This window comes from Scardinius erythrophthalmus (genome assembly GCF_964197995.2).
Source record: "Scardinius erythrophthalmus genome assembly, chromosome: 1".
Lineage (NCBI taxonomy): Eukaryota > Metazoa > Chordata > Actinopteri > Cypriniformes > Leuciscidae > Scardinius > Scardinius erythrophthalmus.
The window spans coordinates 56548183-56692361 of record NC_138221.1 but is presented as its reverse complement, the minus strand read 5'-3'; the positions used below and the strand labels follow the sequence as shown (position 1 = coordinate 56692361).

Here is a 144179-nt window from a genome sequence, read left to right as displayed (position 1 = left end):
AAAAATACTCAAGGGAACAACATTGTTCACCCTCGGGCTCATCGTTTTTGACTTATTCACTGGTACTTTACAGTTGAAGTGTTGCTTTTCGATTTTCTTTTTTCGATTTTTTTTTTTTTTTCTCGATTTTCCAAACGTGAACACCTGCTTCCCGCCGCCCCATCACATATCTCTGGTCGTTAGTAGTATTCTCGTTTTCTAGTTGGCCATCACTGGCTGGAATTGCTGGTTAGAATACTGCATGTTGCTCAAGTTGAAATTCAGACTGTCCATGAGGGACTTCTCATTAAGGCCCCCATAGGCTGCAAACACATCGAAGGCATTGTTGAACGGGAGGGGGCTGAGATTGAGGGACGTTTCCCCGGGGAACATTGCACTTGGGCTGCCCTGACCCTGGAGATTGGGGAACACAAACTCCTTGGCGTTCGGAGACAGGGCAGAGGGCTTCTGCGCTTGACCGCCCAAGCCGACACCGTAGAGAGAATGCATCGATGTGGACATGACTTTCTGCTTCAGGAGGTTGTTTACATTCAGGCCCAGGTTGGTGGGGGAGTTGCGGGCCACCTTGTTGGCATTCCGCCCGTTGCTTTTCATTTTCGTGGAGCCGAACTTGGTGGCGGCGAAGGTGGCAGTGGTAAAGGTTAATGGTTGCGTGGAACGGCGCATGAAGGTGGGGCTGACCGCCGCCGACTGGCCGAACGGTGGGGACGGGGAACTGGAGGTTGGGGACATGCCTACAGGCTCACTAATGGGCATGAAGACCTGGGCCTCTGGGTTAAAGCTGTTCTTGATCTCCTTGTCCAACTCCAGTCCGTTCTCATTACTGTCATCCACATAGAGCACCTTGACGGGTCCCTTCTCCCCAATCTGATAAGACACCTCGAAAGGATCAATCCAGACACTGAGGTCCTGAGGCAGGTTGTTGCGGACATCCTCAATGTCCAACCCACTTTCTTTGGCTGCTTTCTCTACAACTGGGTCCACTTTCTCCCCGACATGTATACACCTGAATCCAGACCCTTTGTATGGCTTGTCCGGGTACCAGTGTCCCTCATATTTCTGTTTCAGCTGTCGCTCCAACTCCTCGCCGAAGATGTTGACACGTCGCCTGGGCAGCTTATTGTACAAGTAAGAAATGATAAAGTTGAGTGCTACTTGGATTTCAAGCTGCATAGCTGCTGCACCGCCCTGGAGTATCACCGTTGGCTGTTTGAATTCTCGTATTGTGTTGTAAGCCACCAGAGGGCAAGGCTCAGCTGGAGCCAGGCAAATAAACAGAAACTTGGGGGAGAAACGGTTCAAAACAAAGTGCTGTTGCAGAGGGAACGTCTCGGTCTACAAACGTCTGATCCGATTCCTAGAGGGAAGCAAACAAAAAACAACTAGCGTGAATAACCCTGGCTTGTTATTCTCAGCTGGAAATAATACATTGGAACATGGTTCCATCTGTCAGTTTTCTTAATAAAGAGTTCATTAAAATAGCTTGAATGTTTTGAACAAACAGCTTGCGCATTAATGGGCTCACAAGCAAGATTAGATTTTGCATATGCGTACACAAACAATCCCTAAAACCACGCTTCAATGCACTGGTTGAATTTTCCATTCAAGTTAAATTCAAGACACCAAATTCTGTAAGGTCCACTAAGGTAATCCTATAAATGCAGTTTATCATTATAGGAAGGATGCACTGGGACTCGCGGAGCTGATAGTGTTATGTAATAGCCTATCTAACTTGCCCTGACTAGACCCTGCACAACTGTAACCAATCAATCCACTGCTGTCGTCATAATCAAACTTTATCTTTAGCATGCCATCCGTGTTTGTAAAATTGACTCTGTCGTGAGGAAATCAGACACAAGAATGCGAGACTTTAATTATTAAACCTGAACGTGTGTCACGAGGAGAAATATAAACCAGTCAGCACGCGCACATAAGCGCACGACCGTCGATTAAGCAAATAAGGGGATGAATGCGCTCGAATCTTAAATCCAACGAATAAAATGTTCATATTAAGCGTTAGTTACCAAATATAAGATTAAAATATGTTTCGTTTGTATATTTAAAGCGAGTATAAGCCGTCAGAGATCGTATCGTCGCTCCCACCCAGTTCACAGATTAAAGCGACAGCGAGGACATAATGTACAGTTTGAAAACAGATATATCAGTAATGCATTAAAGGCATGATTCAATGTATACATCTAAGACAAGACAGCAGTACATGCTATATTCTGTGAAATACGAACTAGATATGCTGACAAATTGAATGAAGCCTATGTCATATTATATGGCGTCTGTTCGTTTGCATTTCTATGCAAATATCGTATATCTTCTGGTGTAAGACGATGTTTTGCCATAGTTGGCAATCCCTCCCAGCTAAGTCTACAGCCCACGACTGACGCAGCAAGCTGCCTTCATTTAAATTCTCTTAAGGTTTCACTAAACTATATTACAGAAAACGCGTTTGCAATGCTCAACACTATTAGTGAACACAGGACAAATCACAAACATAGTAAAGCAATAAATGAAACACTTACTTGAGTTTACAAAATGACGGTTTTCAGTAGTTGCAGTAGATTTAACTAGTGCAAAATAGAAAAATTCTGATATAAATACTTTCTTCACATTAAGTTAAACATAAAGGTATTCCAGTTGATAGACTTCTGAAATGTTTTTTTTTTCTTCTTCTTCTTCTTATCTTGCTCCCAATTTTCTGTAAGGTATTTGCAGTTTCACCTTCCCAATAAGCTCATCTCCACCCCCTCTATCTGGGTGTTTTACAATTTCGTCCCCTACTGCTGTCATCCGCCTCTATATATAGTTTTCCTCCGCCACGGGCACGCGGTGGGCGGTGATGCGGTTCCAAAGGTCACAACAATACGAACATCGAATCCACGCGTGTGATTGGTCAGGCTTGAGCGAGAGGCGGGCTCTTGTGCTAACGCCCCTCAAGCCCATTGGCTCATTTTACCATCAATCAAAAAGGGGTAGATTTAATGCACTTACGTTGAGCCCGTCATAAAGGCTCTTTGACGTCACGCGTTACCTAGTACCACAAAAAAGACAGGCTATTCATGGAGGTATCGTATTTCATTTCCATGTTCATATTTCGCAAACAAGACTGTTAAAGAGACATTTATGCCCCTAAGTAGATCAAATGACTGAATAAATATAAAGGCAAAGTAGTGAGCTGACATGGCAGTTGAGCAAAGCTTTGAAACAACCTTAGCTAATTTGTTTATCACTATTTGTATGAATAAACGGGGAAAGGCTGCTATTGTCGAGGGGAAAATGGCATTCGAGATTGAATTTCATGAAATGTGACTACAGAAAACGTATGTGTTTTGAAGTAAAGAAGCACGATCAAGGCGAGGTTTCCTTTACCAATATAAACCTGCATTTGAATACATTTCCACGTTAGCAATGTTTTGTTAGACGCATATAGATAGCACACGCATATAGATAGTATTACAAAAATGAATGTCAAACAAGAAACTGGTTAGTAAAACAATACAAAATCAACGTGGTAATGATTTTGTCACTGGTAGCAGGAGAATAAAATCTCTCGTTTTTTATTGGCTGCAGAACAGACAGGAGGTCCACGTGAATGCCGTATGGTGCTGATTTCGTCATTTACGTCAGTGGATTTAAAGGGATAGTTCACCCAAAATGAAATTTTTGTGATTACTTGGGTTTGTCAAGTTTTTCCAAACATACATGTATGAGTTTATTTCTTCTGCTGAACACAAAAGAAGATATTGCTGAACAATGTTGGTAACCAGACAGTTGACAACACCCATTGACTTCCATAGTAGGAAAAAGTCAATGGGTCATGCCATGAATTGTCTGGTTACCAACATTCTTCAACATATCTACTGTAGTGTTCAACAGAAGAAAGAAACTCATACAGGTTTGGAACCAGATGAGGGTGAGTAAATGATGATCAAATTAAAATTTTTGAGTGAACTATCCCTTTAAACTATTAATACAATAAATTAAGATTAAAATGATTCATTTAATTTAAGCATAAAATATAGACAACCAAATAGTCTACTAATACAAATAACTATACACCACTGGTCATTTTTAACATTAAATAAAAAAAATATTATTATTATTATTATTATTTGGTTTATGCCAAATGCCAGGGGATATAATTGCCAGGGTAGGATTGCAGACCAAACATAAACAGAATCAGGCAGCATTTAGTGTTAAATTCTTTCAATATATCTCACTTGAAATAAGTGTAAGTTATCTTGATGCATCCCTGGTTGAAAACCAATTATCTAAATGTAGATCCTTTAATAACAAATATTGTCATTCCTATTACTAATGATCAATTAGTTCTGATTACCTTCGGCCATTTTAATGCTTTTCTATCTGTGGACCTTTTAATGCAGTGTAACTAATTTGGTTGACGTCACCGTTAGCTCAAATAAGGATCACACATCACGTTATTATCTGCCCGGGCAACCAGCCTTAATGATGGGGATATAATGGGACAAGAATGGACCTGGGGTTTGACTCAGTTAGACATCGCTCTGACAGTGCACTCCCTGATATTTATACAGAAAACAACCTACCAAAAGCGAGTCATGTGTTTGTCTGGCCAGAGGATTGCAGTATGAAAGGCCACGGAGATAAAGCTTCACATGTGCCCGCCACTGTTTTATTGTACTTTGGTGTTAGAAGCTATACCTTCCACAGCAAATGGCTGCAGACTTCAAATGATATGTAAATTAGTGCCAGTGAAAAAAACACTTGTCTTCTTCACTCTTTGTAATATCCGTTTCTACTGGTGCAAAGAGTGATTTATATTTATTTAAAGAAATTGCATTTATATTACTTCTTCTATAATCTATCTCAAATATTGCTTCTTAAATTAAATTTGCTGTATTTTTGATCAAATAAAAGCAGATCTATCTATCTATCTATCTATCTATCTATCTATCTATCTATCTATCTATCTATCTATCTATCTATCTATCTATCTATCTATCTATCTATCTATCTATCTATCTATCATGTCTGCCTATCTATCTATCTATCTATCTATCTATCTATCTATCTATCTATCTATCTATCATGTCTATCTATCTATCTATCTATCTATCTATCTATCTATCTATCTATCTATCTATCTATCTATCTATCATGTCTATCTATCTATCTATCTATCTATCTATCTATCTATCTATCTATCTATCTATCTATCTATCTATCTATCTATCTATCTATCTATCTATCTATCTATCTATCTATCTATCTCAGGAGAAAGAACGCAGGTATTCCTCTTTACACCAGCACATCCTATCAAACACCAAGCTGTTATTTCTATTTTGTGTGTCTAGATCAGGGAATGTTACGCTTTTAATCTTGTACCTGCCCCTTTATACGCAATAAATCCGGTTTTATTATTATGAGAGGGCATGTCTCTGACGTGGAACTGTACACTGTAGCATAATAAGAAGAGGGCTCATGTGTTTCTGTGCCTAATGGCCTGTGATTTTTCTGCCCCATTGCAGCAAGGAGAAAAGCAGCCTAATTTCCTGGGAAAAGCAAAGCTGAATTCTGTTCCCTGATTGGATGCACTGCTGGTTCTTCACATGAGAGTCATGCCTAAACATACACACACACACACACAGAAAACATAGAGTATGCCTGTCTAACCTCAATTCTCTCTCTCTCTCTCTCTCTCTCTCTCTCTCTCTCTCTCTCCCTCTCTCTAAGCTACTGATCTCAAATGAAGAACTTTTGACATTGCCGAGTGCTATGACTTAACATGGAGTTCAGAGGCGGGTTTGCACAACAAACAGATGTTCTTTGATGTCAGCTGCAGTGAGGGGGTGGCAAAAAATGGGAACGCTAAAAAGAAGTAGGAGGAAGGTGTCAGAACTCTAATCATCATGCAGCGTTTGAAAAAAAAAAACTATTATATTTCTTAGCACAAACACAGGTTTGTATTCACTATAACCTTGCCCGACACAAAAATCTTTTGATTAGTTATATACCATTAAGAATTTATCTGAATTGTTTTGAACTGTGTATTGCCTTGGCATTTCTTTTAGGATTACAAAGCTGACAGTGACCTGTTACACTGACCTTATCTTCTCTTTAAATAGGCTTTGAGTCACAGTTACAACGCCGGCTCGCTGATCCAGAGACGATGGGTGGAAGCTAAATTACACAGGCTGTCAACTGAACCAATGTACAACTCCATTCGGGTGCATTATAAATTATGTAAAAGAGGCTAACAGCGAGAAAATGGACGTGCCATTTGCTGTCACTTCAGACAATTTGTATTATGACATTTCACGAACGCTTGGCCAATTACCCCGAATAGATCTATTGCATAAACTAAATAATAGTTTCCCTAGTTTCTCCACTTCAGCTATGTGATTTAGTTATTCATTAAACCACCCACATCACAAGTGCAAAATACAGCTCAGGACATGTACTCCATGAACAGCTCATTTAGGTTAGCATGTGTCAGCGCTGTGTATATGTTATAGACAAACACACCTTCAAAACCAGTAGTATTTACCAAAACAATAGCGTTTACACAACATGCCACAATGTATTTCCACTGCAGTCAGCTTAGTAGATATGGTATTGTGGTGTAAAATAAAACTGCTATCATATTACAACAAATATGTTTCTATACATACATTTAATGTCTAAAATATTTTGTATATACCTTATTGGCCACCTCTACATAGTGTATATGAGTCTTTTGTGTTGCTATCTTTTACACTACCACGCCATATTATGAAAAATGCATTATCATGCCTTTGATTTCAATCTAAAATCATAAAAGTATCAATTTGTTTGGATAAAAGATGCATGCTGTGTAATATCTCTCATTTCCAATAGTAAATGATGTCTCAACAATACAAATTGCAGTCTTGGCTACAGTTTAATCAGACCTCCATTAGCTGACTGACAGTTCAACTGGTCAACTGCCCTTGTGTTGGAGGAACTGTCATAAGATGCAATAAAAACACTCTCACACATACTATCTCACACTGAGGGTGTGACATGTCAAGACATGTCGGCTTTACCATTGTGTAGGCTGAAATACAGTATTGTATCTTATCTTGACAATAAGAAAGAGGAATCCCCAATCAGTAACTGAATAGTTTTCAAAAATTAAAAATAGTTTACTCGCACTCATGTTGCTCCAATCCATATAACTTAATATATTAACAAAATTAAAAGAGAATGTTTGCACTGCTGTTTTCTGTACAATGAAAGTCAAATGTGACTGACTTAAAATAATCAGGCAAGTATACACATTCCATCTAAAATTAGCATATTAAGTTTTTCTGGTAACAGGTGGGTTTCTGAACTTTGAATCTGAATTCTGTCTTGGAAGAACATCTTGATTTATTTCCAAGTGCTTCCTGAATAAGAGATGCAACAGAAATGTGTCCTTGTTGACACGTCGTCTATGACTTCAATCTGCCATGTGGCTTTGTCTTTACTGCAGTTGCAGTTGCTCGCCCCGAGGCACTGCCATTTGAAGTTGAGAAAGAGCTGTAAGATGTGGAAATGGCCTCTGAAGATCAAACAACTATCCCTTTCCCCTGTGTTACAAGGAAAGAGGAAGAAATGACATGCTGAGACATCAGTCCAGTCACACACTCAAAAAAAAACTCGGAGGTGTCAAGAGAGCGGCTTGGTTTGGAAGTTACAGTGTGAAGGGGGCAGAGAAGGTAAAAAAGGATAGGTGTGAGGTAAAAAGGAGACAGTTGACTCAAATCAGACGGCAGTAGAGGCCAGGCCCGGTCATACGGCTCGAGGTTTTCTGGACCTGTTGTGCTTAGAGAGGAAAGCACACCACATTCTGCTGCATTCCATACACACATGTCTCAAATCAGCACTGGACACCAGCTCAGAGTTTAAGCCAGATAATGTATTTGCCAGTTTTATACTTTATGAAGTCAGGAGATGAAGGAAAACTGGGAGAGCCCATATCCACCGACAGAGCTCTGGTATCCAATCTGGCCATATTATGCACATTTTCTACAACAACAAAAAAAGGCTAAAAAAAAAATAGGATTAAAGAAGTGTGTCTTTCCATCTGTGTTAAAATACCTGTAAATACCCATTTGTTGTGCTGCTGCCACTAAAATTATTTTATTTACAGATATTGTGTGTGAGCTGATTGCTATGAATTTGAATAACTTACATCAAAGCTAGTTTGTGATGCCATGCAGAACTACATTACTCAAGTTTTCAAAACTAGGACTCGTAAGACTTGTAAACTAAGAACGTGATGCAACTTTTTGTTTTCTTCCTTTTTTTTTTTTTTTTTGGCAGGTTGCGTACAGTACTAATATGCAATTGTTTGGGCTAATGCTGAAAGAGGAGATTTGAGGAGAAAAAAAGTTAATAGTGGAAAACATTTCAAAGTAACTCATGGAAGTAGTTAAGAAAAAGTCTGACTGACCTTACTGGAAGGAAAAAGTTTAGAAAAATTAGAGCTGGAATTGAAGACAACAGCCCTCTAGAGATGAAAACTAACAGACAACAGAAAGAAAACAGACAGGAAGGGAGCATTTTCAGTTTGTCTCAGCACTGAAATGAAATCAGTAATCAGCAGAAGGACAATCCATTGAAACCAGATGCACCTAACCTTACCCACCTCTTTTAAAAATGCAGTTTTCATTTCCTGCTACAAAGTTCGCCAGTATCTGTTTGAGCTTGGCCTGAGATGAAATGGCGTGGGGTGCTAGCATGCTACGCTGCGTTAGATGTTTACTGGAAGAGAGTCTTGCCAAACTTTACAGTATATGTGTCTAACATTTCTCAACAACGGTTTCTTGTCTTGTATACACAGAGGTTTTGGCCTATTTTTCAGTTTGGTGCATCTTATTGCGGATGTTACATATATTAGCTTTAATGTGCTAGCAACCACTATAACCAATAAGCTAAAAAAGTTGTGTAAAAAAGTTGTGAAAGAAAGACTGTTGCTTTGCTTTCAGATGCATGCTTTGATGTCGCCAAAGAGGACACATACTTTGCCCTGACATTTATTGTGTCAGAGCATACCGGTTGCAAGACATTTACACCTCATAACAAGCCTACCTGGCATTCTCACAAATTTCCCCACAGTTCCGAGGTCAGATTAACATGAAATCTCCCCGGCCCCTTCTCATTATTCCAACTCTTAAAGCACAAACCCCTCTGTCTCCTTCGAAACAGCGACCTTTGCTGCTTTTTCCTGCTGTATGCACCCAAATTAATGAATGTATGTATGCATGCATGTATGTTTGTATGTATGCATGTATGTATGTATGTATGTATCCCCAAAATATGTATGTATGTATGTATCCCCAAAATATCCCCAACTGAGCAAGCCAAAGGCATATGTATGTATGTATGTATGCATGTTTGTATGTATGTATGTATGTATGTATGTATGTATGTATGCATGCATGGATGGGTGGGTGGATGGATGGGATTTCTATCCTTTATTTCTCTTCCATATGTCTCCTATTGTGCAAGCTGTGGATATTTCTCAAGACTTTACCAGACAATTATTCAATCCTTACAGACATTTATGAAGCAAAATATTGAAGCACAATCTCAACTCATCACAGTACACGGAGTACTCCAGAGTAACTCAATTCATATTATGAATACAGTTATCTAGCGACGATGTAGCTTAAGGACTCGGTTCAACATAGATGAAGCATGTTTGATGCAGTTCAGCAACGATGTACCAGAGGCTGTACTATAATGTGAAAATGGTCAGAACCAAAGGCACAATGTCCAGCAGAGTGCATGCAACACCTTTATCCATGATTATATTTACAATACAAAGCGGCCTCAGGATTCTCTGAAATGTGCTACAGGGTCACATAGGGCTGTTGTAGTGAATGCTGATGAGAAGAGGCTGAATTCTGCTGTCTGTGTGTGGTCAGCAGGGCGGGTGACATCAGCAGCTGGGGATGCCCGGTCACCTTGACCCCAAAGACCAGTCAACATGCCTTTTTCAGTTCTCCTGTCAATCATGTTAAGACCATTGCTCAATCATCCCTACCAAAGGCCCTCCAAACAACCGTCACGCCAGCAAAATCACAGAATTAATGTTAACCAAGCAGTGTTTCCCCTAGACAGGGAGGTTCCCATTTCAAGAGAACTTCTCATGTGTAAATGAAATCACTCCACCGTAACAGAACACAAAGTTGGAGCATATAGGCTTTCTTTGCCGATTCAAAACAGCACAGATCATTCTATGCTGCAAGGAATTGACTAAATGTTCCTTCTTGTGAGGAAGTAACCATTTGGTTAAATATTCTGATTGCATGAATAGTGAACTTTCAGGAAACAATTATGTTTTGTTACAATTATTTATTCCTAATTTTCAAACAGGGAGTATACTCCCTTTCATTTTTAAGTACAATCAACTTTGGATGTTTAAGTCATTTCAACTTAAATGACATTAAACTGACTTAAAAAGATGAGTTGAATCTTGTATTACATAAAAAAGGTTGAAAATTGCAGAACTTATTTTGATGAGTTAAAGCAATGTAAAAAAAAAAATTATTGATTATTTTCTTTTTTTACAGTGTAGGCTACAAAAAAAACATGGCCAAGATTTTTAATAGTTTGGCTTTAAACAGGTTAAAGTTTAATGACATTTAGGTCATGCACTCTCAATGACGACTTTATTTGTTAATGTTTGATTCTAAAGTCTACCAGCGTCACAGGAGACGTCCCATCCGTGTCAGTCTTTACAAGGCTATTTCCTGTTTGTCTAAAGTGCAGGCTCTATCATCAGCACAAACACAAAATCTGGCCAGAAAACTCCAATCCTGTTTGGAAGCAGTGATGTCAAAGTCACCATGGCAACTGCTCTTACAAATGATGTCTCTTTGCTTTGTCCATGTGACATTCAAGTGTAATATCTTTTCGTCACAATGCTCTGGGCATCAATGCTCCGATGCCAAGGACAGAGAAGGGGAATAACCTGACCTTTTGCAGCACACCGAATGCAAGAAGACCGCAAGGTCAGGAGGTGTGTTTGTGGGATTTGAACGGCCATTGTGGAAGCGGATGTAAGTGACTTACACTCACTCATTTATGCACTTGTGGAACTCCTTTTAATGCAGAATCACTGGACCTGCTGTGAGGAATAAAAAAAACAGTTCAGCCAAAAATGAATATTCTGTCAACACTTACTCACCCTCATGTCGTTCCAAACCCGACTGACTTTCTGCATGGAACACAAAAGTAGATGACAAGCATCCACCCAGCTAACAGGGTATGTTCTGCGAAGAACTTTGGCTAACGTTCTGGCAAGGTTCTCAAAGTTGTGAACAAACGTTCCTCCAGTAACATTAAAAGAACATTTGTTCAAAGTTATCTGTTCTTTACATTCTCAAAATGTTAGCACAAATTTTTTATTTATTCATCATTCAATGGAAGTTTTTTTCTGAAATGTTTCAATTGGATATTCGGCTAATGTTTATTAAATGTTACTATTTTTTTCAGAACATTTAAAGAACATTCCAAAAATAAAGTTCCTAAAATGATAACCAGAAACGTGCATTACCAAGAACATTTAAACGTTTAAAATACTGAAGGTTTAGAGAAATCACGTTTTCAGAACATTAGCAAAATATTCTTAGAACATATTTTTGTTAACTGGTCATACTGCTCTTTTCTATACTATTTGAGTGAATAACGAAAAGTAGAGTAGCTTGGACATTCTGCTAAACTCTCAGGAGGATCGATGGTCATTGAGGTTTGGAACAGTAAGCAAATTATGCCACAATGTTCATTTTTGGATGAAGTTTTCCTTTAAACAACCTCTTAGTTCCCAGCTGTACAGCTGATTAATGGAAATACAATGAGCAGGAGCCGAGAGACAAGACATGATTGAAACGGATGAGTGCGATTGCCATGGTAATAGATGATGGCTCAAAGAGTATGAGCAATACATACAAATTCAAAGACTTTCAGCAAGACAATGCAGACAGCCTTTCTTTCTTTACAAGACATCAGCCACCCGGTTCACACTGCAGTATTAATAATTCTATCTGATTTTAAAATGACCTAAAATCAGCAGAAAAATATGTTTAGATGAGGAAGAGCGAAAGTGGAAATGTAGATGTGATATTGCCTATTTGCATAGCCAGATGCCAGATACGCTTTGTCAAAACAACATCTGACTCATGCCTTTAAGCTCTGTTCCAAAACCTAGTGGGCTGCCTAGCTTTCTACAACTTCATAATAATGTCAGCTAACTGTGAAATCAGCTCATTGGGAAAGCATGCCTCTACCTATATTATTTCCAAAACCTTGCCTATACATACAATTCACTGCTGTTTCCAGCTGGAATGAACACTATTGGCAATAAAATCCTTTTTTATATATTCCTAGAGTATATTATCATTTAAAGACTTATTTTCATGCAGTTCCTTGCACAATACTGTTATAACCCAAAACACTTTTACCATTGTGCATTTGTAAACTAATACAAAAGGACCTATCAGCCTGCGTCCTCAAGAGACTCATGACTGAACTAGATAAGTGGGAGTTTACAGCATTCTGTAACCAAACTCAGATCCGTAAATCTTCAAGACTCACATCTGCATTTTCAGTGAAGCCACGCTGTGAACGGAACCGGACTGGACAGCTCGTTTTCTGCAACATCCCACAGTGTGAGAGAGCCACTCATTGCTGAAAGCAGGTTTTGTTTCTTACAAAAGTGTGGATATAATGTGCTGGTCATCTGAAATTTTTAAATCCAGTCACTGTCTTCCTCCAGTCAGTTTTGGGGTCTGTGCATGACTCAAGTGCCCTACTCTCATTCAGGTATTAAAGCTGATGTCGGTTAATTTGACGAATGAAAATGAATTTGACCTTGACTTTTGTCATTTTAAATTTAATAAGTCTTTCAGGTTTTATTTTTATATCTTTGATATTACTTTAGTCACTGACACTGAAGTGGTTACAGTTGATATATCCCATTGCACGTTCACAGTATTCTTGACGCTACAGACTTTAGTCAGGTTAGACGCCATATTGAATTTAACCCAGATGAAAACGATGCTTTGAGAGATAGACTTACAGTCTTTACAATAGCACACTGTATAAAGCTCTTAGATCACGTAATTTTCACAACTCACAACATTTCAAATTGTTTTATGGAGTTTTTGTCTCTTGAAAGTTTTTTTCCTCCTGAAAAGACGTTTGGTCAGCTGAACAATCGGTTGTTAAACAACAGTACAATCTGTTGAACGCACTGTACTTCTATCTCTCACAGCCTCATTTTCATTCCTGTCAAACATCAAATATGCCGATACCCTGACTAAGGTCTATTGTAAGCTGCTGTGTGAATAGGATATTTCGACACTCAAATTCTCAAATCATTTTCAAAACTGGCCTTGGCAAAACAAACAAACAAACAAAAAACGTCTGTTTTAGAGAATTTCAAAAATCTATCCTGCTTCTGTTACAAATTTGCGGGGACTAATCACAAACGGGCTTATCCACCTGGCGCGCTATTGGCGGGTTTAATCCAATCCAATTCCAGAGCCGTTACGGCTCTGTCCAATTCCTTTCCTGTCGACGATGCTCAATGGCTTCTTTTTAGCAAACAAATCGCTCGAGTGGGTGTAAATACCACAAACTTTCATGTTTTTTTTTTGTACAACCTACAAAAATCGCTCGATTCCATTGCTGCTTCTGCAAACCGATAATCAACACGTTTGGTTACACATTTCCTGGAGTTTTCGCGTCGATCTGCATAGTACGTCACCCGGATCGTTGGTCTGATTGGTTGAAGGACTATCCAATTGCGTACAGAGTCATTTGAACTATGCCCGCTGATCACGCCTCTTGTGCAGGAGAAAATACAGAGCAGAGGCTGAGTCCCAATTCGCCTACTTATACTACGACCTAAAAGTATGTACTTTTTTTGTGATGAAAAAGTACATACTTTTGAGTGTGTAGCAAAAAAGTATGCACGTTCTGGGACATACTTCGATGACGTCATGCAACGTGAACTTGAACGTGGTTGCCTAGTTACGCACACCGCGACTGTTAACAAAACATTTAACATTTCATTCATTCTTATATATGCAATATAATTTTATTTACTATTCCCATCTTTTTTTCCACAATACATTTACAATGTGTTTACCAAATTGAGGAGTGAAGCAGGGCGTCGTCGTAGATCAACCAAACGCAGGTCGTTTGTGAGGCGGCTGGTTCTGACGTTCATGTGCAAATGTGTGTAACGAAAGCTAGCGCTACTTATTTTCTGAGTTAAAATATTTAAAGTTTATAGTGTAACTATTGTTTAACGTATTTTATACTTAATCTTATACTTATGTATAATACTTAAAAATACCCCGATGAAAATGAACCATGCTTTTACTATAGTAAAAGTGTAGTAACCATGTTTCTTTGGTTGGACTGATAAAGTTAACATATGTACAGCCACAGTATTACTACAAATAAGTCAGACACAAACATAAAAAGAAATACATAAAAAAAGACACTTGCATGACACTGTACTAGAGCCTATTTATTTATTGTTTTGTAGCCTGCAATGAGGCGCTCGGTATCTTCATCGGACCCTACAAGATAAACACGGTACTTTTTTGGCACAACAGAAACCCATTAATATTACGAGACAATAAAATATAACTTTAATTAGGGTTAAACATTTGAATTCTTACACTTAAAAACTGAGGGCGCATCTCCGTTGCTGCATCCGACTGCCAGGTTTACATCACCATCATCACCGCAAAGCTCCTCCCTCCCGCACGCGATGGGTTGTGGGCAATATTAGCCGTTAGAGTGTGCATTGATCTGCACTTCGAATTCTAACCGGAAATAGTAGACCATCCGGGTATCTTTGGAATACTCTTTTCAACATGCTACGATTTGGGACGTACTAATTCTAGTTTCGCATACTATTTAGGACGGATAGTATGCGAATTGGGACTCAGCAAGACTCTCCAGACCAATGTTCAATGATTGAGCTTGATCTGGTGATAGCCAGACTAGATAGGGGGCCTAATTCTGTAGCCCAAGGGCCTCTTGTTATCTTAAGTCAACCCTGCATGACTGAACCGCACCATTAATAGTAAATCTTTCTTACTGTGCATTGTGGGATTGTGTCTTATGATTTCACTAAATCAAAATATCTTACCCAAACAAGGCAGTCTACCTTAAGGAATAGCATCTCTAGCTCGCCTACAACGCATTAAAATGCTGCATCCGTGGGCAGCTCACAAGGTTTTGGAACAGAGCATTAGTGCTTTTTTTCCAATACTGGGTTTATTTGGTTCATCTTGTACATTCTTTCACGACTGTGTTTATCAGATGAATAAAACAACAAGCAAAAGCAGTTAATTTTTTTTGTTTTTACACCAGCATATCTGAATCCCACAAACAGCTCAAAGGCATTTTCATGCCACATTCTGTGCTCATGATTATATCATCATCCACAACAATGCAGCCAGCGTCAGCCTTTAAAGCTTTTTCATATGCAACACACGCAACCCCAGTGATTGTCGGGAGATCCTCTATTGATTCGCCACCGACATGCGTATTACGCAACACGATGGCTATTTATAGAGCGCAGACTCCATGACGAATTAACAACACCCGCACATCTCAGGATAATGGATGACGATGATGCTGCCGGTGCTCTTGGATCATTAAATGCTTGAGTCTTGAGAAAATGATAATCCAATAAAGCATGTCATCAAATCTCTTTTTTAATCCTCAGATCAGTAAACATAGCCTCTGAGGTCCACATCTGTTCTTTACAAACCACCTGGCAAAATACAGTCTGGTGGTAAAGTTAAAACGCAATACATGGTTGAACTGTGATTGCTGGGATCCAGTGTAATGATATTCCCAGGGTCTTACTGCATGCGTAATATTTATTTACACCTTATATATTAATATTTATAACCGCTACGAAGAGCTTATTCCTTATATAGCCTATATATATTTTTTATTATTATTATTTTTATTATTCTGTTTTTCAGAAGCGCTGCAGATGCGGGATGTGACGACATGAATCCTCATGTTTAACAGAAATAAATTACATTTTAAAACATTAAAATAGACAACAGGTAGGCCTATTTTAAATTGTAACAATATTTCACAATATTACTTATTTTACTGTAGTTTTGATCAAATAAATGCAGCATTGGTGAACATAAGAGACTTTAGCCTACAATTCAAGCTTGAAAATCTTCCGCTTATTTAAATTTTTTGAATGTTCAGCATTCAAAATGTAACCAACCGCAATGATGTATTTGTAATATTTGCATACTGAACTGTGATTGGTCTTTTCTTTCTTGCATCTAACTATGCAACATCATTAGATAAGATGTGCATAGCCTACTGTACTTGTTGGAGACCAGAGCGACACAGCCGCATTTTCTCAACCAATATCGGTTATACTATGGAAGCTTGTTTCCGCCACAAAAAAAAAAAAAATAACAGATAATTGCGACTTTTTATCTCACAATTGCGAGTTTACATCTCGCAATTCTGACTTTATTTCTCAGAATTGCGAGATATAAAGTCAGAATTGCGTGTTTTAAAGTCGCAATTGCGTGTTTTAAAGTCGCAATTGCGTGTTATAAAGTCAGAATTCTGAGATATAAAGTCAGAATTGCGAGATATAAAGTCAGAATTGCGTGAAATAAAGTCACAATTGCGTGTTATAAAGTCAGAATTCTGACTTTTTTTCTCGCAATTGCGACTTTATATCACGCAATTCTGACTTTATATCTCAGAATTCTGACTTTATATCTCAGAATTCTGACTTTATATCACGCAATTGGGAGATATAAAGTCAGAACTGCATGATATAAAGTCGCAATTGCGTGTTATAAAGTCAGAATTGTGAGATATAAACTATTCTGAGGTAAAAAAAAAAAAAAAGTCCGTCTTTTTTTTCCCCTTAGAATTGGACTTTATATCTCACAATTCTGAGAAAAGATGTCAGAATTGCGAGATATAAACTCGCAATTATGTGTTATAAAGTCAGAATTGCGTGATATAAAGTCAGAATTGCGTGATATATAAAGTCGCAATTGCGAGAAAAAAAGTCAGAATTCTGACTTTATAAGACGCAATTGCGACTTTATATCTCAGAATTCTGACTTTATTTCACGCAATTCTGACTTTATATCTCGCAATTCTGAGAAATAAAGTCAGAATTGCGAGATGTAAACTCGCAATTGTGAGATAAAAAGTCGCAATTATCTTTTATTTTTTTTATTTTGTGGCGGAAACAAGCTTCCATAGTTTGACTGACCAACTGCAGATAAGGGGGAGTTTGGGAAACCTGTATGAAAACAGAAAAGACACATTTCACCTTAAATGCATTGCAAAGTCAGTGTCACATTGTGTTGATTTTCATTAACAGCTGAAAGAAAAAATAATTTACACAGAAATTCAAATCTAGTTTGTACGTTGCCGTTATCGTCAAATCTAGAAGTGTGGGATCATTTTAACAGTACTATGCATAATGCATCCGATTTAGAGGTCAAACTAAAATCCAGGCTTTTACAGGCACTGCGCTTCCGTCATTTATTAATGGAGTCCGGAAGCTGCTCATGCCTAAATTGATTTTTCCCTCTTATGTTTGTGAAAAGAGAAGCTTCTGAGAAAGTAAGATTACAGATAGAAGAGGAACTAGAGATGAAAAGAGGGAGGGCACGAGATTGAGGGAGATGATAGAGAAGTAGACATGTCAGTCTTGGCAGGGTGCATTTAAGATAAATTAAATGGCTCTTAATACAGCTGGTGCTCTTTCTATAAAAATCTTGATTAGAAAAAGCATCTTATAACACATTAAAGTATTTGATATGCTCAATCAAGCATTTATATTAAGCCTAATGGAGTATATAATAACAAAATAGCATTTCTTATAAATAATGTTTCCTTCATATATACAGTTGATTTTGCTAACTAAAACTTTTAAAACTTGTTAAGTGAAACAAAGCTTGAATAAAATATAAAAACTTCCATAAACTTAAAATAAAATACATTTAAGCGTAAGTACGAAAGTGACAAACAAAAACTGAAAAAAAGACAAAATTACTAAAACCTAAACTTAGACAAAAGGTTTTAAAATTCAAAATGAAAACTAAAAATATAAAAATAAAACTAATTCAAAATATTCATACATTCTATAATAGTAATAGTAAATAGTAAAAAATACTACTACAACACAATATTTAAATTAGATTTGTATATTTTTTTGACAAAATATATGTATAGTGTGCAGTGGTTTGCCCATGCAAAACTCACCATGGCTGTTGTTGTTAGTGGTTGTCAAGGGTGTTGCTATGCAGTTTCTAAGGTGTCCTGAGTGGTTTCAGCCATAGACATAATAAATACATAGACGCCCTATTGGCCGCTGGATCGTACGTCAACGGCGCCGCCATACTGCGGAGGGCAACTTTCCCATACCTCTCATAACGAGAATTGAGAAAAATACCTATTTCTTGTGCTGCTTGGGGCTTTACAAATCGCCACACAATTGAAAACAGGTCTCAGGGAATTACCTTTCACAAGCAAAACTGAAAATTTGTTTCTGGTTGTATTTCATTTACTATTTTTATTTTCAGAGGAGAAAGGCCGCGAAATTTAAAAATACTACTGTTACTGTGTCACGAAATGTAGTTTTAAGAGTTTTCCAGTCGACAATGTAGTTGTTTAAAGCTCAAATCTGTGGTTTATTTATAAAGATAGCGCCTTTTTAAAAATGTTATCTGTCGGTTTCGGAGTTGTGGATCCAGGGATCACCGGGCGCTCAGCGCTCATGTACCCCGCCGAGAACAGCTTTGCCTCGGCTAGTGCCGTTCTGACGTTCGCTCCTGTCAGGCTAGTGAGAATAATTCGTCTTGTGTATATCTAACGGGCGATCTTTGGTTTAATTAATCTATAATTTGTTCCTTTGCAGATTGTTGTGGCTGAGGGCAAAGTGAAGTTTCATAACTTTATATATTTAGGCTTATTTAACTTTAACGGTGTAGCCTGCTGTATGTTTGACTGAATCGTTTACTTTATTTCTTGACTTGTATAGCTTCTTATACCTTTTAAAAACTGAAATTTAACAAAAAGAGACAGGGTTGCGTCATTTTATTTTATATAGCCTATGTAATAATATTTTAAAATGTATAATTTACATTATTTATTATTGTTATTATAATAATATACCACTTGCGATTATCAATCTATTATAGTTATGCTGTTAAATTATTTTACTATTCATTGTATCATTATTTTTTATTGTCTATATTCTGTAATTGATATTTCATATTCTAGTGCTATTATTATAGTATTATACATAAACTATATGCTATTATCAATATATTATTATTATTATATTAGTACTTATGATATTATATAATTATACTTTTCCTTACTATTTTATTTGCTGTATACTGTTTGTTTATTTTATTGACTAAACTATTTACTATTAGCCTACCTCTCACTTTAGCTTATATTTACTTTGCATTGCACTGTAGTTGTACCATATCATATTACCATAAATGATCCATCAGTTATCTTTGTTATTGCTAAAATCGGGTCAATGACAGAATATGCTTTTCCCACAATAAGAAACTTTATTTAATTTAATGTGAAAATTAAATTATATCTCAGTATGGGGGTGTTCACAATTCTTATCCAAGAATGAAAAGCTAAATACATGACAAGAGCTTTGGCCATTCCTTATTAAAAAAAAATATATATATATATAAGTCTATCTATCGAGAGTTTAACTAACTACAGATGGAACTTTTTTTGTACACCACATACAAACCACGCGAAATTGGTTGATAAATGTAATTTTTTTTGTTTTGTTATACAGAAAAACCGCAGCTCACCTGTTTACTTGCATTTGATTACAGCGCAGTCTTGCCCTCCGCAAAATGGCGGACGCGTTGACGTATCGCAGCAACGTTCCAAAGCGGTCAATAGGGCGTCTATGTATTTATTATGTCTATGGTTTCAGCACATTGCTATGTGGTTGCTAGAGTGTTCTGGGTGGTTAATAGGTGTTTGCTAACTGGTCCAAGTCAAAATAGTCCGCTCTATTAAAAAAAAATAGTTAAAATTATTGAATAGACACACTTCATCATGTCTCCAATTTGGACTTTTATGTTCTGTTCCATTTTGTCTTGTTCTGTTCCTGTTTCTAGATTTGTAGTCCTTTTATAGGTCTTTTGGTTCCCCTCGTTTCTCCCTGATCATTTGCAGTGCACCTGTGTATAGTTAGTCTTCTGTTTGGTGGATACTTGTTTTCTAGCTCCTTGTACCTGAGGTGGCGGTGTCCGCCACAGCTCCTCTTAAACCCAGTGGTCCCAGAGCTCCCAAGTCCGATGGTCTCAATGCTTCCAGTTCCATGTCTGGTGGTCCCAAGTCCAGTGGTCTTAAATCAGGTGGTCTCCATGCTTCCAATTCTGGTGGTCCCAAGTCCAGTGGTCTCAAATCAGGTGGTCTCCATGCTTCCAATTCTGGTGGTCCCAAGTCCAGTGGTCTCAAATCAGGTGGTCTCCATGCTTCCAATTCTGGTGGTCCCAAGTCCAGTGGTCTCAAATCAGGTGGTCTCCGTGCTTCCAAGTCTGGTGGTCCCAAGTCCAATGGTCTCAGTGCTTCCACGTGCAGTGGTCTCAAGTCCGGCGCTTCCAAGTCTGGTGGTCCCAAGTCCAGTGGTCTCAAATCAGGTGGTCTCCGTGCTTCCAAGTCTGGTGGTCCCAAGTCCGATGGTCTCAGTGCTTCCACGTGCGGTGGTCTCAAGTCCGGCGCTTCCAAGTCCGGTGGTCTCAGCACTCCCAAGTTCGGTGGTCTCAGCGCTCTGCCCTGGCTTGCTGCTCCATCCTGGTTGTCCAATGCTCCACCTAAGGCCCACTACCACGGGCCTGGTCTTCCATCCACCCCCCTTGTCCGCCTCCACTCCACAACCCTCCTGGACTTTTCCTTTGCTTTTTTTACATTTTTTGTGGAGCATGTGGAAGCGTTCTGTCATGTCCCCCATTTGGACATTAGCTTGCATTTTGTCCTGTTCTGTTCCTGTTTTCTGAATCTAGTTTTGTAGTCCATTTATAGTTCTTCTGGTTCCCCTCATTTCTCCCTGATTATTTGCACCTATGTCTAGTTACTCTTGTTATCCCCTATGTATTTAAGCCCCAAAGTTTGCTATGTTTGTTGGTCAATTGTTTTTGTCTTGTTTTGTTTTTTTGTTTATTTTGTCCTCTTGTTTCCTGGAATCTTGTGTTCCCTGTTTTGTTTTGTTTAATAAGCTGCCTTCCTTCCTTGCCCTTCCTTGTAACAGAACAACTGACCAACTATCATAGCAAACACTGGGGCTCAAATACACAGGGGATGACAAGACTAACTAGACACAGATGCAAATGATCAGGGAGAAACTAGGGGAACCAAAATAACTACAAAAGGATTACAAAACTAGAAACAGGATCAGAACAGGGCAAAATGCAAACTAAATCTAAAAGTACAAATGGGAGACATGACACACGTAGCAATAATCAGTGTATGGGACAAAAAGAAATCCTTATCTTGTGTCCAGACTTCCCTGAAAAACTCAGTAGATGAGATCCTTGCATAAACTCTAAACTACTCCCGCCAATAGTCCATCATTAAAAGTATTGGACTCTTTTGTGTCCATACTGTAATTACTATGTGAGGGTAGCGTGTTGAGCTGCTTTTGTCTTTGATCATGGCTGATTGAATGGGAAACTGGTTAAAATGTGTGCCTTGTTAAAAGCCACGGCCCTGGAAATGAGTCTTTGTGCATAAGAAATTCCTCTGCGGCTCCCATTACGTCTGACGGAAGATAATAGCGCAGAGATGCTAGACAATGCAGACATACTCAGTCGTTTGGCCAAAATAACAATCAGGAGAAAGAGGAGAGAATTAGACATGCACAGTCGTCACCTACAGGGCAAGAACCTTGAATGGGAATCACAACGATGCAGAGTGTCAGATGAAGAAGAGAGAGTTGGTCTAGTTTTTGCTTTAAAGCTACACTGTGTTATTTTTTAAGTTGATTCTTAGCAAAAAACACTTTGTTCTTTCAAAATGATATGTGCTCATTAATGTGTAATTACTTCTACCAACTAATCAAGTATTCTCGTAAGCGTAAAATCTGCCATTAAGGATACATACGAGCGAGTCGCTCGAATGGCGGCAGCCATGTTGCGCCTCCATCTTGAAAATACATTAGCCAAAGAGGGACATACCTGGAAATTCAAGCTTTGCGCTTTTACACTCAGTGGCACCGTGATGAATGCGAGGGGGAGATTACTCGCGACTGCCGGCAGATTTGAAATAACACGGCCGCCGTAGGAGTTAAAACGCCCTCGGAATGGGAGGGGCTATAAGTAATATTCAGTTGGTAGTCATAAACAATTTCACCGCTAGATGGGAGAAAATCCTACACAGTGTAGCTTTAATCAGTTTTCAGTGAATCACATATGATGTTCCCCTACCCACAATACTCTTGCATGTGCCACAATACAGTTGAGGATGCTGGTCTACATAATTTGACCTAATTATCTAACAGAAAAGCAAATATGCACACACTTTGTAGAAGTTTTGTATTTTGTCTTTTGGTAACTAGGGTCTTTGTAAATTTTCACCCATTGCAGTTATTGGTTTACTTTACTTTTGTATTCCCCACTTTCAATGAGGTTGCAGACACAATAATGTCATATTGCAGGGGTTAATGTGCACCTAACAGAAATAGTTAAAGTTTTAAATGCAGTGAGTTAAGCACACATTTGTTATATAAGAAAGTGAAACAAATTAGCTACATGAAAATAATGATGTGCTCGCTTAGAGAATGTCTCTAATTTGCATTTATTTCGTATTCATATTCATTCAAAGTACTTGGTGTAATATTTTTGCATCTTTTGGCATACTTATGCATTGCTTTTGTTTTGTATGGTATTTGCTATAATTTTATTTCTTGTTTGTATTAGTGTTATTTTTGCTGTCTGCACAGTTTCACTGCACTTAAATGTGAACAATGATGCACAATGCATTCAAGTTTAGGACATGAAGATTGTGGGGTAAATAAATGTAAAAGCACCTGTCAGAAACTCTCTGCGTCTTGCTTGCCACTACAGATACAATGAAGTGTGTTTCACCACCTCGTCTGGCTTTTCTTTCCACTGGTGTATTTTAATGTCAGCCGTTGTTTAATCCGCATTAATCAGCGTTTGTTCTCGGAGCGGCCCTGTGCCTCTCCTGCTCCTCTGACGTCACACGTGTCCATCGCAGCTGCACAAACAGAAACACAGGAATAACTAAGAACATGGTCTGCCAAGATGTCAAGCTATTTCTAAAAAACAAGAAAGACTGTTTATTTTTAAAGCACTGAAGGTGAGGAGAGGAAAGCAGAAGAGAGGACGAGAGATAAAACAAGGAAGTGTTACTATGATACAAAAGCAGATGCAATACATTAATCAATGGATTTCATAATAGATATCTATGTTGAAACATATTGAATTCTTTAATATTCCATTTTAAACTTCTTTTTTTCTTCAGAGCACTGTCATCACTGCTCGCATTCTTTGAGAAAAACCTGTTTTTTTGTTTTTTTTTCAAAACAAATGTTTACAGGTAACTTTCTCTGTATATTTAATTATAAACTTTGATTCCCCACACATACATTACATATAGGCATTCAATATGCTTCACTCAACTCTCTTATCTTGGATCAGACATGCTAACTCTGAAAGCATTTGTTTCATTTATTTTCTTTTTTTTAATCCAACATTTTGTCGAATGCAAGTTCGTACTGTTGTTTAATTTTTTTGTCATGTTTCTGACAATACTTAAACAACTAGAATTAATCTCTGCTAGTTGTACGTAGACCTGATACTTTGTTATATGTATTTTGGATATTGATTTTCATTTATAATGTAACCAGAATTTTAATATTGCTGTTCCTGTTTTTATTAGGACTGTGATTGACACCCAAGATTTCTTTCATCAGGATTCTGACCGTGACGAGGGAAGACAGCCAGGATTCTCCCTCCACAAGCACTATTTGGAGTCTTCTTGCACAGCATTATTTTAGACGGAGCCATAGTCATGGACGATCTTGAAAACTTTCCAGGTGCCATGTGCATAATTGTTAGGCTGATTTATGCACTAAATTCTGAGTTTTTCTTTCCCTTGGACACAAATCTCTAAAACCAAAACTACATTCACTTAAAAACCTTCTGTTGATGTAAGCGAAGGCTGTTTGAGATGTATGTAAGAAATGTATAGTTCACCTAAAATTGTAAATTCTGTCAGTTTGTCACAGTTTGAGAGGTTTCTGATCCTCCATTAAAAGTCCAGGTAACCAAAACTTCAAAGATCCAAGAAGGTCATTAATATGCTAAAATCAAATGGATTCATTTTTAAAATGCCTTTTATAACCTTTTTGGATCTTTTAAGATTTGTTTACTTGGACTTTCAATGGAGGGACAGAAAAAAAAATATATCTTAATGTGTTTCAAAGTCTAACTGGTTTGGAACATCATGAGGGAGAGTAAATGATGGAAGAATTAAAAATGTTGGGTCAACTAACCTTTAAAGCTGGTTGCACTAAAGTCAACATTCTTTTTGATTAAAGTGTTAAATTGTCACCCATTAACCTTAGGTGTAAAAAAGTTTTTATTATTTTATTTTTAGTTTTTAAAGAGCACCGTTTTATTTATTCCTGTTAAATGTTTTTTAAGAGTCAAAATTAAGCAAACATTGATTTTTACAGGGTCAGCTATTCAGTTTCTTAACTGAATCAAAAGATTGTTAAGCATTCTTTGGTTATTCATCAGTCGTGATTTGTTGTAATGCATATTGTTACATTAATGAAAAATGGTTTGAATGTAAGGGGTGCCAGAATGGCATTGTTTTTTTACATTGTAATGCCTGAAGAAAATGATGAGTATAAAAAAAGTTTTGCCAAAGATCTGTTGTTACTTTTTGTCTTAACTTTTTTTTTTAGTTCAGCTTACTTGAATGTTAAGGCAATCGGTTTCCTAAGACTTTCCTAGTAATGTGAACACTAATAATAAGTTCACACAACTAATCGTTTTGTGTTAACAGTACTTAACCAACAAGTTCTCTTTACTAAATTAAGTTTTGCCAACTAAAAATTACTACACTACTTAGAAATTAAGTAGTAAAGCAGAGTAAAGTCAACTTATTACACACAGATTCACACAGGTAAAGTAATCAACAGGTTTATTTGCAGAAGTATGTGATCGCAACGATAGAAGCAGGTGAGAAACTGATGAATATAGTATTCAGGATGGATATCTGGATGAGTAAGGGTCTTATCTGTTGCAGGTTTGGAAATGGAGGGAGAACTATCCCTTTAAAAGCACTGCAATGTCTTTAAAGATCATTTCTGCTTTGTGAGTTTCAGTGGACTGAGAGGAACAGATGACCAATCCACCACAGGACATCAAAACCACATGTTTACCTCCCAGAGAGGGTCAGTGTCACCTCTCATTTACCCCTGGTCACTATAAAAGGACCTTATACTTCCTGTTTCACATCTGTCTTGCGAAATTCAACTCTACTTATCAAAAAATGTCACAATTGCACACTGCACAGACATACTTGACTGTTTACTATTGTCTTTTTAGAGCTGCTTTACAGCAGAATTGAAGTCCGTTGACAACACTGAATCATTATTTTCTTGTTTATCATTGTAAAGCTGCTTTGAAACAATCTGTATTGTATAAAGCGCTATATAAATAAAGGTGACTTGACATGCACAACACACACTTGAGCAATGCACCAACCTGACGCTCTGTGTCTGTCAAGACACAACAAAAACAGACCATCTGTGTGTATTTGATCCAGCACCTGCACCCCTTACGTAAACACGGCGCTCAGAAATAAGCAGTGTCTGTTTAACTTCAGCCGAGCATTTGGAAGCACCAGCAGCCACTTCCTGCTGAGAGAAATGCTCGGTGTCCTAATAATAATCAGAGCACAGGGCTAGCGCACAGCGTTTTTGTTAGACTAGGGAGAGGTGCCCGGCTAACACACCCACGGCTAATAGAGTCTGTTTAGCATCTATTCATTCCGTCGGGCTGAGACTCGGTACTTAAGAGCTCAGCCTGTGTACACTCTCAACACGAGCGGCAGTAAAAGAAGCGGCCTTATATTTCAGACCTCTAATAGCTGGATGCATGTTATGTAAGGGATCCTTTTCAGTCAAAGGGGTCTTGTATCAGGTTTCATTTGTGATAATGAATGTAAGTTAACTTATAACACCTATTACATGGCTATTTGCCAAAACAAAACAATGAATGGACATGAAATATTGTTTTGAGTTAAAATTTCATTTCATAAATGAAAAGAAAGAGAAACAGCTACACTACCGTTAAAAAGTTTGGGGTCGGTAAGATTTTTCAATGTTTTTGAAAGAAGTCTTGTAGGCCTTGTCCACACTAATACGGTTTTGTTTGAAAATGCAACTTTTTCTCTCCGTTTTGGCCTTCCGTCCACATTGAGATTGCGTTTTTGTCAACAGAGATGGAGCTTTTTGAAAACGGTCTCCAAGTGGATAAATTTCAAAATGCCATTTTTTTGTTGTAATGTGGACTGTAAAATTCGAAAACGATGAAAAGGATAAAATGATGTTTAGTCATGTGACGTATTGTATAGGCTACATAGATATCTATGGTTATTGTTGTGTCTGCTATATACTTTCAGTGTTGCTAAAGAGAAATGCTCCCTTGTACAGTCTTCATTTTGCATTCCTGCAAAGAACATTTATTCGCAATTGTCCTGCGGCAAAACATAATGATAATTGAGTTTTAGACCATGCGATGTTGAGTGCAACCTGGACGCAACACTGGAGGTGTGGTGTGAGACTTCGCTAATAAAATGTTCGTGCCAGAAGAATAGCATGATAACTTTATCATGTCTGCTCTCTCTGTATCATCTTGTGAACTTTTTGTATGTTTTACACATGCGCAAGATGTTTCAATGTGGATGAGCAACTTTCGGAAAATGCTTGAGAAGAACGGTGTTTTGAAATGAAAACGCCATTTCAAATGTATCCGGATGCATGTAGACGTAGACTATGCTCAATAAGGGTGCATTTATTTTGATTCACACCATGTAGGAATTACTGTAATTACCAGATGTCCGTGTAAACTCTGAATTTTCTGAGAACTCTGACCATGTGACTGCCGTACCACCTGACCACTGCAGATTCATTTTGCCGTTGATAGTGTTGCCACATAAACACATAATTCTGAGTCAGAGGACGTGAACAGCTCCGGGTGGAACATCATAGGTTGTCATCTCGAAATTACGGTAATGATGACATGGCGTTAACGCAGAAAGAGCTCCATGATCCAATCAATGACGACAACAGTTGTTGTAAACTGTGCTAAATTTTTCGTCAGGATTGTTAAGAAAGTTCAAATAAACAGCATTCATTTGAAATGGAAATCTTATTAGGCTATAAATGTCTTTACAGTCACTTTTTGACAAAAAATCATACTGACCGCAGACTTTTGTACGGACGTGTAGGAAATCAGTTGCTAGAGACAATATGCATTCTATCGAATATTATGCAAATCTTTAACTGCAGAATGCAGTGACTGGCCAATCTGAATTAAATATTCAAGAGATCTGTCTAATAATGCATACTATATGGGCTGAAAGCTGTGCTGAGTGTTTTATGCGCTTAACTGCAGTTTGTCTACTGTGTGTACATGTTAGATTGACAGCAAGATAGTGTATATCAAGGGACTATCTATACTAACTACAACCAGAGCTGTAGTAACAGAAAACATCATGCAAGATTCAGCGTTTGGTAGACCGTGTACTAAATAAAACTTAAAAGTAAATTTAAAAATGGTATTAAAATAAAAATAACTTAATACTAATCTTTATTTACAGATGTTTACACTTGCAACTCAACTCAACCTATTTTCAACCAAACTGACTTTCAGTCCACTAATTTTGAAGCAACCTGGAGGAAAATGCTTCACTCAATGGGTGCAGATCTTTTCAATTCTTGATTCAGAGATCAAACCAACAACCTTGTGTTGCCACTTCACCTTCAGGCCTCGTCATTAACTCCACTCAACTCATAAAAGCCATTGTAAGTCATGCATTGAGATCAAGAGGACAAGAAAACATGCCACAGTGTGCCGTACCCTGGGGGATGGACACGGCCACCTGAGAGTTGTGGAGCAATGTGTAATGACACTTAGCTGTTGCTGGGTAAAGAATCTCCTCCCCTCCATCTGATTGGCTTTCACTATTTGGCTGTCACTTGAAGCCCCGCCCCTCTCAAAGCTCTTGAATCAGGAAGCAGATGAGGTGACGAAGGAACTTGTCAGTCGGTGTTATTTGCTATAATCATTAGTGTATCCTCGTACTGTCAGGGAGAGACGGTTGCATCCTGTGTCAATTCAGCGGCTGCTGAGAGACGTAAAGGCCACACAGGCGTACTGTATATATGGTCAGGGTGTAAAGTTTTTCAGTTGAACGGTATTCACCTTCTTTGTCTTGTGCTTATTACATGGCAACTGCTAAATGTAAAGATGGACCCCTGACCAGTTCTATGTAGTTTCCATCAGGGTCAGTCCAGACTCTATTGGTACTCAAGACAAAATAAGACAGGACCAAATGAAATGAATGAATATATATATATGTATATATAAAAATTAGACCCAGATTTAAAACTTGCAATTCTGACTTTTTTTTCTTGCAAATCTGACTTTTTTCCTTGCAGTTACGAGTTTATATCTTGCAATTCTGACTTTTTTCTCGCAATTGCGAAATTATATCTCACAATTGACAGACATTTTTTTCTCGCAATTCTGACTTTTTTTCTCTCAATTACGAGTTTATTTCTTGCAATTCTGTCTTTTTTCTCGCAAGTCTGAATTTATTAATCGCAATTCTGACTTTTTTCTTACAAATTGGACTGTTTTCTTTGTAATTGCGAGTTTATATCTTGCAATTTCTGACTCTTTTTTTCCTCGCAATTCAGACTTTTTTTCTAGCAATTATGAGTTTATATTTCGCGATTCTGACTTTTTTTCTCGCAATTCTGACTTTTTTCTCGCAATTGCGAAAAAAGTTACTTTTTTCTCAAAATTGTGAGATATTAACTCGCAATCGCAAGTTATAAAGTCAAATACTGAAGGAAAAAAGACTGACTTTTTTCACAGAATTGCGAGTTTATATCTCACAATTATGAATTTTTATCATGCAATTCTGGGGGAAAAAAGTCAGAATTGTGAGATAAAAAATCGCAATTATCTTTTTTACTTTTTTTTTCAGTGGTGGGAATAAGCTTTCATAGGTTTTGCCATTTCCTTATAAGTAAGAGTCAAATAAAGCTGTTAGGGTAATGCTGATTATTTTTATTTTCTAGGGTTGTTGCAATAGTTCTCGGTTAAGTAGAGAATTAGTTGGAAAAGCCATTAGAAAGTTTATTGCCAGCACAGTGTGAGCAGTCACGTAATGCCCATAATGCTTGAAAAAGTTGATTACATAAGCAACGTGTGCAGCTACGTGTCCCACTGATATATGTTCCTATTTATCAGGGGGAAACACAATGTTTAGTAGTCAGACATAATGCCTGAAGAAATCTGCGACACACAAACAGATGCTCTGAATAATTACAGTAACTGTATTATGTAGGTGTTGTGAAATAATATTAATTGAACTTCAAGTTATATAGCAGAGGTTTCAAACAAGGCACACTGCTTTGCACACAACCAGTGAGTGTTTACATGGACAACAATACTATCAAAAATCTGTAAAAAAAAAAAAAAAAAAAAAAAAATCAAAATGAAGTTACAGTTTATGTCCTTTGCACTGATAGGTTATAGGTGTAACTGATGTAAGATAATGCATGTGAATGCACTCAATGTAACACAGATGGCATACTACTGTACTACACACACGTGACTGATTCACATACTGTATGCCAGTAAAACATTTGGAATAAATGCATCAGAAATGTACTTTATTTTGAGAGGCCAGTCAGGTTGTTGATGCTGTGAGTTCTCCAACCGTTCACAAGAAATGCACCATGTTTACTTTGCACAGCTCACCAGACATTACAAATCCAAGATTGTGAAGCAGTGAGGGTTGCCGGCTGGTATGGATGGGTAAACAGCTGAGAGCACAGTGAGAGATGAATTACTGAGGCCATTTTGGCATCTCTACTTGCAGAGGTCAGTATGTATTGGCAGTGAACCGCACTTTTAACATACCAGGATTTCAGAAACATGCAGAGAAAAAAAAATAAGGCCAACAATGGAGTTTTATTTTTTCAGTCAATACCAGACAATGTTGTGGGTGGTTGCCGAGGTGTTGCTATGTGGTTGCAAAGGTGTTCGGAGTGATTTTTAGCACGTTGCTATGTGGTTGCTATGATGTTGTAGGTGGTTGCTGAGGTGTTGTTATGCGGTTGCAAAGGTTTTCTGAGTCGTTTTTATCACATTGCTATGTGGTTGCCGAGGTGTTGCTATGCTGTTGCAAATGTGTTCTGAGTGATTTTTAGCATGTTGCTATGTGGTTGCTATTAAGTTTTAGATGGTTTCTGAGGTGTTGCAATGCAGTTGGAAAGGTGTTTTGAGTGATTTTTAGCACATTCGCTCCATGCACAATATGGCGACCGTTGACGTTCGACCTTGAATGTGTGGGCCAGTACTTCCGGTGAAAACTTCCAGTGATCTGACAGCGAGAGCAAGAGACCGAGTTCCATTGCCAGAGAGATCATTTTTCACAATGAGTGTTTTTAGGATTCAAGAGAGGCGACTTGCCTTTCAGAGGGTGACAGCCTCACACTGTTGTGTGCCGTTATGTACAGTTTCGTCACGTTACAACAAAGAAGTCAGCTTTCATGTATTCCCCGTTGACGCTGCGATACGGGCTGAGTGGATGCAGAAGATCCGGAGGATAACTTCAACCCGACCAAATTTTTTAATGTATATAATTTTCAGGGTATTTCACCTGTGCGTTTCAATGCTTTCTAATACTGCAATTATTTTGTGCAAGTGAGATGAGTAAAGACCATCTGTTTCATAAATCATTATCTGTCTGGTGTTTATAAGCAGCACGTACAGTATACAGTATTGTACTACGTGTAAAATATACACAAACTTAGCTATATTAAATTGTTTGTGATACCTACAGTTAAAAATGTAAATGTGAAATATGTGATGATAATATTGATCGAGCAATTGATGTAAGTGAAAATATATGCGCAGAACTGAGAAAATAGTATTTATGGAAATAAATTGTAGCCTATCACAGGGCAAACGTGTAAATGTTCGCGGTGCATTTTATGCAAACAACTCTAATAGTAGTTGTAACTCTATATTTACAGTAGGCATAATTGTCATTGCGTATACGTGCAGCATGAGTCAAATACAATCTTCTGTTCGTGAACAGTTGTATTTCATTCATTACACTGACCATGCATCCGTGCATTTAATTGCCATTGGCTCGTGTGATAGTAATATGGATCTTAGTAGTATTTTAAGTGATATAATTGATTCTATAAACTACTATGAGAGATCATTTTCGGCTTTCTCCGGCTCCCTGCACCGGGCGTAGTGCGAGACCGGAAGTGTCTACTCCCACACTCGCTGATCGGGAATCCAACATGGCGGCCACGTGCAACTAGCCTATTGCTATGATGTTGTAGGTGGTTGCTTAAGTGTTGCTATGCAGTTGTAAATGTGTTCTTAATGATTTTTAGCATGTTGCTATGTGGTTGCTGTTATGTTGTAGGTGGTTGCAGAGGTGCTGCTATGCAGCTGAAAAGGTGTTTTAGTGATTTTTGCACATTGCTATGTTGCTATTTTGTTGTAGGTGGTTACCAAGGTGTTGCTATGTGATTTATATGGCATTGTGGGTGGTTTTGGGGGTATTGCTGTGAGGTTGCAAAGGTGTTTTGAGTGATTTTCAGAACATTGCCATCCGGCTGCTATGATGTTGTGTGTGTTACCTGAAGTGTTGCTATGCAGTTTCATAGGTATTCTGAGTGTATTCATCACGTTGCTATTGACCTTATTCAAAGTGATCTACAGGCTTTATACAGCTTTTTACAGCAGATGCTATTGAAAACACAGTAAGTCTATCCCTCACAGCCTTGCTTTTTTTTATACCTGTCATGGCGCTGCTGTGAATAAGGCCTATGGTTCTGATTGTTTTCTGAATTTGCTATGTTGCTATGGTGCTATTCTGCTAAGTTACCAGTTAACCCATCTCGATGATTTTCTAGTCTCACTTTCAGTGGATTTTCTTCATTTGACTAATAAAATGAGTTACACAGCCAAATTCAGGGGTTCATTCAATTTCATGACCCTAACTAAGAATAAGCAATACTAATAATGATGCATGCCAAAGTAAACAACACACAAAAAAAGATTTCCTACATTAACTCACATCTATACTATTTTACTAAGAATTAATAAATTGTCATGAATGAAACTCGTTTACAAATATGGCAGTTTAAACGTCTCTTTGCAATATGACAAACATATTATGCGAAAGCTCAAATATATCTCCTGAGGTAAAAGTCCATACAGTAGTACAAACCATATCAAAGTCTCTCTCTCTTTTGGCAGACCTGTTAAAACACATGTGTACTCCCAACCTTGGCTTCCAGATCATCAGTACACGACAAACAAACAGCAGCAAACATGAACTTCTGTCAAATAAAGACTGCTGAACAAACACACGTCTGCCAGTAAATTAAAGCTGACATGAGGATTACACGTTATTTACCTCACCATCAAGATGTTCCGAACCCGTCTGACTTTCATTCTTCTGTGGAGTACAAAAGATTCATTTTGAAAGAATATCCTGATCTATAAGTCTAATCAAGCTTTAAAATGACCAAAAAGTACCAAAAAGATGGGACTGGAACAACATAAGGTTGAGAAAAACATGACAGAACATTCATTTTTTTGGTGAACTATTCGTTTAATGTCACATTTAACACTATTCGGTGTCAGAAAGGTGAGAAATGGTTGTTAAATGGCGAACAAGGAAATGAAAGTCATTCTCTAATCAGTTAAAGGTCAAAGTATGCAATGAATAAACCAAAAAGGTTTCCACTATCTTATCACAGCCAGCAAAACATGAAGCTGTTCAACAGAGGGTCATTCACAGTGCTCTCCGTATAAACCATGTGCATGCGCATCCTTCAAATCCTTCCCCCACCCCTTCGCTCCAGTCCATCCATCTGTTGCTACTCACAGGCGGTACAAGGATAATTATGGAGACGTACAGGAGGAAAAATCAACAGGAGTTGGATAAGGCCTATCAGATATTTGCAATGCAAACAGTCGGAGCATGGTGTGCTTCTGACCCCTCAGGATTCAGGTCACTGGCAATCATTTACTAGACTGCTGCCAAAAAGGACTTGAGCTACTTGTATCTACAGGGCATTTGGAGTGCAATTAGCATGTCAGATGTGTGTCTTGTAAGACGAGTGTAGCATAAACACTTGATAGTCACAATGTTTTTTACCAGCCCCGCAGGCAAGTTTGTGGGCAGGTTTAAATGGAAAAGCCTGAAGAGGAAAAAAGATATTTCATGAATGGATGGCTCACAGCTTAATAGCTAAAGCTAAATGTAGCCTAAATATAAGTTAGATAAATATAAGTTCGAATCAGGGTAAATCAAGGATTCTGCCTCCTAGTGCTTGCTTTACTGCGGTAACAGTCCAGCACTAACAAGCCATATGTTTAAGTCTCCTCCTCAACAGTCCAAAAGCCCTCTCAAGGTGAATCAACACACATGCTCTCAGAGGCTGCGTTTACACTTGGCATCAACATGCGATCACCGTAAGCCAATCAGGACACGGTGCATTTACACCTGTCCACATCAAGTATCTTCTGTATCTGGATAACAGATCAGATCTCACATTCCCGAGAAAAAAAAAAAAAAGAGGAAAAAAGGATGGCTCCGGTGCAAAGTCGACGCGAAGTGGTGGGTTTTTATTTGAAAAACAGTTTTCAGTATTAACGGCGTTTACCAAAGTTTATACCATGGTCTGGGTGAATACTTGATTCTGATTGGCTGCAGGGTGTCCGTTAAAAAGTGATAATGTACACCTAGGAAAGGCGTCCCGTCAATTTGCCTGATGACAGTTCTAAATGATTGCGCTGGCTCAAACTCACTGATCAACTGCTGCGGTCGGGTCGCTGTGGCCACGTTGCTTGGCAACGCCTGTATACGGGAGATATTAAATAGTGCGCTCGACTTAATAAATAAAAACCCTCACGATTTTTACTCTAAAACACATTAAAGTATTATTAATTGATTAAATATTTCTTTCTTTCGTAAGTGACCATGGTATAAGCGGGTTAATGCCCTTCGAGGTGTCCATTGTCAGGTATTAATGGACTTCGGCGGAGGCAACCGTCCGATGCGCAATACCTGATAATGGACACCTCGTCGAGCATTAACCCTTACTTAATTGCTGGTGGCGGTCTTTTCATCACGGGTGCTGTGTCATGAGTGGTGTGTGTACGTGAGCGCGAGTGTTGATGCACAGGTGTTAGCCTGGAAATGCAGACCCAGATCCGAAGGATTAAGGGTCTGGAATTGAGTAATAAAAAAACGTGAGGGGCGGCACCAAGCATGCATTTGAAAATCTCACTGCACGCAATTGGATAACACTACGACCAATCACAACAATACATGGGGTGACGTATCCTTAGCTTAGCTACCAGCGGGGAGCTAACTGGTAGATTAGACTCTTGCCGTATCCGGTCGCTATCCGTATCCGGTCTTGCAAAGGAACAATTTGAGCGCCGTCATCTGTTCCTCTTTTAGATAAAAAGCCAAGTCTAACTCGTTCATTGTAGCGGCCAAAGCCGTTTCAAACTGGTGAATCCCATCGTGTATCGCCACATATACATTTCATAACTAATTGAAGACACTGTTATGTTGTAGGTTGGTGGGCACAATGATGCCACCAGAGTTGAATTGGGGCGAATGATAATGGAGAGACTGCTCTTCAGTGTGCAGTGAGTCGCCAGCCGCTGGACTTAGATTACTTGCAATTTATATGCAGTCATGAACTTCTTTTTATTACATCCATCCATAATCAAATTACAATCCCAGGCGGACTCCTTAATGAATTATCCATAATTAAAAAAAACACAGTGGAGAGGCAAGTGGAAAACAACAGTGTACCCATAATGCCCTTGAAGTGCAATTTGGAGTGAAGGGACCTCCAAAGTTTCTTATTTCCAGAGAGAGAGCATCTTCAGAATCTCGTGAGTGTGCAGCTGTCTGTTCCATGTATTGCCCAGCTTCTTGGTGTGTCAACAAGGACTATTAATCGCCGTCTCAATGAGTTTGGCATTTCTGTAAGAGACACATATACAAAGATCTCAGATGCTATTACAGATGCAGCTTAACAACCTTGTCAGTTCAGTAAAGGCTGAAAGTCCACACCACAGAATGACGAAAGGACAGTTGCAAGCACTGGGTCACCGTGTGCCATGGACAAGGATGTGGGATTCATGCATCGAGTGGACTCTGCTGGAATACTGACGCAGTTGAGATGTGTCGTCAGAAGGACTTACAGTATTCTGTCCAAGGCCCACTGCATCTTGTTCACAAAGACGCCAATCACAAGCTCATAAGGTCAGATTCATACAAACACACACACACAGGGCCATAGGGTTTTATAATCATTGATGAAACGATATTGGTGCTGTGCAAAACCCTTAGTTACAGCATGCATGCGTACATATAATATTTTTCCAGATCTGGCCTTGTTATATTTGGTGCCATTGCTGGATACTCCAGAAAGGTCTTTTTTTTTATTAATCTCTTGACTAATGTATTGTTTGCCTTTAAAAGCACATATTAGATGGATCAGGGGTGCATAACTCAGTTCCTGGAGGGCCACAGCCCTGCAGTTTAGCTTCAACCCTAATTAAACGTACCTGATCCAGCCAATTAAGTTATTCAGGCTTATCTGAAAACTACAGGGGCCAGTTGAATAAACATAGTACTAGCAGTTTATGCAACCGGCCCCAGGTATGCGTGTTGGAGCAGGGTTGTAACTAAACTCTGCAGGGCTGTCTGGCCCTCCAGGAACTGATTTCTGCACCCCTGACATAAATATAACATTTGATCATTTACCTCAGATCATGTTCCTTGAAGCTATAACAGATAAAGCATCAACTGCCCTCGGTTTTTTTTTCCATCAGTCAGTGCAGAGACATGGGTTTCCGTCAAGGTAAACATTTTTTTTTTTTTTTGCTCAATACTTTTATTTTCTTTTGCGATACTTTATTCTTTTGCAAAACTATGTGGCTTTATATTGACTCCATACGTTTACACTTGTCTTTTCAATGTGTATGTGAACAACATCCGGATACAGGTCGCATGTTAATGCCAAGTGTAAACGCACCAAACATGTAAGCTAGCAGACTGCAGTCATGTTCCAGTAAACAGATGGCTGCTATTGAAAAAGTCTTGTTAGATATGGAGATTTCATTGATTAATCAACACACAGAACACATGTTTATAGGCCTATTCAGAGAGTAACTGCTGCACATGAGGATGTGAGGTAATTTTAGCATGTAGCCTACAGGCACTAGCCTGCAAGGGATTTTTTTTTCTGCCACCCACCAGGAGAAAAGACTAAATTAGCTGACTTTTTATTCTCTTCAAAATCAAAACATCTCTTCTAAGTAGAATTTGGTTATTTTGTAGTCATGTAGGCTAAATAGTCTTTTCACCCTGAGAAAAATGAGCGATGCGCTTATGTCAGCCAGTAATCGGTATCAGTAAAAAGCAATAATTTGTTTAAAAACAGCCAATGATCAGGGTAGATTATCCTGTCAATCGAAAGAGGTCGGATGTATGAATCACCGTAGCTCAAGCCAGGGTTGCCAGGTCCAGAACCAAACATTATTTGTAGCGCACTTGCTATCCCATAATTGCAAAGAGCTTTGTGCTTTGTTACTTTTGATAAGACATAAAGTCTCAGCTTTCAAATTCAGTCGATTTTATCACAAAATTTAAACAATAAATGGCGTTTTGACACTCTTAAATGTGACGTGACAGATATCTGTAGAGGCATGTTATAGACACGTTATAGCACGAAAAAACATGCATGAACATCTGTCTGACCCGCAAACATCTTAATTATTAATTATAATAACAGTATATTCACAACAATTAAAAAATAAAGACATACAAAAAATGTATTGTCCTCATTTTTTAATTCATAGATGATAACAAGAGAGACTTCAATTACATTTAGACCCCTGAACTGGTTTCCAGTTCAGAAATCTGGTCACCTTAGCTGACTTGTACCTTAATCGGCTTGTTTAAAGAGCCTGCAGCAGGTACCAGGGCTTTCATTGAATAGCACAGCTCTGTGGAATTGGCCAAAAAGAACAAGGTAATTACTTTGAGTGTTGATCTATCTTTGGTCTTGCTTGACTGCTTTAGAAACAGCTTCTTTTAGCCCCCTAGTGACACATAATAGGCACAGCACTTTCATTACCCTTGTTTAAAGGTGAAGTGTGCAATTTGTTCCATGTTAAAATACTTTCTCTAATCCAAGCTTGATATCTCAGAAAAGCATTATCAAAACAAAAGCTATTTTTGAGCATGCCAATAAGCCTGAATGTTGGTGTAGCAATTTACACACTTCTACACAAGAGCGTCTGACAATGAATTAATAAACAAAAAAGATACCTGGAGTAAAAAAAGAAGAAATATGTTGGTGGAAACTGCAAACTCCAGCTTTAACCTTGGTCATGTTGTTGTTGCTGCTGCTTCTTGAGACTGTGCTGGCATACCAAACAATGTTTTACAGATTTATTAGAATTTCATTACATCAAGGTGAATAGAAGTCTAGTTTCTCATAGTGTCCTCACATAGTTCTTTACTCTTCTAGGAGCATAATGTTATAAATCATAATTAATGTGGACATGAAACGGAAGTTACGGGAACGTGATTTATATAGATTATGACAGAATATGCTAACCATGCTAACTAACCATTCAGAAATGTCCTGTTGCATTACAACATGTTGCCACTTCTTCTTGAGTCTCTCCATCTTTGTCCGACTCCGGTTTGAACATAAAAGACTAAAAGTTTTTAAAATTTCAGTGCGTGTCTGTGTGAGGTAATCGAAGCTGCTAACACACAAGAGCTCTCGAAACTCCGCCCTCTGTGCTGGGAGCAGCAGCTCATTTGCATATAAAGGGACACACACAAAATCGGCACGTTTTTGCTCACTCTCAAAAAGTGTCAATTTTAACATGCTATTTTGAGGTAAAACTTCACATACACACTCCGGGGACATCAGAGACTTATTTTACATTTTTGTGAAAGGTGCATTATAGGACCTGTAATGAATATGATTTCATGGTGGTGGCTTACAATATATGGTTGTCGAAGCATGCTAAATCAAGGAAGGTGAAAGAAAGCTGATTAGTTGTTTTACATGCAGGTAAAAGGTAAACCAGGGCAGCATCATGAAAAGCAGCACTGTCAGCACAGACAGATGAGACACAGGGAAGCAGAATCAGTTGAGACAGGAGACCTTACACACTCCTGAGAATGAAATCACACACACGCACTGCAGCGATGACTCCCCGGCGGGAGTGGTGTTGATATTGCAGTCAGAGGCTCAGAGTTGCCAGCAAAACCAGGGAACTAAAACGACAGTGTGTCCAAAGAATGATGCAGCACTTTTAGAGGACATGGTTTTTCTTTTCCAAAATGTTTCAGCAGTGCAGTGCTTCTCAAGAACCTGAACTGTTTTAGCACTTGAATCAGAAAGCAGCAAAAATCTGTGTTCGTATCAGCATGAAAAAAAATATATATAAAAATACAAGTTTGTGAAGGTACTGAACTGTTGCTGCAGATACTCAAAAAGTAATGAAACAGTTTGTTAAAAGGATCACTGTAAATGTTAACTTTAAACTAGGCCCTCATGCACATACTACATTTACATTTATCCAAATAAATAAAAACATATATAATAAATATATAATTATTTTTCATTTATTTCAATTCTTCAATATTTTAATATTATTGTTAAAACTTAATAATACAATATTATGAATACATGCATAGAATGTTAAGTTTTGCAGTCTATTTAAAAATATATATTTAATTTATTTGAACAATTCAATGACTCATACAGTACATAATGACCTCAGTCAGTGGTTGGTTGGATGGATGAATGGAATAGGTTTTTCCTCTTTCTTTATTTCTATTTTTTTATTTTGGGGAAAAATGACGTGAATACAATAAAATGTTTTATTGGATAAAATTGTGTGTGTTTGCTAAATTGGTTAAATGCCACTTAAAAAAGGGATACTAAACAGGTCTTACTTGTATATACAAACAGCAATCTACTTTTTTTAAAATTCTGTGGTGAATATTTTATGATCATAATAATAACTGCAATTTGTTTTTCATTATTTGATTATTTATATTGATTATCGAAACACTATAGGCTAAGACCTAAACAAACCCATGGCCATGCAGTTCCATATAGTTGCTTTTATATTTTTAATATCATTATCGCCATTTTTAAAGTAAAAAAAAAGGAATTGAGTTTATAAGATTATGACTACAAGGTACACACTTATTGTCTATGTTGGATTTAATCTGTAGGCCAATGGCATTTAAGCTTACTGCCCGCCTTTTTGTGGAACAGGCAGCTTTCGTGACCAATTGTAAAGACCTTTCGACACGCTATACCATAGACATCAGTGTTTCCGAACTTTAAACTTTTATCCCAGTACTTCTGTGATAATTTGAATTATTGTTAGACAGAAATACTGTGTGGTTGAAAAGATTGTTTGTGAAGCTCTTTCATATCTATACATGAAAACTGCTCTATCTGGCTCATCGCGCCAGCGCCAACACAGATTTGAATGTTCGCTACTACTTGTCAGCGGTTTATTAGACATAGCCGGATTGAGTGGGTGTTTGAATTGAGATCACGATTAATTTTACATCTCTAATATACACACAAACATACATGATACATACATACATACATACATACATAAACATCCATTCTGAAGTAAAGTGAGCATTTGAGGTATGTTTATTTATGCCATTGCTTTGATTTTCATCATCATAACAGTACATTGATATTTAAAAAGTTCTGTCAGGTGGTTGGTACACAGTCAGTAATCGGTTGATAGTGCACACATTAGATTATTTGGGTAAATGTGTCCAAAGAACAATTTAATAAGTGCAATATTGTCATAAAGTGTTGTGACTGATAAATTCTGGTGTAAAACATTACAAGCTATGGACAATGCAACACTGCACTGTTGGTCACAAGGGTTTTTGCACTGAAAATAAATGTCACTAAAGCTTTGAGACATTTAGATTCAAACCAGCTCCTGTAGTTCAGTCGGCTTAGATAATTGGATGAATTAAGAGTTTGTCCTGGTGACTTCCCTACTTGCACTGTAAACACCGGTTAAAAATACTCAGTGAAAGTACAACAAGGTTAAACGGGTTAACCAGCAGGAGTACCCTACGTGTCAAAAGTTCAGAGACTCTTAAGTTTATTTCTCAAACTCTAAATGGCTGAATACTTTCAAATGTGAAATATGCAAAGCTCCAATCTAGACAAAGAAAAAGAAGTTCAAATATAAAATGATAATTTCTTTAACATTATGTTGGTCACTACATCATTCCCAGACTGCCATTTGTGTTATATCATAGTAATACGTCATGAAAATTATTATTTTAAAAAGCAAACAAAACATTAATAGTAATAATAAAAAATAAAAAACCTGTGTCCACACTTTTGACAAGTAGTGTAGGTAGTATATTTTCAACCCGTGCACCATCTCTTTGCTTTGGAATCACCACAGTCAATAAACAAAGAATAAACATCCTGCTATGACACCAACATGATGGTAGTTTTGTCTATTTGGCCATGTTGGTCCTTTGAAGCTCTGAATGAGGGTATGTTTACAGGTTAACGATGTACTAAAAATGGAATCGTTTTTTCTTGCCTTTTTTTTGTGTGTGTTTGTGCGCAGAGGACAACGTTGTCGAAATGATCCCCATTAAGATGGAAAACTGCTGGATTATTCATGCCAGGCCAGTAGGTGGCGATATCACTTTGTAAAGAAACGTGCCTATAGACTGATAATAACACGTAATAACATAGATATATATAAAGGCTAGATGTCTTAAGGCGGAGTCACTTCCGGCATCACCGGCGGCCATCTTAGGACAGGGCTCTGTGAATTAAGATGAGTGAGCAGCACGCACACAAATCCTCTTATCTCGCTAAAGGCAAGAAAAATCTGGACGGATTTACAAACGGTTTGGTTTCTTACAAACGTTATTAACGTGGCTATAATTCTGAATGCTTAAACATTTTGAACATAATTATTCATATGTATGCAGTATAATAGCTACATCTCTGACGTTTATAACAAACCAAACCGTTTGAAAATCGGTAGAAAATTGAGCAAGTTATGGTTATTTAAAAGTACATGCACCATGTTATGAGTGAGCGAGCACCCTGTCGTAAGATGGCCGCCGTGTGTGGATGTCAAGCTCCATTGGCCAGCAGTGCGGACGAGACATCTAGCCTTTATATGATATCTATGCGTAATACGATGTCCATGATGTCACCATGCAGATTCACGTTTTTGTAGTTTACATGGAGATGATAACAGTATTGTTTTTTGTTTTTTTTAACTTGCACTTTGAAATACTGGTTTGGAAATTGTAAATACAAAGTGAACCGCATTCAAACTATTTCTGTGGGGGAAAAATGCATACTAATTTATTATAAAATAATTAATGATTTATTATATTATTCATTATATATATATATATATATATATATATATATATATATAAACTGTATATATCATATATTGAATGTTTATATAAATATAATATGTTTCTCTATTTCTCATACCAACAAAGACATGAAGCTGTTTTAGCAACAGAAAGTGCTAGGGATGTTGGTATTTTATATCATTCTTGTGCTTATTGGTACGTTTTATCATTCTTTTTTTGTCATTCCGTCCAATCAAGCAGCAAAAAAAGTTTTTCTTGGAAAACTTAAGTTGGCCTGAACAAAGTATCTTCACTATTGTGACATATCCGAGTGAAACAGCTTCAGGAACAAGAACCTTTTTGGGGTAGGACTTGATTTTGTCCATGGGGAATTGATTGGATGGTTGTGGTTTGCTATTGGTCGATCTCATGTGAGTGACAGGTTGATCCCGCCCTCACGCCAGTAAACACATCATCAGAGAAGAGATGCTGCTGCAAGAGGGAGGGGAAGTTATTCTGATGAAACATTATGAGGGCACATGACTTAAAAAAACATGATGTGTACAGATAAATCATTTATAATAAATACTGAAATATTAGTTGGTAAGCGAAAGCTTACTCAAAAACACTATTCTCTCAAAATATCAATCTAAAACAATGTTTTTATAGGATCTCAATGTGCACAATTCCACATTTAAAATATTTCCTGTAGCTTCTTTCTTATGGTCAAATTATCACAGACAAATCTCTCAGACTGCAAAAAATAGCATAAATGAACACTAAAGCTTAAGCTAAACTCATTATTCACTAATAGTCTCCAGTACATAGACCACATTAGCTCCGCATAGCACATTCCCATACTTAGGTTGTGTCGTAGAGGAAAGCTGACCCTAATCCCTTACTATACCATGTCTGTGGGTCAGAATGGACAATCTCCTTTTCATGTGGCTCTTATTCACTTGTTCTCAGTGCTTATAGATTTCCTTTGATTAGGACTACTATTTATATAGATCCAAATCCTTAGGCTCCGCCCACCTGTGTTCATAAATCCGCACGGCTCATCCTGTTAACCTCCGCAACCCTGCTTGAATAGAATGCTAGCTAATTGTATGCGTGTATGTTCGTGAGGACAATGAATGTCAATAACAGATTATTCTGAAGAAACCGCATGGTGCTCCAAGTGCTAAACCCGCTAGCCGATGCCAATGAGTTCTCTAGTTTAAAATGGAGACACTGTTCTTCCTCTCTCAGCTGTTATTTTGTTGTATATTTGGATGTCATGGGAGTTCATTAGCAGAGAGCAAGAGCACAGGCCGGAGAACATGAGGAGATCCAGAACGACTGAACCCTCAGGAGCGCCGCAACACCACAGGGAACCTGAGAGTCGACATCAGCTCTCAGCACAGAAGAAGAAAGTCTTCCCTGCTCACCATGCAAGAGTTGAGTAGTAGTAGTTGTCGACTCCCCAATGAGTTCATTAACTCTTCAACACAACAGGCCATAATAAAGTTTACTCTACTCTATACTCTTCAAGAGGTAACACTCACTTTCACTTTTGAGTGAAATCACTCTAATACATTAAGACTAACTTAATTCAGAAAAAGAAATCTATAAATCAAGAACAATTGACTCTGAAAACAAATTTAAGCAACACATTCACTACATATCTTGGGTTGTAATACCCTTTCAAATAAAAGTTTCAAAAGGGTGTTTTCACAGTGATGCCACAGAAGAACCATTTTGGGTTCCACAAAGAACCTTTTAGTGAACAGTTCTGAAAAGAACCATTGTTTTTCTTCGAGCAAAGAACATTTTTAAAATCTAAAGAACCTTATGCGGAATGGAAAGATTCCATGGATGTTGAAGGGATTTATGGAACCATCAATGCCAATAAAAAACCTTTATTAAGAGTATAAGGTCGATTAAGCACTTGCACAGCTTAATATGTAAGAAGAAGAGTATATGAGTGAATGGTTATTTTGAGTAAATTCAGAATAGCATACTAGTGTAATACTATTTCTGCCATACATCGTTTTGTCATGCATTGATATATCCACAATTTAGCATACTGTTTTTTGGATATTATATCTATTTTCAGGTCTAAATATACAGACACAGGCTGTATCTGAATATGTATATATAGTAGGGCAGTGCATATATATTATGAAGATTCTGAACTGCACATCCATTTGACACTTTAGGAAAGAAGTCTCTTATGCTCACCAATGCTGCATTTATTTGATAAAAAAAAAAAAAAAAAAGTAGTAATATTTTGAAATATTATTCATGTAGCATCTGGACCAATCAGACACACACAAATTATGGATTATATTTAATCAATAATCCAGCAAACTTAATCTCCCAACAAAGGCCTGTGAAACTTCCCCAAACTAACATCACAAGTGAAGCTAACACACTGGCAGAACACAGTGTCCTGTTACAGGACACATTGAGACTGATAAGAGTTTTACGACCCCAAAAAGGAATTTGCAGAGGGCTGTGACGCTCACTTAATTCTTGTTGAGTATTTTTAAAAAAAACATGTTAATCCTATATAACCACTTGAGAAATATATGTAAACATGTATCTAATTTTCTCATCTAATGATTTTCCTTTTATGTGGTTTGACCTTTGTATTCTTGTAAACTTTATGAAATTAATGTTTCAGACTTTGTTGTATACTATGGTTTACCAAAATCATATGTGTGGCATGTTTAGTCTCTATAAACTCCAATCTTCGTCCCCCATTTGTTCATTTACATTACATTTTGCTAACTTTGTGACGCATTAGTATTATAAGCATCTTAAAGATTCTTGTGTTAAACATCCAATCAAATTACATGTTCAAAGGCCTGCTTGACCAATGGGTCGTAAAGAAATTTCCCTCCAAAGGAAAACACTTCTTACTGGCTCACACACCTCCAGAGGGTGTGACATCTTCACGCTTTAAAAATCACTGATCACAAGATCAGCTCTCTTAGGCCCCATCCACACTACAGCGTTTTAGTTTAGAAACGGAGAATTAAAACGAATACGATCTCCGTCCACACCAGCGTTTTAGCTGCGTATTAGAATTGATCTCCGTTCACATCGAAACGACTGAAAACGTGGATCACGTGACCATTCACCAACATTGGGCATGCGCTTGCCGGTGTAAACCTAGATACTTTCAAGACTAGACTGTAAAAAAATGCTTTCAAACATCAAAATGTCATTTATTAGTGTTTGTGTCAAAATGACAAATAAACATCTTTTCCTATTCTATTTTGCCTGGAAACGCTTCCAACACACTTGCGTGTCGCATGAAAAATAGGCGTCGGTTCTATTTCTAGCATGCACGCGTTTACCGCGCGAGCCGCGCCTGAGATCGGTACGCATACGCATCCAGAAGGCTACGCGTTTCTAAAGTCCTCCGTTTTGGCCCGTCTTCACTAAAACGCCCTCTGGAGATTCAAAGCGCAAAACGGGTCGGCAGCGTTTCTAAACTTCTCCGTTTTAGGTCTTCGTTTTTGCCGTTTTAGTCTGGACAGGAGGTGCAAACCTAGCAAAAGGTCTCCGTTTCTAAACGAAAACGCAGTAGTGTGGACGGGCCTTAGTCCCTTTCTGAAATGCTGGCGTGAAGATGATGCTAAACTAGAAGTTCCTAAGGACCCACCAAGCTTGTGCCAGGCTGCAGCCTTGTCTTTCCATTCACCAAAGATACTCTGACTACCACTGGTTCTCTCTCATCAAGACCACATCAGCAAAGATCAACTGGAGCCTCAACAAACTGCATCAGGACAGTTTAATTCAAATGGGCGAGACATGCAAGTATCAAACTTCGTCTCATTATTTAAACATATAAGTAAAACATATAAGTATCCGTACCCTTTTAAAGAAGGGCGTGTTAGAACTAAACTGATGGTTTGTTCAAGGCTGTTGATCTGCTGAATTTCAAACAATGCTATAACTTCTTGCTTTCCTGTATTCTGCTTCAGCTCTCTTTCCCTTGGTAAACTGTATGCATATATGTGTGTATGTTAGAGTAGTTTAAGTGACTAGTTAATAAAATCTTGTTCATGTCACATGTAAAGTTGTCCGTGTCTCAAGCTCATAACTGGAGTCACTAATCATAGTTTTTGTCTACTTGCTCTTAGTAGTACTGTAAATTAAGAAAGACATTTCCCATGCCCTGGAAATGTACATTTCTTAGAGTTAATAAACAATTAACACTGAGTGTTCACGGGACAAACAGAAAATAGCCAAAATATCCGGAAAGTGGAAATAATGGGCATTTAATACTGGGAATAAAGTGTTTATCAGGAGGGTTAGGGGAGGGGTTATTATCCTTTATTAGGACAACTAATAAACCAGCATTGCATAATCATATATACTGAATATGTTATACTGTTTTATAATGTACTACAATACACTGAGGTGTAATTAGTATCTGCTGCTATTTACGTATAAGTATAAATAGCATCTAACTACTATTTGCACTTAAGAAAATAAAATATTTCTTGTTGCTATTTAGTGCAAATAGCTGCGGCCTTAAAATAAATAGGAGGAGGCATGTAGTATTTACAGCACAGTACAGTAATAAGCAAGCTAACACTCTGTTCTTAATATATCCTGTGTGTCTGAAAATGCAAACTATCTCACTTCACAGCAAGAGTCAGCAGTATGTATATGTAAGGCTGGCAAACTGCTGTACTGTAGAGTAATTTATACCTAAATTTAAATCAAATACGGATAGAAATACACTATTGCTAAAGAATGCGTAACAAATTACACTATTTTTTGCAAATGTCACAAACAGAATCAATTAAAGTCAAACAGGTAAAAGTAAATTTAAAATTACCAGTTGAGACAACTCCTGACAACTGCATGTCCTGCAGAAACTTTTCCACAATGCTCCTCATATTTAATTCAGAGCGACCTCAAGTAAGAGACAGGCCTGTCTGCTGACAAATCTAAAGCTCCAGGAAATATGAGCCACAGTCATATACGCCCACACAGACAGGCACACACACACAATCATCCTGCAATTCAAAGCGTGCTTCCCTCCCATGGGGTCTGATTCCCCTCCACGTGTCAAATGGTAGGATTTCATTTTGTTGTCTGATTATGGAAAAGCAACCAGCATTTAAAGCCACTTCAGATCTGGCGGTAAGACAAAGGAAGGGGGGGTGACAGACGAATCGGATGTCTTGCAATCACACAGCGATCTTTTATATTTTTGTCACACTTCTTGCCTCCTTTGAGCTCTTGCGACCTCAGAAAAACACATCTGTTTATAGCCGTCAAATCAGACACACAGAACTAAAATACAAATCCCACACCGTACGCCTCGAGTGTGAGTCATCACATCAACACTTCAAAAAGCACAACTGCATTTACTATTTTGGTCATTGTGACAAATTACAGAACAGGGAAAATATAAAAGAACTGCTAATAAGAAAACAGCTCAGAAGAATAATGTGTGTGTAATTGGGAAATTAATCATTCTGAGGCTCATTCTGATGCTTTTTTGTATGTAAATTAGCACGCGAAGGATTGTTGCAAGGAAATCAGGACAAACCATTTTTTATGCTGTCCAATCTTTTAAACCATCCTAGGTTCACCGCAAATTAAAGTTGACATGAAAGCATTTTACATTATTGCCTGTTGTTCCTGGTCTTGAGTGAATTAAATTTTTATAGTGCATTTTGGAACTTGACTATTAGTTAGTATGCATTTTATTAATTCATTTTGCTTGGAGATTCATTCTGCATAAGATCTCATTATTATAGAGCTGCTAAAGGGACATGGTGATCGAAAAAAATGAGATGGGAGGAAAACGTTTGCGTCCCCAAGAATCTTTGCATTCCCTCGCAAAACTTTTGCATTCTCTAAGAATCTTTGTATTTCCTCTTAAAACTTTTGCGTTCCTCGAGAAACTTTGCTCTCCTCCGCCAAACTTCAGCGCTCTACAAGAATCTTTGTGTTTTCTCGCAAAACTTTAGCATTCTCAGAGAAAATTTGTATTCCCTCGTAAAACTTTGTCATTCCCCAAGAAACTTTGCGTTCCCTCGTAAAACTTTGGTATTACCCGCAAAACTTTAGCATTACCTGAGAAACTTTGTGTTCCTTCGCAAAACTTTAGCATTACCTGAGAAACTCTGCGCTCCTTCGCAAAACTTTAGCATTACCTGAGAAACTCTGCGTTCCTTCGCAAAACTTTAGCATTACCTGAGAAACTTTGCGCTCCTTCGCAAAACTTTTGCGTTCCTTGAGAAACTTTGCATTCCCTCGCAAAACTTTTGCATTCACAGAAAAAAATTGCGTTTCCCTGCAAAACTATAGCATTCTCCAAGAATCTTTGCGTTTTCTTGCAAAACTTTAGCATTTTTAAATAAACTTTGTGTTCACTAGCAAAACTTTTGTTCCCCAAGAAACTTTGCGTTCCCTCGCAAAAAATGTAGCATTCTCAGAGAAACATTGCGTTCACTAGCAAAACTTTTGTGTGGTTTTGTTGTGTTGTGACAGTGGCAGGTGCTGGTCGGGCTCTCTGTCGAGAGGCCCAGTTCAGTCATGGTTGAGCTCATCACGTTGTCGCTGCCTTTTGGCATCATTATGAGTCACAGAACCTCTCAAAATCTGACCAATCACAGCACACCGACAGGAGAATCTCTTGCACTTACTCAGCGACATGCTTCTGTTTGGCCACTGTCCAAGGTGCTGAAAACACAAGCGATGAATGCTGACATAGATAAAGAAAGCTCACCATCAAGCGTGATACTAACTCAGATGGAAATATGCGCTTATTTCCAGCATAACTTAGCCTGTAGTAGTCTGATATAGGGTTTGTATGTATCTATGTATGTATATATATATATATATACACTCACCTAAAGGATTATTAGGAACACCATACTAATACTGTGTTTGACCCCCTTTCGCATTTAGCACTGCCTTAATTCTACGTGGCATTGATTCAACAAGGTGCTGAAAGCATTCTTTAGAAATGTTGGCCCATATTGATAGGATAGCATCTTGTCGTTGATGGAGATTTGTGGGATGCACATCCAGGGCACGAAGCTCCCGTTCCACCACATCCCAAAGATGCTCTATTGGGTTGAGATCTGGTGACTGTGGGGGCCATTTTAGTACAGTGAACTCATTGTCATGTTCAAGAGACCAATTTGAAATGATTCAAGCTTTGTGACATGGTGCATTATCCTGCTGGAATTAGCCATCAGAGGATGGGTACATGGTGGTCATAAAGGGATGGACATGGTCAGAAACAATGCTCAGGTAGGCCGTGGCATTTAAACGATGCCCAATTGGCACTAAGAGGCCTAAAGTGTGCCAAGAAAACATCCCCCACACCATTACACCACCACCACCAGCCTGCACAGTGGTAACAAGGCATGATGGATCCATGTTCTCATTCTGTTTACGCCAAATTCTGACTCTACCATCTGAATGTCTCAACAGAAATCGAGACTCATCAGACCGGGCAACATTTTTCCAGTCTTCAACTGTCCAATTTTGGTGATCTCGTGCAAATTGTAGCCTCTTTTTCCTATTTGTAGTGGAGATGAGTGGTACCCGGTGGGGTCTTCTGCTGTTGTAGCCCATCCGCCTCAAGGTTGTGCGTTTTGTGGCTTCACAAATGCTTTGCTGCATACCTCGGTTGTAAAGAGTGGTTATTTCAGTCAAAGTTGCTCTTCTATCAGCTTGAATCAGTTGGACCATTCTCCTCTGACCTCTGGCATCAACAAGGCATTTTCGCCCACAGGACTGCCGCATACTGGATGTTTTTCCCTTTTCACACCATTCTTTGTAAACCCTAGAAATGGTTGTGCGTGAAAATCCCAGTAACTGAGCAGATTGTGAAATACTCAGACCCGTCTGGCACCAACAACCATGCCACGCTCAAAATTGCTTAAATCACCTTTCTTTCCCATTCTGACATTCAGTTTGGAGTTCAGGAGATTGTCTTGACCAGGACCACACCCCTAAATGCATTGAAGCAACTGCCATGTGATTGGTTGATTAGATAATTGCATTAATGAGAAACTGAACAGGTGTTCCTAATAATCCTTTAGGTGAGTGAGTATATCTATATATATATATATACTGTATATAGCATCATTACTCCAGTCATCAGTCACATGATCCTTCAGAATTCATTCTAATATCATGATTTGCTGATTATCAATAGTTGTTATATTAATATTTAATGTTACATTTTACTTTTTAAAAATATTTTTTTTTCAGGATCCTTTGATAGAAAAAGAACAGCATTTTTGCAACATAATTGTCTTGATTGTCACTTTTAATTAATTGCATTGCATCCTTTCTGAATAAAATTATTTATTTAAAAAAAGTATAATTTTTACTTTTAGACATGCACTAGCATATAGATGGCTGCAAAGTTAATGATATGGACTAAAAGGTAATACAATTATTTCAGGGGGTATTATTCTTTCTTTTTTTTTATTTTTTTTTTACATTCATTAGAGTGAGGCACAAAAAGCTAATTTTATGAATCTTCACACCAGTCTTTTCCATACAAAAACAGTTTATACCGGTATATATATATATATATATATATATATATATATATATATATATATATATATATATATATATATATATATATATATATGCATATAATTAAATACAAAATCAAAGAGCATCATAAAAGTAGTCAATATGACTTAGAACTGCATTATATTTCAAGTGGTCTTCAGAAATTCTCTTTGTTTTCCACAGGTAAATGTATACAGGTCTGGATTAACATGAGGGTGAGCAAATAATGACAGAATTTTCCAGCTGAATTACTCATTTAATAGGGCTCTGCTACAGTTTCCAGAAGGCTTATGAGATCCAAATAAACTTGTGCCATATAAAATGAAACCTGAAATGTGCAAACAGATGCTGATAGTGTTGAGCTGCAGTGGTCAGTGATCTCTGAAGGTCTGTCTCTGACACATGGCTAATGAAGCATGTGTCTTCATGCCTCTGAGATCAGAGGAGTTCATTTAAACACACACACACACACACACACACACACACACACACACACACACACACACACACACACACACACACACACACACACACACACACACACACACACACAAGGTCTCTCTCAGCTTCTAGCCCACTCTCTATGTAAAATTCAAAGCAGGTGAGCAGCAGGCCTCGCAGCAAACGTGTTTACCCAGCCTGTGACGCACATTAGAAAGAGAGAGAGCAAGATGGTGCTGATGGAATGAGGAGGAGGAGACAAATGGGAATAGGAAAGAGAAAGAGAGAGATGCTGTGAAAGCCAACACAGTGATCCATGAAACAGGATACAGAGCGCACATGTGCTGAGTCAAAGTGATAAATTAAACACGATTCCTACAGCACCTGTCCCTCATTCCTAAAAAGCGCTTTAGGTGTAAAGTAGACTGTGTATGGCCGTTTGGCCAGAAGCTAGAATTTTACTTTGTAACATGTTAAATATGAATATTTTTCTAACACAAATGCATCACTTCGCTTCAGAAGGCCTTTATTAACCTCCGGAGCCGTGTGGGGTATTTTTATGATGGATAGATGTACTTTTTTGGACAGAAACAAATATTCTCTGCCATTATAAAGCTTGGAAGAGCCAGGGAATTTTTTTATATAACTCCGATTGTATTCGTCTGAAAGAAGAAAGTCATATACACCTAGTCCAGGGTTTCTCAAACTCGGTCCTGGAGGGCAACTGTCCTGCACAGTTTAGCTCCAACCCTGATCAAACACACCTGAGCAAGCTAATCACTGTCTTCAGGATCACTAGAAACTCACAGCTAGGTGTGTTTGATCAGGGTTGGAGCTAAACTGTGCAGGACAGTGACCCTCCAGGACCGAGTTTGAGAAACCCTGACCTAGGATGACTTGAGGGTGAGTAAATCATTGGCTTGTTTGGGTGAACTATCCCTTTAAAGTCAACATTCGGGCTGTCAAAACTACCATCACTAAGTCTAATGAAATTTTAAAGTCCCCCTGTGGTGAAAATCAAGCTTTTAATGTTGTTTATATGTCTATGTGGGTTTTTTTATATGTTTTAATACAAACCATGAGTAAATTATGGACGCTTGTTTCCACCACAGGAAAAAAAAAAAAAAAAAAATCGACTTTTTATCTCACAATTCTGACTTTTTTTCTCACAATTGAGATATATCAAGTCAGAATTGTGTGAAATAAAGTCGTAATTCTGAGAAATAAAGTCGCAATTGCGAGAAATTAAGTCAGAATTGTGAGAAATAAAGTCGCAATTCTGAGAAATAAAGTCGCAATTGCGCGATATAAAGTCGCAATTCTGAGAAATAAAGTCGCAATTGGGAGATATAAAGTCAGAATTGCGCGATATAAAGTTGCAATTGCGTGTTATAAAGTCAGAATTGTGAGATATAAACTATTCTGAGGTAAAAAAAAAAAAAAAAAAACATCTTTTTTTTCCTTAGAATTGGACTTTATATCTCACAATTGTGAGTTTATATCTCACAATTCTGAGAAAAGATGTCAGAATTGCGAGATATAAACTCGCAATTGTGAGAAAAAAAGTCAGAATTTTGACTTTATAACACGCAATTCTGACTTTATAACATGCAATTGCTACTTTATTTCACGCAATTCTGACTTTATATCTCACAATTCTGAGAAATAAAGTCAGATTTGCGAGATGTAAACTCGCAATTGTGAGATAAAAGTCTAATTATTATTATTTTATTTTTTTTCTGTGGCGGAAACAAGCTTCCATAGTAAATTCATGTCAACACCATTGCTGAGTATTTTCTCTGGGTATTTTTTCTGCGGCGAACCAAAGACAGTCTCAAAAACGTGGTTTGAAATTGCTGGTGTTTCTGACGTCACAAACCACCTTGTAACCAATCACGTCAACATGTGTTGAGTTGGTTCAGTTGGCGGCCATTTTTGCAACACTTGAAGGAGGAAAGACTTAAATCTTCAAAACTGCTGGCTAAGCTTTTGTTTTAATAGCATATACACTAAGATTTTTTTAACGAAAGAAAGAAATACTTTTATTCAGAAAGGACATGTTAAATTGATCATAAGTGACAGTAAAAACTTTGAAAAAATTTGGAAAGTTATATTTCAAAATGAAGGTTTCCACAAACAAGTAATAAAAACTCAGTGAGTGTTTTAGCGCAATTTTCTGACGTCATGGGATCACAACACTAAGAGATAGTCAATCTTTTTATGTTTTTTTTTTTTTTTTTTTTTTTTTGTGTGCGTTCCCGAGATTAGACCTTCCTTAACATAATGCCGAAAACCCGAAGTCTCTAGGTGGTCTGGTTGAGGAGGAGATAGAAGTGCAAGATTGGTGCGCACAGACAGAACAGAAATCATGAGTTAATAATCGCAATTTTGTCAGTTGGAAAATTGCGCTAAAAATATTAGCAAGCACAACTGTTTTCAACATTGATAATAGTAAAAAAAAAAAAAAAATCTTGAGGAGCAAACATATCATATTATGATTGATTTCTGAAGGATCTGATGGGTTGATGTCAAGGGACAGAATATAAAGTTTGTACAGTATAAAAAACCATTGCCTATAGAAAGTCCGAAACAAAGTGTGTGTGTGTGTGTGTGTGTGTGTGTGTGTGTGTGTGTGTGTGTGTGTGTGTGTGTGTGTGTGCGCGCGCAGGCTGCTTTGTGAGGTTTCTCTTCTCAAACCAGAAGCTGTTCATTGATTGTGCCTTTTGTTTGGGTTTTTCTTTTGTACCGTTGTGCAACTCTTCTTGTTGTAATTGGTGCTTATGGCAAGAAAGACTACTAATTTGTATTCTATTATTGTTTGCACATTCTCTTATGTTCTATGATTTTGATAAGTTTATTGTTAATTCTTTGGGAAGGGATTAGTAGGTGGGTGCCATTTCCTTTTGATTTTGTATTCTCCTGTTGAAGCTAGTTAGGGAGTTAGTGTATTTTCATCGCTCTTTTGCTTTCATTTCTTTTGAAGCTTAGTTAGTTAATCTCCCTGCTAGGTAAAGGGTTTACGTTTGTTGTTTTGGCCATGTCCCATCTTGAAGCCTTGCAATCCCTCCACATTTATAAAATAAAAGTTGTTTTTATTGTGAAAGCACTGGGGTTGAGAACTGAACCTTGCTGCCTCCACACTTCACATTTTATTCTGTTACGTTCCTCCATCTCTACACTAAAATGGGGGTGTAACACTTATTTGTTATACAAATTGTCCCTCTCCTTATACTGTCTACCGAAAACATGCATCCAAATAGTTTTATAATGCAGTTCAGTGACAGTCCTGACTGCTCTATCACACATGTTGGGCTAACTAATGTCAACATTGTGGTGGATCTACAAGGATTGCTGAACCTGATGGAATCTCTCATACTCAGGACAGCTCTAAAACGCACCGGGGCAAAAGTGTACCAATAGTACTGTTGTTACTGTTACTGTTGTTGAGAACTGCATTCTCGTCCAGGGTAAAATTCTAGAGGTTTATTGAGGACGTTAGGAGCATGCGAATGGTTTTAGAGTCTAATGCATGTTTTGACACGTTTTACTCTATGGAGCACATTCTGTACCTTGCAAGTTGCACTTTCCAAAAAAAAATCCCATAAACTGGCATTCCAGAACCAACCCGAGCCATATCTAGACACCAGAATTTCATAGAGACTTGGGCCACTAAGAATCCACCAAGCAATGCCCTACAGTTTACTCAGAAATCCTTAGCAATAGCAACATCAAACTACCTTCCTATATTGTCGTCTTAGTTGTCATACTTCTCTTAAGGAACTATTCTCTACTTTTGACCCGTCAAAACCATGGAGCGGAGCTGCTCAAACTTTAGCGTCCCGTGACAGGTTTTGTTCTAGAGAAATGCCTCGGCTGCTCTTGCTCTAGTTTTGTGCTCTGCAAGCCCCTTTGTGGTAATAAGCACTGTTCTCCAGGCATTTCCCCAGAGACTGTCAGGATAAATTTAGGGGCGACTTTGTGAGCCGAGCGGAAAAAAAACATGCTGAGTACACACACACACACACACACACACACTCTCTTTCTACCTCTAAATTTGGAGGACTGCAGTGCAGGGATATTAAAAAGCCTGAATCATTACAGCCTTCAGAGAACTTGATAAATTACAGACACATCACAGGGATGATAGGTCAACGGATGGGCAGTAATGAGAGGGATAACAAACTGACGACAAACTCACTTTTACTTCATTAACAACCCACTTAAACCACCCACAGAAAGCGGTTTATACCCTGTTGTGTTAAAGGAATAGCTCACGTCATTCTGAACCCGTACGAGTTTGTGGAACATTAAAGGAAATGCTTTGAAGAATGTCCACGCTGTTATTATTAATACAAGAAAATGCTAGCGTTCAGAAGGTTGAAGGTGCTAAGATCCTTTAAATGTCTTTAAAAGAAGACTCTCATATCACCAAGGCTGCATTTATTTCATACAAAATACAGTAAAAACAGTAATATTGTGAAATGTTATTAAAATAACGGCTTTCTATTATTGTAAAATATAATTCATTCCTGTGATGCAATGCTGAATTCTCAGCATCATTACTGATGCCATGACAAATACACTTTTTAACTCTACACTATAAGGGTTTTGACACCAATTGAATGAAATCAGTATCAACAAAATCCATCTTACTATTCATCATAATCCATTTACACTGCAATTACGATTGCCTAAATAATGTTATGAGATTAACTTTCTAAATATAACATTTAGATTTTTTGAATATATAAATATGGGTAACACTTTACAATAAAGTTACATTTGTTAAGATATAATAATATTAATAAACATGAACTAAAAATGAAAAATTCTTCTAAAGCATTTATTAATGTTAATTTCAGGATTTAAAATCAAAGATGAATCTGTTCACATTATTTAATGGACCTGAGCTAACGTGAACTAACAATGAACAGTTGTATTTTTGTTGATTAACATAAACAAAGATCAATAAATACTGTAATAAATGTATTGTTCATTGTTAGTTAAAGCTCCAATATGTAGGAATTTTGTAATAAAATTTCCAAAAATAACTTGCACAGTGTGATATATTTCCTCCAGTTGTGTACTTACAATATCTCAAAAGTCTCCAAAGATTTTTTATTTCAGAGAAATTCCGATTTTAAATAACTGGCCGTCCCGGAAAAGAAATGTCGCGCCTCAGTGACGCAATATCCCTTTTTTCCGGTGTGGACCATGTGATAGGATATTACACCACACCGGATTTTTTTTTTTTTTTTTTTACAACAACTTTATTGAGTTTTTTTTTCTTATCACAATAAACAATAAAGACGTCTGACAAAGAATAAAAAAAGAATAAAATAAAAAATATGACCCACCACACCGGAATATCGCATGGTCAAATGCGGAAGTGGTGGTTAAAGCGTTATAGCCATAGACTGTATGGTTATAGCTGTTATGGATCACGAACTCTTTGGCGAGTATGGAAGTGCCAACAAAACGAAAGCGTCCATATTCGGATACATTCAGACTGTGTGACAAATGGAGGAATAAAACCCAGATAAATATCGGCCAGGCGTTTTCGAGATGGAGAGAGCTGCGCGTCAATCTTGGACTTGACAGAGACTCTCTCGCGAGTGTATTGATAGACAGGTAAGACATGCAACTGTCAATAATAGCACTTATAAACAAAGTTATATTGCTCTTTGTACTTTGGTAAGGCTTTTTATCACGTGTGGTGACCGAGATTATGGCAGTACAATTAAATACAATCGGATATGATGTTAAAAAAATATATTTAGTCATTACTTGCAAATGTTCGTTCAAATTTACTTTTAGATATTGGTTTGAACACGTTAAACAACACGGCATTAACCATAAAAACGTAAAACTGCACAACATTAACCAAACAAATCATTTGACAAATAGCTGTATGTTGTAACGGGATAATATAGCATAACATTTCACGTTCCTTGCAGTTCATTAATTATGATGAAATAAAATAATACGATCAGACATACAGGTAATACAAAAACGAATAAATTACCTCATCCGTGATCATGATTCATTAATTCCATGTAGATATATCGCTAGATGGTGAAAACGCATTAAAAAAAACGACATCTCCCATCGTCACCTCCTTCATAGCGTCATCAAGCTTCGCCTTTGTTATTGTTGAAACTGCGCCCTCTTGTGGTCAAATACCAAAGTCGCATACTGGAGCTTTAATGCATTGCCTAACATTAACTAATGGAACTTTGTTGTAAAGTGTTACTGAAATACTTAAATGATACTATTAAACTAAAACCTTCAGTAGTTGATGGCAATTCGTAATAAGTGAATCATAGAATCATTCATTTAACTGATTCGTTCAAACTGGCTGATTCATTCATGAAAGAAGCAAGTATCTACATAGATATCCATATAAGGCTAGATGTCTTATGGCGGAGTCTCGAACGGCATCACCGGCGGCCATCTTGTCACAGGCAGGCTTTCTGGCGGGCTCTGTGGTACCTGACGTAAGGTGAGTGATCTGCACGAACACAAATACTCTTATCTCACTGAAATCTTGACGGATTTACAAACGGTTTGGTTTCTTACAAATTGGCTATAATTCTGAATGCTTGAACATGTTGAAATATATAATATTATAATTATTCATAAGTATGCAGTGTCATAACTACATTTCTGACGTTTATAACAAACCAACCCGTTTGAAAATCGGTAGAAAATTAAGCACGTTATGGTAATTTAAAAAGTACATGCACCATTAAAACACAATGTTGCGAGTGAGCAAGCTGACTGTGACAAGATGGCCGCCAGGTGCGGACGTCGACCTCCATTGGCCAGCAGCGCGCACGAGACATCTAGCCTTTATTATATGATATCTATGAGTATCTACTGGTTTATGAATGTGTCATTGAATCATTGACTCACCCAATTCATTCAAAAGCGGTGAATCATTCAAGAACGAAGCGCCGCTGTGTTGCTGGGAGACGCAACTTCTCTGCTTTGTTTGGAACTATTTTCGTTGGTAAAATAGAGCAAAAACAGTCCAAATTGACAACGGTGTGTCAATTCATTTAATCAGCTTATTGTTTTTTGAACTGTTGAATAAATTTAAATGAATATCACATTTTGCAATCGTCCTGATATTCGAAAAAAAGCACTCTTGCTCGTGTGATATTGTTTAACTATATGTAATGAATAATTGACTCCTTGACAAATTATTGAAAAATAATGCACACCCGAGGTGGTAATGCGGTCACGATGCGAAGCCACTTATACTACGGTTAACAAACCTCAAAACATTGTTCAGATGATGTATTTCAAGACATTTGTCATGTTTTCCTTTAAAACACTCTTATAGGACTAATTTCTTGCACATTTAATCCCAAACCTCTGTTGCTAATTCCAAAACGTAATTTTAGAGCTAGTAAAGGAGACTTTAGCCATTGATAGCAGTCAATGTAGTTATTAGAGAGAGAGAGAGAGAGAGAGAGAGAGAGAGAGAGAGAGAGAGAGATTAATCGTAAGTGAATTACCCGAGTCTGTGCGTCTCTCAACAGTGTTCGACAGCACAATCTCTACTACTAGCGAAACTGTACGTTTATCTGCTTCAAGAACACGCCGTTATTACCTCGCTAGTGAGAAATGTCATGTAGCCGTCAAGTTGTTCGACTATTTTAGGGATAAATTCATCAGAACAACACTGACTCTCTGCGAATGTATGTCTGAACAGTATGTGTTTGAATGGGAGAGAGAGAGCGGGAGAAAGAGAGTATGCTTTCCGTACATAATAAAACGTAATTTTGTGGAAATAACATGGAAATAAGGTGTCTTTTTCATCCTATTGTTTACTATATTTATTTGCCTGGTCAGTGTCGTTATGGGGTTTGGTTCTTTTGCTGTTGTAGTCTGTAAGGACTTTTGAAATAACGGAAATCATTTGGCGAAGTGATATGGAACTGTAATGCGGTCAAGAACTGCCCGGAACTACTTGCACACCTTAGAACGTTCGTCAACCAATCAGATTCAAGCATTCAACAGCAGTAGTAATATTATGTTATAAACAGAAAGTACTTATACAAGGACAATTCATATCTTGATATCTGGGGCATTTGTATTCATTTTGGAGGCATTTCAGACCTTGCATGACGCTAAGTTAACACCAGACTAGCTTGCTTGTTTTTAAGCTTAATGAAGGGCTATTGCTTAAAGGAGAACTCCGGTCAATTTTAACATTGAGCTCATTTTTTGTACATTTGGAGTGGTGTCAATACAGAGAACAACGACAAAAATCGGTGTTGCCTACACCGTGTTATCCTCTTTTTAAAATTTGCACCCTGTTGACTTCAATGGGGCAAGTTTTAAACCTGCTTTTAGCCTCTTAACATCCTTGATGTGTCATTACAAGTGCACAGAAAATGTGTGTTTTCTGAGTGATTCCTTCAGAGTGATCACGGGTGAATCTGACTGCAGTAGATGTGAAAGATATGTATAAAAGTGATGTTAATTCAGGCAGCGCTCATACCTGTATTTATTTCCTGTTTTCGGTCGAAGCCCATAGTAATCGATTGTCGGGTTCACGCGCATTGGTTTAGTACCTATGATCATGCGCGTAAACTCGACAATCGATTACTATGGACTTCGACCGAAAACAGGATGTAAACACAGGTATTTGCGCTGGCTGAATTAACATCATTTTTATCCCTATCTTTCACATCTACTGCAGTCAGATTGACTCGCGTTCACTCTGAAGGAATCACTCACATTTTCTGTGCACTTGTAATGACACATCAAGGATGTTAAGAGGCTAAAAGCAGGTTTAGTACTTGCCCCATTGAAGTCAACAGGGTGCAAATTTTAAAAAGAGGATAACATGGTGTAGGCAACACCGATTTTTGTCGTTGTTCTCTGTATTGACACCACTCCAAATTTACAAAAAAATGAGCTCAATGTTAAAATTGACCGGAGTTCTCCTTTAAGTTAGGCTGGCTGTATTGAGATGTTTTAATAGTGGTTTAAAGGGCAAAATATCAGATACTTGGGGTCTATCTGTGCACGTGCCTGGTGACCAGGGGCAATCAAGCATACAAAGCAGTCCTCGTGCACCTATATTTCAAGTCTTTTATAGTCATACAAAAGCTTAATGTGATGAAAAGACCCAAAATGAAGCCATTATTCAGTATTAATGCAGTAGCTCTCGAATGCCATTTCCACATGTGCATATTCAAACGTAGCACACCAGATTTGACGTCAATGCCAGATCTGTTCTCACGAGTTGTATTAAGCAAACAGAACATGCAAATTTTCAATATGCAGAAGGGTGAATGATATTTAAGAGCAATGTGAGCAAATTATGACAGAATTTATTCTTTTGTTAAAATTGTTCCTTTAAGAAATGCCCTTTTATAACCTCTTAAAGAAGCAGCTGGTATTTAAATAAAAAAATTTAAATAAAAAATAGATGTTGTTTTTGAGGTGGTGCCTTTAAATGTAGCCTAGTTAAAATTAAAAATAATAATGAGGGGAAAAAAATAAGCTGTAATGGCCAACAAATGGACAGCCGTGCAACCGATGATAAACAAAGCACTGCCAGACACTTGAGCTGTTTTATGTGTGTGTAAATATAGAGATACCAATGAAATGAACAAACCTTTCACACTCTTCTCCCTCACAATACCGGCCAGACACACTAACACCTCACCAAAATATACATCCCACAAGCACATGGTCAGTCGCAGTGCTTCTATGTTTAGAGAGAACGGCCAGGGGAACGACGTCACCCCATGTAACCCTCGTGATACTAAACCTTGCATGAACAGTTTGTCGCATTCACACAGTCTCGTCTTGCCCAGCTCCTGTGATTCATAATTCCTGATTCAGCCGCAGGGAAACCCTGACATTTGCCTGGACGCCGGCCATGTTGCCGCTGCCCTTCGACCCGTGTCCTACACATTAGAGAATGTTTTTAGCACGCTCTGTAACGGCACGGTCTAAATCACATTACAAGATTGTAATACTCACACACACACTTCGTACTTTCTAACCTTGAGCTTAAGCATTTCAAAGAGGTTAAATAACAGTGTAGTTGCTGAAAGACCTGAAGACACAAATCAAATCACAGTTTGTTACCTAACATGGGTATACAGTTATGGTACGTATGGCAAAAGCAAGGGCCTGAATGATTACCATATACATATAGCCTACTATGTAAAATATGGAATATGAAATACCATGCATGGTCTTTCAAAGAGCAAATGCAACAAAACAAACAAAAAAAAACATGATATTACTATGGTACATGGTGTTCAAAATTGTATTTTTATGTTTTTGTAAGCAACATGAACAGCTAAATTTACAATAGCAAAAAATTATGGAGGTGTAGGATGTCCTCAAAGTATGTGAACGGGTAGGTGAGCAAACACAAACAAACACACACACACACACACACACACACACACACACACACACACACACAGCTTATGAGAGCAGCTGGCTCTCTTATGTAAGTGCTGTAGCTCTATTTCTCTCTCTCTCTCTCTCTCACACACACACACACACACCATCAGCAGCATGTGTAATGTCCTTCGTGTTGCTATGGGCCTGCGTGAACAGAGCAGTGCTGCCACCTGCTGGCGAACGCGGTTCTCAACTCTATTTTTACTTTGGTCCTGAAGTGGCGACATAAACACAGTACCTAAGCTAACCATGATATAAAGTAAATAAATGTCATTAAAATCAAACATCAAAATTAATCTATAGTCTATAAATTACTTTGAACGGAATAATCTCGACAATACTGAGAGCTTACATGAGGGTGTTAACAGAAGTTTAATTTTTTTTAGTCTTAATCTTTCCGCTGTCGATATTATTAAAATAGATTTTTGTAATTATGTAAAACAGGACTGATGTTTTAGATTGAGACAAACCACCTAATACCACAAAACAAATTAGATATATTACCAGTACTTACAGGTGAGCGTTCTGTTGATTTTCTTCCAAAATTATTTCACTTCCTGGTGGATGATGTAATCTTTTGTCAGTTAAAGGGATATAACAATATTGACAGAAGAAGAAAAAAATTATATATATATATATATATATATATATATATATATATATATATATATATATATATATATATATATATATATATATATAGACAGGATGGAAATAAAATTCAATTCAATTAAATATTCCGTCTATTCATATTTCAATTTAAAATGATAATGTGAAATGATCATTTATCGTTTTGTCCATTTAAAACGTAATGTTTTATGCTTGAAATATTAAATTGATCATTTGTTTATTTTATTATTATTGTCGTATGAAAAGGATCTCAGTGTACACTGATAATAAAGTAAAGTCTATTAAACGATTACCAATTTTAAACAATATTGTTAATTCTGATAATACATGTTTGGATTAAAATAAATCTTTTAACATGGAATATTTTTTTAAATAAATCGCCAGTTGTCATCTTAAAAGTTAAGTTCCAGTTAGGAAACTAACTAGAAAATTAACTGATTCTCAAAATTTTTAATTGAATATTTTCCCCATTAAGACAAATTGGGGATATAAAATGAATACAGCATAACAGGAAAGACTCATTTGGATTGGTTCAAAAATAAACCCCTTCCTTCAAATACTACAGTAACACTTGCCAATGGTGTTCAAGCATGCAAAATATGGTCGGGCTTCCCCTATTTCAGATAGGCTCTGAACATCATTCATTCAAAATCTTTTCTTTCAGTCAACCTTCTTCAAGAAGCCTATTAGCAATCAAGACTTGCACACCATGATCTAGCGGACAACGCCTTCTCATCCCCTGCTGTTTTCCAGTGAGCCTTGAATAAGGATGACCTCTCACGATTGCCTCTCCCCGCACAGATCCAATAGGACCTTCTGATGGCCACGAGACGTGTGCCTTCTGCCTGGGTCGTGCCCACAGAGAGCCGGCGCTTGGGGAGTCTGACTGCCCCCACTGTGGAGATATGCACAGATATGCTCAGGACTCTCAAGGGGGCAGTGTTGCCAGATTGGAAATGTCCAAGTATCGTACCAGAAGCTCAAAATTATCGTATTTGGAAGGAAATGATCGTACACGAGTCAAGAAATCCCCAACGGGGGGGGGGGGGGGATCTGATTCGGTTCGGGAGTATAGATAAAAACCCGCCCGCACTTACAATTCATTGGTTGGGTCTTACATGCGCTTCGTGAGGCACACTAGCACACACGCAAGGTCTCTCGCTCCCTCTCTCTACACGTTCTTCCCCCGGTAGACGTAGAATCCACAGCTAGATCAATGAGAAAGCCCTATTACAACGACCATCATTTGAAGTGTCACACAGTTCTGAAATTATCGTACATTATAGGATTTTTTCCATTATTGATCGTACATCGTACAGAGGTCAAAATTATCGTACAAATACGATAATTATCGTACATCTGGCAACACTGCAAGGGGGTCACACCGGACAAGAAGCGCAGCGCCACAGCACGTCTAGGACAACCTGAGGTATCACACACCAGACGCTCACATTCTCAGTTTATGGCCAGTAATATTGTTATGTTTAAGGACATTATGAAACTAAGATAATGTCTGTACTATGATATGATTGTACTGTACAATTAAATACAACCGTTGCTGAGTCTGCAGTCTGAACACTTTACCTCAGAGCGTCCGTTAACTGAATTAATAGAGAATCTCACCTGCAAATACAATAACATCAGCAATTTTCATCCACGCAGCTGATTTCTGTAAATGTAAAATGTAAAACTAAATGTATCTTGCAGCACAGGGTGAAGTCAGTATGTAGATTAACGAAGATTTGAGACAAATATAGTGTAAATTGATTATAAATTGGCGATCTGAGGTCCTGAGCCGTAGCTGGGCGCCGCAGACAGACGCTGAATGGCGCTGCCGGTGTGTTTACACTCATAGAAAACATGTCCGGACAAGTGTGTGTACACTCGTCCGGTGTGCTCCCGCCTTCAGGCTCCATGTGACCATCATCCAAGGTGATGAACTAACCCAACAAGCCCTGCCGCACTCTTCCTCTGTCGCCTCTTGCAAGCTTCTGATGTGGTCCTGTCAGGGTCAGGTGATGAGCTTGCGCCTGCTCGATGCCCACGCGCCTCTCACCACGCCCCCCACCCCCCACTGTGGGCTCCCTTCCAGTAAACTTCATGACTGCTGATCTCCGCCCCTCCCCTGACCCACAAGATATGGTGGGCACTGAGGATGATGCCATACCAGTGGCAGCATCCGTGAAGGATGAGTGATCCAACAGCCCTCAGGATTATACCGCGCCCCACGTCAGCAACGTAGGGGACCTCCATCAAAGCGATGATGTCAAGCTCCTACGCGTCCTATCCAAGGTGGTTGATGAGCTCGGTTTGGAGTGGGCACCTCCTGCCAAGCCAGCCAGGAACTGCCTGGACGAGTGGTTCCTCCAGTCGAACCGTGGCCAAAATGACAACGTGAGGAGGCCCTCTCCCTTTTCCCCGAGGTGCACAATGAGATATCAAAGTCGTGGAAACGGTCGCTCAAGACTCGAGTGCACATTCGAGTCCGGTATGAAGACAATCCCCAATAGAAGAAGCCATCTCTGCCCTGCAGCAGCGACGAGATGGAGAGTGAGAAAACGCATCTCTCACTTCTAAACCTTGCCGCGCCACCACAAACTTCACTGGCAAGGCATTCTCCGCAGCGGGCCAAGCAGCTTCACTGCATATGATGACGATCCTCCAGGTCTATCAGGCCAAGCTGCTCAAGTCTGTGGATGAGGGTGGGACGGACCCAGAAGATTTTAAAGAGCTCTAGTGTGCCACGAATCTGGTCCTCGGAGCAACAAAAGTGACAGCTCGGTCGATCGGCCGCAACATGGGAAATCTGGTGGTGTTAGATCGTCACCTGTGGCTCACTCTGACTGAGATAAAGTACTCAGTCAGAAAGAAAGATAACAGACTCCACCCAATCTGGGATTTGAGACCATTGAATCGCACGCTATCAAAGCGCCTGTTCAAAATGAATACGCTGAGGCAAATCCTCTCTCATATCAGTCCGAGAGATTGGTTTCTCTCTGAGGATTTAAAGGATGTTTATTTTCACATTCAGGTAGCCCCTCGTCACAGGCGCTTCCTGAGATTTGCAATTGAGGGGATAGAATATCAATTCAAGGTCCTTCCTTTCGGGTTATCATTGGCCATGAATACGTTCACGTGAAGCAGAGTGTAATGCACATCTTGAACTATATAGACGACTGGATGGTTTTAGCCCAATCAGAGAGGGCAGAGAGATGCTCAGCGACAGGCTCAAACTTCTCACTCATCTTCAGAGCTTAGCTTTCCTATTGGACAGGTGATCAGGAGAAAGACTGTTACGACGGATGAGTTGGGCATGGTCTGGGAAGCCATATGTAATGGCAGACCAGCCTTCGGGAAATGGGCACATCAGCTGCCTAGAGCTTCGTGCTGTTCATCAAGTGCTTTCTCCCAGACATTCTTCACCGTCATGTTCTCATCAGGACAGGCAACACAACAGTGGTAGCGTTTATAAACCACCCAGGGAGGTGTGAGCTTACGGCCCTTCCTGTGGCTATAGTGAGAGACCTTCTTCTGTGGTCAAATCAACATCTCCTCTCTATTCAGGCAGCACATGTCCCCGGACATCTGAATTGCGATACGGACATGCTATAGAGAGGCGGGGTGATCCATGGAGAGCAGAGATCACACCCTCTAACTGTCAATATGATTTGGAGTGTATTTGGCAGGGCGGAGGTGGATCCCTTCTCATCCACAGTGAACAGTGTGTCGCAGTCTCCCTGGGTGTGGATGCACTTGCACACAGCTGGCCGAAAGCGCACAAGTACTCCTTTCCTCCAGTAAAACTTCTGCCTTGCATGCTCTGTCAAAAATAGGAAGAAGAGGGAATCAGTTCTTTTAGTGGCGCCGAAATGGCCCAACCAGCCATGGTTCCCAGAACTGGTGGAGATGCTGGGAGCCCCTTCGTAGACAATCCCGCTGAGGATTGTCTACGATTGTCCCCCCCTCCTCTCTCAAGCACAGAGAACGATATGGCATCCCAAACCGGAGTTCTGGAATCTTCATGTCTGGACGCTCAACAGCGACAGATGTGCTTTCTCAGTGAGTGCTGAACAATATATCTCAGAGGCCAGGGCTCCTTCTGCTGTAACAGCAGAAATCACCTAGTGATGCGATTCTTAAAGGGGGCTAGAAGGCTGAACCCCCTCGCCCTTCCACCCTGCCCACTTGGGACTTGGCACTTGTGCTGGAAGCTCTTACGGGAACTCCGTTCAAGCCATTGCAAACAGTGAGCTTGCGTGAGCTCTCTCTCAAGGCAGTTACTGCTTGCGTTGGCCTTTGTTAAGCGAGTTGGGGATCAATTGACAACTTGTGTATTGAATTTGAGCCAGGCGACTGCAGAGTCACTTTAAAACCTAGGAAAGGTTATGTACAGAAAGTGCTTTCGACCTCGCTTAAAGCACAGATCATAGCACTATCAGCTTTCCCAAGGAACCGGCCAGGACAGGACAGCTTAATACACCCTTGCTGTGCCCTGTACGCGTGTTACATGTTATATCGAGCGCTCTAGACAGTTCAGGCTCTCAGAGCACAAAGTAGCTATTTGTCTGCTTTGGCGGACGCACAAAAGGCCTGCCTGTGTCTAAGCAAAGACTGTCCCACTGGATTGTCTATGCGATCACCCTGGCTTATGGCTCTAAAAACGTGGATTCTACAAGAGTACGAGTCCACTCCACCAAGGGAATGGCTTCGTTGTGAGCATGGAACAATGGCATATCTATTCAGGACATCTGCATGGCGTCAGGCTGGTTGTCACCCAATACTTTTGTGCGGTTTTATAACTTAGATGTGTTGTCACTTGCTTCACATGTACGGTCTTGTGTGAGCTGCGCACCCACCTACCCAGTCGCAGTTATGATCTGCGCTACATGCCTCAGTGGTTTCAACTAGGTTGTATATACCACCTCAATTCTGTCCCTGTCAGCTCATCACGTTTGTGATGATATAGACAGATGGCGACGTGATCACCGTGTCATACACTGCTCATTGAGCACCATTGAGCTCAGCCGTTACCCCATTATACATAATTTCGTTTCAAATGATCAAAACTTTTCAAACCAATTTATTTGTGATTTTACATGTTCCCCATAATATTAGCAAATGCAATGTCGAGAAACAAAATCGAAAGGGAACATCTCCGGTTACTCCCATAACCTCGGTTCCCTGAGATAAACAGCTGCATTACCTAGCTCAGGATCTTGCAATAATCAGGTTGCTTCAATCAAGATTCTGAATGAAAGACATTCAGCACTGCCTTATATGGCAGGGAGGCTCATCCATATCTTGTACGCTTGAACGCCATTGGCCAGTGTTACTGGCATGATTTAATAAGGCTTCAGGAGTATTTGGAGGAAGGGGGTTAGTAAACGCAATGTCTCATTCCCTCATCTCAGGGAACCAAGGTTACGGGAGTAACCGGAGACGTTTGTGAATTAGACTATTTTATAACATATGAACACATTAGTGAATAAAACCAAGACAGAAAGTTAAATCCCCATGAAATCGAGTTTAATAGAATTTAAAAATAAGGCTATGATGCAGTTTTAGCAAACTTTTGACAAGAAAAACAGTGATGACAAGCCGTGGCACACACAGCAAGTCCAGTAAGAGTTAAGGGATACAGCGACTACACACACACACTCATCCACACACACAAATGCAGTAATATTTCTCAATCATCTCTATACACTCACACATATACACACAACCACCCAAAAAGGTGGTGATAAACAAACATGAACAAAAAAACTGCAGTATACTTTAAAAAAAAAAAAACATGCATAGCTCAGTACAATAATCATGTTGATTTCCAAACGATCCATGGAGGTTATACGTCATACGCCGTCTAATACTGTCAAAGTTATTAGTCAGTTCCTTCAACATGACAACATTTGTGTCTGACGTAAAGCAAAACAATAACGTCCTTGTTCACAAACATGTAAAAAGTTACATTCTGAACCACAAAGTTCATTATGAAAAATAAATACTTAGAATGGTGTAGATGGGGATATAAAGATTCCCTTTATGTGTCAGAATTTAAAAGAAACAAAAAGCCCAAAACCTACCCATTTCCCCATTTACACATAAAAAGTCAAATATCCTGTTGCATTTGTTTCAACAGACATCAAGGTACAATAAAAGTGTCGAACAGAGCAGATACAAAAGGAGCTCAAAACTCAGAATTAGAAAATATAACACTCGAAACGAGGCCTGGGACATACAATACAGACAAAACCCATATTAATTATCTGGTATGCTTAGTGCTGAAGCAAACAAAACTAAACCCAACACAAGAAATACAAATCATTTATTATACAATCCCTGTCAATTTTTTATTAACATTATTTTGTCCATTGTTTGTCCATTCAAGAGAGTCACAGAACATCAAAAAGCCTTGGCAATGCAAAATATTTGAAAATTAGGCTGTTTAGTTGCGTGCTATTTGTTCTAAGTTTCATCCTTTGGTAAAAGGGTAGACCATCTCTACTGCAATAAACACTACCGCGTATTAGAGCTGCACAATTAATCGTTAAGAGATTGCAATATCAATTCAAACACCCACACGATTCTGTCGCCAACGGTAACTGTCACTCGTGACGCCGGAAATTGAAAGCTCTCCATTGAAATGAAATTGGCAGTGTGAACGCAGCTTTTTATTCCTAAATGACAACAATTCGCCTGGCTATTAAACCAAAAGCACACCGAAACATTCAAATCTGCATAAGTACTGCTTTTTCAACCAAACAGTATCGTTGTTTCTGTCTCACAATAATTCAAATTATCACAGAAGTACTGGGATAAAAGTTTATAGTTTGGAATCTGGATATAAACACTGATGTCTATGGTAGCAATAAAAAAAAACAGAGCAAATCACCTTTTAAAAGTAATGTGGCGATTCAAATAATGATTGTATCAGTTACATTGTAACACCAGTAGGTGGCGACAAGTGACTGTTAAAAATATTTATTTGCCATCGAATCACTCATTCAAGAGATTTGATTAAAAACACTGATTCATTCAGTAATGAAACAAGAAGTATTTAAGTGAGTCATTGAATCATTCGTTCAAACCGATTAAAAAAAATATAATTTGAATCAAATAAAAAAAATGATATAGACTGCAGCACTTAACATTTTGTCAGAACCTCTAATAAATTAGATATTATTTTGTTCAGTTGTCTGTTCAGAATCGTCTGAGAATTGTGATCTCTAATCAAAAAAAAAAAATTGTTTTTGATTTTTCAATTTGAATCATGCAGCTCTTCCATGTGTTGCTCTTTCCGGAGATTATGTTTGTTCGGTACTGTCTTTAAAGTGTCAGAAAGCTCTAGCGTGAAAGAAGCCCGAATTTCTAGAGCTCCGGGGCTCCGTATAGGAATGATACAGGACTCATGCAAGCGAGAAATACACACATACAGACACGCACACCATGCTGTAAGGTGCCGAGACACACCGCTCACGAGATCTACGGCGGACATATAGCAAAAATAGCTCTCTGAGTTTCTATATACATGAACTACACAATGCTACCACTGCCATAGTGCACAGAGAAACCTCTGATCAATTCTGTGAACAACATGAAAAAAACCTACAAAAATCATCTCAAGCAGCTAACATTATAATAGTTCCCTAAAGTTACATGTAAACCTTTAAGACTTTTAGCACAGGATTTTCGTATAGTTGCGATATATTTGTGGACGGACTTAAAGTTGTCGTTTTGTTCCTTCATTTCAACACTGATCTCTTCTGTCAATGCCAGATTTATATAAAACAATAAAATTAAATAAACATCTAAGCAAAAAATATTAAAGAACTCATTGTGATGTAGGGATTAAGAACAACACTATTATTATTAATGACAATATCCGTATCAATAAGAAGAAAAGTATGTCCGTGTGGGTTTGATCTAGAGTTCTCCGTTTAACCCGAAGCAGTGATTCATCAGTCACTCACTGCGCAACCTGCCAGACTATAACATAACTGCGCTCCGGTTTGGCAGGAGCCGACTGCAGTTTCAACGTAGGTTCGGCTGATTCTTCATCTTCATCTCGTCCCAAACCACCATCTTCATCACCTGAGAGAACAAAAAAAAGAGATGGTTTGTCAGCAGAGCAGAATGTGCACATTTAATAGGTTTCCAACGTGAGGCATCTGCTGCTCATGGACAGGTCCTGGAGACACTGGCACTGAAGCTCTTACCGATTCTGAAGTCGATGTATCCCTCTCCTCCGCTCATGATAAGCATGCTCTTGCCGTCTGGGGCTGAAGAGTCTGAGTTGTCAGGCGTGCCTTCAGCTCCTGGCACAATAACCTGACCTGAAACACAGCATTAACACATTTGCACTCCACCAGTCATTATATATAACACCACAGATTTAGTAGTCTAGTAATCTATGCATATACATTTTTTTGTTGCACACAAAGCATATTTTTCACCATTTAAGGTTTCACTTTATTTTGATGGCACCTTTAACACGTTCTGTTGACTATAAGTAACGTTGCACCTACATCTCTACTAACTCTCAGTGTTTGTAGGGTATTAGTTGACTGGTAGGGTTAGAATAAGTTGACATGTAATTGCAAAGTTACCTATAGTCAGTAGTAGTGTTGCACGATGTATCGATACTTCAAAAGTATCGCGATACTCGGAAATTAAAAACGTCACGATACCTGAATTTATCAGTATCGATACTTAAAAAAAAAAGCCTCCCTATGGACGTCTGTGTTTTTTTCCTGACGCACGCAGCAAAGAACCTGCTGCTGTCAGTCTCATGTGACAAAACACTACAGAGATGGCTGCATGTGCGAGCATAATCGTTTATATACTGTCTATGAGCACAAGTGGTCCACGACTCGTAGAAAAAGATGACGCGAGGAGGAGTGACATATGGAAGTAAGTTGCCTACCTTGCTCTGTTGCACGGTGCACCGATACTTCAAAAGAAAACCGGAAATGAAATACGTCACGATTCCTTAATTTATTAGTAGGCTATCGCTTCTAAGAATGACCGCGTTCCAGATTTGTAAAGGCCTGACACACACTGGCTGCGTGTCGTGTCCGTTTTTATTTCGGCTCCCATGATGTTAACTGCCTGCGTGACACACGCGTCTGGGTGCAGCTCGAGACGCGCGGAAAACGCGTGCATTCTAGAAATCTATTTTTCACGCGACACGCACACGTGTTGGAAGCGTTTCCAGGCAAAATAGAATAGGAAAAGATGTTTCTATGTCATTTTGACACGAATACATATTAATCAATGACATTTTGATGTTTGAAAGATTTGACAAATACAATATAAAATGTAATTTAAAACATATGATCGATTTTCAAATATTGCACCTCTCAATACTGAACGAATTATTCTGTAGCCTATTTTGCAGTCAACACTGCCGACGTTGTCTTTGCTGCTATATATATTTATGTTTAACATGAAGTATAGGCCTTCCACAACTCTCTCCCCACGTCAAATATATCACCAATAAGGCTTATCATACCAATATTAAACATTGTTTAATATAATCGCTGTTCATATTTTTATTCAAAGTTCAGAATCAAGATAAAGCTCTTCTGTTTCTTATGATAAATGAGATAATGCTGCTAAATGTATATATTTTTTTACCTTGAATGTCATTGCTCTAATTTATTTTTTATATTTTGATATTTCATATTTTGTTCAAATGTTTAATATATCTGCTGTTCATATGTTCATTAATTAGTGTGTTATATGATTAAATGTTGTCCCGGTTTTAAAATAAAGCACAGCAATGATATTTGAGAGTGTTTCTCCCTTTTCAGGAAAAGTATCGAAAAAGTATCGAAATCGCAATACTTGACTTGGTATCGGTATCGAAACAATAATTTTGGTATCGTGACAACACTAGTCAGTAGAATGTCTATTGGAGGACCATCACAATAAAGAGTCCACATATATTAAGCAGACAGTCTACTGATACTCTAATGACTGCAAGTTGACATGTAGTTGCAAAGTTACTTATAGTAACAGAATGTTCAAAAGAGACCATCAAATTAAAGTGTTAACCCATCTTCTATCTGATTTTATGCAAAGGTACAGTATGTCTAGCAAACATAATTCTTAAATGCTTTACTTGCTTAAAAGAGATTAACAAATTTTGCTATTTTTGCATTGTAATGCAATGTAATTTTTGCAATGTAAAACATTTTGTAAATTGCCATTTACCATTTAATGTATTCTTCTAGTTATTTCCCTATAGATCTATAATGAACAGGAAGTCTTGCACATTTTACAGAAAATAGCTTGCTTCCTTGTTTCAAAATAAGGTGGCTAATGTTATGATGTTATACCTGGAACTGTAGCAAAGAATTTAACAGCGTCTCTGTGGCCATGGAAGCAGAGCTGAGCGTGTGCCATGGAGCAGTACGGTACGTACGAGCCAGTCACAGCACCGACCACGGTGTCATCGCCGTACACTCGCACCGCCCCACCTGGACGACAGGCGATCGCTCCCACCGTCTTATTAGCTGCTAGGGGAAAAGTGTGTTTAAACACAAGTGTCTAAAGCATCTAATGTTAGCAGTTAGTGTCTTGCAGAGAAGATGCCTGTCAAATTCAAAGCACAGCCTCGTTGTGAAATTACTGGGATACAGCCAATAATATTAAAGCATTAAAAGCAAATTTCGACTAGATGCAGATTCACTGCTGATAAGCTCAGAAAGATGAAGTTGGTTGGAGAGAGAGGACGATCTAAGAGGAACTAAGAACAAAGAACTTGGTTATGAAATATTGAACACAGCTGAGCATAAAAGCAAACAAGCCAAGCAAGACAGCTTTGTTTCAGAATTAATCAGCTGTCAACAATGTGTTTCCCACTCACCCCTCTGACCTAGATATCCACACTGACCTACAGCTACAGAGACGAGAGAGAACAGAGAGAAGTGGCCAAAGAGACTGAAACTAAAGCTGCCTTCCACATCAAATACTGATGTACATGTGTTTAAGTGTGCTGTGATGTTGGCTTACAGTCTGATAGCGGGATGGAGATGATGACTCCATTTCCTGTTCCCACCCACAGCCGGTTACAGGAAACCATTAGAGCCGTAATCCTCACAAAAGAGAAGCCCAGTTTCCCTGTTCCTGTTAAAGACAAGTGGAAGTCCGATTATTGTGTATTTAAAGCAGCTCAATTCATAAAAGAGCTCAAATCTTGTCTTGTAATTTCATGTGTTTTTCAGATGCACACTCCCATTCAAAAGTTTTGGGTCAGACAGACTTCATTTTTTATTTTATCTTTTTAATCTGGTTTCGATAACTGTAACCCTCCATTTAGCTTAACAACAAGCAAGCGAGTCAGGAAAATAGCATTGTGCAGGGTAGGAAATGCCCGCAAATTGATTTAAATGCCTGCAAATTGATTTAAATGCCCGCAAAATTCAAGATATAAATTGTACGAGATTGTTTTTTTTATATCATATAGTTAAACAATATCACACAAGGAAAAAATGCTGTTTTCCCTAATTTCAGCACAATTGCAAATGTAATACAAAAGTTCAATAAACAATAAGTTGATATTCATTTACATTTTTAAACGGTAATGTCAGTACAGTTTAACTATTTTTGCTCTATTTGACCAATGATAACAGTTCCAAACAAAGCAGAACAGTTGTGTCTGAATGAATCATTGTAAAAAGTTGTAAAAGCAACGTAGAGATAGTGTTTTTATTACTCAACAGGTGAGTGAGTATTTTATTGAACGTAAATTGCCATATGTAGCTCTCTAACAGAGTTCATTGTAAAGCATTATCTGTTGTGAAGGGTCATTTCATTATGGTTGTAGAGCTATGCTGGAATTTATTTTCAAAGAAGGACTGGGTCTATATTAATGGGTAAAGCTACAGTAACGTCTTCAGCGAGTCAGCTTGAGATCCTTTTCATCTGAACTGGTTATATCTCTTAAGTCTAGTAGTGAATGTTTTATGAGCAGCAGGATAATCTTTTTTTTAGTTATGAGAAATAACCATATTCATCTGCTCAGTCATGCAGAGCAGAAGCACAACCAAAACAATGTTCTTCTGCAAAATGCATTCAGTTTTGTTTAACCACTTGAGGCCCAAAAGCTACATGGTGCACTGCAAGGATACTGAATTGATCAAAAGGGACACTAAAGACATTTAAATGTAGCACAATATTTGTCAAATAAATACTTTTGAACTTTCTATTCATCAAAAAATCCTGAAAAACAAAATCTATCACAGTTTCCACAAATACATGAAGCAGTTTATTTCAACATTGATAATAATCAGAAATGTTTTTGAGCATCAAATCATAATATTAGAATGATTTCTGAAGGATCATGTGACACTGAAGACTGGAGTAATGATGCTGAAAATGCAGCTTTGATCACAGGAATACATTACAGTTTACTATATATTACAATAGAGAATTTTAAATTGTAATATATTTCACAATATTAAGCAAAATAATAAAAGGTGACCATGAATTTTCACAGTATTCTCACCTAACATTTTGCTGACATAAGGCTCAATGTCCACGTCCTGGAGATGCTGGAAGGTGTGAGCGTGGAAGAGGCGGAGGGTGGAGTCCAGCCGGATGGACACCCAAATCCCATCACCCACCCAGGCCAGCTGACGCACCTGACTCTCCTTGCGCGGGTGGGCATCAAAAGACTTCTGTTTCAGAAATACCCAATGAGAAATGCATCACAACTTATTGTAAAAACATCCTGCTTAAGCAAGTTAAAGGAGAACTTCACCGCTGGCAAAATGGGCGTTCTATATAACATGTCGGCCTATACAGTAGAAAGGTGAAACGATTTTTGAAATCCGTGCTACCTGACTAGAGAAAACAGCGAAAAAAGGCTGTTGTCTTTCCTTTTGCCAATTAGGTAGGAAAACTTCATTAGGCGTGTTTCCATCCAAGGCCACTCCCATACGCTTAACCCGAGACAAATATCGCCTTGCTTTAGTAGGAAATACTTCTCAGCACATTATAATGGTGTCGACTTGTATTGTTCCCAGCTGCAAAGAGTTAACGCTTAGCAGGAGTGAGTTACTACCGGTTTCCAGTGAAGGACCCAATGTCTTGTAGGCACTAGAGGCTGAATCGTAAATACGGAGAAAACACAGTGATGGAAAATATGAAAAACCTCAGTGTTGGTAGTCAACATTTCAAATTGGATGAACACGAACTCAGTGTTTTGGGCCAAACGCAGGAGAAAACTGAAAGAAACTGCTGTTCTGTCAGTTTGGCCCAAAGCAAAGCAAATAAACGTGAATTTCTCGGTCCAGGTAACACAGAGAACGAGTAAGCATAGTTCATTTACATATTCTATCGACATCGTTACAATTCAAAGCGGGTTGAAAATAGGCCAAGTAAAACTAAGGATTTTTTGCTCTCAAGAAAATTGAATTTAACAAACACTAATAAAAAACAAATTTTTCAAAAACGCAAAAGCTAATAGAGTAAAGACATAATCCTGAACCTCTATTTTCATTGCTTTGGGCTGAATGACATAGATCTTGTTCTTGTAGCCGCACCACACTTTATCATGCACAACGGTCATGCAGCGGATTGAGTGATGTGGCCGGCCGAGGTCCAAGAGGTGGTAGTTGGTCAAATCCCACTGGCTGTCTGTAAAAGTAGAAGCAAGATGGGTTTTTTTTACAAGTAAATGTCAAAGTTAAGATAAGTTTCTGAATTATTAGCAAACTGACAGTGTCTTACCAAGACCTCTGTGGAAGACGGCCAGTGTACCATCAGCCAGAGCCACCAAAACACGGCCTTTCACATGTCTATGTCGAGAAACAATATAAAATATCATTAGCACTCAGTGATTGCAGCTCAAGATTGCAATTAAAGTAGAGCTAAAAAGCTAATTGCGTTATCATCTGGCTACATATATTGGAATTCCACACAAATATGAAATAAACAATATTCCAAAAGCTGTTATATTACCTTCCTGAATTTGTAAGTTTACTTTCCACTTACACTATGTTCAAGATGGAATCCTTCAGCTTGACAGCATGAAGACACTTCCTCCATCGAGCGACTGATGAGTGCACGTATAAACTACATGAAAGACATTTGCAAATGAGGAATTGTCAGGTTGTTTTTCAATGGTGCAAGATAACAAATTTTTTGTTTGATAGAGTGATCTGATAGAGTGTACATTAAACAGCTCTCTAAATATTTTTTCAGTGCAGTGCAGTTGCTATACTGTAGATCTTAGTCAGAGTAGACACACAACATTTATTTGGCATGAATGAAAACAAGGCAGGCTGTGTCATACTTTTGAGTACTTAAGTGTTGATTGTTCAGCTGACAAAAAATTTAAAGTATAATTTTTCACAAATTTCAAGTGGACAAAAATACTACAGATGCGGATTGTAAAAGTGAGATCCAAAGAAGTATGGCAGCAAAATTAAGGAACGTTTGTTTTGATGCATCCAGTTTAAACAGCTGGTTTGCGTCTCTGTCCAGACTTCAAAAGGTTCACAGCATCAGGAACAATTGGATGGTTTATTTTAATGCCGTCCTGGATCACGTTGAAGGATTGTATGTTTGTTCAAGCATTTTGTTTTGTAAGTGAGTCACAGAGAAATGGAGAGTTTGCAAAGAACCTTTTGTTAAAAGATAAAGCAGCCGACTGTATTGGAATTGACAGCAGTTGCATCACAAACCGTAAGTAAATGATTTCATAATGCTTAGTCTGTAAATGAGGGTTTTATATGGATAATGTTTTCTAAACACTCTCATGCAATAGCGAGTGGGCGTTAATACGGTTTCGTTATGCAATGACGTTAGCCAATCATAACAGTGGCCGTTTACTGACCAGCCTTAAAAGGATTAAGGTTCAAAATAATTGTTTTTACACAAATATATATATATATATTTTTTGTGTGTGTGTGTGTGTGTGTGTGTGTGTGTGTGTGTGTGTGTGTGTGTGTGTGTGTGTGTGTGTGTGTGTGTGTGTGTGTGTGTGTGTGTGTGTGTGTGTGAAAAAATCTTTATTAACATTATATGTGAACTTCAAGGAACATGTTAAAATAATTTTAAAAAATCCATGTCATGACCATGGATCCATTTTTTTTATGTTTTGAAATAGGCTGCATTTATTTGATCAAAAATACAGTAACAGTAATATTGTGAAATATTATAAAAAATTTAAGTAATTGTTTTCTATATTAATAAATGTAATAATGTAATTTATTCATGTGGTTCAAAGCTGAATTTTCAGCATCATTACTCCAGTCTTCATTGTCACATGATCCTTCAGAAACCATTCTAAAATGATGATTGGCTGCTCAAGAAACATTTAACATTACTTATTATTATCAATGTTGAAAACAGTTGTGCTACTTCATGTATTAATATTTTGTTTCAGGATTCTTTGATGAACAAAAGTTCAAACAAACAGCATATATTTTACATTTATTTGTAACATTATAAAGATCTTTACTGTCACTTTCAATCAATTTAGTGAGTCGTTGCTGAATAAAGTATTAATTTCTTTAAAATAAACAAACGTACTGACCCCAAACTTTTGAACAGTAGTGTATATACTCATATACAAACTCATACTTATATATAAACTCCTATATAAAGCTCATTTTGCCTAGCCTATTTATTTTAAATTATTTCTCTCTACATATTTAAACTTTTGACATTTTTCGAAAAGTTTCAGTATTGAGTGTTTCAAACCTTTATCATTTTGGTGTTTAATAAAGTCTGTTGCTTGCCATAATGGAAATGTATATGGTGCTTGTGGCCAGATGCAGTTTTTTTGTGTTGCGTGCAGCTCACCAGCCATTCTGAGCCCCTAGCCACATGGTGGGCAATGCACTGCTCATCCGCTGGGTCTCTTCTTTTGCCTGATCCACTTTTCCACCTGCTGAGACCGCATCGTCCCTGCCTTGATCTGACTCCCTGGAGAGGAACCCAACCAAGGATGAGTTCCCATCCAAATCTGGATGTAAATCAACAACGAAAAGATACTGGGTCCGACTCACCTTTGGTTATCGTTGCCTGCTGACGCCCCAGAAGACTCTGTTCCGAGTGGGTCTGTAAACACATGCTCTGTGTAGATTCCTGGCTGACTGGTGTCCTGTCCTGGGCTCTCCTGGTCTTCCTCAGTGGCCTCCGTGGCCTCCTCTGCTGCAGGGACCCCCTCTTCACTGGGAGCTCTGGAAAGATCTACAATAGAGAGACTTACAAGTAGTGATGAGAGATACAAAGCTTTTCGAAACTCTGACAAACTGCTTGACAAAATGATTCGCTGTTTTGAAGAGCTCGAAACACCACAGGCTGGCTGGACAATGTAACGGACATTGTACATTCATAAAAAAAAATCAGCTCAAACACCTCTAATTGCACATTTCATGGAAGTGTTATCTATTAAATTTAATCTACAAATAATTAAAGGGTTAGTTCACCCAAAAATAAAAATTCTGTCAGTAATTACTCACCCTCATATTGTTCCAACCGCGTAAGACCTTCGTTCATCTTCGGAACATAAATTAAGATATTTTTGATGAAATCTGAGCCATGTCTGAATCCTCCATAGGCTGCTATGTGACCAAAACTTGCTGGCCCAGAAAAGTTATTAAAGAGATCGTTAATATAGTCCAAGTGACTCCAGTGGCTCAATCTTAAGTATATCAAGCGACGAGAATACTTTTTGTGCGCAAAAACAAACAAAAATAACGACTTTATTCTACTATTCATTTCCTTCTCTCTGGGCCTCGTAGTGTTTTTGCGCAGCGCGTCTGTGTTACACGTCACCACGCATCACCCACATGACCGGCGTCGGCCAATAGTGAGCCTACGTGGTGACGTGTAACACGGACGTGCTGCGCAAAAACACTACGCGAACCAACTAGAGGTCCAGAGAGAAGGAAATGAATAGTGGAATAAAGTCGTTATTTTTGTTTGTTTTTGCGCACAAACGATCTCTTTAATAACTTTTCTGGGCCAGCAAGTTTCGGTCACATAGCAGCCTATGGAGGATTCAGACATGGCTCAGATTTCATCAAAAATATCTTAATTTGTGTTCCGAAGATGAACGAAGGTCTTACGGGGTTGGAACAATATGAGGGTGAGTAATTACTGACAGAATTTTCATTTTTGGGTGAACTAACCCTTTAAATATCATTAAATATGAAGTTTCAGTAAGATTTGCGTTCTTATATTATTTGTAGTGCTTGTTTTGTGTAGAAGCAATAAATATAATTAACCTTTTTGTATTGAAATTCATTAAATTAATAATAAATTAACCTACATTACAAAACTGACCCAAGATCAGTTAACCATTAGAAACTTGTTCATGGGTTCACAAAATGTCCGCCACAAACCTTCTGAATTCTAAAATGTTTCGAAACCAAGGTTCCAAACAATATGAAGCCTTGTTTGCTGAAATCACATGACTTGGCAAATCTAAAACAAGCTCCGAACCACTGATTCGAAACAAAAGATTTATAAATGTTTTGAAGCTTCATAAAGTCGTATTTTAAAAATCACTACTTCCAAGTGCCAGGTAAGCCAGGACTATCATTTTAAGCTTCAAATAGCTCATCCAACCAACAATTTAGAGTCTGAACTAATGGTTCTATTAATGTTGCCAAAATGACATAAATTTTACACTGAGCTACAAACGGTTCCTACCACTTCCTCTGGCAGGACTCTGTTCTGCTGACTGTTCGTTGACTCCTGTGCTGCCCGTCTGAGATCCTGAGCTGGACTCTTCAACGCTGCAGCCCACCGCTGACACGTCACTCAACACACCCTCACTGCCCTGAGAGCTGCTACTGGCCAATAAAAAGTCTGGTCCCGCCTCCAAATCCTGAGGAATCTCCTCCCCTGCGGGATAGTCTGTCTCCAAAACTCCTGGAAATCATATTATAATAAACAACATTATTACTTTTTATTCATATTTAAATGACACTGTTAATTGCCACTTAATTGTGTGAATTATGTGAATTATTTCTCCACTACCGTTTTCATCTGACAATTATTGAATTATTAATTCAATTATCTGCAGAATTCCAAGAAACAAAACTAGACATGCACAGATGTATAGCTCAATAATTAGTGTTTTGTAGACTAAAATGAGTTTTGAGCACAAAAGTAAAGGTACAAACTCAATGCACTCTCTATAAGTTTGAATACTGAAAAGGGTCTGAGTTGGTTTCCTGTCAAGAAGTCACGCTTAAAAAGTATTTCTACTCGTATCAGTATGTGTTCTCTTTGGGGTTTTTTTGCCTAGATGTATTAAATAATATAATTTTTTGGTCAAATCACGCAGCCCTAGTACAACGATACCATTTACATTTTGCATTTGTTTCTCAAGATATAATGCTAAACTATTTATGCCTATGATTGAAAGAAACATGACAACAAAAGTGTACAAATGATGATGTGTTATGTTCAATTCTGACCTGGTACACTGGCGATGCACAGCACACATGAGTTACAGACGTAGAAGCTGTCCAGCAGGTCGTCGGGCCGCGTCACATCCATGACCATCACCTTTGTGGAGGAGTGAGTGCTCGTACAGATCCAAACACGACTGGACATCTCCACATGCACCGCCTGCTCCCGTTCCTGCTCCTGTCAACACACAGAATAGCACTGCATTGAGAACTAATACATATATTATACTGCAAAAACAGATTTCCCCCCTGTATTTTGTCTTGTTTTCAAGTACAAACATTTAAACATCCTTAAATCAAGAAAAAGTGACTTAAAAAGCAAAATGAGTGTTGTTTTCTGAAAAATATAAGTCACTTTACGCTTAAAACCGGCAAAAATGTCTGCCAATGGGCTAAGCACAATAAGCTTGCTATCCCTTTAAATCATGTTTATTTTTCTTACCCCACAGGCATATATTTTTTTATTGTTTTAAGCATGAAATCTCTGATTTATAGGTTTGTGCCACTCTGCCTTTCTTATGTATAGGGCTTCTATAGACTTTATGCACCAGCGAAACAACCGCACAGCAGCCAACTTTAGAATTTTGTCTTTGAACTTCCGTTTTTGCAGTAGCCCTGTATATTTCTATGGCATCGCTGTGAAAGAGCAGTTATCTGGAGAAGTAGATTTACTTATTGTAGAGTTAAATAGCGTAAGTTAGCGTGAGCACTGTGATGTTTGAAGCGGATGTCATAACAAATGCCAGTAGACCGGGAAGATTTTTAAACGAGCGGTTCATTCATAAATCCGTAAGATCTTACCTCCATGCTGTGGAAATACAAACCAGAAAACAGAATAAACGAGCGCAGCGCTGAAAAGTGACGGGGCTAAATAAGGCGTATATATAAATGATGTTTATCATGATTGGCTAGCCTCTTCGCATTTCGAATAAGTAACAATACCCTCACCAAGAGTCTAAAAACCAAAATTGTTATGTAAAAGTGAACGGCCATATGCTAATGAGCTCATACTTTTGATGCCATGACCATGATAATTTCTGAATGAGCTTTGTCTAATTTCTACAAGCTCTTTCACTTCAAACAAGTCCATGTTTTCCATGATAGAGCCCCTTTAAAAGTTGAATGAAATATTTTACTTTAGGTTCCTGCTCCAGCTGATCTAGGCTGCTCTGAGAGCCTTTCCTCTGTTTGGAGGCGTCAGCTTCCACCATAGACTCATCACCAGAAGCGCCAGAGCCTCCCTCACATGACCGTCCACCTGAGAGGTTCACTCCAGCTGCACACAAGAGCTACACAGGGGAAATCAGAAAAATAGATCTATTGGAGGCTGACAGCAGGAGTTCATATCAGCAGAGTAAGGTCTGGTGAACCCAAATAAGTCTTCATACATGTACGTGCACTTATATTTTTCTCAAAAGACAAAACTACTGAGAATGAGAAATTTGCACAGGAAGACTGAAAAAGCAGTATGGTCTGATTTTAATTATTTTCATATTTCAGGTAATTTTCAATCCATTCATCTTTCCTCACTAAATTAACCTTCCTTCTAGTCCTCACCTTCATAGAAGCATCTTTCTGCTCCAGGGGCTTGAGACACACAGGAACAGGTAGGTTTATTTTGTTCTCTGCATGGCCACCATTGGCAACCTATACAGAAAAGGATAGCAGCACAATTATAGATGTAGAAATGTGGAAAATATGGAATTGTTGCAGTGCTTTTAAATAGTACTTAAAGGAGAACTTGGTAACTTTTTTAACTTAATAAAACTGTCTAGAAATCATTTGGATGGTTAAACAACCTGTTCTGGTGATATTGGTGACATTCCCCGCTCCCCCTAGCGTTCCCAGGCGGAAAACCAACCTTGCAACTTGGGGACTACCGTCCCGGCAAGATAGAAATTGGAAGTCTCGTGAGAAGCGAGAACGAGAACGAGAACGAGCGCGAAACACGAATTGCTTTATGGCAATTCGACATAAACACACGCATGTATGATGTATTACCAGATTACCCACCTCGGTAGTCAGACATAGCTCCACATGATACAGTTGACTTGCTCCGATCAAAACAAACGCACATGAGCAGCGGTAGAGAAGGGGAGGAGGCCGCCGCAAGTGAGTTTTTTACGACCGTGTTGTGAAATATACGCCCCCCCACAGCTGTAGGGGGAGCTCGTGGGGAAAACATGCGGCAACAAAACGGAAAATCAGCGAAGAAGTGACTAGAGTTCGCTAGAGTTGCCGAGTTCTCCTTTAAGAGCAAGATAAAAATGAAATAAAACATAACATAAAAAAAGTTTAAATAAATAATATAAAACAGGGTTCGTACACATTTTCCTATATATTTCCATGACTTTTGAAGCAAATAATCATGACTTATATGATAATTCACTTATGACATAAACAAGAGACAGATTATGTGTTTATGTAGTTTATGTGTCCGTTCAAGTGCAAGGAAACGCAAAAGAGGAATCAATTCGGTGTTCGAGCGCTGTCTGAAACGTGCCTCCCTCCCTTTCTCTCTGTTTCAGGTGCGTGATAACGCAAAGATAATGCCGAGTCCCAACTTTCGCCTCTTCTTCCGCGTTTAAAATTGTTTGCATGTGTCAAAGACAAAACATGTCCAAATTATAAACTTTCACTCTATGATGATTAAAGGAGCTGTATGTAAGAAATCTATTTCAATTAATCATAAAATGGCCCTGATGTGTCAATAGACATTAAGAAATCATGTTCATTTCAAATACTTATATCACTGACAACAGTAGTCCGGCCAGGATATTGTAATTTAAAAAGTGGACTTGCAGCCCTCAACTGATGTTGATGTTGTCATCTTGTGTTTTGGCCTGACGCGCCTCCCTCCACCTATCTACCAATCACGAAGTCAGTAGTGTTTCGGGATCCGGGTTGCCAGCTTTGCTCTAACCTACTTTAGTCGGATAAAATGTCTAACGTTACTAAATCAAAAAGACCTCGTTATAATTCAGAAATTCGTTGTGACAAAGTCCGAAATAAAACCAGAATTTGTATAGGAGATGCTTTTGAAAGATGGAGACGGCTGAAAACGGAGAAGAATTTGAACACAGACGCAACGTTGCTAATTTTCTCCAGGACAGGTAAGATTCATCTATGCTTGGCTAACGTTAACTTGTACTTGATGTCAATGGACATTTCATATATTCATGACAGTCGAACAAAGTTATGCATGTTCGTGCAAAGTAACGTAACATTAGCTCACATGGACGTATGCTAACATTTGCAATGCATTATAGGAGCCCGTTTCTCTGTCATTATGCTGAGACGCTGAGGAAAACAACATTAGCACGCCCATTATGGCAATTTGAAACGTAATTGAGACAGAAGCCTAACTTTACCTCAGAAAAAAATTATTCGTCATTCGTTCTTCTCGTACAGTATATCGTGGACTAAGTTACACATGCTGCAAGTTGACCTGTATGACCATTGCTAATGTAATTTAGTTACTCTAACAATATTTTCTAATGGGACTGAAAACAACCCTGTGATAGCCATTGGTGATATTGAATTTGTCCCGCGTTATAATTGCTGTGGCAAATGTTTTGGTTATTTGTTAGCCTACTTATGACAAAAACTTTAGTACTTAAATCGAGATTTTTTTTTTTTCGTATTGAAAAATAAGGAAGTTTTATTTTGTTGTTTATATGTTTTTTTTCTTTGTTTTACTATTATCCTTTTTTTCTCAGATTTTTTCAATTGTAATTGTATTTATATGTTCAAAATAAAGAAATCAAATCAAAAACGCTTATCTCTTCAGCTATTATGGCCCCAGCAATCTTTACGATTATATTTAACTAATGACAATTAGTACATTTTTTAAATACATAGTTACTTATCAAAATATCTCTCATGAAGCATAAACATAATTAACAGAAAAAACATTACTGTGTACGTCTCGTCGTCACTTGCCATTGGAAGCTCATTGAAGCAGCCTACGTTTCTGCTGAATCCTGCAGCTTATCTGGCAACCTCGAGTCAGGGGGGAGGGGGAGGGGATACACCGCTCTACAGTATTTTTAAAGTGATTGCAGTACCAGTTTTGGCCACAATCCTACATACAGTTCCTTTAAATTTTGCAGTTAATCCACGAATCACATGTGTGCCGAACCGTGGGGCCTGATCCGTATGGATCATGGATCAACTGCGATCCGTTCCACCCCTACTAACAGTCAGTAAAAAAAATAACAAATAAAAGCAGTAGCACAAATAAATACAACAGAATAAAGAAACAAATTAAAGGTGGGGTTTCAGGTACGTCTAACAGTATTCAGGTACAGAAATACTACAGACACTGAACTGTAAAAAAAAAAAAAAAAGTAAATTCACTGTAAATTAAAAACAGATTAATCCTTCAAATTAATGTTACAAATGTTATTCAGTCAAGATCAGTGAGTGAATTTCTTTTTCCTTTTTTGCTTGATTAACATGTATGACAGACGGCAGCAGATTTATTAGGCTGATGTCACTTTAAGACCTAATGCATGGATCCGATATAGAGCTGGTAAGTCCCGCCCATCTGTAAAACCCCAAGTGGACCTCTAGGTTGAAAAATCGTCAATGCAAGTGAATGGGAGAAAATAATTATTTTCTGGTCCCGATTGAATTGTGCCATGAATGTGAACATATGTTGTCTGTGAATTTTTTATAGAATTTTTCATGTTACGAGTTTGACAGTATATGGTATGATTCTTCGGCTAGCAGTTGTGGAAAAGACATAACGAGAAAGACTACATGTCGCCTATGTGACGTCACCCCATAAAGTTGACTTACCCGTGGTTTTCGCCAACCTCAACGATTTTGTCCTCTCCCTGAAAGAAGGCGGTGAAGTGCACCAAAGACACAGCCATGTTTAGCGGGATCCGTGAGCTAGTGTCCGTGTGCGAGTGGTGGTGACGTTTCAAACGCGTCGAAAGCAGCGAAGAGTTGTAGTCCACAAAGTGCTCTCACACAAAGTCTAACCGTATCAAACTTCTACCCGCTAAATTGTAGCATTCTTTACACGAAAAGTTATAGAAAAAATTCACAGACAACATATGTTCACATTCATGGCAAAATTCAAACGGGACCAGAAAATAATTATTTTCTCCCATTCACTTGCATTGACGATTTTTCAACCTAGAGGTCCAGGGGGATTAGCGGAAGGGGCGGGACTTACCAGCTCTATACTGATACACATGTTTTCTTTCTCAACTGTTTACGTTCACTTAAGACTTACGTGATTGTGTTCTTGATACTTGCCAAGGTGGGCATTTTGACATAACTTTTATGTGTATTTGGCCATTTAAATGCAATAAGCCATGAAGAAATCTGGTACTCGTGAGCTGTTTGCAAGGCTGCTTTATGTGCGTGCTTTCAGAGAATATGCAAGTACTCAAGTATCAAACGGTTTAAAAATACTTAAAAAGATCTGCAAATGATAAACTTTTGTGACGATGCAACATAGGCCTTTCTGTCAAATTCTGTCCGACAGTTTTGACAGCTGTCTTAAAACGTGAGCAAAAGTCTCGTATCGCAGTGTGCTGTTTTTAAATGACTGATACCCCTATAACTGATATCTATACCCCTCAATGCCACGCAGAAATTAAACATATATTTCACTATACAGATATTTAGATATTCACTATACAGTGAAACACTTTTCCCAAATTTTCTGGGTTTATTTATTTGTCCAAAACTTTTCCAGGCCTGGAAATTGCTATTTTAAAATTTCATGGCTTCTCCAGGTTTTTAATGACCATGCGAACCCTGATAAAATAAAAAATATAATATATAAAAATATCTTGATAGTTTTGAGTTTTCTTCAGGGAAAATAGATGTTACAATATTCCTCATTTAAATAATCCTCAGATTTCCGGAGGGGATACTTGTAGGTTACATTTCTGACACGAAGTAGCGGTAGACCAATCATTGCAGACTGCGCATTTCAGAAGGAGAGTTAGAAACCAAAGCTAAAACAGAGCGTTCAGACAGGGTGAAAACCGGTGCTGCTAAAGTTGTCAAAAGTACAGACTTCGGTACCAAGTTAGTACTGAAATTTTAAAAATGTGTCGATACCAGCATTTCCCTCTAGCATTTTGAGCGCTGTTGAACAGATTTTTAAACACCTCTGATTGGCCACTGTGTTGAGACGCTCAACATATATGTCTGTGATTGGCCATTGTGTTGACGGACGTGCTCAACATATATGTCTGTGATTGGCCATTGTGTTGACACGCTTAACATATATACGTCTGTGATTGGCTACAATGATCATCGCTTAAAAAACATATTGTCTTTGACGCTCTATGCGGAGCGCTAACACAGATACACACAGGAGCATTTAAAAGCGGCGTCTATCAGCGAATCCGGGATTTTAAACGCTCCCGTGTGTATCTGTGCAAGCGCTCGGTGAAGAGCGTCAAAGATGTCATTGTTGATCATTGTAGCCAATCACAGACATACATGTTGAGCGCGTCAACATAATGGCCAATCAGAGGTGTTTCAACAGCGCTCAAAATGCTAGAGGGAAATGCTGGTATAGACACATTTTTTAAATTTCAGTACTTTTTGACAACTCTAGGTGCTGCAATTATAAATTATAAGACAAATGTAAATTATAAGAAAAATTTGTTTTTTGAACATTAAATGATGTAAACGTATTCCAATCTAGTAGACCCCATAAACAAAATTATGAATCCCCTTTAAGAACAAGATAACCGTACAATTATAGATATTTTACAAAAAATATAAGAAGAAAAGATGTCATTTAAATTTTTTTTTTTTTTTTTTATCAATAAACTAAAAATAGTCACTGCTTTTTTGTGACAATATACTATCAAGACGTATAACTCTTGCCTTGCATTTGCCCGGGAGACTCCAGCCATGTGCGATCACCCTGCCATCCTCTTTCTGCATGTGGGCTTTCACATGCTGGTACTGAGCCCGCTTCTGCTCCCGACGGGACAGAGAACCACTTGAGTCCACCCTAATGAGAAAAACAGAGAAACAACAACAAGGGAGGAGAGGATCAGAGCATGATGAATTGAGTTTGATGTGCTGGGTGATGCCAGACAGGAACATCTTCATATGAGGTTTATAGACCTAAAATGGTTCTCAACAGCCATAACATTTTTAATATGTTTGACAAGGTAAAACATCGGTATAAGTTACTCTTCTTTAAGGAAGTCGAATGCTTTGGACTTTTCTCTGGGGAACTGGGAGAAGGTGTTGCTCTTTTTCATGATGCTGGGTGGGTTGTACTTGACGTTGGATGGTAAACCTCTCGCTGTGTTGCTGGATGTTGAGGAACTGGAGGAACTGAACAGGCGACTGAAGCTGGAACAGGACATGGAGAGATGGACGTGAACAGGTCGAACTCACATGTGTGATCTTTATGATTAGCATGCATGTGGACGAATTTTCAGGAGCAGTTAAGATAAAAGGTCTTACAATTGCCTGATGCTTGACCTCTTCTTCTCTGCAACTTCAGAGTTTTCCCTTGAAGCTCTGTGGAAAAACAATACATCACTGTAGGAGAGCCGTGAGCAACCAGACGCGTCTCCATGTGGCGGTGTGGGGTTTTTGCTCATTAACCAGAAAAACTGGCCTACTTTCTTGGACAATTAGTATGAGAACAGAGTTCAAGCTGAGCGTAAAAAAGATGGTCTTGTCAGACACTAAAGACATCGGAAATAAACAAACAGTTTACAAACAGACTACAAAACAGTAGCATCATAATTAGCATATAATTTGCTTGGCTGCTGTGCAAACAAATTTATTATAATTTTGGACAAAACAAAAAAATTATTAAAAAGGACAGGAAAAGAGCTTTCATGTTTCATTTTGGACAATAAAGTTATATTGTATATTGCCTATTATAAAATTTTAAAGATTTCTCATTTTGTTGCGGAGGCCTGTGACAACAACGTCAAAGAACACTTTAATTTTCTCATAATATACATTGCAGCATCACATCTTTTCTCACAGTGTCGGAAACAGTTTGATAAAGGATTCAGACTGGTCTGTTGCCCAGTCTGTTGTGATTGATCTACTTTGTTCTGATTGGTCAGATAGCCGAGTCTGTTGTGATTGGCCTACTCTGCTCTGATTGGTCAGATTTGTTGCCCAGTCTGTTGTGATTGGTCTACTCTACTCTTATTGGTCACATCTGTTGCCCAGTCTGTTGTGATTGGTCTACTTTGCTCTGATTGGTTAGATTTGTTGCCCAGTCTGTTGTGATTGGTCTACTCTGCTCTTATTGGTCAGATCTGTTGCCCAGTCTGTTGTGATTGGTCTACTCTGCTCTTATTGGTCACATCTGTTGCCCAGTCTGTTGTGATTGGTCTACTTTGCTCTGATTGGTTAGATTTGTTGCCCAGTCTGTTGTGATTGGTCTACTCTGCTCTTATTGGTCAGATATGTTGCCCAGTCTGTTGTGATTCTCAATACTAGTTTTACTTGATCTTAGTGCTGCGTTCGATACTATAGATCATACAATACTCTTAGATCGACTACAAAATTATACTGGTGTTCAAGGACAAGCATTAAGCTGGTTTAGATCGTATTTATCTGACCGCTACCATTTTGTTTATTTAAATGGAGAAAAATCGATCATAACTCCAGTAAACTATGGAGTGCCGCAGGGATCTGTCTTAGGCCCTCTATTATTCTCAATATATATGCTGCCACTTGGAAATATTATAAGGAAACATGGAATTAGTTTCCATTGTTATGCTGATGACACTCAAATATATATTTCATCACGGCCGGATGAAAACGCTAAATTATCCAAATTGACAGAGTGTGTTAAAGATATAAAAGATTGGATGTCGCGCAATTTCCTTTTATTGAATCCAGACAAGACAGAGGTAATACTTATCGGTTCAAAAAACCACCCACAAAACCTCTCACAATACAACTTTAACATTGTAGTTAGGTTTAGGATGTCCTGTTACTTCATCCTCTACAGTAAAAGACCTGGGTGTTATACTAGACTGCAACCTGTCTTTTGAAAATCATATTTCATATGTTACAAAAACAGCCTTTTTCCACCTTAGAAACATTGCTAAGCTACGTAATATGCTATCTGTTTCTGATGCAGAAAAGTTAGTTCATGCATTCATGACCTCGAGACTAGATTACTGTAATGCTTTATTAGCTGGTTGTCCTGCATCCTCAATAAACAAGCTACAGTTAGTTCAAAATGCCGCCGCTAGAGTTCTTACTAGATCAAGAAAATATGATCATATAACACCAATTTTATCATCACTACATTGGTTACCTATAAAGTCACGTATTAATTACAAGGTATTGCTACTGACTTATAAAGCCCTAAACGGCTTAGCTCCAGTCTATTTAACCGATCTTCTATCTCCCTATAATCCACCGCGCTCTTTAAGATCACTAAATTCGAGGCTTTTGGTCATACCTAGGATATCCAGATCCACCAAAGGAGGGAGAGCATTTTCACATTTAGCTCCAAAACTCTGGAATAGTCTTCCGGATACTGTTCGTTGCTCAGACTCGCTCTCCCAGTTTAAAACTAGATTAAAGACGCATCTCTTCAGCCAGGCATTTATATAATACTTTTAATCTTACAGTGAAATCCGGTCTGTAGTTCATAAACGCCAGAGGAGAACTGGCCCCCGACTGAGCCCGGGTTCTCCCAAGGTTTTTTTTTCTCCATTCGGTCACCTGATGGAGTTTTTCGGTTCCTTTCCACTGTTGCCTTTGGCTTGATCAGTTGGGGATATTTGGTGATATTTAATTGAATTAATCAATCAACGATACTATTGATCAGCATTACCAAACGTGGACGTTCCACTAGAAACAAACATTGATGTATTGTTTTAATTTATTACTGTGAAGCTGCTTTGATACAACCTATGTTGTGAAAAGCGCTATATAAATAAACTTGACTTGACTTGACTTGATTGGTCAACTCTGCTCTTATTGGTCACCTCTGTTGTCCAGTCTGTTGTGATTGGTCAACTCTGCTCTTATTGGTCACCTCTGTTGTCCAGTCTGTTGTGATTGGTCTACTCTGCTCTTATTGGTTAGATTTGTTGTCCAGTCTGTTGTGATTGGTCTACTCTGCTCTTATTGGTCACATCTGTTGCCCAGACTGTTGCGATTGGACTACTTTGCTATGATTGGTCAGATGACCCAGTGAGTTGTGATTGGCCTACTCTGCTCTGATTTGTTACAAACCTAAATAGGTTCGGGCAGGTAAGACTGGAATTACTGACAACTCGTTTCAGGCAGTTCAGAATCGGTTCTTGCATTTAAGAGATAATAACTTAACCTGTTGTGCACTTTGATCTTTGCAGACCTTTTACATTCACAAACATCTATAATGCACACTACAAGTAAGGTAATATCCAAAAAAGCATAATAGGGGCACTTTAAAGAAAAAATATCCTTTCATTACAGGGCTGTGTTACAGTGAAATGCTTACCGGATCATTTCTGTCCACCTGACGGCCTCCTGCAGCTCCATCAGTCTCTCCTTGTACTGATTTCGCTCCATCAGGACTCGAGCCATCTCCACCCGTGTGAACCTTCTCCTCTGAGCTGTGGGCACATCGCTCTGCGGAAACCCAATGAAAGAGATGCATGTTAAATTATTTTAACATGCATTAGCTGTCATTTTTTGTTTTAAATATAATAATATAATATGCCAAGCTAAATGGCATTGTAACAAGTCAGCTAAAATGTAGAATGAATATTATGCATTGGAGAGCAAGGGAACAATTTCTGTGAATTAAAGTTATTGAAGTTATAATTTACACAAAACTATCATATGGCTTCAGAAGACCTGAAATATACACAACTGTTCAAAAGTTTGGAGTCAGTAAGATTCATTAATGTTTTTGAAAGAACTCTTACACTCACCAAGGCTGCATTTACTTGATCAAAAATACAGTAAAAACAGTAATATTGTGAAATATTACTCCAATTTAAAATAAATATTTTCATTTTTAATATATTTTAAGATCAAATTTATTCCTGTGATGGTAAAGCTGAATTTTCAGCATCATTACTACAGTCGTCAGTGTCACATGATCCTTCAGAAATCATTCTAATATGATGGTTTGATGCTCAAGAAACATTTATTATTATTATCAATTTTGAAAACAGTTGTGCTGCTTAATATTTTAGCAACATTTATTTGAAATAGAAATCTTTTGTAACATTATGAATGTCTTTACTGTCCCTTTTTGATCATTGTAACGCATCCTTGCTGAATCAAAGAATTCATTTCTTTGCAAAAAAAAAATGTCACTGACCCCAAACTTGTGAACGGTGGTGTATAATTCTTGAAATAATATTTTCATTCCACTCACCTCATCTTCGTCTTTATTATTGTTCTCTTTGGCCACCTCTGTCTCCGCTTTCACTCTGTTATAAAATATTCTTATGAGTCCCTAATTTTCAGTGCAATTGTACAGTCTAATTAAACATTTAATTACATAGTCCAAGTAGCATGTTATGAAAAAGTTGCACATTAATGTGATAAACAACCTGTGGCTGCTAACCTGAATATGCCATGTTTGATTTATTCCACTACTGCATGATAACTACACCCTGAAAACTGCATATAAATGCACCCTTTTGGCTTTTTATTTGGACACAAAAATGACTCACTTTTTGAGTTCCTCCTCCAGCTCCTTGGTTTTCTCCTCTAGTTTGGTTTTGGCCTGCAAAACCGCATCCAGCTCCCCTTGAAGAACCTCTCTCTCACAGGACAGCTCGTCCACACGAGCGATCAAATCATTCTTCACAACGTTCAATGCATTTCTGTGCACACAAACAATATGGTGTCAACAACAAAGCCACATAAAACAGCAAATAAACTGTAAAAAGCAACTAAAAATGGACTCACTTTGTCTCAAGCAATTGCACATTTTCCTGAATAAGATTCTCCACCTCACGACTCATGCCTGCAAAATACAACACAAAATGATTAGTGTAAAACCAAGGCAAATTGATGACAACTGCAATGATCCAATGATAAACACTGTTAAAAAAAAAAAAAAAAAAAAAAAAGAGTTTTATGTGCCCTGTGTTTTTAGGTTGGACAGGCCATATGAATGGTCTTACCGGAAAGACTCGGATGTGAAAGCGCATGCACTGCATGTGTTTCGACAGAGAGACAGACACATGGAGAGTGAAACAGGAATGGACAGCTGTGAGGTGAGAGTTAACAGGTCACAGAAAAACCAAGAGAGATGCTGGAAAGAGTGGAGAGTCCACTGACAGATCAGCACGACTCTTCAACCACATTTAGATGAGCTATTTAACCAGGCCCACACTGAATCCATGCCAAGATTATTTAATATTACGGCTGATTTGTCCAACAAGACAGCGACGAACAAAGAGTGTAGTGTGGGAGACCAGGCTTCACTTTGTGAAAAAGGTTTAACAAAAACTTGGGCAATTAAAGTAATTTTGAGGGTATCAAAATTGTGTTTTTTTTTTTTGTTTTTTTGAGCTTTAAAAATTATTTTGGGGATGCTAAAGATTTCTAAGTTCCAATGCCTTTATGACTAAATTGGAAGATAAAATCATTAAAACATGTAATGCACATTATTTAAAGTATGTGGTTGAAAACTGTTCTTGACTCATAAAGATGAACAATATTTTCTGGTAAAAAATATTTAAATTATACCATTTAAAATAAATATAATATATACACTACAATTCAAAAGTCGGGGGTTTCTACGGTTGTTGTTTTTTTTTTTAAGAAATTAATACTTTATTCAGCAAGGACACATTAAATTGATCAAAATCAATTTGGCATTAATCAACATTAAAGACATTTATAATGTTACAAAATATTTCTATTTTAAAATAAATGCTGTTTTTTTACTTTTTTATTCATCATAGAATCAACGTCCTAACGTTGTGGGACATACATTATAGCTGCGACCAGGTAGCTAGCCTTATTAGGCCTCCTGTGGGTGGCCTCAATATTTGTGTTGGTGTAGTATGGTTCCCAACGGTATATGTGTGTAGCAGAATTGACTGGCTATCAGGTAGTAGACCTAACCAGGCCTCACTGATGATGAGTCCCCGGCAGTATGATTTTGGCTGACAGCACTGACTTGCTTCAGGCCTAGTAGGCCTCTCAACCTTCTAAGTGAGTCTTGAGTGACGGGGTATACAAACAGTGGTGTTTATGGTCTTGACCTTAGCAAGGCCTCCCTGACCCTGAGCCCCATCATGGGGTGCTTGACTGTTAATTCGCTGGCCAATCAGACAATTGGCTTTAGTGGGCCTCTCTGGAGGCTAGCCCCAATTATGATCAGCTGAATAGGATTGACCACTGTCAGGCGGTTGGCCTTATCAGGCCACCATGTAGCTCGGCCCCCAATCTTATGGCCATGGCAGTCCGTTTCTTACCTAAAGAAAACTTTCAGACGACCGGCTTTAACAGGACGCTCCGAGACTGAGCCCCAAGACTTGACTGACACAGGGTTCAGGGTTCATAGCAATAACCAGTTTTAGCTTGTTATCGGGTAGTAGGCCTCTCCAGGCCTCCTTGAAGAAGAGTTCCCACGGATGCTAGCTATCAGGTATTAGGCCTCATCAGGCCTCTCTGAAGGCAAAGTCCCAAGGATGGGCAAGTGCACAGCTAGCTGTACTGGCTGCCAGGTAGTAAGCCTCACTAGGCCTCCCTAAAGGCGAGTTCCCAAATACGGGCACTAGGTAGCCAGCCCTCTGGTTTTCAGGTAGTAGGCCTCACCAGGCCTCCTTGTAAGTGGTCTCCCAGTGACGCTGGGTTCTGGCAGCTAGTGGCCGATTGCTATCAGTTCAGCTGGCCTTAGCAGGCAGCTTCTGAAGGCAATCTGTTTAACAGACTCTAATCACATGTCAATACGCAGAACTTTGCAGATTTCTATAATAATTACTGCAGAAAATGTGAAAACGTCGGCAGATTCTGTGTGGCCTTGGGAATAACACTAGAACTATATTATGTGCTACATCTAGTTAAAAATAAGGACAGTAGGTAAAAATGTTCATATCATGTTGCTGCTTTAGTCCAAACCCATATGGCTGGCACTATTTATTTGCTGTATGATTTAGTTAAAGTGGAAAGTATGAAGAAGTAAGAATGGAAGATTAAGATGCTAAGAAAGATGCTAAGTGAAACAGAGGATGCTGATTCTCTGACATAAAGAAGCAAGGATGTCATACACACCGGAGTACTCCACTGCGGTTAGAGGGAAGAGCAGGACAACAGGGCATGGAGAGAGAAATCTGGGTCAGTTCAACATGCAGAACAGAGCATCATGGGACAGTGCCACTATATCTCAGAGCATCTCATAATGATGGAAAATGACACACATTTATTGTTTATAAAAATAAAGCTCCGGTAAAAATGTCATATGTTTGTGTAATACTCTTCATAATATCTGAAAACGAACAGCAGTAAACCCACCTAACAGATCTGCTCCTTCATCCACGTCTCCAATCAAACCTGTGCCTGCTGACGACACTTCTTCAAAGAGAGAGTCCGTGTTCCGGTCAAATGCCATGTTCTCAATCCCTTGGGTCGGGGTACTTCAACACATCAGCAACAGGCATGTTACATCATTCAAATATATGCCAGCATTGGATTTATTCTGAGAGGGTAATAACAACTCAGCAGTTACTCAGTTCAGTTTAGAGAATCCTATTGAACTGAGGTTTTAAGGTGTAATCTCCATTGTTGGAAAAGTTACTTTTAAATGTAATGCATTACAATATTGCGTTACTCCCTTTAAAAAGTACTTAGGTATTTTTTGTGGAATGCGTTACGTTACTTTTGAGTTTCTTTATCTGATCTGAAGTGTTTAAAGCAGTAATGCGTTCAACAACACAACCTATATAACATACACCTTACTCTTCTTTTAAAAACAAATTTACAATATTACTTTAAAATATTTCCTTACCTCTAGAGCTATGTATGCCATAATGTGATTACGTAATGCAATGCGTTACTCCAACACTGATCATCTCTTTTAAAACCTAGTACACTGCCTACCTAAACAGCATTGTTTGGGCATCATAGACACATTCAAAGGTTGTTTCAGACACAGTGTTTGATTTTAGTTGGATACCTTGCACCTTTAGATCCGAGGTCCATGTCCAGCTCTGGGGTGGACTCAATAATGGCCTGAACATCTGACGTCTCCTCATTATCAGCCAGACCTGAATAATCAGAATGAATAATTACATATTTGCTCTGGGGACTCAATGCATTTAACATGTGATCTGCAATATGTAAGCATGCTTGTATCATATTACATGGTTGCTAGAGTTTAAGATGCTATTTACACCGAGTACAAATAATGATAGCTGCTATTTACACTAAGTTTAAATAGCAATTTAGATTATATTTACTCAAAGTGAAAAAAAGCTATTTTACTTATAAATAGTGGCAGATACTGTTTGCACCTCAGTGTTGTTGTACATGAAACTGTATGCAATAATAACAGTCTAAATTATTAAATGGATGCTGGCTTATTGGGACAATAAAGCCATCCCTACACCTACCCCTAACCCTAACTGATAAACACTTTATTATTAAACACACGTTAGACACTTTAATACCACTTTTCGAATATTTTCTTAATTTTTATTGAAAATAAATGCCTTTCCATCGTGATATGTGATGGGAAAAGGGAGTAGAGCGAGTTCGGCAAAAGATGGATTCGAAAACGGGTCGATTTGTGTCAAAACTTTCTGCCAAGCACCTTTTTTTGTTGTCTGTCCCAACCAAACGTCAGTGGGCGGAGTTAGTGTAAATAGCCTCTGTCAACAAGGCAGACTGTTGCACTTAGTGTAAATAGACACTCCGTAATAATAAATGTTTCTTGATCACCAAATCATCATATTAGAATGATTTCTGGAGGATCATGTGACACTGAAGACTGGAGTAATATGCTGAAAATTCTGCTTTGCATCACAGGAATAAATGACATTTTAAAACAGATTAACATAGAAAACAGTTATTTTAAATGGTACACCTCACATTATTACTGTTTTCACTGTACATTTGATCAAATAAATGCAGCCTTGGTGAGCAGAAGAACATCTTCTAAAACAAAAAATCTTACCAACCCCAAACTTTTGCATAACATTCTGCAATTTTAGAGTTATTTAAGCTTGTACTGATGCTTCCATCCCCAGTAAAAGAGTGTCTAACCTGCAGAGACGCTCCTGGTCCCGGGAACAGCCTGAACATCTGTGTTCTTCCAGAACCCATCTCCATCCTCTCGATGGGAGTCCAGGGCCAGGTCAGAGGCCGTGGTGGACATGGGAGTGACAGACTTTGAGCCCCCCTGGCTGAGGTCAGACAGCTCATCCTGAAATCATTCAACGCACAATGATCATTACGACAAGGTCAGAGGTCGCAGCTCAAGGACAGAGGAGAGCATGAACAACATGAAAAGCATAGAGGGGTAGGGATATCACTTTATCCCAGCACATTTAACAACCTGAGGTGACACCAACGAGCAAACACAGGACAGACACAATGAAAAAATATAATGAATAATATTCATAACTGCTGGGACTGGTAAACATCATCAAACTTATTTGAAAGGGGGATTCTGAAATTGGTGTCAAATAATAACTAGATAAATCAGTGTCAGTTCAGGATACAGAACAAAGGTATGAAAATAGAATAAGACTGTAAAAACAAGAGAAGCACTTGACAGCTCACTGATGCTACTGTAAGAAAGCTTACAAGAAGATACACAGATAACAACACAACAACAGAGAACTGTGCTTCAAACACACACAAAAATAAAAAAAATTGAGATTGATCGATACAGATTATTTTTTCTGATATCCAGAACCAATGCTTTTTGACACAATAATAAAAAAATAACAATTATTAAAAAATATATTTAAAAAGTGTATGCATAATAATAATAATATTATGCCATTATATATGCTTAAAATATTGTTTAATTTCTGCTTTTTGACACAATAATAAAGCATTATTGTTAAAAAATAATAATACAACTATGCAAAAGTGTATGCCAGTCCGAAATTTTTGTATGCGTTTTTTTGTTTTCGTGATTCGGTGGCTCTGAATTGTCAAAACACCATTCAAAATGCTTGCTACGGATGCAAAAATTGCAGAAAATTTAACCCAATCCGAATTTTTTTTTTTTTATGATGAACGAAAGTTTCTGAGGCAGTGTGTAAGCGTGATTGACAAAACATGAGGTCATATTTATTTTTTAACGTGCGAAAATTTCGGACGCGAATTTCGCACTCAGTGTGCAAGGACCCTTAACGATACACATTTAAAAATGTGTATACAAGATTATAATTTTATCCAAACAATTCATGAAATAAGTGATTTATCTGTGAATTACCATTACCATACCAATGTTAAAGAACTGATAACTGAAAAAAATATTTTTTTAAATCACCTAAACCAATTATCGGTCAATCTCTACAAAAAAACTATTACAAAAACACATTGCAACACAGATATTTACCATTTACACAACACACCCCAAACAACAAAGCAAATCATTTATAATGAATGATGAAATAAGTATTTTATTGCTGTGAATGCAACACAACTGAAATTAGTGGCGTGATTTATAGAAAAGAAAAAAGAAAAACTAAATTAAAGCCAAGTGTTGGGGGTAGCATGTTAAAGTTGACCCTCTCATTCAATATTCTGTTTCACTCAGAAAACACGTCACAATATTGAAGTTAATTCACTGTGACTTTAAAAGTAATGTAAAGGAAGCAACAAATAAATTACAGAAATTACACTGTAAAATTAATGTACTTATTAAAATTGAAAACTTTTACTGCTACATTTTTTTTTTTTTTTAAATAATGCAAAAGTAATGCATTTCTTTTAAAAGTAACATTCCCCAACACAGGTTAAAACTAAATAATAGTTACAATATGTGTTAAAAAAAAAACTAAAGACAAGCGATACTATCAGCTACTATTATGATTAAAAACACAATGTAAGAAAAGTGTGAATGAAGAGTTAAATCTGAAATGGCATGCGGCGAAAATAACAGCATGCGTTAGCTGTATGCAACTATATCCTAGATTATTGATAACTAAAGATCATTTTAACATGCTTTTTTTAATTAGCATTTATTATTCGTCTAGAATTTCAACATCTTTCTAGTTGCATGCAGCTAAATAACCAGACATGGTTCTGTGAATAAACTTTCTGACTATTAAAGGACAACAGTGATTTGCACTACACACTGTCCGCCGGCACGGAGCCTTGCTACCTTGCAGTCGTTTGCCAGCGAATCCCAAGCTTCCAGAACATCCTTACCCTCCCTGTTCTTTGGAGCGTCCTCCGCCTCCAACTGCTTGGACAAGAAAATTGGGACGTGGCATCTTATATTTGTTTGCAACACTGACACAACACAAAACACAATAGTGCTCACATGTGTTTGTGTATGTGCTGTGGGAAACACAACTCTGACATAACATTATTGAGCATGGGAACATTTAAAGCAGCGAATCATTCAAGAGAGCTTCGAATTCTTAATCTTGCCATGTTTCATGGAGGTGAACGTGGATGTCGAAGCATCAGTTCATGTAAAGAAAAATGGCTCTAGTAAACAATTCGAAATGCTTGTCATGGCTTGGTGTAAATTCCCTCGACATTTGTCTCACACCTGAAAGTCCGCACCAAGGTCCGAACCAAAGGTCATGTTTTGATACATTGTATAAATTCGGTTAGTTTTGGTTTGGTTTCTCATTGCAATTATGCGAGTGCACTAAATAACTTTACATGACGTACTTGCGTCCTGTCGTCATCATCTATATGGGCTGCATCTTGACATTGATTGGTTTGTAAACGGACGTGCGTCTGACGTCAGCGTGTTGTTAATTCGGCGGGTAACTTTGACAAGAATGAATGAACAGACGTATATCGTTGCCACTATACTTTTATTATTATGGCATTACTCCCAGCAGAACCAACTATACTCGAGGCTTGTTCAAATTCGCCAAATGAACGTCCTTGTCGTGCGAACATTTTATCGTCGCCGGCAGGAAGAAGGACAAATGTGTGTGTGTGTGTGTGTGTGCGCGTGTGAATCAGCTGGAAGAAACGTTGTGGGCAGGACTGACAGATCTGCACATAAATATTCTTCTTCAGTTGTTTAGGCTACGCGGGAACCACCGGAACTTCCTGTAAATGGTCTGAAAGTCCGAACCATACAGAAAATGCTTTCACACTAGAAACGAAGCAAACCTTTGTTCAGTTTGATCCGGATCGAGACTACCTCTTTTTGTCGGACCAAATTTCATTTGTTTGGTCCGGACCGTGGTCCAGGGGAGGTTTAACACCTGTAATTTTGATTCGGATCAAACTGAAAAGTCAGAAAATCCGGACCAAACAAGGTAGGTGTGAGAGGGCCCTTAGAGTCTTAGTAGAAAATGATGTGGGCCGTTATTGTACCTTGAGGCTGGCGTTAGAGCGCTGGTGACTGAGATTGTTGAACCTCCAGCCTTCCAGCCCAGGAGTCTCGGCTTTGCCCTGGACATCAGGCGTCAGTGAAGAGCTCCCGCCAGACATGGGAAAAATTCCCAGGGACAGGGGCCGCTCTTTCCTGTTTAAAAAGGATTAAAAATCCTGATATAAGCAAACCTGCATCATATTTTAAGATAAATGTGTAATGCAATTAGCCATTGTTCTAATTTGATTTCAATCTGCTTCTGAATGGGTTTGCCAGTTCTCATTCAACTACATGACATTTCTTTCTAGCACAGATATAGGGATCATGTCTGTCTTACCGAACTCGGCCCAGTGTCCCCATGTCAGAGGCCTCTCCTCCCGTCTGCTGCAGCCTGATCCGTTCCACATGTTCCATGTAGTTGTGGATCATCTGAAGAATAATGAACAAAAATCATGTGGATTTAATGAAGAGCTGCAGGTAGACACTAGAGCTTGAATGTGGTAGTAAATTATCTCCTAAATGATCAATTCAGTTTTTGTATGGGTTGGTAATATTTAAAGGAACACTCCACCGCTTTTTGAAATAGGGCTTATTCACCGTCTTTCCTACATTTAGATAGGTGGGCAAACGCATTTTTGTCTCAGTGCATGCATTGTTTTAGTTTGGCAGCGCCGCCGATAGCTTAGCTTAGCATAATGAATGGAATCCTTTGTTGCCAGCTAGCATGTCATGAGTAAAAGTGATAAAAAAAAAAAAAAAAAAAAAAAAAAAAATTACTTCTTGTGGCCTGCGTATTCACAACGAGTACAAATAGCAATGCAGATTAAGACTAGGCGATTTCCTAGGAAGATATTGACTATATTAGGGGGAAGTACAGGCGAAGCACTGCTACTTGTGCGCAGAGACAATATTAACTTTTTATTTATTGAACTGTTGTATAAAATCAATATCACGTTTGCACTCGTGCTATTCGAGACAAAAACAGCACTCGTGTGAAATTGCACTCGTTATTCGCGTGATATTGCTTAAAGTCCGCGTGAACCGGAAGTTGCAAACGACTTTTCTCCAGTGTTGTGACGTATTTCCCAGTGAAACGGAATATTGAACAGAGGGCAGGGTTTTACTCTAGCGCTCCTCCTCTCCATCTCTCGCTCATAGCAGACTAACGGTTTGAGGGGAGTGGTTAAGCGTTTCCCAACCCAAGTCCTCAAACCTACGTCATCAGAGAAGGAACGCCATTCCAGACCGTAAGTAACTTTTCAGACTTTGATTAAAGATTACGACGGCAAACAATTTTTTTCTGTGTTTTAACTTGCACGGATTAATTGTTCACCACAAGACTAGTAATATGCGCTAACAAAGTAAATAGGGTCAATTTTGATTTCAGTTGGACTTTAACTATATAATATGCTATAAATATGAGACAAAAGTTGTGCTGTTTAATATTTTTGTGGAAACCTTGATACATTTTCTTTTCAGGATCCTTTGATGAATATGAAGTTCAAAAGAGCAGCATATATTTGAATCTTCTGTAACATTATAAATTGTGACACTGGACCACAAAATCAGTCACAAGGGTCAATTTTTATCTGAATAAATAATAATAAGCTAAATAAATAAGCTTTCCATTGATGTATGGTTTGTTAGGATAGGACAAAATTTGGCCGAGATACAACTATTTGAAAATCTGGAATCTGAGGGTTAAAAAAAAAATCTAAACATTGAGAAAATCGCCTTTAAAGTTGTCCATTTATGTTCTTTTGCTGCATCCACTCACAAAAATAAATGTTTATATATATATATATATATATATATGATTTTTGGCATAAAAGCAAAATCGATCATTTTGACAATGTATTGTTGGCTATTGCCACAAATATACCCATGCGACATGTGACTGGTTATGTGGTCCAGGGTCACAATTGTTATAAGAAAATTATTGATTTTATATTTGAAAAAAAAGAAAAAATTACTAACCCCAAACTTTTGAACGGTATGTTTTAATTTAAATTGAGTGCATTATAGTCAACATGAAATCAAATTTGACAGTTCTTGTTTTTTTATGGAATATTGCAGTATTTATTATAAATGATTTATCTGTGCTCATCATTATTTTTTATAAATCCCAAAAGGTGATCACAACTTCCGTGTCATGTCGACTTTAAAATGTGGTTGTCACTCTCAGTTTCACTATGTACATGGCCAGTGTCAATGACATGGTGTTGCATTTGCTCTTTTCTTACCTCTGTGTGGCGCAGGTGAAGGGAATTATACTCTCGCTTGAGTTCAGCCTCTCGCTCCTCTAATCGACTTACTGAGAAAGATAGATTAAATGAAGCATGATTAGTTCAGCAGTACAAGAGTGCTTTGCAAAGATTTTAGAGTTGTAGTTCAGTTCACTAGTACTTACAAGTCTTTCTTTTTTACAATCAACTGCTTTTAAAAAACTTTGAAAGAGAATATTTAGCGTTTGCAGTGTCTTAAAAACACACGTTACATGCCACATAGAAGCTCTGAAGAAGAGCCAAGACCTAAATGAGGACAGAGAAACGAGGGTGATTTATTCCAGTCTTCATCATAACACAGGTTAAAATGTCCCAAATGACCAAAGACGATCCGCCGCTCACCGTTTTACTGTAAAACCATGTGAGGGAGCTTGGCACTTTAAAGGTACAATAGGTGATTCTCTACAGAATTTTTTTGTCATGCTGGTTGAAAGTCTCCTCATATCCTGATAGCAATCACAATGTTAAAGGGTAACTCTTGCCAAATTGCAACCTGTAAGGGTAAAGGGTGTAAAAGCATTTCATTAGAATGGAAACGCTACTTTTAAGATTGACCGTATTTTCGTTTTCGGTCAAATTGCCTTTTGAATGGGAGTGTTCGGGGCACTACAGTGATAGCATCAAAAAAAATATTTTTAAAACGCTAAAAAGGCTCGACACAACATGAAACTTTGCTCGAAGTATCACCAGGGGCTCTACACATGAACTTGAGCATTGAGAACATAAATCTTTCCATCTTTACTCTCCTCATGTTACGTTGCATTCGGAGATCGACAACTTTTGACTGACAAAATTCCAGCCACCGGAAACACTAACTGATAAAGTGAGTCATACAAAACCTTTCTTTTTAGTAAACTCTGTGTACACAAACAATGTTGTCAACGCTCGAGTTCATGTGTAGAGCCCCTGGTGATACTTCAAGCAAAGTTTCATGTTGTGTCGAGCCTTTTTAGTGTTTTAAAAATAGCGATTTTGATGCTATAATAGAAGTGCCCCTAGCACTGCCATTCAAAAGGCATTTTGACCGAAAATGAAAATACGGTCAAACTTAAAAGTAGCGTTTCCATTATAATTATGCTATTAAACGAATGTTTGACTCGGGTGGATTAACAAAAATAGCCTAGGTTGCAATTTGGCGAGAGTTACCCTTTAAGCAGACTAAATGTATTTTTTTATAAATATATATCGTCTGTGGAAGGCGTAGGACCCTAAAATGCTCGTTCAATCATTGCATTCACTCTGAATGAAATGATAACATGCGTTCCCTATCAGTCAATGTGTGTTAGTATACCACTGTTCACACAGACATCATATGCCATCAGCGCGTTCGCGTACGCTGTGCAGACAGAGCAAGAATGGCATGCAACAACATAACAACCTAACTTTCCTTCTGAACTGACAACAAGTGGCAAGTATCTACATTTCAGGTTTAACTGTACAATTCTATGTACCGCAGACTTTGGCCTATGCAGAAAATTCAGTGAGATTCGATTGTGTTGTCCTGAAATCGCATATGAATAAAGCTGAAATACAGTGCATTCTTTCCTTAATGTCAACAGGTCACCTTCTGTGATCACATACTTATATATGCAAGCAAGTGCTTCTCTTTCTCCACTCACTGTACTAAATTTTCACGCCGGTGAATGACACATGATGTAATCCAATAGCATTGTCTCTGGTCATCTCTCTTGTGGTCTGTGCGCGTTCATGTGTTTCGGCCGGGGGAGACGTGGTTTTGGACACAATTTGGGAGGGTGGGATCGTATGCTTTCGATGCTAGCAGGCTAAAGTTAGCATTTCCCTGATCACCTACTGCACCTTTAAACTAGCCTGAAATCAGATTTTATATAGGCCGAGTGAGGCCTATAAAAAACACTTGCAGTTCTGTAGAGGATATTCACACAGGATATGAAACAGGCTTGATTTAAGAGGTGACACAAAGACATAATCCACTTTTAGCAGTCAGGTTTAAATCTAAGCCTGCAGCAGAACTGCCCAATGCATCCCGCCTACAGTAATTCACTGTCTACTACATACTTAATTTCAGCACAGTGATTTCAAGTAGAACTGATATCCAGTTCAAATCTCAGACAAGGGTTTGCTGGCAATTCACTATTAATTAATGCCAAAATTAATTCATTAGTGCCAGATTAAAGCAGCAGACATCCATGATTAGCATGTATTGGTGCTTGACTAATATCATTATCACCCACGGGCATCTTGTGGAGCACAGGCCAATTCTAGCACACACTCGGTCTGAACTGACCCTGTTTTAGCTTCTCCTTTTATTTTATTTTTACAGATGTTTGAACAACAATACATGAGTAATGGTATTCAGGGCCACAGAAAACACTGCACTTAATAAGACTGAAGAGATGAATCACATCAATTCAAAACCAGACTAAACTCTCTTAAGGGTTCGTACAGATTCCTGGACTTTCAAGGACTTTTCAAGCACTCCTTTTTTGGATTTCAAGGACTACAATCAGCACTTATCAAACAATTTTGTTTTTTCTCAAATTACAGATATCCGATCTCTGACGTTTCACTTCATAGACATAAATCCATTTTTTAAATGAAACTAATTTCATATATATTGTATTTCAGTAATTTAATCACCTTTTAAGTAGCTACCTCTTCAAAGAATTTGGATGTTTTCCAGGACTTAAATTTCAAAAAGTCAAATTCAAAAGTATTTAAAAAGTAGTTAAAGCCCTTTAAGCACCTTGTACGAACCCCATCTCTTACACAAAGTCAGACTATTAGTGGTGCAAATTTTTGCTCTGACTATTTCAATTCAGATTTCAAATCTTTTCACATTAATGACTCACAGTCCATGAGGAATCAAACAGCTATATATTGAAGCCAAAGAAAATGTCAACTCTTTCCTGTGCAAATGGGCAACTTTACATTATCACTGATCCATTAATGGGATCACTAGAGTGGGTTGAGGAGAGAAAGCAAATTGAATGATGGGACGCTACTCTATTATATGGACCATGTGTGAAGAGAACTGTAAACCAATAGTTCACACAAAAAGCTAAATTGCCAATGGATTATATCCATTTGATATTAAAAAATATTATTTCACTGCTGGGAAAATGGGCATTCTATATAACATGGCCTATACAGTAGAAAGGTGAAACAATTTTTGAAATCAGTGCGACCTGACTAGAGAAAACAGTGAAAAAAGGCTGTTGTCTTTCCTTTTGCCAATTAGGTGGGAAAACTTCAACACCCACAATGCAATAGGCATGTTGCCATCCAAGGCCACTCCCACAAGTCTGCTATGAATAAGCTTAACCAGAGTCAAATATCGCCTTGCTTTAGTAGGATATACTTCTTAGCAAACTTTTAGTTATTATGGTGTCGACTTGTATTGTTCCCAGCTGCAAGAATTCAAAGAGGTTGAAAATCAGCAAAGTTAAACTTTAAAACAGAAGGACTTTTTGAGCAGATACATGGACATTAAACGTCAGAAAGACGTATGTATGAAGGTTCTAAATATCGTCAGACCATGGAAGTGTAAGAGTAAACGAGAACAGGAAACAAAAGCGGGTGATTCTTACTCTGGTCAGCATAGTTCTTGATCTTCAGCTCCAGCTGACGGGAATGTGATCCCAGGCTTTCCAGATGGTTCTGCAAGTCCTTCTTCTCTTGCTCCTGGGAATCTTCAAATTCAATGAACTTCTGCTCACAGAAAACACAAAAGAAAAAAAATTAACATTGCATAATACATTTATTTTTGGAATACCCAACAGGATTTAATTCCTACATCATGAACAGACCATGATTTGCTACTTGCTGTTGGTAGTCAACACTAGGTGGTATTTTTAATTTAAAGGAAAGGAACATTTTCAGCCTTGTACATTTTCATGAATCATCAATATTTTTGGTCTTATTAATTTTGCATGTATCTGCTAAAATAAACTTCAGTTAGCTAGCATATTGATTGTACCCTTAAACTAAAAGCTACAAAACTTCAAGCAGAAAAAAACATTAATGATTTCTACTAAGTAGAAGAATAGAGTTTTACAGATCTTTATGCCTTTTTACAGGCTAAGGAACAAGTTTAAAATGTCAAATCTATCAAGACTGAAAGGCAGAAAAGTTTTCCAAGGATTTAATTTAATGAAGTACATCCAACTTTATTGTACAAATACATACGTAACCAAATCTATTATGTGAAATGTCAATGACTGGTTGACCGATGTGACTGAAGCTTTTCTCAATAGTCGATGCTGCTGATATCTAGAGAGCACAGTCATTGACAGAATGCCAATAAATTATTTAATGATAGCAAATTAACAACACTGCCGAGTGCCGAATGTACAAAAATGTGCTTTTCACAATATTTACTCACCAAATTCACTAAAACGTAGGAGACTGTGATGTTTTTTTTTTCAGTATTCTTTGATGAATAGAAAGAACAGCATTTATTTGAAATAGAAATTGTAATACTATAAATGTCTTTACTTTCACGTTTCAAATTTGATCCCAAACTTTCCACTAGTAGTGTATGAAAACAGCAAAAGGTGCATTATGCACTGACAAAAAAACTGTCTGTTTCACAAGAAAAATACAGTTTGAATCCATCAGCAAGAGTTTTTCAGCATGGTCACAGCAAAGGGTCACTTGACCTGGAAGTAATATCTTAACTAATATTTTCCCTAATTAGAATCCCTCTCCTACAGAACATGTCTGGAGTACAGGGGTCTCCTAGAGAGACTGGTGCAGTGTGAGCATCTGATAAAGAGGAGCTGTTTCAGTGTCACTTTAGGTTCCCGTCACACTGGCACACAAAACTCATTCAGCACTCCACCCCCCCGAGCACGGAGATCAACAAACATATGGTTCAAGTCACATTCAATTCCCAATCATTTCCAGTGCAGCACAGCACTCGCACAAACACGTAAAGTTAAGGAAGTTTAAGATAAACATACACTAAACAGACATGATACTGTACAATTTCTGTTTTCAGAGTAAATATTCTGAGAAACAAGGGGGCATGTCATCTTAAATCAATAAATGATAAATATGCATTATATCAGACATTATGCTCTCTAGAGATCAAAAATATCAGCATCTGCCATGGAAAAACCCAAATTAACTCATTCAAATACGAAATATACACTGATGATGAGCCAAAACATGAGCAGTCACGGGTGAAGCGAATATCGTTGATCATCTCCTAACAAGGACACATATTTAGATCTGGGTAGATTAGATCAGGGTTTCTCAAACTCGGTCCTGGAGGGCCGCTGTCCTGCACAGTTTAGCTCCAACCAAAACTCACAGCTAGGTGTGTTTGATCAGGGTTGGAGCTAAACTGTGCAGGACAGCGGCCCTCCAGGACCGAGTTTGAGAAACCCTGGATTAGATAGAAAGCCATCAAGCAGTTCTCATAATCAACATGTTGGATGCAGGAGAAATGGGCAGGAGTAAAGATCTGAGCGACTTTGACACGGGCCAAATTGTTCTGGCAAGGTGATTGGCTCAGAGTATCTCTGAAACGGAGAGGCTTGTGTGTCGCTCTCGGTCAGCAGTGATGAGGGTTGAGGTACGAACCTCAAACCAGAGACAGGGTGTTAGACGTCCAAGACTCATCAGTGCACGAGGGCAATGAGCACCGTCCCGTCTGGTCTGAGCCAACAGAAGGTGTACAGTGGCACACAACATTTTAATGATGGTCATGGGAGGAATGTGTCACAACACACAGTACATCACACTCTGCTGCGTAGACACTGACCAATCAGAGAGATGATGACCCCTGTCCACCGGCGAAAGTATCTATATGTGTCTGCAAGTGTCTGAACTGGACTTTAAAGCAGTGGAAGACGTTCGCCTGGTCCGAGGAGTCCTGTTTTCTTTTACATCACGTGGATGGTCTCAATAAATGCAGTTTAGTCTGGTACGTGTGCAGCGTTTACCTGGGGAAGTGATGCATTGTGGGACGACGACAGTGGAGGGAGTGTGCCGCTCTGGACAATGTTCTGCGGGGATACCCTGAGTCCACCATTCAAGTGGACGTAAATTTGACACGTGTCATATACCTAAACATTGTAGCAGAGCAGGTACACCCCTTCATGACACTGGTGTTCCCTGGTGGAAGTGGCTCTTTCAGCAGGATACTGCACATAATGAAGAGTTCAAGGTGTTGCCCCGGCCTCCAAATTTTTGAAGGCCAATTCAATTGAACATCTGTAAAATGTGCTGGACCAAGCTGGACTTTGCGATCTACAGTCAGCGCTATTTTGTCAGCATATGGAGGACCAACAACACATTAGGCAGGTGTTCATATCATGATGTTTTGGCTTATCGGAGTAGTGTAGTATATAGTGGCCCGGTTTCACAGACAGGGCTTAGATTAAACCAGAATTAGGCCTTAGTTCAATTAGGACATTTAAGAAGCTTTTATAAACGTGCCTTGGATAAAACTTGAGACAAAATAATGGCACTGACATATTTGAGTGCATTGTCAGTGCAAGTGGCTTCAGTTAAAACAGCTCAAATATGCATTTTAGTCCGGGACCATCATAAGTCTGTGTAACCGTGAGGGTACGTATAGTTTAAACTTTGGTCTCATATTGAATTTGCAGGCATGATTGACACTGCTGTTATCGTTAAAACTAAAACATTTTCAGTAATCAAAATAAAAGCTGAAATTAAATAAAATGTAAATATTAGATTAAAAAACTAGAAAAATGTAAATGATAATTAAGTGTAAGTTGAAATACTAAAATTAAAATTTAATAGAAATATTTTTAAAAAATTACTAAAACAAAAAAATTCTAATGAAAACAGAAAATCTAAGGCTAATTCAACTTAACAGTGTATAAATAATACTAAATTAGCACACTGGATTAAGACAGCACAGTGGTGCAACACGTGGCAACTATTTTTCAGTAAGAAAATATCAAACAGTATGAAAATGAAAAACCTAAACCAAATTATCCTAAATGGTCTTAAAAGTCTCTCTGGTATTTCAGTGTGATGAAAGGCGAGTAAAAGATCAGTGTTCACCACTGAATATTGATCACAACAACCGTATGTCACTCTTCTGGAAGAGAAACCAGTCTGTCATAATAGGATGTAACCTAGATCCCGTATCAGTTCACACAGGGATTAATGGAGCTCATGGCTCATTTGTGTTTTGGTTGGAGAATGTGCCGGGCATATTGCTCATAATCCCAGTTAACTGTCACTGTCTCAGGAACACATGAAGCCACTGAGAAGCCTTAATCTGTCCAAAGTCAGGCTTACACACGTTGAGAACTGTACAATGCAGTGTAATCTTATTTCCAAAACAGATTAGAGTCACATCAAAGAATTTACTCATGTAATCAACTATGAAAAGTTCATAATTTAACACAAATGACACATGCTAGGTTTAATGTGGGGAAAGACTTTAAAAATAAAAATATGGGAGCATCAAAATATGGGAGACTTAAACTGGAATAGCTTGCAAACTTTTGACTCATCGTGAATATTTGGCAGGGTAGCTATGAAATATATTATATTATTAAAAAAAAATATTAGATTAGATTAAGCCAGGATTAGAATTTAGGCCTTAGTTCAGTTTAAGTAGCTTTTATAAACGTGCCTTAAAAACATTACTGGTGCATCTAGAGACTAAATAATGGCAGGCAGTGACATATTTTAAGATTTGTAAGTACAAGTTGCATCAGTTGAAACGGCTCAAACATGCATTTTAGTCCAAGACTATGAAACCGGGGGTTTAAAGTTTTGGTTACAAAACAAAAGCATCCCAACCATTATCGCCCAGAAAAAAAAAGAAGGAAAAACACCTGACATGCTGTCACACTACATGGGGTAAGTTGTCACAGTGAAAACCGTAGTTAAATAACCTAATATAGGCTTATTAGCTAAATTAGACAAATAAAGTATACCTTTAACTTGCCTAACTTGACATATTTTGAACAAACAAGACCACTTCTAAAGAAAACAATTGGACTTTTGACTCAAAGCTTGTCCTAATCTATTATATTTGTCTAAAAAAAACTGGTATTGTGTATTCCAGATATTCTTGTCTCTTTGACGAATTGCTTTTCCTTCCTATTTTGTAAGTCGCTTTGGATAAAAGTGTCTGCTAAATGCATAAATGTGATTTAAAAACCCATTGTGACAACTTGCCCCAGTCTCTCCAATATGGCACTGAGGCAAGCATCTCTGTAGTTTGCAAGGTAAGCAAACAAGCAGGTTGCATGTTGTTTGTTTTGTGCATAGATGTTATGTTGTTTTCCATCTCTGGCCTTAATTTATAAGCGTGCAAACAACACTGTGGTGCCATCTAAGCTTGTACATTAAGTTCTCCCCATCAGCCAGGACAAGGACACAGTGATGACTGTTAAAACAAACATGCATTGATGATAATGCTTTTTATTGATTGATTTCTTGAGGCCCAAGACTGACTCATCGTCGAAGGGCACTGGCTAGTAAACAAGGCACGGTGAGATGACAAAGCCATTCGTGCACGTGCAGCTGCTGTGATGCTGCAACAAAACAAAGATGCCAAGCTCCCGTCGTTTTCCCCGCTGATGTCAACTCCTGATGGATCTCCTTCCCTCACTCACTCACCTCCTCTGCGTGTTTCCTCAGCGCTTTCTCGCGCTCGTACTGTGTGATCAGCTGCTCGTTGTCCTCCTTCAGGAGCTCCAGCTCCACTTCGTGCTCCTGGTTCTCGGCGAACACGGTGTCGAGGTTCTCCAGCACCGCCACGACCAGCGGCATCAGCTCCTTCACCACGTCCTCGTCGTATTTGCGAATAAGCCTCTCGAATTCGCGGTAGATGGAGTTGGCGAGGCCCGAGACTCTCTCCGACATGATCGCCGATGTCCCCGGGTCGTCCTGGTACACAACTCCGTCATCCAACTCCATTTTCCTTCCTCTTCTTTGAATGTCCTAGATTTAAACCGCCGCTATTCCAACCGACGTGCCCTGAGATATGTTGAGAACAAATGCGGATATATATATATATATATTCCCGTTATATTCTCCGACACACTGCCACAAGGATCCCACGTAAGTCCGGAGTCCCTCCCTCCCTGGAACTAACCGGCCGATGTATTACGTGGAATATTTTCCCGCGGTCGACCGACAACAGTCGAGTTCAGTTGTTGACCAGACAGTCGCGCGGTGACGTCACGCTACACATATTACATTATACCTGCCGTTAGTTTTTAAAATCACAACATTTCCACATCGGAATTAATCAGTTTATCATAACTGAGCATGAGCATTTCCATAATTAGAGTGTTCTTGACAAGATTGCTGAGTGCGAATTACAATGTCTTAATCATAAACTGTAAAAAAATATTTTTTAATAAATACATTAAATTAATAAATACATTTAAAAACGGTAAATAGTCGCGATCAGAAAAAAAATGCTGGGTTGCTTTAATCCATGTTTGGGTCAAATATGGACAAACTCAACCGTTGTTGGGTTTTTAAACTTATTTAAAAAAATATATATATATTTTTTATTTTTATTTTTTTTAAGTTTGTCCATATTTGACACAAAAGCATGGGTTGAAACAACCCAGCATTTTAGAGTGAGTACTATACTGTAGTACAGAGGTCGGGAACCTATGGCTCGCGAGCCACATCTGGCTCTTTGGCAAAAATCATGTGGCTCGCGAGGTCTCTAACCCTTTACCAACAAACCATCGATGAAAAACAATTAAAACACATCAACAGAGATCGGCTCTCTGCAGAAAAAGCAACCAATTACAATTCCCTTGTTGTAGTACAGCCTACTGAAGTTAATGAAAAGTTTATGATAATAATAATATTAAAGTTGTACCGGCAAAAGTGCGTGTTCAGTGCTGTTCGCGAGTGTCACGAGTCACCACAGCAATCAACTAACCGCTTACGTTTCTGTGGTAACCTACAGCTCCTGCACTGGGATTCAAGCTGGCGAAACAGAACATTCTAGAACAGCAGCAAAAATGTAAAAGTAGACTTTATAAACTTTAATATAACATTTTATTGAAACGGGTGCTTTGCTGCGCATAGAGACATTTCACCCGCTGGTATAGGCTACTTTCACTTTTGCCGCAGAGACCCTTTATATCCTATAAATGTGTCGTATTTTTGATAATCCGCGCAGATTTCAGTTGACGATTCTGTTTAAAGTTATTAAAAACAAAACATGAATGAATGAGAAAGAAAAGAACAGGATGTGCTTTATATTGAAAAGAAATATTAAAAGCGCGATAAGTCGCGAAAGAGAACTGACAGGATACTGTGCGCGCGCTCCGAGCGCAACACGGACAAGCAGCCTTTGTCTTCGGTTGCGCGCCTAAACGGCCAAATAAACACAGAAATATATCAAAATGCTAAGTCGAGTATTCACGTAAACACAGCAGATAGTACTGTGTGCATTCATTCTCTCTCACACGCACACAAAATGGTATATGCTCATCACTTGGTACTCAACCTCACAGTGAAAGCCCTGCAGAATTAATTCCATATTCCAACTTATTTATTGTTTGCTGAATATTTGTTAATAATATTAATAATTAAATAATATTAATAATAATTACTACGGTTGAATTTTTTATTGAAAAAAGCACGTCTTTAATATTAACTTTAATAATATATATATATATATATATATATATATATATATATATATATATATATATATATATATATATATATATATATATATATATATATATATAGGCAATTTTTTTTCCTACTGTGGCTCTTTTGGAAAAATGCATTATCCAAAAATGAAAAAATGGCTCTTTGGTCAAAAAAGGTTCCCGACCCCTGCTGTAGTAAGATGGTCGGTTACTAATTTCAAATTACATGACAAAAATTGTACAACAAGTAATGTAATCTCTAATCATTTTATGTATTCTGACTACTTTTTGATTACATTTTAGATCACTTTTTACCTTACTCGTTAATCACTTTGATTTGAGTAGGATAATCCGTACCATATTGACATAAAAATATAAAGAGAGAGAAAATGTATTCCATTCTTTGTTACACCATGAAGTGCTTTGAATATTACATTACGTCAGGGTTAAAAAAAAATTAATCTACATTTTTTTAAATAAAAACAATCATTTACAATATAAATAACGTGAATTTGTACATTTTAAAGTGTTTGAAAGACAAAAGACTTTAAATGACCCACTGAGTTTTAATTCATTATTCAAGTAATACTTAATGTGTTCGTCAGGAGCTGATGATTAGATATGCAATGTTGAGAAAATCAGTAGTAAATGTTTGAATGCTTGTTCACTATAAGGGATCAATGGATCACTGTGCGGTGGCCATTGTTTTTTAGTTGGATCTGAACTAATTATTCATTGATGTTTTCACTGTGTACACTCACAAATCCATATAGAACTAGTGTTCAGTTACTGATGTGAAATACATAACTAAAATACTGCATGCATAGTTATTATAAAAGAATGACCAAAAGAAATACATCGCATCGCAGTTTTGGCATAAGTTATATGTACAAAATAAAATGCCTCAATTGAGCATTTCATTCATGCATTTAATTTGAATATATGTGCCAAAACTGTGATGTGATGTTATATGTTACTCTCTCTTTTGCTCATTCTTTTATAATTAAAACTGCATGCATAATTATTGAGAAATTACATGGAACATAACTTTTAAAAATGTATCACACCACAGGACCATTCAAATTGAGCTAGCGAAAACAAAATCGTGAATAAAAATGTTGAAAATGTTGTCATAAGCACCATCAACACTGATATTGTTTAATTTTTGTATTGCAAAACATTTCAATTTATTTCTTTTGTTATCTGCTTCTTGTGTTCATTAGTAAAAAATATCAGTTAAGAGGTGTTCGGTTTGTACTATAATTACTGTAAAACAGTGGAATATACCAAGTAAAATTGTCAACAGAAATTAGACAACTGACTTTAAAAACCACCAAGGAATAACACACAAAATCGTGTCCCTTAAAATATTTATTGGAGACATGTAAAAACTAGAAAAAAAAATAACTGTAAACCCTAGAGGAATGATGAGAGAGGGGAAAACAATGGGGATGTTGAACATAGAAACAAAAAAATACTAAGCTACAAAACTTATATTCACTCCAATATGTGCTTTGACAGTATCCACACCACTAGATTTAATGGCCTTACCATAAATTACTGCATTTCAACAAGCTGATGTCTGCAGGAAATAACTGAATATTTAAACAACCTTGCTTTAACATCACATATCATTGATAAATGTTGACATCCTAAATAAAATGATATGGGTCACACAAGGAGAATTGTGCCGAATGAAATATGAAACATTGGATTATTTACAGTTGACTCGTTGCTATTGGGGCCATCAGCACAAATGCTTATGTACATAAACCGAAAGACGAATTATAAGGCATTTATGTGAAAAGATGAAACCTCAATTTTCAGTGGTGGCTAAACCTCTCATTTAAGTAAAGTGTGATTTTACCACATTTACACTGTGGGGGAGAAAAAACAAAACAAAAGAATGAATGGGATACAATAACTTGAATTGTTGGACACACATTTCATCGTCCCTCTTAAATCAGGAAAGAACTTATTTGACACTCTGGGAACCATTTCCAATCATGGACAAATTTACAATGACGCATTTAGTGTGTACAATGCACTGTTCAATATTCAATATTTCAATACACCTTGCATATAGAAAAGTTTTTTCTTCTTTTTCTTTTTAATAGCAATAAAAAAAAGTATCGCAAGATGCTAAAGACAGAAGAAAACGTCCTCGTTTCTGTAAGGGGATGGTTGGTGTCCAGGCGCAGAGAAATAAATCAGTGATTGAACTGGCGTTATGTGTTCTTTGTCTTGGGCATCTTGCGGTGGCATCATTGGCTTGTGCCCCTCTATAAGTCTGACGGAGACACAGCTCTCTGTTCTTTGGCACTTAGGCTGGTAGACTCAGCTTCTTTCCTTTCAGCACTGTGGCGAAGACAAAAGAGTCAAAAAACAAAGCATAAAAAACGGGCGTTTCATCCTAAAACAAGCCAAAATCTACAGACAAAAGCCAAACAAGTGCTTAAACTGTAATTAATACATGCATTAATTAATTATCTGTCAATAAAGGGTTATTTTACAGTGTCCTTGTTGCACGATACATGTAGTTATTATGTAATAACTATAAATTATGCATAATTACAGGCAACTAATCTAATCCCAACTATACAGCCGGGTTCCGCAAGGTAAAACTCCATTAATTTTCTCCATAGAGAAATTGATTTTGAATGGTAACTTATAAACCTTTAAAAACAGCCTTACTGTGAGCTACGATGTTGTTGATCGATGGTATTTGCTTCTGTTGAAGCTGTCAGCCCACATTATTGCATCTTAGTTTTAAAATAATCATGTTTAACGGTGGAATTCGAGGTGAAAAACTACATTACCCATGATGCTGTACAGATTTCTTTTTATATATATATATATATATATGTGTGTGTGTGTGTGTGTGTGTACATATTGTTGATATAAAGTTGATTTTATCCTGACTTTAATGTCCACCCAAGCATAATGTAATTTCACACCCACAACTCCAACATAGGTGTGAGTGCATACAAACTGACCTTTTGTGACGTAAAGGTAGAAGAAGTCACAATAGAGAATAGTCTGGACGACCCCAGCCACGATGGCGATCATGTCAAAGAAGCCCTCGAAGTAGAACCTCCAGATCCAGTTGAAGAGGTAGAGGGCGCGATAGACCCCCAGACAGAACAGATAGTGGGTGGTGATGGTCTCCGCCTCGCCCGTCTTGCTAATCATAAAGAGCTGAGGCAGGATGGCCACCGACTCCAGGTAGATGGAAAAGGTCCACAGAATCTGTCATGAAGATATTTTGAGCACAGGTAAGTTTTATTTACAAAAACAATTTTTAGATTTCTTTAGATTTCTAAACGCCATTAACTTTATTTTGATCCTTAGGGGAGGAATTTTTAGCGGCATCTAGAGGGGAGGTTGCGAATTGCAACCAACAGAAGTTACGGTGGCCGACAGGAAAAGACGTCGTCGTCTGAGACAGCAGAGTAGCCAGTTCAGCAACGAGGTTTCTTTTCAAAGATAAATTAAGAAATTAGGTTAACTTAATTATTCAGTAAAACGATATGTTGTTGTTACTTGTTCATCATTGTGTCAGTGTTTTATTCGCTGACTTTAGCTAGCTTTGTACGAAGAACAACATAGTGACGAAACGCGTTTAGGGCTACCGTAGAAACATGTCTGCGCATTTCAATGTAAGGGGACCCGCGGTGTATGTAGATAGAAATGGCTCATTCTAAGGTAATAAATACATAACGGTTCATTAAGTAAGGTCTTTATTCACCACTGAAAACATAGTTATGTATATGATATTGCATTTCTGTCAACAGATCATCCTAAATATTACACAATGCACCTTTAATCTGTTTATAATTTGCTTTTATTTCGATATTTATTTTATTTCAAGACAGACAAGTTGCAAGACTAGTCTTATTTTTTATTAATTATTGTGATTGCATGATAATGATTGGTTCATTATTTGCAAATGTGCAGTAAAGAGTCTAATAATCACCTCCAACGGAGAGAAGTCGTGGTTGACCAGAAAGGCGAGACCTCCCACTGGAACCACTAGAAACTCCACTCTGAAAGTGTCATGGTTTCCATCATAGGTCGCCCTGAATTTTGCATAGATCAGGTAGACAGTGGCGTAGGCACAGCCAACGTAGATGATCTGTTTCAACAGAACAGAAGCACACAACTGATTAACAGTGCACATATAAACACACTCAACTGTTTACTTGGATGTGTCAATTTAAGATTGGCAAATGTATTGATGTGTGCATGTAAAGGTTCACTCTTGCATTTACCTTCATGCAAGAGTTGTAAAGAGAAATGAAGGATGTCAGGAGATCCAGGTATCGTGTGGTGAACACCAAGGCGAAGAGTATCTGGCTCTTCCCAGAGATACCTGGGGATTAAAACACTTACACTCAGACAACCACTTAAAAACAAATAAGAGCACACAACAGCTCATAAACACCTCAAAAGGGTGCATCTAGGTTCTCTAGGGACCGAAAGAAAGAAGACCATATAGACTACCCAGGTGACCCATCCTTGCAAAGCCCACACAAAACCATATGCACTGCCACGTCAAGGCAAGGCAAGGAATGCAATGCAGTTCAGGAATGTAAGGCAAATAAATGGATGTATGGATATAAATGGTATTTATATAAATAAAAAAATGGATGTAAATTAAGATGTATGACTTCAACTATATAAAAAGCACTTATTTGATTCTCATAATTCAAGATATGAAGATGCAACTTGTCCTCTACATGGTAAAACAGTATGTGTATGTGTATATATATATATATATATAAACCAAGTAATCTAATATTAAACAGCAGTTAGTTAGTAAGTAACTTAGGCCTTAAATTCAGCTAATTTAGCCACTTTACTGAGAACCAGGCTGTCATGTAACTGTTAGCTTGTACATTCAAATATAATATGCAAACATTTCTACAGATCTGCCCATTCAAACCCAAATTGAATTTTAATTCAACAAATAAAAATCTAGACCAGTTGCTTTCAAGTCAAGCTAAACCACTAGCTTGCATGCTACACAAATTACTTCATTTTATGCTTCATGCTTTAATATTAAATCATAAAGACTTTTCCGGGCAGCTCAACCCAGTTTAAAGTCTTCCCTATCTTTGATAAACACGCGTTTTACGTATGAAATGAATGAGAAAAGTATATTTCGTGTGAGTTTAGCTCACCTGCGCAGGACCTGGTCTTCCATATCTTGAGCAGCAGGATGATGATGGCCGCTAGATGAGACAGATCTCCAGTCAGCCTAAAGATATTCATGGTGATTTTTCCTCTCTGGCTGGTTTTAGTGGCGTTAAAGAGAGCTCAGGGTGAGTGAAGTAATTGCGAACCGGCTGAGTGCCGATCTCCAGAAGAGCATTCCTCCACGAAATATGGCGAATGAGGGGCGACGTGGCCGGTGGACGTGACGTGGCCAACAGCGAAATCGCAATGAATGCTGGGAGTAGTAGTTCATGCAGCCGCGCACTCCACGAGTCAAACCCTAACCACGCCCCAGGCTCCCTTACATAAACTACATAGCTTATTATTACAGTTTTCTCAGTCGCTTTGGTGCATTTCTCACATTACTATTTACATTTGCACAACAGTTAGTTCAACCTCCACAACATTTAGTCATTTGTGCACATCATAGTAGCAGTTTCTCATTGCAAATGCTTTTGGACATGCATCAGTTGCTTTCATACAACTCTCTGCTGTTTTATAACATTATCATTTGCTCATTTCATGTCAGTCAAAATTAACTATACTTGTGAATGCTGAATAGTCATTCCATATAAAACTAATAGTCCTCATTTTCATTGCTTGAGTCATTACATACAAAAATATTGAACTAGTTGTCAAAATCTGTCAAGCAAATTTTACACGTTTTTTTAAAAGCTTTTTTTTTTTTGTTAAAAATGTCTCCTAAATTGAACAATTTCTCTCAGGTGAATCTCAGCTTTCACTGATGAGGAACGTCTGGATGTGTATGAATGATTACTATGTATGTTTTACAGTTTTTCTCGGTCGCTTTGGTGCATTTCTCACATCACTATTTACATTTGCACAACAGTTAATGGAGTTCTTGATGACACTGACACTTTCATTGACATGAATACTTGCTTTTGAGGAGTGAGCTATCCATTTTGAGCAAGTGACACACTTTTGCAGGTTATCAACAAGGTTTTGCAGTTTGTACTAATTGTTTTGAGAACTGCATTAACTGTTGTGCAAATGTAAATAGTGTTATGAGAAATGCACCAAAGCGATTGAGAAAAACTGTAATATTATTATCAATCATAATATTTGGGATATCTTTCTGACATGTAAGAACATTTCTGTCATTTCATTTCTGTTTTTTTCTCATTAATGTGATACTTCAAAATGTGCATAAAAACAGGGTGATGGAAACAGCAGTCTTCCAGGTGTTTTTTCTTTTTATCTTTTTTGCAAGATGTGTTTAAAGCAGTAATGCGTTCAACAACACAGCATATATAACATAAACCTTCCTTTTCTTTTAAAAACACTACACTCTAAAAAATGCTGGGTTGTTTTAACCTATGGTCAAATATGGATCTAACCCAACGTTGGGTTAAAAATGCAATTTAAAAATGGACAAACCCAGCCGTTGGGTTACACATTTAAATTGCATTTTTAACCCAATGTTTGGGTTAGTCCATATTTGACCATGGGTTAAAACAACCCAGCATTTTTTAGAGTGAATAGTAAATTCTATTCTGAGCATAAAATATTTCCTAACCCTATAGCTGAATGCCATACAAAAGATCTCTTAATATATTACCTAACTTTTTCTTTTTTGGAGTTTAATGTTAGTTTTTTCTTTGTTCCTGTGCACACATGAGAGCTAAATGATGGAGAAGAGAGAGAATTTTAGCAAATTAATTCAAATGAAAAGTAACGTGCATTACTTAAATATTAATGTGCAAATTTATAATGTGACGCATCACTTTAGTCGTTTACTCTGACCTTATTTCTTTTAGTCCAAATTCATTAATAAAACACCATGGACCGCTCCATTGTTAACATACGGAGTATGAAACATTGCCAGTGGGACATTAAATAGGAAGTGTTTGTGTGAACTCACAACAGGTTTTGCGTATAGGCTAGAGAACGCAAATATCTTTGCAAAAGAACGCAAAAGCTTTGAAAAATATTTGTTCCTCCCATCCGCAAATTTTTCCCACCACCCTTAGACCTTTCCAGACCCTTTAGGGTCTCCGTAGAACAGCACAGCGATCTGATGACTTTTAAAGTCGTGTAGTCTAAATAATAGGCCTAATACCCGGTTTCACAGACAGGGCTTATTAAAGCCACGATTAGAATTTAGCTATAACGTGCCTTATAGAAAAAAACATTGCTGGTGCATCTTGAGACACAACAATGGCAGTGACATATTTTAAGATATGTTTAAATAGCTCAAACATGCATTTTAGTCCGGGCCTAGTCTTGTGAAACCGGGGGTAAAAGTTCAAACACAACAGAACGTGACAATCACTCACATGTCACTATAAGCTGTGGGTGACGACGTCTTACACAAGGAAGGAAGAACCGAGGGGATGGGTCTGTTACTTCTCATTTCTACAAGTCAGTTCTGGTTTTATTTCTCAGTTAGGTGTGAGACCTTTGTTCGGATGACTAACAAATTGAAAAAACAATCAGAGAGATACAGGAGCCACAAACAACTGTGACATCAACATGAACTTTGGTTTCCTCTTCACCATCGCATTCCTTGTTTTGAGATTAGGTGAGCAGAGATTGATTTTATCAATGATATGTGTAGGCTACACTCTTAAAGAAAAGTTCCAAAAGGGGTTTTCCACAGTGATGCCATGATGCCATTTTGGGTTCACCAAAGAATAATTTTTTTTAAAGAACCATTTTATTTTTTTCTTAGTGTGAAGAACATTTTAGTAAAGGACTTTTCTCCATTCTAAAAAACCTGTAGTGCAATGCAAGTTCCTCATGGATGTTAAAGGTGAACCATTGATGCTGATAAATAGCCTAAACTTTTAAGAGTGTACTTAGAATATTTATTAAAAAAAATAAAAATCTTGATTAGTTGAGCTACTTGAAATATTAATAATATGAATTATCAGCAATTAAATGTATTCAATTTAATAAAACAATATTCTGAATTTCTACAGTCAGAGGATGTACGGTAGATGTCCAACAGCCAACGACGCTCATGAGAACAAAAGAGCAACAGTCTGTCTCTATTCCCTGCTCTGTCAATATATCCTGTCAACTCACACCTCAAATCTCTTGGTATGTGTTCCGGAAAGACTCTCACTACCAGATTGATTTGTCAAGCCAGCCACAGAAGTACAGACTGGAGCAACATGATCTGGAAATCAGCTCTTTGTCAAAAGCAGACTGTGGGGTGTATTACTGTGCAGCGGCTCTGCCGACAGTGACTCACAGGGGGGCACAGGCAATCGGACAGGGAACCACTTTGAAAGTGTCAGGTAAGCACTAGCAGAAGATTCAGCACGACCCCATTAGACCCTTCTATTGTGTTACACACATCATTCTTGTTTTGTGTCCAGAGAAGGGCTTTAACGTCCCTCAAACACTGCTTTTGACACTGCTTGTCCTGCTGAGTGTCTACAGCCTTCTCGTCCTGGGCATCCTCATCTGCATTAAGGTGCACTTTTAAAGTTACAGTAGTAATGCAGTTATAATGCTGTTAAACAAGCATTTTAACGCTCAGAATTTTACTACATTCTCAAAGAACTTTTTCATAATGCAATTTAAATAATTAAAATATGTTTGTTTTTTATCGATAGACTGGACAATTCAACTCAGTTTTTAAAAGAAGATGGAGTAAAACTAATAAAAAGGTATTGTTTGACCCTATTTATATGCAATAGCAAAACATACACTATTTTGGGGGCGGGAATTGTTTTTTATGCTTTTGAAAGAAGTCTCTTATGCTCACCAAGGCTGCATTTATTTGATCAGAGTAAAAACCAAAGTCCATTTCAAGTCTGTTCACTCGGCAAGCTACATTTGCTAATTTGGCCATCCGAAACCAATCCAGTCTTTAGCGTCACATGATCCTTCAGAAATCATTCTAATATGATGATCTGATGCTCAAGAAACATTTATTATTATTATCATCAGTGCTTTTTTTCAGGGCTCTTCAATTAATAGAAAGTTCAAAAGAACAGCATTTATTTAAAACAGAAATGAAGTTTCTTTACTGTCATTTTTGATCAATTTAATGCATCCATGCAGAATAAAACTAGTAATTTCTTTACAAATATATTTGTTTGAGACCTTACCATAAAAATGGTCATATTTTTGTGAAAACCATAAAAAAGAAATCTTACCAACCCCAAACTTTTGAACGGTAGCGTTCAGTGTGTCAAAAGTGTGGATGTTTTCAGGAGGACTCTGCAAGACAAGTGATTTTCAGTGGAGTGGTGCAAGAACTGTGCAAGAGGAACTTGAGTGGTGACAAGTATCAGGCACGCTACGAAGTTTCCCAAGACAAGGTTTTCACTTCAGACTATTCTTTTACAACACACATGCATATTTTTAAGCAAATTAATATTAATTTGTTGCTAACACTCCTTGTGGAGTTTTAAGACTGAAATTGCTGTCATATTACAGTACCAAAACGTCTTGTTATAGCCTAACATTTATTTTCAATCTTCCCCACAGTCTAAAGGTCTTCAAAATATATACCATAGTGAAGATGTTTACCAAAATCTTGATGAGTAAAAGAAAACAACTGCCCTAATGTCCTGCTGATCCTGATCGAAAACCTGCAGCTTCCTGCAAACATGCAAGCTATTTTGGGGGAAGTGGTTGCAGAGACCCAGAATTGGGATGTTTTGATGACTTTCTTCATGTTTCGCATTTAATGTGAGCCCTCTTGCTATGTCAACTGTATTAATGTAGTGACTAAATTTACAGCAAGACATTATGTGAATTGAGTAAACATTTAAATAATAAAAACATTTATATAACAAGTTTTCTGGAATGTTGTTTAAATTTGCAAATTAGGGCAATGTTTAATTAAATATGCACTAGGCTCAAAATTCATGTTTTATTTGATTGACACTGAAGGTTTTTACAGTGGTGGTGTGTGTCTTTTTATCACTCAATAAGTTAGAGAACACTGTCAACAGCCAGACAAAATTACATTTTCACCATGTTTTTTTTATGAATAAAATGATATAGGCTATAAAACCTGGCAAACAAACCCCAAAACCTTCAGAATATAGACGGGAATGAAACTGGAAAGTTTTATGTAGTAGCCACTGAAGTGGAGAATTCTGGAGATAAACATTGGCACAATACGTTTTGCACAAATCAGGATTTTATTTTCTGCTTACATTTACCAACAATTTACAATCCAATTCAGAACATATTTCTTTCTCATAATCTTTTTGGGCATTACTTGTAGCTAGCCTAATAGCCTATGCTATTTGCTCGAGCGACCATCTCTTGACTTGACAGATCTCTGTCTCAACCACAGTCTATGGTCTCAACCATAGACATAATATACATAGACGCCCTATTGGCCGCTGGATCGTACGTCAACGGCGCCGCCATACTGCGGAGGGCAACTTTCCCATACCTCTCATAACGAGAATTGAGAAAAATGCCTATTTCTTGTGCTGCTTGGGGCTTTACAAATCGCCACACAATTGAAAACAGGTCTCAGGGAATTACCTTTCTCAAGCAAAACTGAAAATTTGTTTCTGGTTGCATTTCATTTACTATTTTTATTTTCAGAGGAGAAAGGCCACGAAATTTAAAAATACTACTGTTATTGTGTCACGAAATGTAGTTTTAAGAGTTTTTCAGTCGACAATGTAGTTGTTTAAAGCTCAAATTTGTGGTTTATTTATAAAGATAGCGCCTTTTTAAAAATGTTATCTGACGGTTTCGGAGTTGTGAGATCCAGCGATCCCCGCGGGCGTTCAGCGCTCATGTACCCCACCGAGAACAGCCTTGCCTCGGCTATAGTGCATGTCGTACACCGCTTCTGAGTTCTGACGTTCGTCGCTGTCAGTCTAGTGAGAATAATTCGTCTTGTGTATATCTAACGGGCGATCTTTGGTTTCATTAATCTATAATTTGTTCCTTGGCAGATTGTTTTGGCTGAGGGCAAAGTGAAGTTTCATAACTTAATATATTTAGGCTATTATAACAGTGTAGCCTGCTGTATGTTTGACTGGGTCGTTTACTTTATTTCTTGATTTGTATAGCTTCTTATACCTTTTAAAAACTGAAATTTAACAAAAAGAGACAGGGTTGCGTCATTTTATTTTATATAGCCTATGTAATAATATTTTAAAATGTATAAATTTACATTATTTATTATTGTTATTATAATAATATACCACTTACAATTATCAATCTATTATAGTTATGCTGTCAAATTATTTTACTATTCATAGTAACTATTTAACCTATTATTTTTTATTGTCTATATTCTGTAATTGATATTTCATATTCTACTGCTATTATTATAGTATACATAAACTATATGCTATTATCAATATATTATTATTATTATTATATTAGTACATATGATATTATATAATTATACTTTTCATTACTATTTTATTTACTGTATACTGTTTGTTTATTTTATTGACTAAACTATTTACTATTAGCCAGTAGCGTAGCCAGGAATCACAATGTGGGTGGGCCCAGAGAAAATCAGGTGGGCACAGCCTAAAATGCATCTGTTATCAAAATAGGCCAACACAACTACACCTGCTTGAATACACCACAGTTTAATCAGAGCACAAGCATGTATGTCATCATAAGCAGTGTTAATAAAGAACATAACGATAAGAACAGCATTTCCACTGCGCGCGGCCAGGCCACACCACACACACACGCGCATCTGACAGATGCGAATCAACATCATCAAATCAGCAGGACAGTAGTGGACAGTGTGTAAAAACCAAAAACCAAAAACAGTGCTTGGTCATAGTCTGGCTCAGCGGCCACATAAACCACGTTATATAAACAACATTGACTAGGCAACTACATAAACGTAGATTGGCTTACTTTTGATGACTAGCTTATAACAGGAGACGACGGGGCTGGGGGTCGCACACAGTTTTAAATTCGAACACATTATTCTCTGAGTGTAGTGTGTACACTACACACACCGGCGGCGTCTGTCCGCGGCGCCCAGCACGGCTCAGGACCTTGTTCAAAATCTTGCCGCGTCACAGAGCGCTATTTACATAGTTTTATATTAAATTTACATTTATTTGTCTCAAATCGTAGTTAATGAATCTGACTTCACCCTGGGCTGCAATATACGTTTAGTTTTATATTCATGTACAGAAATCAGCTGCTTGAATGAAAATTGCTGACATTATCGGATTTTCAGATGAGAGTTGTCCTAGACGCGGCGCTGCGCGTCCAGTGTGCGACCCCCTTAAGAGTTGAACACTGCAATGATTTCGTTATAGTCCAACGATTCAGTCAATTCTCCTGAACATCTGCATTATCTTCCTCCTGTGGTGGCCGTGGTCTTTTTGACACAAACTTGTTGATCTGTTTCATTTTAGTTTAACATAACGTTACTTAGCTAAACTTCAGTGTCCCTCTGTGAAATGTGCTCGTCGTTGTGAAGGGGGGATGGGCTGTTCGCAATCATCTGAGCAAAGAGTATAGAAGTAACAAGAGGCGAAACTCCGTTGCAGTTTTGACAACAGCCACTAGGTGGCGCTTCGGTAGCGCGGCCGCCATTTTGGACTGAACCAACGGCTTTACTGGTAGCACAACTACTGTACAGCATTAACATTATGTCTGAAAATAATTGCAAACAAAGAAAACAGTGTTCTGCCATCAACTGCAACAACTACCAGTGTACAACCAATCAACTAGCATTTCATAGATTCCCCAAAGATCCAGAGAGGTAAAGTAGAAAAGGTTTTATTAACTTTAAAGTGAGCTAACGTCAACGATAACAGGTGCTGTAACGTTAATGTAAGCTATCCCATAACCGCAGTAACAGTTTGCTAACGTTATGTATTTGGTCGAAATTGTCAAGACTCGAAATGTGCTTTTTAAATCGCATACTTTCAGAGATATATGAACACCTAACCTGGCAAATGACCGCTTTATTAATTCATTGTTATCACTAAATTAACCCTTTAACTGTCACCTTTTTTTCGCTTAAACATGAAAATCACTATCCAAACTTAAATGGTTGTAACGTTAGTATGGTTGTAACGTTAATACTATGGTTGGTCTTGTTTTAATTTGTCAGATTATTGTTGAAGTGAAATAAATTATGAAAGTGAAACAGAAAAAAGTTATATAAGTTTGAGTTTATTAAAATGTACAAATTTTAAAATATAATTATTTATATTTTATATAAAATATATATATATATATATATATATATATATATATATATATATATATATATATATATTACAAAATATATTTTACTCTAGAACTGCAAGAAAATGAAAGCAAAAAATCTGAACAAGTTGTGTTCCACATTTTAGGTTGATATGTTGATATCTCGCTCCCTCACCCTTTCTGCCGTGTGCTCTAACGTTACACGGTTTGGAGCTGCGCGCTCTTGCTCGCTCGCTCTAGATTCCGGGTGATTTTAGCTAATTTGCGGGCATCAGGGAGCCGCTATAAATATGCGGGAGACTCCCGGATCTTCCGGGAGACATGGGATGTCTGCTCTAGAGATATTAAAAACTAGAAACTACTTTTTAGTTAATTTAACCGCTTTTGAATTTGAACCGGTATAGTTCAATCCTATGACAGCGGTGTTGCGTTCAGTCCAAGATGGCGGAGCTGCAGCTCTGCGCATGGGTGAGTTTGTTGCAATGGAACGTTCTATTGAGTTTCGCCTCTTGTTACTTCTATACTCTTTGATCTGAGTCTGACTCCGAAATGCGCTACGCGGGCATTTCGTCATCACCATGACAACCAAACAAGAATCAAGAAACATTAAGATTTATTTTTATAGGTCAAAATTGTTATAATCGCAACATAATTTCCTAGGCTACCTTGTGAGGCCACTGAGTGACTAGATGGGCCTGACTGACAGGTGGGTGGGCCCAGGCCCACCCAGGCCCACCCGTAGCTACGCGAGTGCTATTAGCCTACCTCTCACTTTATCTTATATTTACTATTTGCATTGCACTGTAGTTGTACCATATCATATTACCATAAAATGATCCATCAGTTATCTTTGTTATTGCTAAAATCGGGTCAATGACAGAATATGCTTTTCCCACAATAAGAAACTTTATTTAATTTAATGTGAAAATTAAATTATATCTCAGTATGGGGGTGTTCACAATTCTTATCCAAGAATGAAAAGCTAAATACATGACAAGAGCTTTGGCCATTCCTTATTAAAAAAAAAATATATATATATATAAGTCTATCTATCGAGAGTTTAACTAACTACAGATGGAACTTTTTTTGTACACCACATACAAACCACCGAAATCGGTTGATAAATGTATTTTTTTTTGGTTTTTATACAGAAAAACCGCAGCTCAGCAGTTTACTTGCATTTGATTACAGCGCAGTCTTGCCCGCCACAAAATGGCGGACGCGTTGACGTATCGCAGCAACGTTCCAAAGCGGCCAATAGGGCGTCTATGTATATTATGTCTATGGTCTCAACTGCCAGTGCCAATATGAAATCTCGCGAGAACTCCACGTGAATAAATACTCCACGAACTCTCGTAAGGCCTTCTTCTTCCTGAATACACATCACGTAAGTCGAAACGGCTCTTAACAGAATCTGCTTTTATCTCAGCAATCATTTAATGAAAACTTTACTTTTTTATGTAAAATGTATCTGTACGGTTTTCGTACAATGCGATACCAAAATGAGTCTAATGAATTGAGCAGAAATATTATTTTAGAGCAGTTAATATTAGACGGTCTCAAAATGGCGGAGAACTGGTGTAGGTAGTAATTTAGTCTTAAATTGCGTTCTTGTATTATGATTCATTACATGTTAATTACACAACTCCATATACGGGGTTATGGACTATGGCTATAATGGCTCATATATTTGCAAACAAGTGGATTGTAATGCATGCGCATTTATGCTTGACATGTGCGATACATAAAGCGTTACTTGTATAATCAATGGAGATGTTTTTATTGTTTTTAGCAAATGGCGGACGACGCCGGTGGTAGAGGAGGTTTTCGCGGAGGTTTCGGCGCTGGCGGCCGGGGTCGCGGTCGTGGTCGCGGCAGAGGCCGTGGAAGAGGCCGCGGTGCCCGGGGAGGCAAATCTGAGGATAAAGAGGTAGCTAAAGCATCATCGCCTTACTCTACTCTCTGTAACTGTTATGAGTTATGAATGTATAAATGTTTTGCTAAAGGTATTTTTCAATGCATGCATTCTGTACTATTCGGTTGTTTATTTAAGCTGTACCACATGGTCTTTATTCCTCGTGTGCCAGCATCTGTCAATGTCTGTAGCTTCCGTTTCTATATGCTTATGAATAATTAATTTGTTTTATATAGTGGGTTCCTGTGACCAAACTTGGTCGTCTGGTGAAGGATATGAAGATCAAGACCCTGGAGGAAATTTATCTGTATTCTCTGCCAATCAAGGTACTAAAATTGACATGAAAGTGAAATTTATTTTCAAAAGTCCTGTTATGGATCTTGAAGTGAATAATTCGTCTACAGATGCATTCCTTTTTATTTGCTTTTTAAATATGCAGGAACTATACGGTTATCCGGACCACACCTATTTGGGTAGGGTTAGGTTAACCGTATAGTACATTTACGTGTGGTCCGGATAACCGTATAGTACCAATATGCATTTGAAGTTGAATCAATATCCTAACTAGTTTAACCAACAATGAAAATTGTTCAAATCCGTAAGACTTCTGTTCATATTTGAAACACAAATGAAGATATTTTGAATGTTTTGGGTGAACATACTTTCAATGGAGGTACTGAGATTTCTTTAAAAATATTAAATTACAAGCAATTGTGTAGAACCAATCCCACCATGTGTTTTTCAATCCGTTATATGATGTACATCACAATATGACAGAAAAGATGTTGCTACTTTAGTTTCATGACTTAAGTTATAAAGACCTCCACTAAGTGACAAAACAATGCTTGGCTTTTTGCAAAACTTAAAACTTTTCTTTCCTGTAGGAGTCTGAGATCATTGACTTCTTCCTGGGCTCAGCACTGAAAGATGAAGTTCTGAAGATCATGCCTGTCCAGAAACAGACCAGGGCTGGTCAGCGCACCAGGTTTAAGGTGACTTCCCTCTGCCGGAGTGTTCAATGCTTATCTGGTTCTTCACTTCTCACAGCTGATTCATGATCGCTCATGATTCTCAATCTTTAGGCCTTTGTCGCTATCGGTGACTACAATGGCCACGTTGGTCTAGGAGTGAAGTGCTCCAAAGAGGTAGCCACAGCTATCCGTGGAGCCATCATCCTGGCCAAACTGTCCATCATTCCCGTCAGAAGAGGATACTGGGGTAACAAGATCGGAAAACCACATACAGTGCCGTGCAAGGTGAGACTTAAAAGATTGTTTTAGGTTTTATTTGGCTTGGTTTGAATTGGAGCATGTTTATTGACTGAATGTGTTTGGTTAGGTGACTGGTCGCTGTGGTTCAGTCCTGGTGCGTCTCATTCCCGCTCCCCGTGGTACCGGCATTGTGTCTGCTCCCGTGCCCAAGAAACTGCTGATGATGGCTGGTATCGATGACTGCTACACATCTGCCAGGGGCTGCACCGCCACTCTGGGCAACTTTGGTGAGAAAACCTTGTTTGAAAACCGTTTCAAGATACAACTGACCATGCTTGGGTATTTCAACGTTAAAAACCGCTGTCTTTCATTGCAGCCAAGGCCACCTTCGATGCGATCTCAAAGACTTACAGCTACCTGACCCCTGATCTCTGGAAGGAAACTGTGTTTGCCAAGTCTCCTTACCAGGTAATGCATGCATTTCCAGACATTATTCTTTTTCACAAATGCATTGTCATTTGAAACTAAAGGGTCTCCTTTGTTTCAGGAATTCACTGATCATCTGGCCAAGACTCACACCAGGGTCTCTGTTCAGAGGACTCAGGGAGCTCTTCCTGCACCCTCCTAAATTTTGTACAATGGATTGAAATAAAAGTCCAGAAAGTAAACATCTTTTTTGACTCTGTGTTCTGTTTGACATTAAAGTTGTGCAATAGCGGTAACAAAGTTGCTACAAGTTTGTGGATTGGTTCCAATCTGCATACCAAAAACTCCCAATGTGGGCAAGTTAGATTTCTCAGGTAATTTATTTAGATGGTTTAAAATAGGGATGCACCCATATGAAAATTGACCGATAATTCTTTATAATTGAAAGCTGATAACCGATAAATCTAAATCCAAGTTTTTATATAATTTGAGAGCCTGCTTATATAGCATGTCTTTAATATATCTGCTAAATTTTCTTATCGGACCAATAACATTAAAAATGAACAAATAGCGTCTGACACGATATGTTGGCCGATATATCATGCATCCCTAGTTTAAAATTAAGATGCTTGCTATATTGTGATCTTCACGGCTGAAGGGGCTTCAAGTGCCCTACTGTCTAATGACACAAAGCACTTTGCCTTTTGACTTCTATTACTGCAGTCACTGGGGAAATATTTTCATTAAGCTAAATTCATTAAATTCCTAGAATATAATAGTCCTTGACATGCAAACTAATTTTATACTAGTTGGCATAAATCAGTGCTATACACTAGGTCATGCTGTTGCCATATAGGGTGTTTATCGATACTCATTGATGCTTGTTTACTTGCTCCTCTGTTGTCCAGCCTGTGACCCTACTAGGAGCTGTATTGAGCTAACCCCACCCTCACTACAGCGCCTACTAGGGTCACAGAGTTTAGCACTACACTGTAAACCGATCAAAGGGTGCCATCTTGAAGGACATTCAATTCTCAATTGCCCCTCGAGTCACTGTTGATCAATTTAATGCATCCTTGTTGAATAGAAGTATTGCATTTCTTTTGAAAACCTCCGTACCCCCCCCCCCCACACACACACACACACACAACTTTTTGAATGGCAAAATCTGATCTGTTATATATATCTTTATAGATAAGTGTATTGACACAGATTTTAAACAAGTAAAATTCTTATTTTACTGGAATATTACAGTATTTATAGGTGATTTATTCATGCACATTATTTTTTTTATAAAACTTCCCCTCCCTCTTGCAGTGTCATCTCTTCTCTGATCACGTGTTTAAGGGCGTGAGGGCGGGATCAACTGTCACTCACATAAGATTGACCAATAGCAAACCACAGTCATCCAATCAATTCCCCATGGACAAAATCAAGTCCCACGCTACATTTTTTTCTTGTTCTCGGATATATGTCAGTAACTTTTAAAAGTAATTTGATACAATATTGCAATTTGCACTACTCTAATAGTCCATAGTAATCGATTGTCGAGTTCACGCGCATTGGTTTAGTACCTATGATCACGCGCATGAACTCGAGAATCGATTACTATGGACTTCGACCGAAAACAGGATGTGAACACAGGTATTTGCGCTGACTGAATAAACATCATTTTTATTCATATCTTTCACATCTACTGCAGTCAGATTGACTCGCGTTCACTCCGAAGGAATCACTCACATGACCTGTGCACTTGTAATGACACATCAAGGATGTTAAGAGGCTAAAAGCTGGTTTAAAACTTGCCCCATTGAAGTCAACAGGGTGCAAATTTTAAAAAGAGGATAACATGGTGTAGGCAACACCGATTTTTGTCGTTGTTCTCTGTATTGACAGCACTCCAAATGTACAAAAAAATGAGCTCAATGTTAAAATTGACCGGAGTTCTCCTTTAAGATATTTTGTTGTAAATTTAAAGTAATGTGTTACTTTACTGGCTACTTTAAAAAAGTAATCCTATTATGTAACTCGCATTTCAACCTCCGTTTCATACCGACTCTATCCAGCAAATGGCATATACCGGTAAGCACTGATACATACAGTACATGAAATAAACTGTAATCTGATTTTTAAAATGTAGGAAATGTCTCTACAAAGCCAACAACACAACTGATATTGAATTGAAGGGAAAGTAATATATAAGGTAACTCTGACACTGGCAGGATTTTATTAAATAACAGCTACTCAGAAGTCACTTACCAATAAACTTTATTTTACACTTTGATACACAGGTAAGAGAGAGACGGACATAGAAAAGCTGAAGGACAGGAGGTTTATGCCTTCTGTGTCTCTGCCATCATCCTCTCCTTCTGTTTCATCAAGCACTTTCGTCCGCTGGCGTACGCGCCGAGGTCCCCGTCTAGAAGAAATAAAGAGGTTAACAGCCGAAATACTAATTCCTGTACATTCATATAAACATAGCTTTGGTTTCATTGTCAATTGAAAAGTAGTTTTAAGACAACACCTATTACAACTGGGCTTGTCCCATTGTGTTATATACTGACCACTGCTAATTGCGCATAAGACATTACAACCTGACAGAATACTCACAGCGTGACTGAAAGGCCTTGGACACTTGATCAAACTGCTTCAGTTCTGTGTTACAGTTCTGTCTGTAACTGGGACCCTCGCGCTGCTGGCAGGCCCGAAGACGCTCCTGGATCACCTTCACGATCTCCTGGTCCACCTTACTGCAGACAAAATTCAAAGAAAAAGATAACGATTGTGTGCAAAAATAGAGATATATGAACAATAGGACTACAATGCTTTTTTGATGAACATACTAGTCTCTCCTCCACTGCATCTCGGCCTCATAATAGCACAGATAATCTCCTTCCTGGCATTCAGTCAGCTCAGGAACACGGCGAAACTTCTGATGGTAGTAGTGGGACTTCTTATCGCCCTGGATGCCTTCGATAATACCTGGTAGAGCAAACAAAAAACAGGAGGGCAATAAAGTAAGGGTCAAGATTAGAATTACAAGCCAAGTAGATTTTAGGGTGTGTTCACACTTGTAGTTCGGTTCGCTTTGTTCACTTGGTCCGGACCTAACAACATAGGGATATGTTCACAACCTGATTGGTCGGCTTATATTGCGTATATTTCATGACGCAACTTACCGAACATTCTAAGCAATGCTGTGTGTGTAAAGGAGTCAAAACTGAGGCAGGAATCCCTGTGTCACACACACAAATGAAGATCTGCTTCTGTTCTGATGCCTGTACTGAACTGTAATGGGCAACATCACGAGTCACGACTATGACGAGAAAAAACAGGTATTCTTGAGCATTCGGTCCTTTTTAGGGTCACTTTTTGTGACATTGTGTTTATCGTTTTTGGTTAGATGTCTTTGGTCTGTGTTGTTCATATTTCAATTGTTCAGTTGTGTTCAGAGTTCGTTTGGAAACGGAGCGAGACCCATCTTTTCAGGGGTCTCGATCCACTTGTTTGGTGCGCACCAGGGTTCAGATGGCAGCGTTCACACTTATTCAAATGAACCGCACTAACAGAGCAATCGCACCAGAGTTTGTTTTAATCCAACCAAACATGCCAGGTGTGAACACACCCTAAAATGTGATTAGTAACAAAATGCATATCCTTTGAATATATTGTTCTGATATTGTTACAGTTTTGTTAACAATGTCTAAAGATATTTTAATATTTGTCCTCCATACAATTTGCACTGCAGAATATTCCATTATATTCTTGTATTTGACTGAAATGACAATAAACAAAACTGAAATGAAACCAAAATGCATTGCTATTATAAAAATCAACCAACCAATGAAGAAAAGCTTTAAGCTACGCTGTGAGGATATTTAGGCTACATTCTGCACTGCTTTGTATAAACTGCATTAAAGGAATACATTATTATTCCTTCCTTCATGCATGTTAATATTGCTGGGAAGCGAACCCATGGTATTGGTTCTGCCAGCACCAAACTCTATTGTTTGAACTTCAGGATAACACAGAATAAGTGCTTTTCGACATTTAATTTGTTAAAAATGTATTTTTTTCCCTTATGTTTAAAATAGTAGCAATACTGTTTTATAATATTCATAATTTGCGACAAATTTTTTGGTCACACTTTAGATTTAGGTCCAATTCTCACTATTAACTACGACTATTGCCTCAATAAACTCCTGCTTATTAATAGTTAGTAAGGTAGTTGCTAAGTTTAGGTAACTTGTTGGGTTGGATTAAGGGATGTAGAATATGTTCCTGCAGAATAAGCCATTAATATGTGCTTTAAGTACTAAAAACAGCCAATATTCTAGTAATATTCATGCTAATAAGCAACTAGTTAATAATGAGAATGGGACCCTAAACTAGATAGATAGATAGATAGATAGATAGATAGATAGATAGATAGATAGATAGATAGATAGATAGATAGATAGATAGACAGAACTATAGATAGATAGATCAGTTCACCATAACATACACAAATGTATGTCCAGAATGTGCTTTTCACACTACAAAGGCTACTATATGTGAAACTGGATGAATAATAACTGGATGCCTTTAAAGATGTAAACAGTCTCAAATGCACGTCACCTCTGAATGTGGTCACTGGCACATCCACCGAGTAGTAGAAGAGCTTAGACAGTATTAAAGCTGGATTCGGCAGAGAAGTTTGTTTATCCACCACTGGAGTCTGGCGGGGAGGCTGTGGATACACATCTTTGTCGTGATCCTCCGGCATTTTCGACCATTAATTGAAATGGAAATTTCAAAAACCCTTTAATCGACCTCAAGCTCCCGTCTCTCAGTGCGCATGCGCGGTTCACAAAACATGGCGTGAAAGGTCACCGAGCTACGATTAATAAACTGAATGGAAATTATTTTTACACATTTTTTATAATTTCTATTTAAAAATATGAAACTAATGCTATTAATCTGTATAAAATTGCCATTTTTTCTCCTCTTCTAGTTTATTAACTGCCAGGTTGAAGGTGAAAGGTTAAACACGTAATTGTTATTTTCTACCAATAGATGTCGTCGTTCTACTACTGTACAATATTTTTTTATTTAATTAAATTAAATTTATTTTTTATATTTTTTTAATTAAAAAATGCATTGAGACATTAATACTTACAGTTCTCAATTATAAAACTACAACAAAGTCAAATACAATATGTAAAAAAAAGGGATTGATAAATATGAATAGGTAATTTTAAGCTTCCCATTAAATCTGGCATTCTTACTGAGAAATCTCAGCAATTACTCGTCTATATTTACAAAATCAACTAAAATAGGTTTAATAAGTTTAAGTAACATGTAATTTGTGTAGTTATGTTACACAGAATAGATGTTTGTGTGGTTTTGTTATGTTCATGTCGTCTATAGCTGATGCCTGATGTCTATTGTGTAGTAGTTGGTTCTTATGGTTGAGAAACTATTATTTTGCAATAATATCGTGGCTCATTTGTGATATATATATAAAAAAAATTCTGCCACCATGTGTTTGTTTGACACAAGTGTGCAGTCGCGATACATACAACCGGCGTAGCGTCATAGAACGTCTCTGAAAAGGTTCACGCCCACTTTTAGGGGAAAACAATCCGGCTAGCGCCATACACAGTAACGGATTGAGGACGTGTACTAACCCTTACAAACATGTAATTTGTATTTAAACATTTTTTTCACACAGTAGGCTACCCCTATTATGTATTTGTATTTAATTATTTTTTCCACACAGTATTTTGTATTTTTTATTTTATTTTAAATACATTTCCATGATGTATTTATGCCCATCTCTGCCTGCCATCATCATCAATATCTTGCTGTTATGGAAATATCATGAATTACGGATGATGCTATCGAAAGCTAAATCAGGCTAGTTGTATAGCTGGACAGAAAAGTGCACTCAGTAGCTACTCTAAATATAAAGACACAATATTATACATTTAAAGATGTTTACTTCTTAAAACCGTAGTAAAATCATTCACTGGCTACCCCATATAGGTGACTCGATGAGGTACGAGTAAGTGTCCGGGTAAACCACTGGGTGGGGTTGTTAGACTAATTTGACGCTGGTAGAATGAAACGGGATATGTTTTTAAGTTGCCCAAATTAAGTTTATAAATGTATCGTTCACGCTCTATGGAAGGCAGGGTGGACATATAATTACTCGACATATTTCATCTAAGTGATTTCTTAAGTTATACACGTCTGCCGGCTGTGTACGGACGTTGTTTTGTGCCGCTATTTTGTATTGAAGTCTATGGGAAGTCTGGCTTGTTTTCCCCTAAAAAGGGGCGGTTACGAAATTGACAGTTAAGTTCCCGGATGTGCCGGTTGTATGTGTGATCACGTGGTACAGACACGCTTCTTCCATTTAACACTGAACCAAAGCACCAGTTGACACACAAAGTTACAGTCCTTCGTTTTAACTTCACCACAGTCTTCGTAGTCATGTCTTTCTGTTCGTTCTCCGGAGGGGAGTTTTATAAAGATCATTTTGAGACTGGTAAGTTGACCCCGATGTAGCTACTGTATAACATACGTAAACAAGGCAACTTATGTAAGCGCATATGTAACTTGTGTTATGTGATTAGTAAAACTATGGGAATGTCTTGTTTTAAAGTTATCACACATGGTGTTTGTGTGCTTGGTTCTCCACTATTTTTGACATGTTTATTTTCCATTTAATATTGTCAAGCATCAATAAAATGTAACATTAAAGGTTCATTTATGTTAATGCGAGTTGCTTTTCTTCATCCTTAAGTCTCAGTGATCAGTTTAATCGGTAACACTTTACATTAAAGTCTAATTTTTTAACATGAATTAATGTATTAACTGACATGAACTAGCAGTGAGCAATACACTGATAAGCTAAAACATTATAAACACCTGCCTAATATGCTGTTGGCCCACTGCGGGCTGCCAAAACAGCGCCGACCCAGCCGAGGTGGGCTCTACAAGAGCCCTAAAGGGGTGCTGTGGTCTCTGGCACCAAGACGTTAGCACCAGATCATCCTGTAGATCCTGTAAGTCCTGTAGATTGCAAGGTTGAGTCGCTGTGGATCAAACTTGTTGGACCAGCACATCTCACAGATGTTCAATTGGACTGGGATCTGGGGAATTTGGAGGCCGGGGAAACACCTTGAACTCTTCATTATGTGCAGTATCCTGCTGAAAAAGCCACTTCCACCAGGGGACACCAGTGTGATGAAGGGGTGTACCTGCTCTTCTACAATGTTTAGGTATATGACACGTGTCAAATTTACGTCCACTTGAATGGCCGGACTCAGGGTTTCCCAGCAGAACATTGTCCAGAGCGGCACACTCCCTCCACTGTCGTCGTCCCACAGTACCCAGACGCCTTGCCAGAACAATTTGGCCCGTGTCAAAGTCGCCCAGATCTTTATTCCTGCCCATTTCTCCTGCATCCAACATGTTGATTACGAGAACTGCTTGTTTGCTTTCTATCTAATCTACCCAGATCTTAATATGTGTCCTTGTTACGAGATGATCAACGATATTCGCTTCACCCGTGACTGCTCATAATGTTTTGGCTCATTAGTATATTTTTTTTACTACAAGACAATGTTTTTGAATAGTCTTATTAGTGAATAGTGGGTTAGTAACTTTTATAAAATAAGATCATCTGAATCTTATTCCAACTGCTTGTGTGTGTGTTTTCCTGCAGGCATGTATGTTTGTGCTGAATGTGGATATGAGCTGTTCTCCAGCAGATCCAAATATGAGCATTCATCACCCTGGCCAGCCTTCACAGAAACCATCCATGAAGACAGTGTGTCTAAACATGAGGAGAGACGGGGCGCTTACAAGGTAAAGGTTAAAGTGGTTTCCCTGTAGAAGAACTGCAGTGCAGCACGATTTCATTGAACACTTAATGCTGCCTTTACGTGCTATGGGAATTATTGTAAATACAAGTTTCCTAGTTAAACATTGGACATGAACACCCTCTCAAGTTGTATTTACCACTGGGAAGTTTGGGGATAATTTTGATACCCAAGTTCCCGAGTTGGGCGAGCCATAAACTTAAGCCCTGTTGTTAAAGTAGTGCATATTTACATCTTGAGTAATCATTTGAAGCATATTGTATGTGTTATACACAGCTCAAATAGGCTGTATTTGACCGAAATTCCAGAATCGTCAGCAAGATGACTATAGATGAGCACGGTGAGTTTATATGGTTGTCAACGAATGGGACGTTAAATATCCTTTTGGCTCTAATAAGAATTTCCCAATAAATAGACCTGGTGTCCTACAAGATTCCTGTTCTTTCCGACAACAAATCACTTGAATGCGACAGGCTTGTAATCACGACATCAGAAGTGGGAAGTAGGAACTTTCTGATAGCATGTGAAGGCAGCATAAAGTTGTTAAAGGGTTAGTTCACCCAAAAATGAAAATTGTTATAATATACTAAGCCTCATGTCTTTCCAAACCTGTAATACTTTTGTTCGTCTTCGAAACACAAAAGAGACATTTTAATAAAATCTGAGGGATTTCTGCTTGGTGAAAGACTATTCACCAAAAAAACTCTTCTCAAGAGTTCTTACGAGACACAATTGCTTTATAATGAGCAGATTGAATTTAGGCTTTTATTCACATATAAACATTGATCAGTGGACATAGATAGAGCACACAAATATGGTAAACAGAAGCTCAACCGTACTTGAGGGTGACTAATTGATGACAGAAGTTTAATTTTTGGGTGAACTTTTCCTTTAAGGCCCATTCACACACCAAGAATGATAACTATTAAGATAATGATAAAGATGTAGTTCTAAAAATCTTTCTAAATATAAAAGAATAGCAGAGTTCACAACACAAATGTAATGATAACGACACAGAGAAACAATATCGTTGAAATCACTTTCAGAAAAAAATTTTTTTTCCAGCTGATGAACGATAAAAAATTGACAGCCAATCAGAATCCATCCTGCTTTAAAGCGCTGGAGCATTTAAAGGGGTAGACGACAAAACTGCAGCGCGCGCTTATAATTAAAAAAAATGATATTGTGTATTAGTGTGGATGCTAATATAGTTATCTTTATAGATATCCTTCTTGGTGTGAACCGGCCTTGAATCTCTTATCTGGAGAATGTGAACAATGAATTCTGTGACATCTTTTACAGGTTAAATGTGGTAAGTGTGGAAATGGTCTTGGCCATGAGTTTGTGAATGATGGACCCAAGCGCGGCCTCTCGCGCTTCTGAATATTCAGCAGCTCTCTGAAGTTCATTCCTAAAGGTATAGTTTTACAACAATCAATACAAGTAGGCTGTGTTATTGTACAGTAGTCAACATTTGAAGTGGATCAAAAAAGTTCATCAAAGTTGTCCTAAGACAAGAACGGGTATTGTTCAAAATTCATATATACTTTGATGAAAGGTTTTGATCCACTTCAAATGTTGACTACTGTATTTAGATGTATATTTTTATTAAATAATGCCCCATAATAATTCGGGGTGATAGAATTTGAATTGTGAATGTGATCTGAATTTGTAAACTAATGGTTAAAGTGATCTCAATACATACTAATATGCTGTATTTCTTTAAGTAAGCTATTGATAACTGCTTCTATCTGTGTACAGTATGTCTTTTAATACAGTTGTTCTTCCACAGTCAAGAATGAGCAGCAGTAGAGCCGGATGGTTGGATAAGCATGCGAGGATGTTTCAGTAAGAGCATATGGAGAAGCTTGGATGCGTGTACCGTGTGGATGGTGAATGAAACACTCTGATGAAAAGCCCACAGAGGAGCGTTCAGAGTGATGATGTGTAAAACAGCCTCATGGGAAACATGAAGAAGCTTCTCCCAATAACTGCTACTAGCAATCAATACGCACAACTATGCCAGATCAAATCTTTTATACTCTGCACAATATACACTACCGTTCAAAAGTTTGTGGTCATTAAGATTTTTTACATTTTTTTTTAATAAAAGTCTCTTCTGCTCACCAATGCTGTATTTATTTGATCATTATAATTTAAAAGAACTGTTTTCTATTTAACTATATGTTAAAATGCAATCTATTACTCCAGTCTTCACCGTCACATAATCTTTCAGAAATCATTATAATATGAAGATTTGACACTCAAGAAACATTTCTGATTAATATCAATGTTGAAAACAGTTGTGCTGCTTCATATTTGTGTGGAAACCATGATCTTTTATTTCAGGATTCTTGATGAATAGAAAGTTCAGAAGAACTGCATTTATTTGAAATGGGATTGAACGCATATTTGCATATTTACTTTATTTAAAAGTACGTTCTTTATTTCATAATAATAAAAACCGTATACTAACTCGAGTCTTAACTTCTGAATGCTAGTGCACATTTTATCTTAGTTTGCCTGTTATAGATCAATAGTTACTTTAATGTGTATTTCTTGGTGACTTGATAACAATGATCCTAAATACTGACATAATTTCTGCAGCCTCACTTGGTCATGTGGAGATCAGCTTTAAAATGTTTACCACTTTAAATAATTTATGTATTTACATGTTTAGAACAATGCCAAAAGATCAACTTTTGGAAACATTCTGCTGTTTCTGTATATCACTGCTTGTGTGCTCACTACAAAGATTTCAGTCATTAAACTTGTTTGATTTTTAATAACCTGCTGCATTTTTCTGTTGTTACATATTGATGAAAAGCCCAGGAGATGTTTAAAGTTTAAAATCCCCCTTAAACATCTTTAAAAAACAGGATTAGTAAATAAATTGCTTATGGGAATGAATATAGAGCTTGATACTTTGAACCTATAAAGACACATTTACAGTCTTTGTAGCAGTAGCCTATGTGTGTGTGTGTGTGTGTGTGTGTGTGTGTGTGTGTGTGTGTGTGTGTGTGTGTGTAACTGCGCCATATCAATTTTCTGGTGTCAGCATCAACTTAAATGGCTACTGAAAGGTGATATTTGAGAATAGATTTTCCTACACATGTGGTTGAGCTGCTGTTTTTCATGTTTATTCATGTAACTGATCTACAATATGCAATAATTAGTCAATTCGAAAAACAAAACTGCTCTGATTAAAGTACATTTTGTCCCGTTAAATAGTACACATTGTAACTTGAGGGCCAGGGGTCTTGAAAGTGAGAAAGCAAATCAGCCACAGGTCATTTTGCAGAATGAGAATAGCATGAGATGACCACAAAATATGATGTAGTCAGATCTTTTTTATTTAGAAAAGATTAAACATTATACGTTTCCCATTCAGAGAATGTGTCCTTGTCAAACATTGTATTCAAATTTAAAACAAATCAAAATGCTTGTGCTTTGCAGCTATTTGAGACTTTTCTCAATGATAAAATCAACTTTTTCTATCAACTTTAAATGTCATAGTCACAATGCCATCAATCCCAGCTTGAAGTTCATCATGTTCCTGGACGCTTGACACTCCTTTAGGGGTCCCAGTGAGAATGAGATCGCCTTCTTCCAAAGAGATGATCTCACTCAGGGCCGTGCAGAGACCTCTGGAGGGGCAGGTGCTCAAAGTATAAAAGGGGGCACATGGAACATGCATGCCCCCCCGGAAGAAAATTTTGTACATTTTAAAGATAAATTCATTAATCTGGTGCACTTTGAGTCACCCGAATCCACTGTTTAAAAAAAATAATCCACCCACAAACCGCCCATATTCTCTGATTTAGATATCTGCATCTGATCACATTACAATTATTCAAATTCTCAGTGTTAAGCATGATAATATGGTAACATATCACACTGAAGTTGGCTGATTTAAAACGAACATTTATTTAAAATAAAAGTTCTTCTTTTGGCAAAATTACATTTCCTTAATAGCCTAAACAGAGGCTTTTCTCCCTTCAAACTTAAATTGTCAATGTTTCATTACATCACTGTTTGAAAACACTAATTTTTTGTACCTTTTAAAAAGGGCATTTTTCCACTAATTTTATTAAATGTATGCTCCATCTTTCATTTCAAATTCTCAAATTTGATCAATATATTCAATTAAAATAATAAGACACTAGGCTGTTACCAATCAAATTAAATAATTAACATTGAAAAATTATAACTATTAATTTGGATTATTTTAAATATTTTTGAATATACAAATAAGGAATGTTGAAAAGAATGATACTTTATAAAACTAAACCGCCAGTAGGAGGCGGCAGGCGACCGTCTTAATGAGCGAGTCATTGAGTCATTCATTCAAACGATTCATTCAAACGGCTGATTTATTCAGAATGAGGCAGTTTATGAATGGGTAATTGAATCTTTGACTCAACTGATTCGTTCAAAATGCCGAATCATTCAATAATGCAACTAGTGTTGCTGTGAGATTCGCGATGGTTCTGCAGTGATCTTTGTTTGGAACTATTTTCGCTGCTGAAACAGAACAAAAATAGTCATTGCGTCTAAAATGTAAGTGACTTAATTTTAACTATTTGTTTATTGACCTGCTATGAAATCAGTCTCGGTTTCAATCTTGATGGCATTCAGGAAAACAGTTACTTCTATAGCCTAACGTTACACACAGCAATATAAACATCTCTGCATGCTCTCTTCACGTCGTCCTTGTAAAATAATAATAAGTAAACGAACATCAAAATCACTTCGCTGAGAATGAAACGCCACTTACCAGCAGCCGCAGATTTGAAGACATCCTCTGGTAGTGCGCATAGCCGCGCGAAATAAAATAAAAAAGTGCGTGCAGCGTGAGGAATGAGGTGAAAGGTCATCATGTGGGTCATTTTATTTACGGCTAAATTATTATTAATTAATTCAATAAATATATTTGTTTGACAGGGAAGCTGTGCGCAAACAGGAATATATATTATTTTTCAAAAATAGAAAAAAAGAACCCCAGAAAAAAGGGCACTTTCTCTCCAGGAATAAAAAGGGCAGGTGCTCAAGCCCCCTTTGATGTCTATGTGTGCACGTGCCTGATCTCACTGATGTAGTTTATGAGAAATGGGACGGAAAAGATCATTTGGGATGTGCTTGCACTCTGTTTCAGGATATCGTTCACCTTCAACCACAGATTGATGCTCCCAGGGTCTGGGATCTTCTCCTTGGGGATGAAGTCACTAATGGGGCATGAGGTGTTGAAAGCTTTGGCCAGGGTCCATGGAAGACCTTTGGACTTGCATTCGTCCTGAATGTCTCGAGCTGTCATGTCCAGGCAGGGCCGTTTCTAGGCATAGGCAAACTAGGCGGTCGCCTAGGGCGCAAACAGCTGGGGGGCGCCAGTGAGAGCCCCTACCACACCAAGAGATTTTTTTCTCGTCCAAGCGAGTGGAAGAAAAATCCTTCTTTTTATACATTTCCTATAATGGAGCATATATTTGCACTAAGTGCCTGTCTTTTTGGCAAAAAGACGCCCATCTCTAAATATCTACAGTGGCCATAGGTCGTAGGGCGTGAAGTGCTTGAAAGTAGCTTTAGATGCGTTCGACCAAGGACTTTGGTTCGACCGAAGTTCGAATCCGCCTTTTGCCGAACTCGCTCTTCTTCTCCCTTTTCCAAACACATGAGATGTAAAATTTATAGCCTAACATAAAGGTCTCTAGCGTTATATTTTGCCAACGAACTAAAATCGAAATCGTGATATGGCTTTGTGCCTTTATAAAACAGCACAATACTTTAATTAAGTAGCCTATAGGCATTCTGTTTATGCTGCGTGATTTAAAGAAAAGTGCGCACTTTGCTCACGCGATCAGAATGGTGATCTGGTGTTTTCTCCAAAATAAAAGCTAAAGGGTTTATTTCTTGCAAGTGAAGAAATTAGGACAAAAGTATTGTAATTTTCCTATACTATAGTGTAATGTAAAATATACTTTTGAAATATTCATTTTAATTTATACAGTACATATTATTGGCTATATGGATTTTACGTCATAGGAATACTTATATATTTGCTCTTAATTTTTAGCTCTCAAAGTGCATCAGATTGATGCATTAATTTAACCTTAAAATGTACAAAATTTTCTTGCGGGGGAGCATGCCCCCGAAACCCCCTAGAGGGACAGAGGTCCACCCAACATAGTTTCAGACCAGAATAGGAGACCCTTCCCTAATGTAAGCAGACGGGGGCTTCAGGAAGAGCACAGGCTCGCTGGGAATTGCATTTTTGAGTTCGATGGCGTGATCTGCATAGTTTCTCCCGACGCATATTATTTTCTTTCCCCATTCCCAAAAGCGAACAATATTCCTCGTGCTCATTTTGTCCTGCAGCCGGAAATAAAATGACCTTTGGTCGCTTGATAACGGAGGGCGATGAGACGCGTTAGTAGTACATTACGAAATATGTAAATCTAGTACAAATAGAACAATCAAGAAACTTATATGATTGTCTGGAGTAAAGTCCAAGAAACATTATTTGGCTTGAAGAAGTCGATAAACGATATCAATAATCCTACTACGGCAAACGGCTTACCTTATGAATATTAACTAGGTCTCACAAGAGTTCTTGAAATCTGGCCAATGGCGAAAGCTGCGTTATTGAATATTAATTAGGCTTTGCTGACGCTCCTAGTTTGGCCATCCAA

At 38.0% G+C, this 144179-nt stretch overlaps 7 protein-coding genes, 1 long non-coding RNA gene and 1 pseudogene across 16 annotated transcripts in view; 4 read left to right on the top strand and 5 right to left on the bottom strand.

Annotated features, from left to right (window-relative positions):
- The window catches only part of tob1a (transducer of ERBB2, 1a), a 3539-nt gene extending 707 nt beyond the window's left edge, over positions 1 to 2832 (bottom strand). The window contains exons 1-2 of the mRNA XM_081388435.1: positions 2535 to 2832; positions 1 to 1357 (exon numbers count right to left, since the gene is read on the bottom strand). The exon at positions 1 to 1357 is cut by the window's left edge and continues 707 nt beyond it. Of these exons, the coding sequence (XP_081244561.1) occupies positions 199 to 1173 (975 nt within the window). The 5' untranslated portion in view covers positions 1174 to 1357; positions 2535 to 2832 and the 3' untranslated portion in view covers positions 1 to 198. The remainder of the gene's footprint in view (positions 1358 to 2534) is intronic.
- Positions 2833 to 3019: 187 nt separating this feature from the next.
- Positions 3020 to 6883, top strand: LOC308690858. Its single transcript, XR_014030209.1, has 3 exons — positions 3020 to 3077; positions 5523 to 5953; positions 6120 to 6883. It is a non-coding gene; the product is annotated as an uncharacterized lncRNA (long non-coding RNA).
- Positions 6884 to 67414: 60531 nt separating this feature from the next.
- spag9a (sperm associated antigen 9a) lies at positions 67415 to 125214 on the bottom strand. Of its 7 annotated transcripts, none has more exons than XM_081386781.1 (32): positions 124757 to 125214; positions 105665 to 105785; positions 102054 to 102124; positions 100148 to 100239; positions 99813 to 99963; positions 98629 to 98709; positions 96552 to 96711; positions 95464 to 95554; positions 94803 to 94924; positions 94563 to 94574; positions 92244 to 92301; positions 92006 to 92158; positions 91705 to 91759; positions 90817 to 90947; positions 87810 to 87866; positions 87531 to 87695; positions 87216 to 87345; positions 81906 to 81995; positions 81485 to 81637; positions 80355 to 80526; positions 79582 to 79803; positions 77931 to 78114; positions 77725 to 77847; positions 75910 to 75990; positions 75646 to 75713; positions 75404 to 75552; positions 74420 to 74591; positions 72925 to 73038; positions 72779 to 72811; positions 72249 to 72425; positions 70125 to 70241; positions 67415 to 69999 (listed from the first exon to the last, which is right to left on the bottom strand). In XM_081386781.1, the coding sequence occupies exons 4-32, from the start codon at positions 100237 to 100239 to the stop codon at positions 69875 to 69877; spliced, it is 3438 nt and encodes a 1145-aa protein (XP_081242907.1). In that variant the 5' UTR covers positions 102054 to 102124; positions 105665 to 105785; positions 124757 to 125214; the 3' UTR covers positions 67415 to 69874. The 7 variants fall into 7 exon arrangements, with proteins under 7 accessions (XP_081242907.1, XP_081242902.1, XP_081242904.1 ...); XM_081386776.1 differs by lacking the exon at positions 124757 to 125214 and adding an exon at positions 110694 to 111148; XM_081386778.1 differs by lacking the exons at positions 72779 to 72811; positions 124757 to 125214 and adding an exon at positions 110694 to 111148.
- kdelr2a (KDEL endoplasmic reticulum protein retention receptor 2a) lies at positions 114064 to 118221 on the bottom strand. The gene is made up of 5 exons (XM_081380396.1): positions 117889 to 118221; positions 116977 to 117077; positions 116682 to 116840; positions 115702 to 115954; positions 114064 to 115063 (listed from the first exon to the last, which is right to left on the bottom strand). The coding sequence occupies exons 1-5, from the start codon at positions 117977 to 117979 to the stop codon at positions 115029 to 115031; spliced, it is 639 nt and encodes a 212-aa protein (XP_081236522.1). The 5' UTR covers positions 117980 to 118221; the 3' UTR covers positions 114064 to 115028.
- Positions 119989 to 122767, top strand: LOC308703392 (immunoglobulin superfamily member 6). 2 transcript variants are annotated; one of them, XM_081386835.1, is made up of 6 exons: positions 119989 to 120464; positions 120865 to 121185; positions 121267 to 121364; positions 121507 to 121560; positions 122110 to 122217; positions 122387 to 122767. In XM_081386835.1, the coding sequence occupies exons 1-6, from the start codon at positions 120416 to 120418 to the stop codon at positions 122444 to 122446; spliced, it is 690 nt and encodes a 229-aa protein (XP_081242961.1). In that variant the 5' UTR covers positions 119989 to 120415; the 3' UTR covers positions 122447 to 122767. The 2 variants fall into 2 exon arrangements, with proteins under 2 accessions (XP_081242961.1, XP_081242960.1); XM_081386834.1 differs by lacking the exon at positions 122387 to 122767 and having other exon boundaries at positions 122110 to 122340.
- Positions 125215 to 127374: 2160 nt separating the features above from the next.
- rps2 (ribosomal protein S2) lies at positions 127375 to 129868 on the top strand. The gene is made up of 8 exons (XM_081386763.1): positions 127375 to 127457; positions 127863 to 128000; positions 128222 to 128311; positions 128870 to 128977; positions 129068 to 129241; positions 129324 to 129483; positions 129573 to 129664; positions 129744 to 129868. Exons 2-8 carry the CDS (start codon positions 127866 to 127868, stop codon positions 129822 to 129824), a joined length of 840 nt encoding a protein of 279 aa, XP_081242889.1. The 5' UTR covers positions 127375 to 127457; positions 127863 to 127865; the 3' UTR covers positions 129825 to 129868.
- Positions 129869 to 131873: 2005 nt separating this feature from the next.
- Positions 131874 to 134633, bottom strand: ndufb10 (NADH:ubiquinone oxidoreductase subunit B10). Its single transcript, XM_081367693.1, has 4 exons — positions 134240 to 134633; positions 132466 to 132604; positions 132233 to 132372; positions 131874 to 132041 (listed from the first exon to the last, which is right to left on the bottom strand). The coding sequence occupies exons 1-4, from the start codon at positions 134385 to 134387 to the stop codon at positions 131956 to 131958; spliced, it is 513 nt and encodes a 170-aa protein (XP_081223819.1). The 5' UTR covers positions 134388 to 134633; the 3' UTR covers positions 131874 to 131955.
- A 1070-nt stretch (positions 134634 to 135703) lies between these two features.
- Positions 135704 to 140277, top strand: msrb1a (methionine sulfoxide reductase B1a). Its single transcript, XM_081360079.1, has 4 exons — positions 135704 to 136154; positions 137337 to 137479; positions 138796 to 138910; positions 139286 to 140277. Exons 1-4 carry the CDS (start codon positions 136100 to 136102, stop codon positions 139303 to 139305), a joined length of 333 nt encoding a protein of 110 aa, XP_081216205.1. The 5' UTR covers positions 135704 to 136099; the 3' UTR covers positions 139306 to 140277.
- Positions 140278 to 140977: 700 nt separating this feature from the next.
- LOC308696294 (oxaloacetate tautomerase FAHD1, mitochondrial-like) lies at positions 140978 to 143853 on the bottom strand (annotated as a pseudogene). Its single transcript has 3 exons — positions 143600 to 143853; positions 142571 to 142825; positions 140978 to 141115 (listed from the first exon to the last, which is right to left on the bottom strand). The product of its transcript is annotated as an oxaloacetate tautomerase FAHD1, mitochondrial-like (transcript).
- Positions 143854 to 144179: the final 326 nt, after the last annotated feature.

What these genes read in the sequence shown, in the direction of transcription:
- spag9a (XM_081386776.1), bottom strand. Translation starts at nt 110,993, where the DNA reads ATGGAGTTGGATGACGGAGTTGTGTACCAGGACGACCCGGGGACATCG. An exon ending in TTCACCTGCGCCACACAGAG is followed by an intron (nt 100,240 to 102,053) that starts GTAAGAAAAGAG and finishes ATTATTCTTCAG; the next exon opens with ATGATCCACAACTACATGGA. An exon ending in AGCTGGAGCAGGAACCTAAA is followed by an intron (nt 80,527 to 81,484) that starts GTAAAATATTTC and finishes GTGTGTTGACAG; the next exon opens with GAGCAGGAACGGGAGCAGGC.
- rps2 (XM_081386763.1), top strand. Translation starts at nt 127,866, where the DNA reads ATGGCGGACGACGCCGGTGGTAGAGGAGGTTTTCGCGGAGGTTTCGGC. An exon ending in GCAAATCTGAGGATAAAGAG is followed by an intron (nt 128,001 to 128,221) that starts GTAGCTAAAGCA and finishes TGTTTTATATAG; the next exon opens with TGGGTTCCTGTGACCAAACT. An exon ending in CGCCACTCTGGGCAACTTTG is followed by an intron (nt 129,484 to 129,572) that starts GTGAGAAAACCT and finishes CTTTCATTGCAG; the next exon opens with CCAAGGCCACCTTCGATGCG.
- kdelr2a (XM_081380396.1), bottom strand. Translation starts at nt 117,979, where the DNA reads ATGAATATCTTTAGGCTGACTGGAGATCTGTCTCATCTAGCGGCCATC. An exon ending in ACGACTTCTCTCCGTTGGAG is followed by an intron (nt 115,955 to 116,681) that starts GTGATTATTAGA and finishes TCTTCATGACAG; the next exon opens with ATTCTGTGGACCTTTTCCAT. An exon ending in CTACCTTTACGTCACAAAAG is followed by an intron (nt 115,064 to 115,701) that starts GTCAGTTTGTAT and finishes TCTTCGCCACAG; the next exon opens with TGCTGAAAGGAAAGAAGCTG.
- LOC308703392 (XM_081386834.1), top strand. Translation starts at nt 120,416, where the DNA reads ATGAACTTTGGTTTCCTCTTCACCATCGCATTCCTTGTTTTGAGATTA. An exon ending in AACCACTTTGAAAGTGTCAG is followed by an intron (nt 121,186 to 121,266) that starts GTAAGCACTAGC and finishes TTTTGTGTCCAG; the next exon opens with AGAAGGGCTTTAACGTCCCT. An exon ending in GGAGTAAAACTAATAAAAAG is followed by an intron (nt 121,561 to 122,109) that starts GTATTGTTTGAC and finishes GGATGTTTTCAG; the next exon opens with GAGGACTCTGCAAGACAAGT.
- ndufb10 (XM_081367693.1), bottom strand. Translation starts at nt 134,387, where the DNA reads ATGCCGGAGGATCACGACAAAGATGTGTATCCACAGCCTCCCCGCCAG. An exon ending in GCCAGTGACCACATTCAGAG is followed by an intron (nt 132,605 to 134,239) that starts GTGACGTGCATT and finishes TTGCTCTACCAG; the next exon opens with GTATTATCGAAGGCATCCAG. An exon ending in CAAGGCCTTTCAGTCACGCT is followed by an intron (nt 132,042 to 132,232) that starts GTGAGTATTCTG and finishes TATTTCTTCTAG; the next exon opens with ACGGGGACCTCGGCGCGTAC.